Raw genomic sequence first — 121896 nt, 5'->3', positions numbered from 1 at the left:
TAAACAAATGTATACACCTTGGTTAAACTGTTTTCCGATCATTAGCAGCAATTAATTATTCAATTTATCTAAAATTATGTGTTGAGAAAGCATTTTCGACACAACCAATTTTGTAATAGTTTTCAAGAATATCCTCATATCAGTGACTTATATGTAATATTTAAAATTATCAAGAAAATAGAGAATAATTTAGCCGCCCGATCTATTCAGCCGCCGCAGCGAATGACAGTTGATCATGAGCGGCTAAACGCTACCTAAGCAGCCCTGACATGCGCTGTAACGGTCGTAAACTTCACTTTCGAATCATAACCGTGCCGTCGCTGCTCGTGGGACGCTGTTGTTCTTGTAACGAAAACTTTTTACTGAATGGTTCGCAATATCTAACACAATGGAGTTATCGTTGGTGGCTCAATTCGATGAGCTTCGTCGGTCGTGTGATGTGTTGCGTGATGGCACGGCCGAAGTAGAATTTCTTCGCTTCGCCCAGCTACAGGATGAGTGCCGGATGCAGTGGCTAAAATCGATCGAGGAGGCCCAGCGCTTGCAGCGCGAGCTGGACAATGCATTGCGCAGCATAACAGCCCTGGAGTCTAAACTGTTTCATGCACGTAAACTCCTCGAAACAGAAACGAAAGCCCGGAAGCATGCCGAAAAGGAACGGGATTTGGTCGAGGGGAAGATGCTGGATGTGTTCGATATAGTAAGGAACGAACATACGCTGCGGGATGTGACGCGAGAACGGTTGGCCGAGTTTGAACGCGTGCCGCGGCGCCGATCTCGTCTCGGCCATGGCCATCACTCGGAGCTGAACGGTGGAGAAGTGGACAACGACATCAACTCGACGGGTTCGTTTTTGGTCGATCTATCGTTGACACAATCGGAGGACGATTTCCTCGAGCCTTTGAAAGCACAAACAAAGCGCAAGTCTTGGAAGAAGCACCGTCCTTCGTATAACAACAATGTCAGCTTTAAGGTACCGCAGGATCCTCCTAAGCAGAAGGCGATGGAAATAAATTCAACTGCAACCACGATGGAACCACGCGGGCTTGGAGAAATCATTGCCCACGCCAAGGTGACCGTCCCGACCGGTAACGATGGTGGGCCAATTTTAGCCGAATCGACCTTCCGTACAGCGGCTCCTCAACAAAATCACGGTCCAGCCGTTTCTAGCTGTGCTTCATCCAACTCCACGGCTGCTACGATTGTGAATGTTCCACCACCAACAACACCATCCGAGAAGCCAGAGATGAAGAAAACTATCATACAACGGCAACACGATCTGGCAAGCAAGACGTACATCGCCTCGGATACGTGCAACCAGTGCCAGGAACGCATTCGTTTTGGCTACAATGGACTAAAGTGTCGCGAGTGCAAAGCCACCTTTCACCTCTACTGCCGGGAGAAAATATCGTTCCCCTGTGTTCCGCAATCTCAGACGAAGAACGGACGTCGTGGTACGGCGAACACGGCGGCTACCAATGCGCCCACTACCCCGCATGCACCGGGCGTATCGAAATTCATGCTAGAAGATTTCTGTCCCTCGTCCAGCCCTCGCATTCCGGCCCTCATCGTGCACTGCGTAAGCGAAATCGAAAACCGTGGCCTTGTGGAGGAAGGCTTGTACCGTGTGAGCGCCTCAGAGCGGGAAGTACGTACGCTGAAGGAAAAGTTCCTTCGCGGCAAAACCATCCCGACGCTCGGTCAGATGGACGTACATGTCCTTTGCGGTTGCGTTAAGGACTTTTTACGGACGCTCCGAGAGCCGCTCATCCCACCCGCACTGTACCCTGAGTATAGAAACTTTGCCGCCACAAACTCTGGGCTGGACATTAATCAGCGAAACATCGACACGCTCTGTCAGCTGATCGAACGGATGCCCGAACCGAACCGGGACACGCTGGCGTTCCTGATGCTGCACTTCCAGCGCGTCGCTCTATCCGAGCGAACCAAAATGTCGATCGACAATCTGGCGCGTGTATTCGCCCCGACCCTCGTTGGTTACTCTCGGCCAGATCTGGACCTGAACGATATGTGTGCCGAAACTTTCATCCAAGTTATCATCCTCCAAAGTATGCTGCACATCCCGACCGACTACTGGAGCCGGTTCATTATGTTGCAGTCGTCAAACGAGAACGTCGATGGCAATGGCTGGAAGACCATGGGTGCACCAACTCCCCGGCGTGGTGGTGTTGAACCGAGTGCCCCTTCTGCGGCTACCCTGGAGAAAGAAAGACGCTTTGAAACACCAGTTCTGCGGCGGCAGAAAAAAGATAGGAAATACTATGCGACCCCACCGTACAAGACGTCGAAAGATTAACACTGTCCAGTCAGGGCGGGAGAAGTGTTGTTTTTTACTTAAAGAATTAGAATTATTTCCTTTCAATCATGCCTTCTCCCCAGCGCCCGTTTCTTTTTTATACATTAACCATTATATTCTCTCAGCACCTCGACGGCGTGGGTTCGAATCCCAACCGAGACCGGACCCTCCCCTGTACGAGAGGACTGACTATCCACGTACAACAGGGAAACAAGTCTCGTAAGCCCTTAACGGGCAGGCATGACCATGACCAAGAGGTCGTTACGCCAAGAAGAAGAAGATTATATTCTCTGAAATCATACTAATGTATAAAATTTGTTGATTGCATTTTTACGAGACAAAATAAAAAAAACAAACAACTAACAACATATGATAACTGTTGTATTATTTGGCAAACATGCAACAGAGAAAAACGCACTTTGTATTTCCATTGTACGGTTAAGTGTTTGATTCAACTCCAATTGATCAATTTCTGCAGAATTGCTTTCGGTTCTGTCCACGGCTTATGATTACCCTCGGGAAAACAACAAGTGATTGTGGGCACAATAGTTTATGAGCTATGTGTACTTCAAACATTATTATGGCAGGATACTCCCTCGAGACGTTGCTTGACCGCCAACTTAGCAAAAGATCTAGACGACATCGATTGATTGGAGAAGGGGAGTGAAACAGCGAACGAAAAAGAAAATCTTAAGGTCAAAGATAGCCTTGGTATAAGTTCTTCGTCGTCCTACTCGCCGGTCTCGGCCAACCACCGTTGCGGGGGATTGGCTAAATTAGAAGAATATAATCTCAGCGGGATATGATTCAATTTGTTTTCATCAACAACACGTACCCCGGGACCCTCTCATCGGTTTGTTTTTCATCGACGTCCCCGCGGGAGAACCAACCAACCACCACCGCATCGCCCATCCACGTGCGTTCCTTGCGGCGCAATAGGGCTTTTATGGATGACAAAAACAATGATCGGCCCGAACAACCGAGCGAATATTGGACGCTTCCCTGGAAGAATTGGAACGGCACCTATTCCCGCAAGTGATAAATTTTTGATGAAATTGGAAACAGAACGTCTTCTGCTTTACTGGTTGGTAAAAAAAGAAACCGATTCGCGCCGCAGGGTTTTGTGCGGCGACACTGAGCCAGTGGAAGGATTGGAAAGGATACGTGCGGTAATTAAATTACGTATGTCCTTAATTAGTGGCCACCGGAGCGCCGATGCAGTCAATTCCCCGCTCCGTTTGGCCGACGCTTCGAGCGACTGGCCGGTTGGAATTCAGCGACCGAAACGGTTGCGGTTCCGTTGTCGCCCCATTCGGCTGGCTGCCCCATGAAAGATGTCGAGCAACTTTTGGTCCATTCGGAAGAAGAAGCCTATTTAACGATTCGTCAATGGCCAAATTGGATGTGGGCGGCACTTCTACCCGGACATTCGGCACCCGCCGTCAACGTCGCCTCACTCGCTTCCGGGTAGTACCCCACTGAAGCAAATTACTATTCCTGGCCCGATTTTAGCAACCTATCGTCGCGTCCTTTGATAAATTAATTATCACCTCCGGGGCAGCAAAATGGCTGCTCGGGGCGGTGAAGATGAAGGGAACATGGTTGGAAATGGGATTCCACGAAGGCTACTTAGCGTTCAAAGGTGTTCGCACACAATGCCCTTCTTGGTGCCTGACGTGACGAACAAACTGATTCTGAACTAACAATTCCCAGGATAAGCGCAGTGTAAGTATTATCGCCTACTAAGATGCCGTAATGTGACGAAATGCACATTCCAGCTAGGATTACTAACGGGCGGTCTTATCTTTGGTTCTATAATTTCATAATGTTCATTATTACTGATAAGCAACAACAAAACTGGTGCATCACTTTCACTGAAACAACATTACTCTAATAGTTTTGTAAAATATAAACTTTTCACTTAAAAATTGTGTGCCAATGGATCATTCTTTTCGCAACAAAGTCGCTACTAACTTTATAAATTAAAACATTTTTGCCACAGATTTTATTTCTGTGCTAAAGATGGAGAAGTGTATTAATCTCCCTGCACCACAAGTACCAATCAAAATCATTTTTCTCGTCCCATCAACTCGTTCTCGCCCCGTGGAAAGCTTGTGGAAAATGAACCGTCAACATTAATCCACCTGCAGCACGGAGCAAGGAGATTTGATTTTCCAACATCGCACTAGTCCGACCTCGGTTCTTTTTCCAAAGCAAAGGAAGCTGTGGTTGCCTACCTTGTTCATGGCTAACTGAGAGGGTTTATTCTTTCCAGTATCTCCCCGTCGTTCGTACCCCATGCTAAAGAACTTTCATTGACCATAGAACGACCATCGTTTTACATAGGCCAAACGAAGGTTATCATCTACCACAATAGGTAGGGAGGGCGGTGGCCTTGGTGATAATCTACGTCCTTCCCAACCCCCAGTCCCGAACAACGATCTGCGGCCGGGACCCATCAGCTGGGACGTCCTCATTTCCGCTTTCGTTAAATGGCAGTGTGAAACATTCTCGGTAGAAGCCTTCGAAGCACTGAAAGCCCGTTGTTCTTGTGCGCTTTTCACCCCTTCTTCTCCCGGCTGTCATCGCATCCTGGCGGGTAATCTCGGTGCGTGGTGCGTTTTCCTTTTTATGCCCGCGGGAGGCTAACCACCAAGGATTCCCGTCAGGGATGTCTTCAAATTAATCTTGAAATAAAAATAGATTGCAAACTAAATTGGTCCGGAAGTGTTTCATAATCTCGTGTCTGCTCGACCACGTTGTTTTATTTTTTAAGCCATTTCCCTCCCGGCGCATTCACCGTCCTCACTGATTCGTCGGGTCGTTCTTAGGGATAGCTAGGGAAAAACCCGGGCTCTGACGGGGGAAAAACGATCTATTATAGTTAACGAGGCTGGTGTTCTTTTCGCGTCGTTTTCTAGGATGCAAATGTTTCACCTTTTCTGGTTAAGAATTTATGGTCATCGTAAGTTTTCTCCGTTTTCTCATCCCTTCCCTGTTTCTTCCATGATTTTTATCCTGCAGATGATCACAGCATTAGCTGATTGGAGCATGGTGTGAAGGCCTGGTAAGCGTGGTCATGGCTGCTTTGCATTTCTGAGAACGACTCGCGGATACAACCCGGCGGCTTATAATTGGAGAACGTACCGTGTGGACCGCAGGTTCTTTCGCTTTCTCTTGTTCCCCGGTCGAACAAACAAGTCAACCTGCATCCCCTACCGACCACGATGCGGTCCGATCTTTCCGACGACAAACACAGCGTGCAGCTGGCGGCCGCGGAAATCGCGGAATCGTCCGACACCAGCGGCTTCTACGAGCTGGCCTCGAACGGGTCGGCAAACGGGATCATCAATAACGGTACCGGCCAACTGCACCACCAACACCAGCACCACCATCCGCATCTGCAACACCAACAGCAGCAGCAGCAGCAGCAACAAACGGAGCTGCAGGACAAAAATGCAAACCTCCTGTCGGTGGAATCGTTGTCGCCGCACTCGACGGGAGTCACGCTGAGGGACACGTCGCGACCGAAAAGAACCACCAGACGGATGCAGATGGTGAGTGTCGAAAGAAGTTTCTTTTAACTTCCAACGGATTCGTGGCGAGGATTTGGAAAAGTTATATAATTTGAAACCCTCCGGTATGAAAAAGACGACGAAAATAAAGATGCCCTCCTCTGCTCCACTTGAATCCCAAGAACAGTGAACTCTCCAACAGTTATTGGCGGTGAATCATGTTGCAGAGTGGTGAAAAATAACGTTACTTGCGTTTATAGACCCACAAATTAATTCTCCCGTGTTTTATAGACTGCCATCGCCATTCCCTTGGTCAGATACACTCAAAGCTTTCCTCGAGTAAAAGGGCACCGCTTTGCTGGATACCTCACCTTTGCTTCTATCCATTTCACTCCCTTTTCTGACGATGGCGCGGGACTTTTCACGCAAAACCGCGCGTGGGGGGGTTGTTTTTATTTTGCGATAAAAATAAGCTGATAGTCCACACTTTTTACGACTCTAATTACTGAAATCGATATCACGTCCGCGGGGCGGTACTTCGGCCAAAACCCGAGCGCCGTTCGTTTGGACGCTGTCGAGGATATTGTGCCTGCAGTTCGATTCCGTTTTTGGCCGCTGTTTTCCCTCTGGGGCGGCCTCTCTGGAGTATCCACACTTCAGGGGAACACTTCGACTTTGCAAACAGGGTGGAACTTGTCCAACAACGGGACGCATTCGGCTTCGGTGCGAAAATTCAATCAAGCACCAGCACCCGGGAAATGTTCCCTTCCGCGTGGGGGTGGGATTTTACCTGGTATGGTGTGTTTTCGTGTTTCTGGACCCGTTCCGTCCACGGCCCGGAACCGGGCGATATTAAACGGTTTGTTTACTCTGTCATAATGATAATCGTGCCTCGAATCCAGTTCACGAATATTCGTAGCGACGGCTTTCGGGTCCACATTTGCAAAACCTTTTCAACAAAAAGAAAAGTAAGCTTTTTTTAACTCGCATTCTTTTGGCCACTCCTTGGCATCTCGTTCCATCTTACATTTTAACCGCACCGGCTCCAAAAATAAAACAAAAATATCTAACAGGTATTAATTCATTTCATCGAGGATAGTTCATGATCTTCGTAAATTGTAGCCGCATTTTAGAAAATATTGATTCAATTTACCGATAACTTGTGCAAATGGTCAACATTGTGGATCTATTTTCGTCCTGGTCAGCACAAGGAAAAGCAATCAAGCGCAATTAATGATGGAAATTATAGGGAATATTAACGAAGGACGAAAAGAAACCCAAAATATTCCATTTGGATACAGCTTTAAATTTGGTTAAATTAATCGAACAATAAAAAAGTGGGATCATGAAGTGAAGAAGGAAATTCTACTGGTTTTTATACTGAAAAATGTGGAACAGGGGCAAGATTTGGATTAACAGCCTCGTGCCTTGGACACCCTTGGTTTGATTACTAATCAGCAAAAAAAAGATAAAGTTTGACACAAAATGAAGTTAAGCATGTCGGTAAAAATTACTGGTAGCACATGGAGCAGGAAATTGTAGGAACTTCATAGTGGTTCAAAAATACCGATGTGTAACTGATATATGAGCCAACCCTGCATCGACTGTTATTAGAATTCTTCGATCAAAGTTCGTATCTTATCGAAGTACAATTAAGATTAGCACTATCGTCGACAGAAGAACGTGTTTGTTTTCATGTCACGCCAATCGCCAATGTTTCTCCAACCCCTAGCAGGAAACCGCTATCGATCCGGACATGACGGACTCGAGCTCACAAAGCGACGATACGAGCTGCGGAAGCAGTCGAACCGGCAGCCGGGGCAGCAATGGCGGCGGAGGCGGCAGTCGGTCGGGCCAGGGGGGCACGAATGGGAACGGAAACGGAAGCAGCAGTGCAGCGGCCCGACGCCGCAAGGGAGCGCTGAACGCGAAGGAGCGCAACCTGCGGCGATTGGAGTCGAACGAACGGGAACGGATGCGAATGCACAGTCTGAACGATGCGTTTCAGGTGAGTTTCTCACGTGTCCGGTTCCATGACCGGTGTGACGAGTGTTTTTCCGCGTTCTAGTCTGTGAAAACCGATATTTTTCTTAGGACTTTGCCGCGTTTTTACTTCAAGTGTTCATTTGTTCTTTGGTTTGTCTTTCTTGGTGACTGGTGTTGGAATTGGACACCTTGTTGAACTCTCCGGCTGACTTCTTCTCGGTTAACGCGCTCGCTGAATCCGTCCCGCAGTCCTTACGCGAAGTTATACCGCACGTGAAGAAGGAACGGCGCCTGTCGAAGATCGAAACGCTCACGCTGGCAAAGAACTACATCACCGCGCTGACGGACGTAATTATTGTGATGCGTGGCGAGGGTGAGGGGGGTGCGAATGGCGGCCAGCTGCACCAACAGTCGCTAACCGACGCCGGAACCGTCGCTACGCTGGCCACCATGCAGGGCAATTGCATCGCCACCGCGACCACCACCACCACCACCAGGACGCCGGCGGAAGTGGTCGTTGGGGCGTTGGGCCACGCGTCCGAATTGGATCCGATTGCGTCCACCCTCGATCTCCTCACGTCGTCGGCATCGGCGGTTACGGCGGCCGCACTGGCCGACTGTGCCCACGAGTCCCGTGCCGTCCTACAGCAACATCATCTTCCGCATCACCACCAGCATCACCATCACCATCTTCTGCCGCACCACCTTCAGCAACAGCACCAGCAACAGCAGGATGGAACCAGCAACAGTAGCAACAGCGCCAGCAGTCCCAGCGGTAGCAGCATCAGCAGCATCGCCAGCAGTTCCACCAACGGTAGCAGCAGCGGAGGAGGTAACAGCAGCACCAACAGCAGCAGCAGTGGCAGCATCATGGACGTGTCCGTTGGTGGCACACATTCGACGAATGGCCAGCACCACGGTAGCATAAACAACAATCACCTTAACGCCCACCATTTCGGTAACAATAGCGCCAGTAGTATAGATATTGAAAACAGCTTCTACGAGGATCCGTTTCAGATGATGTAATCCCTGCGGGCATTTTTGTCCATGCCTACCACATCCTGCTGGCTACACATAATCACTTTTTTCGGCACGATGGTACACAGTGGTGTAAAGCAGGGCTCGCCAATCTCCGCGATCATAGTAGGCTTTACATTTGTTGCATTTAATATGGCAATTGACTGTATTTTCGAGACTATAGCACCCCCTCAACATTCTTTGCCAATTGAACAAAAACACTTTGTTTTCAAGTTCTTCGTTTTGACGACTTTATGTTTGTTAGTCGGTAGATTAATTTACCAAATTTCTCCGATTTGAAAAAATATATTTAGCATCCTTTTTCCTGCTAGTATCACAATCAATATTCTCGCTCTCAACACTACTTTTATGTGGTTGCGATAAATTTCACTTTTTTGGCAACTCATTATTAATATTGTTTGTTCTAAAAGGAGCCCCTTTGTCGGCCCCTGATATTAGACATTTTTATATTGGTTCATTTTTTATTGCTGCAACAAAGAAAGTACCTGTGCATAAGAACAACAGAAAATGGAATGTAGGCTAGGCAGCGACCGTTGCTTTAATAGCCCTTATTTTTACGGCTTTTTCTAGCTTGTCTTTTCGTGACAAGACGTGTAAAAAAGGGAACTCTATATTAAAGTTTGTAACAAAGTATTCTTCGGTAGAACAGAATACCGGGGCGAACATTTTTCTTGCACTGATTTTAAAGGATCGGAAACGTCCTGCCTCATACAACAGAAGCTCCCGGTTGCGTTTTCTAGTACTCTGTTATTTAAATTTATGTTTCTATTCCTATTGCGCAGCACGCTGCCGAGGGCTTTTCAAATCTCTTGACTTACACCGTCTGCACGTTTCCACTTACCCAAAAGAGATCCCACCCGACTACGGAACCAGGTGAAACCGGTGGTTTTAGAAGTAGGCCACATTATTGTTTTGTATTTTTGTCCCCAAGAATGGACACGAGGGGAGGAGTGTGCTTCCGCACCTCGAGTGTTGTCCCGTCGGTGATTTATTATTTTTCCACGTGCACCCAAGGAAGTGCGATGGGTTGGGAAAAGGGCCGTCCCGTGTCCACGGGGCTTGGCCAACAGGTGGAGTGAAATCGGAGAACGGAGAACCACACGCGCGACCGGTCCTGGGTGCGTCCTTGGTCGTTCTGGGAAAATCCCTACTCGACTCGAGCAACTTTGCGGTGGCGGATTCTTTTCATTTCCTCAAGGGATAGTCTTTCGTAGACGGCGGCGTGGTTTGGCGTTTTTGAGGGAAATGTGTATGTCCAGTATATCCAAAATCCTGTGTAGGTTGCCCGGGATTGCATCGTGTGGCAAAAGGACATCTCTTATGACCGTGATTTCGAACATAATGCAAAGAATGGTGAGGCATTGTTCCAATAGAACAGAAGAAACTGGGCCACACTCTTAAACAATGTGGACAAACAGCTTTTTAATACGTTTTTGTTACATGTCTAATTTACGATACATTTGATGGTTCTATCTGTTGAGACTGTATTCTTTTGAAACACTTTAAGGTATAGTTCATATCCTACTTTAATGTAAATTACTCAAAATAATTAGTTTGAAAATGTTGTTTTGGAAGTTTTACGTTTTTACTAAACAAATTATTAGACTTTTGTTCTCTGCACTTTTAATCCTGTATTGAATTCCTCTCCACTAGCCCTTCAATATCTATTTTTAAAACGCTTCTTATCGTTTGTCTGAGCTGGAAAAACGCTGCAAACAAACACTTCAGTTTTCGAGTCCGAACGTTCTTCTACCGTTTTGTCTGTACTGACGGTGGCCTGAATCAGAACAGCTCCACCATCGGAAGGGTTATAAAAACCCCGCCGTCAAGAGGGGCTGTATAACTATAATTCCCTCAGGACTTCGCCAAGGCCGAAGCGCAAATGCCATCATACATAATCGGCTCGACCGAATGGGATATGTTTTTTCTCTCTCCTCTATCCTTTGCTACAACTCTTCAGAGGAGATGTTTGCCCTCTTCGACGGTTCTAGCCAGTGTCAGTGGAACAACCGAACAGACAAGACAAGATTCGACACTGGTCGATCGGGGTTTCGTCTCGTTCTTGCGCGGGCGGGAAAACCGATCAATCATACTTTCGTACCAGCATTAGGGATGCATCGACTCGTCCAGGGACCGAATCCTCAGGTGGGCAACTCGGGGCTGCTGACTCGGTTGAAAGAAAAGTAGTCAACAGTGGATTTGGGCGTAGCGTAGAACCGTTGCGAGGAACTATGCAAGGACGGGTTCGATCTTCATGGTGACAATCGATTTTTATCGGGTTTTATCATCGTTTATCGCTAGACACGAATTTATTTGCGAGTTTTCACCAGACTTGCCCCAACGTTTTGCATCTTTAATATGTTGTCAAAGATCAGCTTCAAAACATCGAAGAAAATAACCTCTAAACAATAGTTTTGTTTTCAACGATGAATCTTTTCGTTCTTATTTCACAATACACACACACAAACACACACACACATGTTCGTGGAATGTTTTGTCGAAGCTTCCAAACGGTGAGACAAAAATAATGCTCCTTCTACGAACACCAACACCTTGGTGTGGGATGCCGGCGCGTCTTAATGTATTTTTGTCCTTTCATCCAAAATGTTTCTACCTTCTCGTAGAAACCGTCTTAAATCCAATTACCACCCACTAGGGTGGCCACGGGTCCTACCGTAGGGGAGGAGCATGGTGCGATTTTCCAGAATTTTTCCAGACGCATCTGTTGCGTTTTTATTTTCCTTCATTTTTTTTTTCTTATGCAAAGTTCGCGCAAAGAGGATCTCATAGGTAGCAGAAGAGAAAATTAGCTAAACGAATCAACGAGTTTTCGCATGCTTGGAAATGGGACAAAAATGGAAGAATTTCCCCCTGGTAAAGCTGAAAACGTGATGGCGCGATGGTCGCCCCGAAAAATTGGGCAAAGGCAAAGCGGGAGCCATTGTGCTATCGATAACAAGCCACGCAGGAGTCTCGCGGGATAAAAGGGAACCAGGTACGGGTTCGGAAGGTTTCAATTTTTCGCCAAATATCGCCTCGTCGTTAACAGCGTGTATCTTCGTCAAAGTGTCCGCTTTTGAGATAATAAATTTATCAATTTTTTCCGTCCTTTTCGAAATCTTCTCGTACTCATTTCTGGTACACCAACGACGAGCGCCGTTCTGGTCGCCATTCTTGTCCATCTTGCCATGGAGGATATCGACAGATTTTCTCTTCCCACCCAACTTCCACCTTTTTACTCGTCGCTGAACTCGATTAGCCCTGGAAATGGGACACATATTTTAAGGAGAACCTTCCGTCGTCCCTTCTCCATCGGCTTCAGGGAAGGTCATCACCTGGTGCGGAATTTATTTTTCCTATCGACAGGACAGCAAGGCGACCTTGGAGCCCTGTTGTCGAATTTCTTTTTGGCTCAAAGGCAACTCCTTACTCAGTGGAGAAGCACGTTGACGGCAGGGCACGCGGAAGATGAATGGACGGAAACTTGCCGCACGGGCAAATGAACTTTTCCCCGAACACACTCTCCCTTTCTGCTCGGTAACGGGGTGTTGATTCTGTTATGCTGAAGAATGTCCCGCTATAAAACGATTTAGAATTTACCGAAAAGTTTACCCCCGGCTCGTTCCCCAACTGGTTCGCTTCGTTGTATGCGTGTAGGTGTGTGCCGTCGGTGGCAATTCCCTGCTAGCTTGTCCCTCCAGTCGGCTCCAGTTGTTGATATCCCCCAGCGACATACTTTTGTTCAGTGACCCTTCGGCGAAAGGCGCTTTTCCCTCCCGACATCGTTATCTCCAATGACAACGCGTCGATGAAGAGATGGATGGGCTTTCGCGGAGGGCGAAGGGGTTGGAACTCGGGGTGCCCGGCGAGAGAAGCTTGTAATAATTTTATTCTCAGACTACCGCGAAGAAAGAACCTACGAAGGGAGGGAACGCGGGGAAAGGATGTCCCCAACAATGTCGACCAGCTATAAGGAGGAAATCTGAATACATCAATCATAATTTTGTTATCCGTTCGTGTCAGCCGCAGAAGCAACCGGGAACTGTTACCACGTACCGGGCGCCTCCATTTCGGAGGCCGGAATGGTGGAGAACGGTGCGGCATCTAACATATGGAGTGGAGTGAGGTCTGTTAGAATTTCTATTCATATTTCACCTCGCCTAATTGGCCAAATACAAGAAACAGTTTTCGTTCTCCATGTCTCGTATGGTTCTTTATATAAACCTATACTCTGTTTTCCTTCTTCATGAATTCATCTACAAAAAGACACGAGACAACAAACTGCCCAAATGCATCAACTAAGGGCGCAAGTATAATGTTTATTAAACTGTGTAACTTAGCGACAAACACTTTCGCTTTGCCAGCTCCACTTAATCGGATTTATGGCCCGTCGTTAAAGGTACGCTTTCGTCGACGATGGCGCGTATGATCGTACCTTTTTCGACGGCAATCAACTAGCAATCATTCTTAGCTCAATTATTTCCCCTCATCCTCCGCCCCGACGTTCAACGATTCTCAATTTGCCCAATATTAACCTCCCCGGGTTCGGGTGCCTCATTCCGGTTCCGGTTCCTTGACAGCCTTCACCCTCGAGTGTTCTGAGTATTTCGCTGGAAGGCTCCCTATCCTTTCACACGTGCTCCAGGCCACACATGTGTGTGTGTGTGTGTGTGTGTGTGTGTGTTTGTGTATGAGCCGTGCTCGGAAAGGCGCAAAGGAGATAAATACGTATTTATGTACACATAATTCTATCAACCGATCACACAACTTTTTGTTGTCTTCTGTCGGGCAGAAAAAAAGGGGTGGTGGGGTTGACAAAAGGGCCACTAACACACACACAGGTTTCGCCCACTCGCCGGCAACCATCATATGTCGACGGAAGAACCGAAGGAATTTGGAAGCTACTTTCCGGGGCGCTTCAGATTTTTTCTTCTCCTTCTTGTTTTGTTTCGTTTCGGTAACTCGTGTCTTGTCGCGTAGGAAGCGTCCTTCTTGGAAAAGTTCTCCCACTCCCCCTTTATGTCCTTATTCACCGTTTTTTTTCCAATAAACCAGAAGCGAGAACGACACCACCTCACAGTCGTTGATCCTCGGGCGAAAAAGAACCGTTTATAATAACATTACACGCAGATTTACACACCGACAAGAGGGTGAAGGAAAACCGAAACCTTCGGGCGGAGGAAAAGCTGGCAGATGGAAGAAAAGGAAAGAAAAGTTTTAGAACATACATATTTGTGCGGGAAATATGACCCTTCTGCTCAATAGTGTCCTCCCCCGGAGGGATCACACGAGGTGTGAAAATACTGTCAGGAAAGAAAAAATCGTCCCCCAGTGCCGACAACACTGGAAGGTTGGGAACGCAGACCACGCACGAAACTAAACTGAATGGAAGATAATGTGTTTGGAGAGCAAAAGGTTTTCAATAAGACCAACACCTTCTTTGTGGGAAGCTGTAAGCTGCTGCACGATGCTCGGAAACAAAACGAAAAAGTATCGCTTCTGTTTTAGTCAAAGTGTTCGCAAGACACTTCCCTCTCCTCGGTGGATATGTACCCAGCGGGGTGGGGAAAGGGCATCCTTTTCCGACGAAACCCCCCACACAACATGGCCCATGAGTGACGATTTATCAGGATTTTCGTCAGTTCAGCGCATCAGCGTATTTGTTATTCCTTGCTCCCCATCTCCGTCCCATTGACCACCCGGTCGTTGAAGCTCAACAACACATGGAGGAGTGTTATGCTTTATGCTTGCTTCGACGAGGAAGGAGGTAATAACGTCAACAACATTCCACAGCCGGTATGAATGTTTGCACAGACACACTCACCGTTGAGACGCAGCACAGTTGAACACCACCGTGGGACGTGCGTTGGAAAATCGGGAATCAAACGCAGTGTGCCTCGATTTTTCACCAAAGCAACCGTCGCCGTTGCGTCGTCTCCCACCTCGGGCGGTTGTCATTTCGACAGTAAGGACTTTTTGAAGCCTCCTACGCTCGGCGAAGTGAAATCATCTGCTATCTGTTTACATTCACTACACGACGACAACACAAATCCGTCCCCTTTGGCCCGAATGTTGACGATGCTTCACGCCGTTTCGGGATGCGTCAAGTATTTGCCCGATGGAGGGTGGGTTTATGTTAATCAAATTTGGTGTGCTCATGGCTCTTGGTACGGGGGCAAAATTTCGACTTACTTCTCAACATACGAGCCCACCAATCCAAACTGACTCGAGTATTTCGCGACCGACATCGTTGGTTGGTGTGTTCGATGAAGGGTTTACTTTTCCATGATTTTGTTCCCAAAGTAGTCATCATCCACTTTTGGGATGTATCGCAGTGGAATAAATGGCTACAACGAGCCAATATTGGAGAAAACAATGGAACGATGCTTCATACAATGGTCCTTACAAGTATCATTGTTCAGGATTAATGGCACTTTAAGACCATGACAATTTCTTTATCAGTAAGAAGATAATCAATTCAGAATTCTCAATTCTCTATTTATTCCGAGAGCAGGATTTTTTTAAACGCTTCCTTTTCTCCATGCAATATTTTTAAGTAGTTTGATTACTACACAATTTCTGATAGTCTTTGTTGTGTTCATTCATAGTAATATCCTTGTCTACAAGTACCATAATCATTACATTCTCCTCACAGAAACACACTCCTTCGACCCAAGAAGGGTAACAAGCTTCAAGCATCAAATAAGTGGTCAAGAAAATACACCACAGTTTATGTGCTTCCCTTGCTTTCCTTCATACAACATACGGTCACTGACCGGAAAACAATAGCCGCCACAATGTTTCCTAACTGCCCAATCCCATATCGTTGCAGTCTCCGGAACGACTTCGAGCCAGAAAATGTTCACTTACAAACACAACAAAACCAGAAAAACACTTGACCATCGGATGGATGAGGCTTAATGGTGCTTTTTAATGCAATTATTCACATGTCGCAAGAAGTGGGGAGATCGGGGTGGCCATGCGAAGAAGGAACTGCGCCACAGGGGAAGGAGTTGTTTTTCTGTTGGATTTCCCCGATTGAAAGTGGCAGTAGGGCTCCGTTTTTGTGCCGATAACAAGAGAGCATCGTTCCCACGTGTGTCCACCGTCTGCCATACAGCAATTGGCAATTGTTGTAGCGCACCCCCGACAGCAAAGGGGCGACAATTCCAAGTGCACCGAGAACCCGGTTCCCTTTTCGCAGTTCGCAATATTTTCCACGCCAGCATAGTGCATCGGCCAAACGAACACGATTTTATTGAATTAGCAAGCAGGTAAAAGTCCTTTAGCATTGCATTACCGTAAGCAGCGGACGGGAAAAAAAACATACTGAAGGGGGCCACAATGTCCCCATTTGGAGTGGTTGCGTGGGTTGGCCTCTATTACACCACGCATCCCGAGGTTGTTCCTTGCGCGGTCTAGCGTTTAAGTTACCACGGTACCGACAAAAGCCCACCCGCCACCCACTAATGGACCCAGGACGGGCACGAAGATGTTCTGACATTTCGAATGAAGCTGGTAGGGTGTGTTAATGGTTTGGGCCAATTATATTTTCAATAGCCCACCTAGTAAAAGAAAGGCTGGCACAGCGTAGCAACTAGGCTTTTCATGTAGAAGAATTAATAGCGCTTAGTGGAGGGAAGAAAAATTAACGGAAGAAAATGCACGGATGTAGTGCTGGTCATAATAGCAATCGAATAGGATTGGCAACGGCCGTCATTCAAATAGCCACAGCTCAATGAAGCTCAGGTTTGTTACCGTCCTTTCAACGGAGAGTATGGAACGGCGCGCGAAAATGGTGGCACGGAGGTGTTAATTAATACATTCTAGTGTAGTTGATTACTAAGCAAAACCTAATGATGCTGTGCGAATAAATAAATAAATACATGTAAGCGCTGATTAGTAGTTACAAGCATAAGTTAGAGCAAATGTTCTCGTTGAAAAAGTAGCATACAAAAGACCTATACTTTGAAACAATGGTATAATCTTATTATTCTTCGGTTTGTTACCGCCACTCTTGTTGTTTTACACAATTTCTTTTCGTCGTTAAAAATTATCCAACAAACGAAATCTTCAAGATTTTGAGACAGTCTTCTAATTGTATTCAGCTTAAATGTGAATAAAATTTCCTTAAAATGCGCAAAAAGTATGAACAATTTAAGAAAACGACAAGCGAAATGTAAATAATACAGCAATTGAGTCAAAATGATGTGCGATTTCGCAAAAGCAAGTCTGCTTAATGTTACACGAACAACTAAGTACAAACGATACAATGACAAATTAGAACAGCTGAATACCATTTTATGTTAACGATAGATCGTAGCAATTAAATCGCCCGCATACATGAAGCATAATGAAAACGAAAATTCCACAAAAAAAGGATCTATCGATTCGATTGCATCGCGTAGAAAATCAGTTCGAGACAAACACAATCAAATTGAAGTAGATGCTAACTGGTAATAACGATGAAACGCTGCCTGCAGAATAGGAAAAGAAACTAAATATGTAGGGAGTGAAAGAGTTGATTATTTTTAAGATTGGTTAAATCTGTCTAGTAAATCTTAATTTTAGTGAGTAATGCTAAATCACTTCATTTGAGAATAATTAAAATAAAAACTACAGCTAAAGAAAATGTGCCAAAGAATAACACAAAATTGTAGAAACTGTGCAAGCTTTTACCAGTTACTTCTAAGTCAACTGCAGCAAGTACTCGATGTTCGTGCCAAGTTTAGCTAAAGCGGCCAATTGTAGTGAAAAGGAAAAAAGAGGACGATTGAAGAAAGACTGCTTCGTCCCATTTTCTTCTAGCCCTTGCAAGTGCAGCTAACAGATTCGATTAAATATAAAATAGATGAATACACGAGGGATGGGAAACTTTACATAAAAAAGAGATGTATTATAAAACATTTGGGTTTCCATCGAAATGTACAATAAGCTTTGTTATAGATTATATAAAAAATGATTACAAGTAGATCGCTTTTAAAAGCCAAATAAATTGCATTGTGGCTCGTAAGAAATTAGCACAAAAACTAAAACGGAAAAAACACAAAAAAGAAACGAAGAGAAATTTAACATGTTTTATCGTATCCACTTCATCGTGAATCCTTTTTTTATCCCTTCTGATGGGTATGCTTAACATCTTTGCGTAGAAACTGGCATGCCCGAATGTAAATATGATCAAAGGAAGCCTCGAAACCTACTAAGGTGCACGAGAGCAGAAATGCTGGTGCTTTCACCTTTAGTTTTGACTGCATGGGATGGAAACTAAAATTCCAACATTCTCTGTTCATTTGCATCCAGCTGACGTCATCCTATAATCTACATTTTTCCATCGTATATCTCAATGTTTGTAGAGAACCGAAAAAGCTACAACTATGAAAATCTTGTGCCACCGAAAGTCACTCTTTGTGGAAATAAAATAGAATGAACCGTTAGCTCATGCATTGCTAGGCACACTTAATTTCTTTCATCCGAAATCTGAAGTTGAATTTAATGATCTACATATTTTTAAGAAACGCTAAAGGCAAGTAAAAATCTTTTTATAAGTGAATGAAATTTAAAAAACGAATTGATATTGTTTATTTTAAATTAACGGGCCATAAATAGAGAAATGTTTTGTTTCGACTACTCCTCGCCGATGGCCTCTATCTTAAAGCTGACCTTTTTACAATCCATCGTGCGAAGGTTTACGACGGCAATGCTCTGATTTTCCGAGAACGATGGTACACAAACCAACCGGACTGACTCACCATTCGATCCTTTCCACTGATCCGTCGCGAAATCTCCTGCGTTGCCAGCAAAATACACGTGAGGGCACTCTTTGATGATAAAGGGATCCTTCTGATAGTACGGATAGCAGGGCAGGGTATCCGGGGCTGTCGGGAAGATATGACTCCAGCGCAGCGTGGCTTTCAAGGCGTCCATTGGGGTTTCTAGCTTGGAGTAGCGCAGTATATCGTGTGCATTCTGACCGGCCGTACCGAGAATGATTCGATCGGCCACCTCGAAGGAGTACGGATTCGGTACGCCCTTGAAAGAGGTAAATTCGGCCGACCGCGGAAACAGGCAGTGGTGCATCGGTTGCTGCGGAAGCATGTGATTGGCCGGATCGAACTCACCCGGCATCAGATCGACCGGGACCGATTGGGCAAGATTGTAAATAAGCGTGTCCACTGCCTTGACCGCGCTGAGAAGTTCGGATGACGCCAACTCGTTCGATGCTTTCGATTGGAGGTGATTTTTGGGTTTTAGCGATGCTTTCACCGAGTTACCGGCAATGACGATACGGACGATGCTGGCCGCTTCCCAGTCGTGGTCTTGTCCAAAACCTTCCATATTACCGAAAACCCACTGCTGCAACAATTCCAACGACATCGAGAAATCGTTTGCAGCACTCTAAAAGCAGAGATTAAATAAATCGCATGTTCAATATTAGTTTTAAAAATATTAATAAAAGTAATATGAAGCATTGCTTACCTGATTCAATCCCGACATCAATACGAGCAGAGGTGAGCTTTCGAGTGGTTTTAAAGGTTTCTGCATACCTCCCTCGTAGAAGATGAAATCTTCGACAAAAAATCGGCCATCGCTTTCCTCATACCCTGTGGGAAGGCATTAACAGGCACACACAAAAAAGAAAATACATGTTATCTAAATTATTCTGCTATGAGATGATTGTTTAATGCGAAAAAAGGTGCGAACAAAATCAATTGAAAAACTGAAGCCGGTGCGTGAAGTATTAATGTAATGTAAAATTTGGTAAACCATGAAAGTAAAACAATAAATAAGTGCATGTTAATGTTAATGATAGCAACAACGAAAAAATGTATCCACTCATGTAAAACAGTGCAGCTAGAATATTGTATCACTTACTGTCTTGCCCTTGTGGATTGTTCATTGGGGCGTTTTCGTATTTCGATAAAGGGAAATATATTCGACGGTTAAGTAGATTGAAGAAATACGTTGAAAGATCATTCCTTCGCTTGAGTTCGCTCTGGCACTTCCTTCGGAACAGACAACTTACCCATTACAGCACAAACAACACCAGTTACAACAGAATGAACATCGATGTTTCCTACGAGCCTGATTCGTTGCAATGCGTCTTCCAAAATGAGTATATCCGTGTCGTTCGTATAGTGCGACCGTGGCGGCTGCGGCGCCAGCTGGTTTTCTTCCGAGATTTCTTTCAAGATGCTGGGTTTCAATTCCTACAACCAAGAGAACCAACGGTATAGATCACATATTCCTCCAATGCCACACTTTCTTCGCTTACCTGATGCTTAAAGAGCGTCCCGATGATAACACACTTTTGAGGACATTCCTCACGAAGATCGGCCAACCGTTTGATCGGAATATCGTTACCCCATTTCTGCTGGACGCGATCCTCAAGTAAATTTAGCATTTCATCCAATCGAGAGGCATAGATGAATGCAAACTGTTTGGAGAAATCTTTCGCATGAAAATGGAAACTATCCGACGTGTTTTGGTACGGCACTTTCAGACGTTCGAAACTGCCCCCCGATGCTGGATGGTTTGTCAGGTACTTATCCTCCGGAAACAACATTTTTCTTGAGATTTTCGATCGCACACTCGCGGTTCCGTGTTTCTTTTTTGGAAAGGAGGTTTGAAAACACAACAATTCAGCTTTACCGCCTTCTGCAAGCTGGTTGACAGAACAGGGTGTATCAACATATGAGGATGTTTAGAATTTCGTGATTGCTGCGTTTATTGTTAAAATTAATGAAGATCATTTTTATCAACTAGAATGCAAATTCGTACATCTATCGTTTTTCGCCATTACGATAATCCCCATACGATAATTGTAATTAAAAATGTAAATAACAAATCTCACTTGAATTTCACATGCCTGCTCTTGGCAGCACTGTATTGCGCAGGAAGGTCAAAAATAGTGGCCAACCGGCATTTTGGTTAAGTTTTTGTTCAACAGCCGAACAAAGTAGAATGTCCATTAGCCGTCTCCAGTCGTGCTCCACATTAACCCGCACCATCTTCACCACTTCGATCCGTTTGTTCAGTTCTGCCGTCGCTAAAAACATGGAGAAACACGAAGTCGTTCCGGACGTTATCCCGGTTGCTCCGACCGAAGTGGCCAAAGTGTCCTACCCATCGGGTGCCGTCGTAAACGAGGGCAACGTTTTGACTCCGACGCAGGTGAAGGACGTCCCGAAAGTGGAGTGGAACGCGGAAAGTGGTAGCTTGTACACGCTCTGCATGACCGATCCGGATGCACCGAGCCGCAAGGAACCGACGTACCGCGAGTGGCACCACTGGCTGGTCGGAAACATTCCCGGCGGTGACGTCGCGAAGGGAGAAACCCTTTCCGCTTACGTCGGTTCCGGCCCGCCGGAAGGTACGGGACTGCATCGTTACGTGTTCCTGGTGTACAAGCAAAATGGTAAGCTGACGTTCGACGAGCCCCGACTGACGAATACCAGCGGAGACAACCGTGGCGGATTTGCCATCCGCAAGTTTGCGGAAAAGTATAAGCTGGGCAATCCGATTGCCGGTAATCTCTACCAGGCGGAATGGGACGATTACGTGCCACTGCTGTACAAGCAGCTGGGTGCATAAACATCCGTAATCGCATTCAATTGGTTAATGGGGTATGCCATGCATTCGTTGTCATGTAATGAGAGGGCATTTGCAACGTTCGGAGACAGAACAGACATTTATTTTTGGTAGAATTTGCTAGAAGCAATAAATCAATACGAGAAAGAAAAAGTAATAAACAGCACTGATAAACTTTTAACCGGCTGTATTGTGTCGTAACTTTGGGATGTGTGGAACGAAAAGCGCCCCAGCTCATCGTGGTGCGGGATGGAACTACTTGATGGAGGCTTATCGCATACTGCTTAAATAAGAAAACATAACTTCTCATGGAAATTGGTTAGAAATGATATTTATTTCCGGCAAAACTATAATGGAAAGTTAAAAGGTAGAGGTGTGGCGAAAAATACTGCCGGGTTCATGCCATGGGGTTGCTTTAAAGCTTCAGTCCCTGCATGGAACGAGTGAGCGTGTCGATGTCCCAGATGACTAGCTGGCCATCCAGACCGGATGTGCTGACACGCTGCACGTTTCCTTTCTCCCCGCTGTACACGCAAACGCAACTGATGGCATTCTGGTGGATCGACTCCAGGTTGGTGTCCGAGTTCTCCGTGCGAAGATTACGATCCAACGACTGGAAAATGCGCATCGCCGAGATACCGCTCTGCTCCTTCTTCGTTGACTGATCTAGCTTAGCAGCCAGCACCACCTTGCCACCCTCGGCGACGGTGTAAATCAGCGGAACACAACTGTGGCCAGCCACCAGTATCGAGTTCGGCGAGATCCACTCGCAACACATGAACGGAAGGTACTCCGTTTTCTGCTTGATCCCAACGTTGCCCCCATTGGCAATGCCAATGTTGATGGCACTGTCGTGCCCGACCCAGCAGATCCGATTGCCGTCGGACGAAAAGCTAACGCTATGCACCCAACCGCCACCGGTGGAGGAGTTCTTAAACTCGGCTAAAATTTGCCCCAATGGCTTCTTCGGGCCCCAGGCCGTCGGTTCCGGATGCTGCTCGATGTCCTTGATGAACGCCGAAAACACGCGTACCTTGTAGTCGGTTGAACCGGCCACCAGCAGCACATTGTTCGGATGCCAATCGATCGAGGTGACCGTCGAGCGGATCGGTTTCTTGATGTGCTTCGAAACCCACCAGTCGTTCTCCGATTCGAAGTAGCACACCGATATCAGCCGGGCACCGGAACCGACGGCAAACTTGTTCTCCAGCGGTGACCAGCGGACACACGTTGCGGCACGGTTGATGCGCAGCAACACCAGCGTCGGTTTCCACTTGCCATCGTCACCCTGCGTCCATACGTACGCATTGCGGTCCACGGCGCACGTTACGATACGGTTCGTGTTCGGTGCCCAATCGATGCCCATCACACGCAGATCGTGCTGGTTCAGCACATCGGTCAGCTTCCATTCCGAGCCCTCACGCTTATAAATGTGCACCTCGTTATTGTTCGGTGAGATCGCAATTTCTGCAAAACATACGGTGACGCAAAGCAAACGATGAGTAATGCATCCGGACCCCCCACATCTGACAAAACTGTCCCGAAAAAAATCCCGATACTTACGCGAACGATCCTTATTCCAGGCATGGCAAGTAATTGGGCTCACCGTGCCCCCAAACGTATGCCTTTCAGTCATGATGGGTTTATTAAACAAAAAATACTCTAAATTGAGATCTCTTCACGGGAAACGCCCAATAGAAACAATGCTTATCTACCGAAGAACACACTACTGCACTACCGGAGGACAAGAAGAATACTTTTATGATTGAATGTTTGAACACGTATAAATGCAGAAGGTAAAGAATGGGTTAAAATTCGCGGACTCTGGGCCGTCTACACGAATTTCACCAGACCACCGGAGGAGGAAGCCGAAAAGACAAATTGCTGCAGCCAAGTCAGAAGTAAATCTACACAAATGTGATTCAAAGTACGGTTTATACACATCGTCAGGTTCCTTCATTTAGTTGACTTTTCATACGACTTGACACAGCCGTTACGGCGGAAAATAGCGTGATGGATATTCCAAACGACTCCCAATAGCAAAACGGTTTTTTAACAGATAAAAATGAAGAATTTTTGATCCTCCTTTATGATCTTAAAACTGTAAAAATACAAAGAAACTCTTTTCGTTAACAAATAATCCAAACGGTTGACATAACAATACCTCCAGTGACAACTATCGTACCTTCTGTGTAATTGATGCATCTTGGTTTACAAATTGTTTCGGTATCAGCTGTAGCAGGTTGTTTTGCTTTGCAGGTTGATGACTCGGCAGACAGGCCTGACGGAATTTGTCTTCGCGTTTGTCCCCGCGTACAAGGACCGTCGATTTTTTTTTATCCAAAAACTGCCCTTTTTACAGATAATCCTGGCATGTAATACTTTTTTATGTTGTTTTATCTCTCTGTGCCTTACTTAGCGGCCGATAAGAGCATTCGATACGGAACCGTGTGTGCCACCTGACGTGTTCATCCTCTTTTTCGGTCGGACGGCAGAAAAAAAGTTGAACTTTGGTCCCAGTCCATGTCTCCGGAGTGAATTATTCCGTTGTCTACTGTCAGTGCTCTGTGCATTCCGTGCAACCAAAACATTACAAATCAAACTGTTGAATTAAATACTACCTCCTAACGAAATGTTACGAGTACCAAAAATCCGTTGGGCCCCGTTGGCCAATGCGGCCAGAGCAAAATCAACCACAGCTCGAGCAACTACCGGTGATGAGTACCAATATCTGCAACGATCCAAGATACCGATGCTTCATTTCCAACCATCGTTGCCCCGGTTACCGATCCCCGAGCTCGAGAAAACCTGTTCCCGCTATCTGGCCGCCCAGCAGCCACTACTCACTCCGGAAGCCTTTGATCGCACGAAGGCCGCTGTGAAACAGTTCTCCGAAGGGGACGGTCCAAAACTGCAGGCACTTCTGAAGGAGTTCGATGCAAAGAACAAGCATACTAGCTACATTTCCGAGCCATGGTTCGATATGTATCTGCGCGATCGAGCGCCACTTCCGTTGAACTACAACCCGCTGCTGATGATGAACCCTGACCCGCGGCCAGAGTACAACAATCAGTTGCTGCGTACGACGAACCTGATTATCAGCTCGCTTCGCTTCATGAAGTCGCTTCGGGCTCGTTGTCTTGAGCCAGAAGTGTTCCATATGAACCCGGCCAAAAGCGATACATCCACTTTCCGGACGGTGACCTCGCTGATGCCTTCGATCATATCGACGTACGTGGCGTACACGTTTAAGGCGTTCCCGCTCGATATGAGCCAGTATCAGGGTCTGTTCGGTGGAACGCGCATTCCTGAGTTGGGGAAAGATCGAATCTACCGAAGCGATTCTTCTCGCCATGTGCTCGTCCTCAACAAAGGCAACATGTACGCAGTAGATGTAATGGATGAGGCTGGTAAGCATCGAGCGATCGGCTGGCTAATGATGAATATTAAACTAAAGAATTGTGTTTCGTTTCCATTCTTGATCAGGTAATATTGAACAACCGGCCACACTCATGGCACGCATCGATCGAATCCTCAACGATAATAGGCCGCCGGCAGCAGAACCGCTGGGACTTCTAACGACTGAAAACCGTGACCGATGGGCGACGGCTAGAAGTCACCTGACGCAAATTGGAAGCAACGCCAAATCACTCGAGCTGGTCGATTCTGCACTGTTCTGCCTATGTCTGGACGATTCGACCATCAGCCCGGACAATCCAATCCCGGCTATACGCAACTTCCTTTTCGGCGATGGCACCAACCGATGGTTCGACAAGTCGTTCTCGCTCATTGTGGCCAAAGATGGGACGGCTGGCATTAACTTTGAACACTCCTGGGGCGACGGAGTGGCCGTGTTGCGATACTTCCAGGAGATTTTCAAAGAAACCACGACGGCACCGTTCGCTCATCCGGGTCTGAAAGGGAACGACCCGGCCGGAGCTGGCGGTAGCCCGGTAGTGCCGATCGAATTCACACTGGACGAGCAGGTGCGGGGTGCCGTTCGGGCAGCCGAGAATCACCACAACGCGATCATCGACTCGCTGGACATGAACTACATGAAGTTCGAGGGCATTAACAAGGGCGTTTGCAAGCAGCAACGCATCAGCCCAGACTCGGTGATGCAGCTTGGATTCCAGCTTGCGTTCTACAAGCAGCACGGCCGCTTTGTGGCCACGTACGAGTCGTGTAGTACGGCCGCGTTCCGACACGGGCGTACGGAAACCATGCGTCCCTGCACGCTCGCCACCAAAGAGTTCTGCAAAGAGATCGAGCGTGCCGAGGGCCCAAAAAAGAAGAGCGTGGCCGAGCTGCGCGAGCTTATGAACAAATGCTCCACCGTGCACGGGCAGCTAACGAAGGAGGCGGCCATGGGACAGGGCTTCGATAGGCATCTGTTTGGATTACGACACACGGCACAGAAAAACGGGTTACCACTGCCCGCGCTCTATGAAGACCCTGCGTATGGAGCCATCAATCACAACATTCTCTCGACCAGCACGCTCTCTTCGCCCGCTCTTTTGGCCGGTGGATTTGGCCCGGTGGTTCAAGATGGCTACGGCATCGGGTACAACATCCAGGACGCTTATCTGGGCAGCGTGGTAACAAGCTACAAGCCGCATCGCAATGGTCGCGAGTTTGTTGAATGTCTTCGTGAGGCTTATGAAGATATTACCAAGGTATTAACTTCCGGTGGTACTCCATCCAAAGGCAAATAATTCACGGACCTGGGCCGCTCTCGCATTTCCGAATACGTCGCAATATTTCAGAACCTGTTTTTGTTATGGGGGGTGGTAATTTGGCTGAAAATGTGTTTCCCATCCTTTTATATTCCAAGACTAGCTAATAAAGTAACGTATATTTTGTACCTTTCTACCCGTTGAATGTCGATTCTCATTTCGAATTTCTTTTGTCCCCACTGTCAGCGGATTAAAATTCAGCATCCCTAGACTTAACGATATTTTATTTTAAATCGTATGCAGATTAGTATATACGCTATATATACTGTGTTTCTCCTCCGATAGGTTCCTATATAGATAACAAATAAATGATTAATTTATCACCTCTTCCTCACGTGCACGCTCTTACATACCGTTGTAGGGACTGCCACACTTCGAAACAACCCTTTTACTACTCCGGACCAGACTTAATATACGAAGTCCATCCGCTCTGCTTTGTATGTATCACGGCTTGCAATTGCCTACCCCGGTTTGAACCTAATACGAGCAAGCGCATAAATTAGGGAAATCTCGCATTGAACCTTGCACTTCTTGAGGATATCCCATGCCTCGGTACTATTTCACTAAAGAGTTCGGATACAAGTAGGCTAGAAAAACTTTCTTTTAGACGTCCCTGATCACAGGGAATCCCTTGTTGATTATTTTTGTGGACGCGGGTTAAATATTAGTCATATGCAGATCAATTGCGCTTTGCTTTTGTTGCATTCCTCTTTTCCATGGATTTTATTATCACACACGCAAATTTGATGCTGCCCCTACCCTACCAGACTCTTTCGCGTGGATATTTTGTCGAATGTTTTTTTGTTTGCACATCCTATCGACATTATTCTACCTTCCCTCAATCACCCTCCCTTCGTTAACAATTTTGTGACAATGTGATTTGAATTATGTGCCGACTTCAATCCAAGCAACACGTGCAATCTCTACTGTTATTCGTACAAGAAACTTAAATTCTCTATTTACATGAAGCGTTTTTTTTAACATCTCCCAAGCCTCTCTAGTAGTGGTTGCGTCCCCCTGGTTTTAGTGGATGGTGACAGAGTCAAAGAGGTAAAAGTGGAAAAACTTTAACGAAAAGTAACAGAACATCCAAGGCTGTTGTGATCGTAAAGAAAAAACGAGGATGAACAGGATGACTGCCTGTTGTAAAACGGTAAAACAAACGAAGCAGCTATCCTAACCAATCTTTGATCTACAACCTACGTTTGCCCGCGTTCCAAGACAGGCGGCCACCGGTCCCAGCAGCTTTAGCAGTAACATTTTCTATCGCAGCAGAAGGTGCCCCCACGGAAGTAGAAGCAGGAAAACGTCGTGCAAAGGAAGGAACTAGCGATGAAATTCGTGGTGTTGTTGGTGCTAACAAACGGTTACTAGTGTTGCTGCTACTGCTAGAGGTAGTGGTGACGTATTTTATGCTTCTATTGCTAGTGGCTCTGCTACCATTCCGTCCGCTCGAGTGACCGAAAACAGCATTGGAAACGGACGAGCGCCGATGGTGCGGGTTCGACGCCGTCATCGTTCGGCTTCGCTGTCGCTCCGGTGAGGACGGGAAGGAACGAAGGTGCCCACTGCCGGTGCCGAGGGCCAGCGTTCGCCAATGCTGACAGTGGCAGGTGGTAAACGTCGCAGCCCGCATCAACTGCTGGGGATGGGATGCGGGGTAGTACAGCATGTGTCGCTGCTGCTGTTGCAAGTAACGCATCCTGCTGCTGGTGCTGGTGGCGAGGGAGATTGGATCGTACCGCCGATACTAGGTAGCTGCTAGAGGGATGGTGGTACTGGCACCGTTGCCATTGGCATTCGAGATTCCAAACACGGGGCTGATGCGCAAGAACACACGACGTAAGACCGTCCTCAGCTCCGGTTTCAGATCGACGCACGTCAGATCGCACAGAAACACGTAGTAGCTGGTGATGTGAGCGGCAAACTTTGGAGGGGTAAAAGAAATAAATGCTAAACTGTTAAACTGAACTAAACATGTGTATACAGGGTACACCATGGAAGGTTTAGTTCCTCTTCCCATACTTACTCTCGCATCGGACATCTTGAGTAATCGCGTCATCACCAGCAGCAGCAGTGACGTCCAGGCGTCCCGGTGCGGTTCGCTCGGTAGCGACAAGAAGTAGTCCAACGCCTCCGTACAAACGCCAATCAACCGGCTTTCGATGTCCTGCCAGTCCCGCCGCCGGCTCTCGTCACTGTACATCTTGAACAGTATCCGCAGCACGCAGGCGAGCGATTGGGTTTCCTGCTTGAGCAGATTCGGTTTCAGCGAGCCCTTAAAACCGGCCTTCCACAGAACCGTACGCTGGTCGTTGTTTGAGTTGAACTGCTTCGCGAATCGGTGGCTCTGGAGCAGGCAGTCCACGAGCTGGAGCAGGTGGGGCGTATTCAGATAGCTGTACATGCCCTGCTCCTCCCGCTGACACTCTTCGCCCGAGAGGGACGAAGGGTACGATGGGTGTCCACCCGACGGGTGGCTGGAGATCGAGCTAAGCTCGGCCGTCGCCTGGGCGAGCGTTTCGGCGTCCTCCTTGCGCGAGGTCGCGGGGAAAAACACGATGTTGTCGATCGTTTGGATCAGCTCGAGCTGCACGACGCACTTAATCAGCAGGTTGGAGAAAAGCACCGATGTGTTTGCGGTACTTTCCCCATGATGCGGGTGGTCCTGGGTGTGCACGGAATGCTGCGAACCGGACCGCTTCAGAATGCCATGCCGTGGCAGATCACCGTTCTCGTGATTCCCCCGCACCACCGAAGGTTGTTGTCCACCGCCGGGTGTGGCGATCGATTGAGGCAACGGATCCGGCTTCCAGGTGAGCAACTCTCTCGGCAGCGTGCTGTTGAAGATGTCCAGCATACACTGGCACGTCTTATCCCACGTGTCCTCGCCGAACTTCAGCCCGTTCGAAATGACCAGATTCTCCAGACAGTTCGTGCCGGACCGGGCCAGCTGCTCGTTGTTCTGCTGTACGCACCAGTGCAGCTGACAGTACAGGTCGGCCAGCAGCATCGGTCCGAGCATGTCGAAGTACTGCGTAAATACGTCGATGATGGCGTACAGCGCGTGATTACACGTCGTCGTCATCCATTCCGCTTTCTCCGTCTGATGCTCGGGCAGCTTCATGTTGTCGAAGATGCGGAACAGCACGTTGAACAGATCCCGCCACCAGTTCGCCCGATATGCGTCGCCGTGCGTTTTCACAATCTCGAACAGCACGGTCAGCCCGCGGGTTCGCACGTCCAGCTTGCACCGGTTGACGACACAGGAGAGCGAGAACAGCATCGGGAACCAACCGCGTACCCACACGCGATCCTCCTCCGGCACCGAAACGTCGTTCTCCATGCCCGCGTGCTCGGCGAACAGCTGCGGCGACTCATTCACGCACAGGGCACACGTCCGCACGAGCCGAATCGCTTCCATGCTCGTGTCCGGGAAGCGCGCATTGCACGCAAACTCCGACAGGCACTTGACCGCATCCTGGAACGAGTCGATCATGATGGGAAACTGCGAGCGGTAGAGCTCGGTGATGATTTTGCCCGTCGTCAGGAAGGCGAGCTCCACGATGGCTTCGTCGTGATCGCCCGCCGCCAAATGGAACACGGAGAATATGTTCTTCCAGCCCGATTTGATGTTGTGTGCCTGCGAGTTTACCATCTGCGCGACGCACCGCACTACCATGTCGCGGATCGCGGGCGAATTGTTCTTCTTCATGATGTGCTCGAACGGTCGCAAGAAGTCCTTCTGGAAGCGGAAGTTCGTGAACTCGCCCTTCTCGATGAACTTCATCGACAGCTGGCGTAGCGAGTCGAGCGCAAAGAAGGCGATCTCCTCGTTCGTGTTGCACCCGACGGCGTTAAAGTGCTCGCCCAGAATCTGCCAGATGCGGGACCATTGCAAACGAATACGACCCATATTGTAGTACGATATTTCGACGATCTTCTGGAGAGAAAACATGCGTGGCTGCGGTCGCGTCAGTTCGTCCAGCGACACCTGACAGAGGGCTTTGACAAAGTCCACGATCGCGTCACCATCCAGCCGGATTGAGCCGGTGAAGATTCGATCCACCGCCACCACGATACTCTGCGAGCTCGTTTCCCCAATGTGTTCCTTTGCCGATGGATCGAGCGTGTCGCGATGCGATGCCGGCCCCGAGAGGAACTCGGGCCGCACTCCGGTGCCGATTAGTTGGGCCAGTTCGAGATGTGAGATGCACTTCACGATATCTAACCAGCTCGAACCGAGATAGTTCCCGTCGGTGTGCGCCACCATGATGAGCGTTTTGATCGTGTCGATGTTCTTCGCCTTCATCTCGTTGATGGGCGAGTTGGCCGTGAGCAGCGTGAACCGTGCCAGCGCCTGCACGTACGCGTCCCGCTCGAGACTCATGTGGAAGATGCACGCGATGCGCACCGCACACCGGATGCCATCGAGGCACAGGGAAGCGATCTCCGGATCGTCACAGTCCTGCAGCCCAACGGAGAACGCGGCCAGGAACGATGTCCAGGCCATTTTAAACATCGGCCGAACATGCTCCAGATGCTTGGCGGACGTAAACGAAGCCTTCACGTGGGACACCGACTCCATCAGGTTCTTTGCCGTCGTCGAGAGGGCCTCCATCTCGAGGTTCCACAGCAACTTTCGCTTCTTCTCATTGACGATGATCTGCTTGCCGGCCGGTTTGTTCGCTACCGTGTTCTTCATCTTGATCTCGTGCCCGGCGATCTCGTCGTAGATCTGCGACAGGTACTCCTCCGGCAGATCCTTGTTGTCGCTGATGCCCCGGTTCATCTTGATATACTGCTCCTTGGTCATCTTGTGCTTTACCTGTGGCGAATGCAGGTCCGTCGTTAGCATTATCACAGAGAACGCCAGCACATACACCGTGTCAGCGCTGGCAAACAGCGTGTTGTTCGGATTGCAGTCGCAGTAGCGCGACGCAAACTTTTCCATCAACCGATCGATCTTTTGCGCTTCGCCCGGTAACCGGAATCCTTCCAAGAAGTACCGCAGGGCCGCCACAATGTCCAGCTCGGCAAAGTTCATCGCGTCGATGTAGCCACACATCACCGCCCGGCTTTGTTCGTCGTTTTCTCCCAGATAGTCACCGATCTGCGTCTTGTCCAGCCGCTCGTCTTCGTGGAGCCAACGCGCCACGTCCTCAACCGTCGTCCCGAGCAACCCACGCTCCTGTAGAAACGCGATGCCCTTCTTCGGCTTACGGTTAAACATTTCGATGCCCGTCTCCATCACCTCCTTCCGCTGCTTGCGCTCCTCCAGCTCCTCGGGTAGGTCCAGAACTTCCCGATTTCCTCCACCGCCGGACGTGTTGGTACTACCGAGCGAGTTGATACTCACACTGGATCCTCCATGCGATTTCATCACCATCTCTTGCGTCGTCTCTTCGACGATCGACGTTCCGCTCACATTCAATCCACCACTTTTTCCCCCAGTACCACCACCACCACCACCACCTCCACCGGGAGGATCACCGAGCGTGGTCTGTGAGTTCGGGTTCACGTAAAGATCCTTGCTCCACTCGACCATACACTTGAGGATCGACACCAGACACTCGAGCCCCCGGATGCGCATCGATTTTTCCTGATTGACCGACGTGCCGAGCTCGAGCGCCTGCCGACCTTGGCCGATCTTCGAGAGGTCGTTCACTAGCCGCTCGAACAGATTGGCAGCGGAAAAATCACAATCGTAGTTGACGTAAATGTCTACCACACTTTGCGCGTCCGCACAGATACGCGTCAGCGCCTGAATGACCATCCACTTGTGCTCGAACGACGAGCTGGGCGCCTCGAGGATGTTGAGGAAAATCTCCTTGAAAAACACTTCGATCTGTTTCTTCAGGTGGATCTTGAAGTTGGACAGCAGTGCGACAAAGATCGAAAGGGACAGTTCGAAAACTTCAGGCACCGCGCTACCGCCGTTCTTCGAGAGGGCCACGCACAGATACTGCTTGATGGCCATGATGAACATTTCGTTCGAGCGAAACACTGGACCGGCATTCTGCAGAATCGACAGCAGAAGATGCAGCGAGAGAATCTTCGAGCGCAACTCGTGCGACTTCGGGTCCGGATGGCCCTCGGGGAGCGGTTTCATGGAGAGTTTGCAGAGCGCACGGAACACCAGGAAGGCATCCTTTTGCAGGATGTGGGTGAACTTGGCCGTCACGATGCTATCGTTCTCGCTCGTCACCTCCATGCTCTCCTGCGATGGGACGCGTGCGATCGAGGTGGAATCGGTACCACCGTTCGATATCCCTCCGATACTAACCGTCTCGCTGGCCTCATTGTTGGCCACCGGGGTCGTTGGACTGACGGCTGTCTCCTCCGAAACACTCGATGCCGCTTGAGCGATCACACTATCCACGATTTCCTCCACGATCGCTCGCATGGCATCATAATCGGGATGTTTTTCTCCCGCAACCACCGGTTTCGTCGTTGGTGTCGATGAATCGTCCACCATCGCCGCACTACTGGCCGTCACGCCGGTCGGCGATGCCAGGGATGTTTGCAGTGCCGCGGACTGGTTTTGACTAGCGGCCAGTGCCTCAAACGCTTGATTTTCCATCCGCGTAAAGATCACGTTCAGCATCTGCGTCAGCGTCGCCCGGGCCGTCGTTTGGTTGATGAGGTTCTTGCTCGACAGATAGATGTCGTAGCATGTCCGCACCCCCTGCAGTACCGTGCCCTCGTGCACTTCCACGTGCTGCGAAGTGACGACCGTTAGCAGCGCTTTGATAATCTGCAGTTGCACACCTTCGTCCGTCTGCGGGCCCATAAAGCAGTTGCAGATCGTCGTCACGATACGATCGATCAGAAACTTGCCCGGATTGGACGAATCGGGAATGTTGCCGGTCAGATGCCCGTATGCGATCAGCTTCTGCAGGCAATCGAGCGCGGTCACGACGATACGGGGCGTGCGGCTTTGACATGCGAGCTCAAACGGGAGGAAATACTTTTCCGCATTGATAATGTTCCCGGAGTCGTTCTTTGGCAGCGGAAGCGCGGCCGATGGTACCGGTGTTTCGCCATTGGAATCCGCATGACCAGCCTGTTTCAGCTCTTCCTTGATGTCTTCTGCGGAAAAAGAGAAAAGTAGCTTCATTAGCACGCGATCGTAAGTAAAATTCAATTTCAAAGCGTGAACAAAACCTCCACCTTTCACTCCAAAGCCCCAGTATTCCTCGATTCTTTTGAAAACGTTAAGAAAAACTTCATCCATCGGGAACGACCTAACGCACGGAGGGACAATCCGAAGTCACTGCCACTAGTGACGATTGATGACTACACATAGGGGACCCTTATCGTCGTCGAATCTGATACCGGAAAAAAACGTATACCCCCGCGCACATGATATCGGGACGGCACACTAACATATGGCGCCGTTGTGTTTTATGTGTGGCTCACAATAATTGCCACCACCCTGGATGGTGTTGCACAATCCTACCCGCGGCCACAAAACACACACACATAGTCCCACAGCCGCGTGTTATCTATCTTTTTGCGCTTAAATAAAGCTCCTTTCGCCCCAGGTTTCCTCAGGAGTTTACGCCTTTACGGGCATGTGTCTCTTCGAGTGCAGATTGCAGGTGCAATCATCCCTCCCCGAAGTGCAATGAAGAAAGTTTGTAGTGATAATCGGTATTAGAACACTACTCACTCGGAAACCGGATGATGCGTAGAAAGCCTACTATGCTGATTTATGTAACTGCATTTTTTTGTTTGCTGCATAGAACCATATGTTGGTCAAATGATATTATGTAAACGTAAAAGAAGAATTCTAACAAATTACTGTACAGAAAAGAGTGTAGCAACTGGTGCATAAGACTAATGCGTTTTCAAATGAATAAAATCACTGTTAATTGAAGCATGGCACATGCACCTCTTCATAATTGAGTTAAAACCCCCCAATTCATCGGTCGAACATCGGAACCCTTATACTTAAATTCCCTGCGGGAAACGTGTGCACCCCAAGTGCGGGACACCCGGACAACGTTTGCTCGTGGAGCCTTCAACTTCAAGTGGGCTTACTTAAGTGTTATTGATTTTTTCTTCTCATTTTACGTGTTTGCTCCCATTTGCGTGCGTGCGAGTGTGTGCGTCCCCTTTCTCCACCCCGCCAGGTTCCTTCCACACCGTTGAACAGTTACGTTTACGTTGCTTTGATCGTTCGCGCGAGGACGCGCTCTAATAAAATAAAGCCATATCACGACCTTCACCGCATTTCTTCGCCGCTTCTCGGGATGCAGAAACGGGTGGGGATGGTATTTCTCTACACGGCTATGCTGATCGAAAGCATGGCCTCGCTGGAAGGCCATTAATAAGCACAACAAGTGAAGATCAGGAATGGAGTTATGTTTTTTTGATCGGTTAATACCACTTTAAATGTGATAAGGCCAACTCGATGATAGGAGGATGTTAAAAACCCAAATTTAGTTGTGTTTAAACATTTCCTAAAAATCCCGTCAGCAACATGTAATCTTGAAGCACGTTCCGACAGTGACTCATTGCCCCGACTGACGAAGTATTATCAGAAGTCCCAACAACGCGATTGTGGACTGTCGATTGGATTAGCTGTTCGGTTTCCGATCTCGTAGTGATTCCCCTCTCTATACGTGACCAACGACCGTAGCGCTTGATAGCGCCGATGGGCCAACGGAACAAGTCTACTTACCGAGTGCCACATCGCAGGCCCGCTTCAGCTGAAGGTGATGCGACCGTTTGATGTCTTTGTCGCTGAGAATCTTTTCCAGTGCCCGTAGAATAAACATTTCCTTCGTTTTGGTCGTCAGTGCCGAAATTCCGCTGATCCCTTTGCCACTGCTTCCGCCGGTCGTCTGGTGCGCCGTGCTGTTGATGCCCCCGCTAGTGTTGTTGCCAGTGTTTCCTGCGTTGCTGCTGGCCACAGTAGTTTGCATAGTTTTTCTTGTTTTTCGATGTTGTCCTTACACTTTTGCTGCCTAGTATTACTGTTCGCCACGAACCAACGACGATACAGAAATATATTTCTGATGAATGAATTCCTTTGCCTGCTCCGTTTCCATTTACCTTTCCATGGGATGGAAACACACAAAAAAATATCAAAATGCAGTTGTGCACCACTGTTGTTCGCCCCCCCCCCCCTAGAAAACGAATGGGGACCGGAAACGAGTGACACGATTGCGACGGTTTCTAATTGCCATCGCCGATGTTTCTTTCCGTTTTTGTACACCCCAAAACTGTACGGATGTGCACTGGGGTCACGACGACGAGCTTGAAATATGATCCGAATCGAAAAGCAGTGAACTTTTGGGGGAACCGAAGAGTAATGTGGGAGTGACCGACAACGGGAGAATTGGACTGGACAATTCAACACGTCGACACGTACGGTCCAAAGGATGCACGCACTTTTCACTGCAATCCAAGTTATGTTGTCAGCAAATTACACCATGTCCTCGATACATACGGTTCGATTTTCCCTGCGAAAACGCGAACGATTATCAGAGATACTACACGAAATACATGGTCTACGATTGCAATTTTCCACAAACTTTTTTTTTCTGATTATGTGGGCACGTCATGATGACAGAACATTTTAGTACAGATGATATGACAGCTATTCCACGTACAGCTCTGCCTGCAATAACTTGGACAAACGAATGTAAACAAAAACAGATTAATCTTTTAGTTCCGTATATTTTATTAATTCCATACATCATAAAGTTATCTCACATATAATAACGAACGAATAACGAATATTCTAACCATGTTACTTAAGCGTTACGGTCGTCTTCGGTCATGCCTGTACAGTAGCAGTTTTTAAGACATTTCTCTGGAAAATCTTGTAGAGTACTTACTAATAAATCTAAAGCGGCATATAAGGAGAATGTTCATATCACATTTGTATCAAAATATAATAAATTATATCTGAAATGTGGCAATAAGACTGAAAACCACTGTGTGCTCTAATTTCCCTGTACTAAAAACTGACAGCTCATTATTTGAGATTTTTGTTTCGCGAAACAATTGTGTTTTGATTATTCATATTACTCACTTTTTAGTTGGCGCTTCACGAACAAGAACAAAGTTTTCTACGAATCAAAATGGCCTCACAACAGTATTCTAATAATCCTCCTTCCTACGACCAGGTGGTTGCCGAAAGCTATCATCAACAAATAGGTATGTAAACTAGACACGCAGTAGTGTTTCAAATGTAACCTTATGAATTGTTTCGGTCTCAGCTGCAGCTACGGTTCATGCAGAACCATCTGCCCCGAGTGCTTCGTCCGCCTCATACCCGAGACAAGAGTTCGTACAGCAACAACCGACCGCTCACGCATTTGTGGCTCCCGTGCAGGGAACCGTGCCATACTACGGAGCCATGGATGGCAATAAAGTGACCGTGCAGATAATGCCTCAGGTGACGACACAACCACTTCCGGGGCAACGGGCCGAAACAATTACACAACAAATTATCGTCGTCAACGGATGTCCGGCCTGCCGGATTGGTATGCTGGAGGATGACTATTCCTGCCTGGGAATATTCTGTGCCATATTCTTCTTCCCGTTGGGTATTTTGGTATGTCTGGCGCTACGCAATCGACGTTGCACGAACTGTGGTGCACAGTTTTAGGGTGGAGGAATACCATGAGCTCATTTATACGGACATTTATTTACTGGATTGGTATGTGATACAGTATCGAATTAACCGCTGTTAAGAAACCCTATTTCATAGCAGGGAAATATACGTTGTTTCAACAGTTTATCTAAATTTTGTTTATAAAACATTTATTACACTATATTATGAAGAAAATATAAACAGAATTACTGATACTACATCTCTGTTTAAAAGTTATCTTTTCGTTTCGGATTTACAATCCCTTTTTTTGTTTTTCAATAATAACTCATTCGGATTTATTGACGAAACATTTGGCGTTCGTTAAAAAATGTATTGAACATGCTTACGATACAGTAAAAATAAGTAAACTTAAGCGAATAACTCCTCCTTCAGGGAAGTTACAATTTCACTTAATAATTGTGTGTGTGTGCTTGTTTTTTTTTATCTCGCAATAGTAGTACACTTTGCATTGGATGCATTCCCTTTCTTACGCCCCCTGTCTTTCCCAATTAATCGTTATCGCAATTCGACCAACGGTCGTCTTATAGAATCCAGTTTGTGATTTGTTTTTTAGAAGCTAGCAACGAATGCGTTCAATAAATACAACTGTACGTGATAAAGAGGGGAATAATTTAAGCAACATGAAACAACAAGGACCAAGTCAGTGCAAACGCGTATGTATCTACAAGTCCTTGCCCAATCGTTCTATCTCATCGATGATGTAGTTCATGTCCGATTTGTCCAGTGAAGAGTTTTGCAGCACCAGCCGGAAGAAGTTGGGCTTGTCGTGGATCGGTTGGTACGTGATCATCATGGAACCTTCCTTCATCATGCGCTCTTTCACCTTTGGCGCGACCTTGTGCAGCCGTTCCCGGTACTCGGCCGAGTCCCGCGGTACGCCCCGGAGTCCCGGAGGCACATACCAGAAGCACACGTTCGTGCACTCCGGGTTTTCGATGACCATCTCGAACCCGGGCCGTGCCTTAATACTGCTGGTAAAGTGTTCGGCATTCTCGAACACCTTGTCGATGTGCTGCTCAAACCCGGCGGTACCCTTGGCGCGCCACATGAACCAGAACTTCAGCACATCGGCCCGCCGGCCACACTGGATGTGCTTGTCGCCGGTATCGTACCGGGTGTCGTAGAATTTGTCCTTCTGGAACAGATAGGTCGCGTTGGTCGAGTGGCACTCGGACAGAATATTGCGATGGCGGGTCAGCAGGGTGGAGCACTGTTGCGGTGCGGCCAGCAACTTGTGTGGGTTCCACGTGACGGAGTCGGATCTGTTCGAGGATGGAAGGAAGTGAACATACCGATCAGTTATGAAGACAACCGATACGTATCTAATTTTACGCTGCATTACAAGTAGCCTCTAAAACAAAAATCTGTCACTAATTCTTGTCTGTCGTTTATTCATAATTTGTACCGGCATTTTCAAACGCCCGTTCGTCACGCTCGGCGAGTTCCCTTTTACTGCCGCCAATACGTGCAAATGTGTACCGATCAAGGATCTTCGCATTTTCACTGCCATTGACATTGGCCTCGCGCGTTCAGCTTGGCCTGGTACGTCCGCTATGCACAAAGAAAATAGTCACTACCCAGAACGAACGCTCCTTCTTACTGGCGTTGCTTCTAGGCCTTTGGGCCAATGTCGCGGCACGTGGCACTAGCGCAAATTATGTCTATTCGGACCGGAAAATTTATTTCGCCAATTCAAACCAACGACTGGGGTGGTGGAATGCCTTGTGCGAATTGATTAGTTAGCAATTAGGTATGACTGGCGTTGGACCGGCAAAAACCACTTCAGTCGGTTTTCATTTCGACCGAATTTTTTAAATTTAGTACACAATTTTTTAGTTTATTCTTATTTTGTTCGTGATCAAAAAGGTGCTACACCTCTTTCAGTTTGCCCTTTTTGAGAATTATTTTGTTTAGAAAATGTGCACCCACCGAGCACATGGCCTCCATTAGTAGGAACAGTTCGGCTTGTGCATTCACTAAATGCACTCTATCATTTTGCGATGGCAACCAAAGACCAACCGAGAAAAACCACATTAACCGTACCAAAAAGGTCAGCACTGATTGGAAAGTAAAGGCCAAAGAGAAACTTTTATGGCAGGCTCGATCGGCTCGTATGTAATACCGGACAAAGTGGCGAGGCGGAGGTACAGAAGCACTAGGCAGGAGTCGTTACAATTAAAATGGGGAGGGGAGGGGGGGCTGTGCTTTTGTTTCTAGTCGCGACGTACGAGAATATCTTGGCTTGCCAGTGCTCCCGCGATGCAAGGTTGCGGGGTACGCTTTTAAGATGCCGTATGAACCAGTGCGTTCACAACATTCATTTCCGCAACGCGGAAACTCGTCAAAACAGACAATGAACCCGAGAGAACTTCCTCGCCGATTGCCGTCCAATATCAATCACAAGAACGGAGATTGGTTCCGAAGTCCGCGACGAGCTGCAGCGGCAGTGAAATCCATTCCCTTGTTCTTTACGAGAATAGACAGAACAAAACAAAAACCTCCACAAAACTGGCCAAACTGGTGCACCAAAAGGAAAAAAAACAAGCAGGGAACCTCAAACCGGCACAACGACAACAACAACAACTGAACGACTTCCGGAAGTGATGGTATGGGTTCCGTGGACCTTACCTTTCGATTCCTTTCAGCAGGGTACGATACTTCTTGGACATCAGCGCACCGCCACCCCAGGCCGCATCGACGTGCATCCAGAGGTTGTACTTGGCGCACAGGTCCGCAATCTGCTCCAGCGGGTCGAAGGCCCCAATTACGGTGGTGCCGGCCGTGGCGGAAACCATGAACGGCAGCGCTCCCTCCTGTTTGGCGCGCAAGATTTCGCTTTCTGTAAGTGGAAGGAATGTTATTGATTTACCACCTTGCAGCAAGAAGGAGAACGTTCTCACGTACCCAAATGATCGACGCAAATTTTGCCAATCGCATCTGTTTTGATAGCGTAGACGTTATCCGAACCGATGCCCATGAACGACGCCAGCTTCTTTACGGAATAGTGTGCATCTTCCGATGTGAAGATCACCAATCGTGGAAGAGCATGCAGTCCTTTCGCCTGTAATGGATCGAAGAGAATCGGAATCGGTGATTAAAAGAGATTCATTTACATAAGCGTCAGAGGTCTGGAGGTTGGCAGAAAGGTTTCTAGCTCTATTACAGCATAAGATGTGACGTCAGAGCTTATCGGTTAGTATAGATAGATTTTGTATTGTAAAACAATGAACGTAACATCGTTTGTACGATCACCGAGCGATAAGCCATATTCTATAATCGATCTTTGTTTGAGATAGACGAAGTCTGATGGAGCAAACCCGCAGGCGATCAGTGAATGGGCAATCAAGGTCGTGTTGAATTTGCCACGTAACGGAATGGGTTCGCTTTGCGACGTGCTAGAATTCCCACCATTAATGGAATGACCCAAGCCCAGCAGCATCAGCAGTTATCGCTCTCTAGCCGTAATTAGCCCTCCGTGCCTGGACGGAGAGACGACCCGTGATGATCATGTTGCCGATCGCTGATCGCACACCGTGCGATACGATGAATCAATCGCAGATTGTACGGCAGCGGCATTTACGATAATAAGTCGCTAATAGGCACCGCGAACCGTCCGGGGCCTTTGTAGCCGGCGAGTCTAGAATGGAATCAAAGTGGCTGTACTTTGTAATTTCCTTTACACTGCACCACAAAGCGACCGGGCGGGGGAAACCCTATTGCCAAAGGAACTCCCAAGTGCAATTGAATGGAATTTGCAATCATTTACTAGCAACAAGCTTCCAGTGCATTCGCTGCCGAATGGGAAATGGTTCGACCGGGATCCCCTTTCCATTTCTAGTTTAAATGAGCTAATTTTTGCACCACATGCGTCATCTAGATAAGAACACTCTTTATGTACATTTCCTCTACAACCAGTGGAGCGTCATTTTTGAAACGCACTGGCAAATGGAGAAACGGAAAAGAACGAACCGCACGCGACAAATTTCGCATATTAATGGCTCATGAAAACAATCCTACCCCTAAACCAGTTCCAAACCATTTGTTTATACACATTTAGGATGCTGATTATTTTGTCAGATTAAAATCCCCAGTTCCTGCTAGGTGGAAATTAATGATCGTCACCTTAACCAGCCAAAACCAGTTGGTCGGTTAATAGTTCGCGAATTCAAACCTGTCGAAAACCTACCAGTTCACCAAACCGCTACATTTTCAATGTCGAATTCGGCAGTAGCAATTTATTCCAGTTCACTGATCGATCGTGCACGGCGCGTGTCCCTCCGCAGGAACCTAGTTCGTTTTCGTGGTCATCGTGCTCTGGGGCTTTAGGTTTGAATTTGGTTTACTCCAAAGATGGCGGAGGAGGGAACGTCATTCGCGCGCGCGCGCGCCGTCCGTCATGTTCAGGGTCAAAGCCATCATGTCGTTACGGGCCAAAAGCCTCGCGGTGGTGCGGTGGTGCGGTGGTGCGGTGGTGCGGTGGTATGTCGGCATCACGATTGGCACATCGAGTGTCATGGTAATCGGTGGGGCCGGTGCTTGCCGCCTGCCAAGCCTACCGGCCCAAATACAGGAAGTAACACTTCCCCCGTTTAACGGTTGATTGGGCGGGGAGTGTGAGCGGCCGGTGCCGACTTCTTACGGTCTTACCGTTTGCTTCTTTCATGGACATCCTTGCCCCCCGCCGCCCTCAGGAGGATGGCAATGGACACGCGCCACCAATAGCTCTTGACTGGCTTGTGGGCTCCGCAGAAGAAGTGGTGCGCCTTTATTCACAGCAATTTTAGCAGCTACTTTTGAGGCTTTACTGCGCCACTAATTACGGTCGGCATGATCACTGTGCATGTTCTGCATCTATTTTTAGCACATTTTTTATTATTATCATCCGTTTCACGCTGCATCGCGCTGCACTTGAAGGAAGCCCGCCGTCTTTCAATGCAAACGAGGTTGGTTGGGTGGACAGCTACCGACAATCGACTTCCTGCAGCTGGCGGCAGCTTCAGGTTAGTGCACTACCTTTCCACACCGCTCCCGGTCGATAAAAATAAACTTTCCTTTCACTCAACTCGCAAAGTGATCCGTACCGATCAAGCGTTTTCCTTAAGGAGGTATATAAATTATATATAAACCCTCCACAAGTCATTTCGAAGGATCTGATGAGTTGAGGGACCAATCATGGCCCAAGCTAGACCACAATGGATTGTCTAGAGTTTTTTTTATTGTGGCACATGTGTACACGTGCAAGTCCTTGCCAGTCATGTTGGCGACTACACCTCAGGCCACCGTCGAATTGAATAATTGCCGTGATATTGAAGCACGACTATTTAAGATATGTTAGCATGTGTTTCTTGAAAAAGCACAGGCTATTTTTTGTTTTATCGTTTTAGTATTGTTGAAATCTAGTAAATTCTATTCAATCGTAACATCGGAATCGAGCAATTATATAATTTTACATTAAATTTGAGAACGTTGATCGTTTCATAATTTGTGTTCTTCACATAAAATTATACTTTTCCCGTTATAGATATACAAAGGTATTTGTTTCGATTTTTAAATAATGTAGGTATCAAGTAAATTTTGATTACAATCGTATTTTTCCTTAAACTGATAGCCTATATCTGTAGAATAATAAATGCAAGAATTATTTTGTAATCCGTTAGATTTAGATAGAACCGTGCTTTTTGCAGTTCTGAGATTTAGCAGTATAGTTAAATGGTAGAATGGTTTTGATTACCCATAACCTTCTATGAGAACAATGAGTTGACAATTAAATTTAAAGCAATTTAGCACACCCATATTAAATCTGGAACTTCCAGCTGGTTAGAACACTTATGTGTCCTTTCCAAACGCCACTTACCTTCACATCAGGCATGAATTTGTAGCGCGCGCAGCTAATTGCGTAGCCGTTGGCCATCGAGCCGCCGGGAGCGAAAATGCCATCGCCTTCACCGTTCGGGTAGCCGACGATCGTGCGCATTTCCCGCAGCACCACCTCCTCCATCAGCACAAACACCGGCGACACCTCGAACGTGTAGACGCTCGGGTTGAGCGCATCGGTCAGCACCTGGCCAGCGAATCCGTACGGATCGACCGACGAGAACAGCTGGTTCATGAAGTACGGATGTCCCGTCTTGACCGAGTGCCGGATGGTGGCACGGGTCAACTCCAGCAGCTTCTCGTGCGTGTCCGGCTCCTGCTTGATCGCCAGATCGAGCGTCCGCTTCAGCTCTTCCGGGTCGACCCAGTTCAGGACCTTGTTCGCCCGGTCGGTCGCATTGAAGACGGCCGAGTTGAGCACCTCGGTGAGGAAGTCCGTCAGGAACTGCTGGTGCTGCTCGCGGTTCGGCAGACTTGCGTAACGCTTCTCGGACACCTCCGCCGCCAAGCCCTCGGAGGCCGAGCCCTGGAACTGCGTGCTCTTTCCCCGTGTTTCCACCGCCTTCTTCAGTGGTGGCACACTGGAGATGTGGTGCGCTCCGCTCACAAACAGCTGCTGCACGTCCTCGTCCTCCGAGACGCCAGCACTGTCCGAGCCGCTGGCGTACGTCGTGGCCACATCCTCGATCACTTCCAGCTCGACACTATTCACTCCGTTGGCGGGCATGTTTCTAGGCGTAGAGCTCCTGTGGGTGCTTTTCTTTTCAACGAAAACTTCGTAACACTGGATCCTGGAACCAACAGGCGACGGTTATAGTCCACTGGTGGGTTTTTTTGGATTATCCTTGTTGATATGGCTGACTGGTACTATACTCCTGAGAGGGTCTCTGGGTGGGGTTCTTGGTCACCTCTTACTATGGGACGGGCTTCCTTGCTCGCGAACTGCTTTTACCGGCATGAAGCACCGAAGGTAGACCACTGCACACACACACGAGCGCACACACACACTCACAGGCTGCTGTACTATTGCTTGCTGCGATCGACTTTCGAAGCGATCAGGCTCAAACTAAACTCTCCCGGCCACTGGCACACGCTCTTATATATGAACGCTACTGATCGGGTGTTTCGGAAGTGGTCGTTACTGATTCCCCCCCGTTTTGGCGCACGTGAGTACGCGAGAACGACGGTGCTACTGCCTGCGCCCCATGACGTGTGTTGCTCGATCAGCGGCAACCGTTAGGTAGTGCGATGCTACTACTAGGCACACGCCGCGAATCGGAAGCGGAGCACTCGCGTAGTGCGGATCGCCCGTCGACCCGCCATTCAAGATCGTTCTCTCAGTAAGCGCTTGGTTGGTATGGTAGGGAGGGTGAGAAAAACGCCACTACCAAACTAAGCGCGCGATCGGTTCGTGTGCTAGGTTCCGCCAAACGGATACTCCGGACACGAGAGCGCGTTTTTGTTCTTTTGGCACGCGTACAATCCGCTTCAAATGCTGCTATCGGTCGGGTGGAGAAAAGCTGGTTGGTCATCGAAACATAGCGAGAACATAGCAATTAAGTGGAGCACAAAAAATGAATGGTCTTAACAAAAAATCAAATCAGTTCATGAATGTAGCATGACGTGGGATGTAAGTATCGATCTCGTGTGTACAAGTTTCTTTGCTACCCTATTAGAATGTAGTGTTTTTTTTTCGTGTGATAATTAGGACAAAAAATCCTCCTGAATCCCATAAACATTGTTGCCGCCACCAGCAATGTTTACTATCTAAAGCGATCGATTAATTGGAGGAATGATTCGAATTGCAACGAATGATGGCTTACGGTACACTATTTGGACACGTCCTTGGCGCAACCGTTTCCTCGGTCATCGCCAGACTCGTTCGGCGGGTGGACGCATAAACAAACAAAAAATCCATATGATCGCTAGCGTACGCCGAACTCACTTCCGAGTATGCGGACCGCGTTGGGAGCCTAGGATTAAGTCGGGACGAACGGGTTTTTATCAAACCCGTTGTGCGATGGAAAAACGAAAAAAACAATGGCACGAGCTTAGAAAGGCTCTTCTCCGCATACTAATGTAACAAATGGCATATACCTTGAACTTTAGCTCGGTCGCTAGAAACACATGTTGCCGATGATGTGCGTGTATCGGGAAAATCATTATTTCCTCCATATAACAAACATTTCCATTCGACCTCTAGCTTAACACATTTAGAAGCATGTAATCGAACTGTTTCACATTCGGTTCGAGGTAGCGGCCAGTGATTCATTAAACGAACCAGAAGGTGTGTGTCCCGCTTATGCGACGCAGAACAAAAACGCAGAACATTTTCAATTGCAACATCCTTATTGAATTACGCGATACAATTAATGTTCAGTTAGCGTTGCTGTTGGGGGAACTACAGTCGTAAAAAAATGGCAAGTCGCGTGGGTTGCACACGAACACTGACTTTGCTTACTACGCCACGAGGGGCATTTCAGAAGGTTTCATGAATGAATGAAAAAGAAAAAATCACGAACAAAACAATCGAAAGATTAAATGCAATCTTAAAAGCCATTTAAGTCTGATTAAATGAATCACTAAGCGAGTTTTAAATTTAAACCATTTTAATGAGTGGATAAATGAATTGTATTTATATTTTGAATTATTGTTTGAATCGGGTGGCCCACGCGCCCCCCTCATATTTCACAAATTTATAACGAACTAGTTTTTTAGCTAGTTCAAACCGTTTCTTCTTTTACGGTAATGCATCGGTTTAAATATTCGAACTGCAATCATGTGACACCCATTGCATACCTTCAGGGGCAAATTTGAATCAAATTCCTGTTGGACTCGAATCATTCGATTCAGATTCATTCTGATTCATCATAATGAGTCACATCATGTGTGCACATCGAACTTGTCGACTTTTTATATTATTTGTTGATTTCATTGAACTATTTGCGTAAGAAAATCAGGATACGGATAATCTTATTCGGTACAATCGGATTTAAATCTTTAGAATCCGTCAAATGGGAATCGAATCTGTAGAATCCGGCTAGGGATCGAATCTTCGGATCTTCCGAATCCCGATTTTTCAACACTACTTTGGTGTTCAAGCAGAAGCCCTTTGAAACTCAAAGAAGTGAAAAGTGTGTCACAGAGTTCCACAGAGTGAAATTTATGCTTGTGAATCCAATTTAAATAGAATTTCTGATGAATTGTAGTGTTCCGTTAGCATACTTCATTACAATTTTACGGTAAGTTATCATATTTGCACAGAAGTCTCGTTCAAAAAGTATAGCGATTCGCATGATGAAAAATTCCTACTGTCCGCCATTTTGATTTTCTCCAATGTTCATTTTACCTCCCATATTTCACAACCATAGGTGGAAGTAAAAATACTTTTTCGTACCCAAAACCGAGCCAAAAGGGGATAAAAAGAGGACGCATCGTAGCGGATAGTGAATGTTAGCCGTGCGATGCATGTTGTGGGTGAAACAGCCGTAAGTAGCGTTATGAATTCGCAAGATCAATCGTTGAAACAACAGCAGGCAGCTGCGTGGATGGCTGCTGCCCAGGCAGTTCAGCAGCAGTCAGCTGGATATTCCGGTGGTTACGGAATGAACCAACCACAGCAACAGCAGCAGTATGCTCAATACTACCAACAGCTGTACCAACAGCTGCAATACAGTGTGGGAGGTTTGCAGGGAACCCCTGCGGGAGGTGGTGCGTCCGGGTTCGGTGGTGGAAACAACGCCAGCAACGGCAGCGTGGGCAATACAGCGTCGGGTTTCGTCAGCGGTGGTCCAATGTCCAATCTGTCGGATAATGGCAACTCCTCCGATGGAGTGGGTTCTTCATCCGGCGGCGGAATGTCGGGCAACACATTTTTCAGCTCTCAACAGCAGCAGCAGCAGTCCGGAGGTGATGGAATGGGTTTTAAGCAGGCACCGAGTCAGTTCGGGCCTATCCGGTTCAACATCAACAAGCATCCGCAGCGTGTGAGTCCGATGGTGGCTGCAAACCCGCTTGCTGCGGCCAGCCAAATACACGCCCAGCAGCAGCAACAGCACATTCAGCAGCAGCAACACCAGCAGATGATGGCCGCTTTTCAAAATCAAAACCAGAACGGAACTGGCGGCAAGAAGAAGCGAAAGAAGAACAAGAACAACAACAATATGAACAATCAGTCGATGGGAGGTAATGGGGGTGGTGTCGCTGGTTCAATTTTTATGAACGGTGGTAAAGGCGCAGGCTCGACGAATATTCCGCCGCTGATGCCAGCCGGATCGCTGCCATCGAACGGCGGGGGTGCATCTAACGCCGCCAACTTTCCTACACCTCCCCCCGATCTAAGCAAACCACCGCCGCCCCTTCCGGTCGTCTCGATGCCCGTGGTAGGAACGGTTGGACATTCGCTTCCGGCCCCGCAAGCCCCGACCCCTCCGAATGTGCTTCCCCCACCGAAGATGACCGATCAGCAGTTCCACGTTCCCACCGATGGTTGGCCGCAGGGTTTGAACAACTTCGTATCACGATGCTATGCAAAGTGCAAGACGGACTTCGACAAGGATCAAATCGATATCTGTCTGAAGGGTCGCATTACGGCCGCCGCCAACAAAGGTGAACTGTGGACAAAGGACTGGGACAACGAGCCGGTGCCAAGTGTGCATAGTGAGCGCAACCAGCAAGCACTGCTACCGCCAAATATGAACAGCAACAGTTTGGGCGTCAGCCTTGGCCTCGGCAGTAACATTGGCAATAAGGGCAAATCGTTGAGCCAGTACCAGAGTCCACTAGGTAACACCGGTAAAGGAGGCAACCAGCAGTCGCAACAGTTCAACTCCACCGGTAAAAAGGGAACCGCTGGAACCGGACTATCGCAGTCGCTTGGTACGAGGCTGGGCGTAAAGGCAGGCGGATCTTCGAGCGGACGCAAAACACGTCTGTCGAGATCACGTTCGCGTTCGCCAAGTCGTTACAGTAGCAGCGGTAGTCGCAATCGGCGCAGCCGTTCGTCCAGTGACGATTCACGATCCCCACGGCGCAAGAATCGCCGTTCCTCCAGCAGTAGCGAGGAAGATGTACGGCCGACGTTCAACAATAAATCTTTCAGTAAAGGAGGTAACAAACAGCAGCAACAGCAGCAGAAAAATAATAAAAATCAGAAGCAGAATGGTAAAAACCAACAAAACCAACGTAACAACAAAGGGTTCTACTCCGAGCACGGTCAGGTTGGCGGTGCGGTCGAGGGCGACCTGGAGCAGCTGAAGAAGCGCGCGGCCCGTTTTAACAATCAGGGTGGTAAGAAGGTGGCCGCCTCACCGCCTGTCGTCGCCTCGAACATCATTTCACCCTTCGGCCGGAAGGCTGATCGCAGGTTGACCATGCCAACGGCATCGAGAATCTACATCGATGACGCAGCCGACCGGAGGGACGATGACGACGACGACGAGGTGGATCTGTTCGATTTGCACATCGTCGGTACGTGTCGCGATCTTGAGAAAAGCTTTTTGCGCCTAACGAAAGCCCCTGCCCCGTGTGAGGTGCGACCGGTCGAGGTGCTGCGCCACTCGCTGCAGAACGTGAAGAAGAAGTGGGTCGATAAGCAGGACTATTTCTACGCCTGCGACCAATTGAAGTCCATTCGGCAGGATTTGACGGTAAGTTTGTGTTTAAAAACAAATGTCCGTTGTCCAGTTTTGGCTCAGGTACAAATGCTATAGCTATATAACTAGTGTCAGCATTATTTTAGAAACAAGTACTGCTGGATAAAGCTATCAGTTAACATCCAAACGCCTGCTAAGTTTTGACAAAAGGATAAACACATTTGTATCTAGCTACCCTGGTAGATTTGTACATGGAACGATCTCTCCTCGTTATATTATTTCTGACCGGATTTTTACCCTCTATTTCTTCCCAATCGCACACTCACAGGTACAAGGTATTCGAGATGCTTTCACTGTACAGGTATACGAAACCCATGCCCGCATAGCAATGGAAAAGGGAGATCACGAAGAGTTCAACCAGTGCCAAACGCAGCTCAAAATGTTGTACGCCGATGTGGGTGGCGAAAATCATCTCGAGTTTACCGCGTACCGCGTCCTGTACTACATTTTCACCAAAAACACCTCAGGTAACTGAAAAATGGAGCTGCTTTAATAGTCGAGTAGTTTTTAACACGTTTGTGATGTTTTCTTTTACTTTCAGATTTGACCACTATACTCAGGTCGCTAACGGCAGCGGACAAGGAAAGCGATATCGTTCGATTCGCGCTCCGGCTCCGATCTGCCTGGGCGTTAAGCAATTATAGCACTTTCTTCAAGCTCTATCGGGAAGCGCCGTTGATGGCGGGTTATTTGATCGATTGGTTCATCGAGCGTGAACGCAAATTAGCTCTCAAATCCATTATCAAAGCGTACGTATGCGAGCAGGGGTTTTTCTGGTTGTGGGAGCGATGTGGGGTGGGGTAGTTTGGCATGTTTTTCAGCATTCAGCAACGCGTGTAGTAGCAGTCCTGGCCGTTCTCTCCTGCCAATCCACATTGGCTTGATTTGGGAGAAATCCCAAAGAAGGGTTTATTTTATCTGATAGTGGGGTAACTTTACAGGTAACGTTTGGTATGATGGAGCTGAAGAATCTACGAGGTCTAGACAGGTCACAAAGTTGTCTGAAATCGACATATGATCATGCAGCTTTCACAGTACCGTGCGACGTAATAATTCTACTAACTTAACCTTCTAATTTTCCCCTTCTATATTGTATTGACAAGTGACGGAATAATTCATTTAACGATTTCAATTGTATGTATGCACATTTAGTTATCGGCCCAACCTTGCTGTGGAAATGGTCGCACAAACGTTGGCATTCAGCAGCGAGGAGAAATGTAGCGAGTGGTTAGCGTCGTTAGAAATAAGCATGCTCTTCGTACCGGCCACCGCTACCAAAGCATCTTCGCCGCCGGCCTCGACAACGCCGACGACTGCTGGTGGTGTCACTGGGAATGCTGCTGCTGCTGCTCCTGTCGCGGATACTAAAAGTGCAAACAAAAAAGTGATAGATTGCAAGCAGAGCATGAACGCGCTAATCAACTTCTAGTAATGCTCTTTGCTTGAGAATGAACTGAGGAAATAAGGATGATACGGTGGTCCAAGTAGTCCGCTGCTGCAAGATGAACTTGGTTGGCCATGACGTTCGTTCGCCTGATGGTAGTTTACGTCATGATGGTGTAGCTTCTACTTTGGTTCAAAATTTCTTGGCCTATCAAGATGCTACTTCGGTCCCGTCCTCAATCGTAGATCTCTTGCGCTTGATGCAATCCTCGATCGCACAAGAGATGATCCATCCACCTAACACACGACCACCACCCCCTGCTGCGTCTTCACCATGAGCAAAATCGTTATCTTAATCATTCGCCTTGCGTCTCGGTTTGCCATTTGGTGAAGAAAAAAAAGAGCGTTGGCCATCAAAGGAAGCCGATAAAGGAGGAATGAAAGGAGAGAAATTTGTTTTAAAATTTTTCTCCTTTCGATGATTCATTACATCCGACACCTTGGCGCTAGTGGCATAGTGATAACATCGCAGAAAAGGCGACTATCGGTGCGGTATGCTTCTGTTCGTCCGTGTGGTGTGTGTCTGTGTGTGTATGTTTGCGTGAAGAGCAAAGTGAATTAGCGATCAAAATCAAAGACGTAACTTCCTATGTTCAGGTAGCTTTTGCACACCCGATGGCGCTCCGATGAAATTAGACCAGACCTACTCCACTACATTCTTCAATCGAAAGCCGGAGGTGGCCATTACCTTCTTTGATGAAGCAATGCTGGTGCTGAATCATACCTCTGTTTTGTCCGCTGCTGACTTTCTGTTGCAACAGAAGCTCCAACGTGTAGATCTTGAAAAAATAAGATCACCTCCATCTTCCTGAGCAAAGCACTGAAACGAATAACTGCAAATGTACACATGAAAATTACGATGCCATCACAAACAAACCGATCTGCAGACTCTCAGACTGCATTACACATTCCATCTTCAAATGATCGTTCATGAAAACCGAAGCTCTTGAAGCGGATACATGAGCCCTCACCACCGTAAGGAAGAAGTCGATAAGCGAAGGACATGAACCCAATTACAAGTGTTTAATTAGTGTATAGTGCGTGATTTTTAAAGTGTTTATAGAAAACATTTTCCGTTTTATTGTAATTAAGTTATCTGCGCACACTCTGTCGAAGTGACAACCAATCAAATAACAATCGTATCGAATGGACGAAGCCGCAGAATCAACTAGCAATCGCGAAGAGAAGGGTTGTCTTGAAGTTGCTGTGTGTGGTTAAGGACATGCTGTGTGCGACCGAATATGATCACTCTTGCGCAAAGGACGAATTGTGTTAATGTGTGATCAGAGCAGGAATAGCTCATAACGAGCGTTTTTCGTTCCACCGCCACTTCAATGCTTCCATCAGCGGTCGATGCGAAATCAATAATGGGGCCGTACCATTATTACTACCGCATCGAGAAACGGACGCCAAAAGAGCAAAGGGGCGCGGGGACAACAGAGGGGAAGTTTTTTTTTCCTACATCCATAAACATCCATCCTGGGCATCCTTGCAACCCTGAAACGATACTCCTTTCCGGCAACTCTTAAAATGATCCCGTCTTTGTCTCAAGCAATTGGGACAATCCTTCCCCAAGACAAATCCTATCCCCAACTACTACTTCGCTGCTGTTTTAACTGTGATATATGGTATGCTGAAGAGATTGACTGGCCGATGATGGTTGGGTGACCTGATGAATAATGTAGGAACAGGTTTCTCGATGGGAGAAAAGCCTGTTTGCATTACTCTGCTAAATCGACCGTCTTCGCATATACCTCATCAATCGTCAGTTGGAACCGTTTGTCGAAGGGCGACCCCATGACGTTCAGTGTTTGGATATTGGACAGAAACGATGCAGTAATTGCTTCTTGCAGAATGGAGAGTGGTCGTCAAGCATCACCTAGACATCATTTTACAATGGATAATATGGATTATCAACGATTTGTACAAATGCGTTGAGTTGTTACATTTTTGTATATTTAATTATCGCTAGAATAGATAGATCGAGTCTTTCTGCCGGAACCGTAAGTCAATGCGAAACCAGCCTTCTGAATGCACTGGCCTGGCGTACAATATAACCAGAGAGTTCAGTCTTTTACACCTCCAAAACAAGGATGTAAGAGATGTCTTCGGAGCAAGCTCGACATTGTTTTCTGTATGAATAAGAAATTAAATAAATATCATCTTTAGTTTAATCATAGTTTTGTCTGAATCTTTTCTTTTCAAAAAATATCACATCAAATTGGAGGGAAAGAAATATGCTACAGTGTGACCTGTAAAGGTAATTTGCCTTTGTTGCCAAATTACATAAAAGTTTGGTTTTGAATTCAAATAAACATCGCGAATTATTTTATGCTTACCATTTATGCTCACCCGCGCTGACGTTTTAATGTCAGCGGTAGCGGGAGAGAAAAAGAAAGCAAAGTTTGAAAGATTTGTTTACAAATGGTAGCATATCCTGTCAGTCAACCCGAGTTGTCGTTGCAGTTGCCAGTAATCATAGTATCCTTTGGCAATTTTATGGTAGCAAGATTATCCGGTGAGTGTGCGCCATTTTCCCTAGTAAAGATCAATTTGATGCGTACTTTCTTAGCATTACCTAGACAGAAAAGAAATTAACGCTTTGCATTTTAGAGCAAACATTGCCATTTGTATACAAAGTAAAACGATATAGCATGTCATTGTGTTGTTGTATTCGAATAGGAAGCAATTGAATATGGAAAGCCGAAATACGGATCCCACGAGCAACGCAGGATCATCAAACCGAAATGCCGATCCATCCTACATCACATCCAATACGCGAAAGATTTGGGAAAGCACGACACGATTAGTGCAGGTTCAAAATGCCATCAATGTTCTCTTCCTTTCAAATTGGTCCAATGACGCATTGATACAAGTACCGGAACCGATAATATTGGCGATGCGCAACATTCTCGCCGAAAATGAAGGTAAGTCTAATGATCACGTACCGCCAAAAGGTGCACGGTTCTAATCAAGGTAATATACCACCCAACCGAACAGATGAGTCGCTCAAGCAAACGATCGAGGACATGTGCTCGGGCCCCCAGACAACTCGCAAGGTAAAGATGGTGGCATACCACTGTATGAGGACATTTCAGGATAGATTTACGCAAGACATTCTGTTTCGCACGAAACATGCCATGTTCTACGACGAGCTCGAGCAGCTAATGAGTCGCCTGAGTAACGAGTCGGCCGAAAACACCCAGCGAGAGATCATGCGACACTTGAGGGTGGCGAAGACACGGATTGCGAATCGAAGTCAGGCACGTTATAATCCACTCCAACGGCAGCAGAAATCACCGGCATCGGCGTCTACTACTCCGCGGGCCACAAGTTCCTCCCAGCCACCAGAGCCTCGTGAATCATAGAGAAAAGATAGGCAAATAACTATGCAGAGAGAATTTCTGTCTCTGCATAGGAAGTTTAAATTATGTTTAGTTTATTCCTTTTTTCATAATAATTTCAATGTTCTGCTCGCGCGTGCAGAGAAAGGACAGCAGAAAATGAATTCCCCGAACTTGCGAGGACTTCATACAATCATGAAGAATTGTCACGTTTGTCAACTAATCGGAATGTACACGCTATTCTACGATAATGCGAAAACTAGCTGTTCATTCTTTTTAGTTGCTCCACCCATGTATTGAATTGATTACCAATAAAATTTTCGAACTATTAAAATGTCTATGCATTTCGTTTTTGCTGTGGGCAGCATGCAACGGACTACGCATCTAGTTGGCGCTATGCATTCACATTGCCAAAGTGATTGTTTAATTGATCCAGAATGGTCGTGCCGAAAGCATATGTTTAATACAACACTATTTAAATGTTTGGTGGAAACCAGCATAGCCTAGACCATTTCGGTATGGCATGTTCTTTGAGGTTGTTTGAAAAACTACAGATTTCATCTTAATTTTTAGCAGTTCATTTGTTTGTTGATTTCCACGCACAATGGTTGTTCATATTTCGTATGCTACAAAATTAATTCCGATTCCGATGAGGCATTCATGCGTTGATTATTTCATGCGAGTATCATACAAAATGTATAAATTCCTCGCAAGCATATTGAATAGATGCAATTATGCACGAAGATTGTGAATATTTTGGATTGAAGTGTCAACAATACAACAAATGTGTACAACTGTTGCCAATCGTAAAAACTCGGACTGAAAGCTGTCACGCACGCAATAATTTGGTAAATAAATTGTTTAAAATTGGTGATTCAGTTTTAAAAACATAACATTTGCGGACCGGTATCGTCTTACATATAAAAAACCAGTATCGCTTCGGAATCGAAATCGGAACCATAACTTTTTTCTTCAACAATCGGCATGTGCGGCGGGGTTTCGGTTCGGCACGGTGGTACCCCTTCGGAAACGTACCCTTCGTACACAATTCAAACGTGCGAATTGTAAATAAACCTTCCGTTGTTTACAAACCGATGCGCGTGCGTCGAATCGGCACCGGAGGTTGGTCTGGACAACTGATAAGGGACGAACCGGCGGTGGAGGTGGTGAAACGACTCGACCGCAGACACGACGCAAACTCGCAGCAGAGTGGAAAGGCGTGCGAAGCGAGGAAGGCAGCGGGGCGATTGTAACATGCAACTTATCAGTACCGAATTCCAGCATCATTGACAAGGTGGCATAAGAGAGGAAAAGATTATTGATTTGCTGCGATGTGATGTCTCAGACGGACACGGGAAGATCACGGAATCGGGTCAACGAAGCGAAAACCGTTTTAAAGAATCATCAAAAAATCATTAGATTGTGTCCTCGTGCGACTGTTTTTGGTTCATTTATCCTCCCGATTGGAGTAGAAGCTTCTTAATCCCAAGCTTCGGAATCTGGTGTGGCGTACGTGTGTGTGTCGGAATTTGTGGTGAAACATCTATCGCACAAACTGAAAGGATGCTGAAGCAGGAAAATTTGGCAGCCAATTTTTGCGGCCTCCTGTCCCTCGGCGGAAACAAAGGTAAGTGCGGAAATGGTAGAAAATAGTCGTTCGACAACTCACCATCCTCTTGTTACTGCTCCTTGTTGTAGATGTGGCTATAGAATGGCGTATCCTTGGGAAGGAACAGGACAGTTCCATGCTTGCGAGCTGGGTATCGTTCGACCCGAAAAAAGGCCGCGAAGAACAGCGCACAAACGTTGGCATATACACGCCGAAAACGAAAACCTTCGACATCCTGTACACGTTCCCCGGGCGGGAAAATGTCATCCAAGCGTCGGTCAACTTCACGCGCACGCTTCTCCTGTACGTCACGAAAGAGTTGCGGCAGGACGAATCTGGTCAAAACGGTGACGTGTACCGGGCGTATCTGGTCGAGGTGCGGCCGAAGGTTGAATCCGTTCGACCCCATCTGCTGCTGGAGGTAGATCGCAATCGTCAGGTGATGGCCACGTTCTTGTGGCGGAAGCTATCGACCTTCGAGAAGAGCTATCAAGATAAATTCCTGCTCCTAGTGCATCACGAGCACGTACTCCTTTACACGGTCAACCTGAAAAAGGTTGACCTTCCGACGACGGATGAAATTGACGATATCATCGGTTCAGTAGGCAGTAGGCCGGGACGTATTGACTATATGAACCCGCTGGCCTGGGAGGTGGACCGGGACAGTCTGAAGAGCGAAACGATAACAAAATCGTTTATCTGGGCTCAGTGGGATCCGGTGGTGCAAGCCTTGTACTATATTCATCTAAAACCAAGCACAAGAACCATCTTCGAAAAGGAGGATGACGGGGCGAACGGCGAATCCGGCGAAGCAGAAAAACGGCTTCAGCCGACCTTATCTGCGTTTCAGTTCCATGACGATCTGCCGACTGAAACGGTGCTCAACATTCCACTCAATCTTCCCAAAATCCCATCGTCCAACAGTGAGGACATTTACGAGGATGACACGGTGCCGCTGCGCATACACGACTCATCGTTGAATCTAGTGATTGTGAGCGACGAATCGGGAATGCTTTTCGTCTGCCATTACTATCTCTACCAACCGATCAAGCAGCAGGAAGAAGAGTCAACTAATGCAAACGGCGGAGGAGGACCGGCACAAAATATCTTCGACGTACACTTTGCCTACTCGGTGACCATCCTCCACCATGGGTGCGTGATACACTGCGTCATCCCGGGCATTCCGTGGGAAAAAGCGAAACTGATGAAACCGACCTTTACGCTACACGGCGACCACCATGTGCTGGTGTTTCAGGCGGATCTTTTTATGCATTTGCTCGATGTGGGCCTCTCGCACGAACCTTCGTGCCATATCGTGTGCGCACCGTTTACCCGGGCCCCCATTACGCAGCTGGTACCGTGCTTTGCGACCAACAACATTTGCTACGATTCGGCCACGCTCGATCTGATCTCGATTACAATCCCGAAAACGCATCTCATTGACGCGTTCCGGAATGATACGTCGATCGATAACCGGCTTGCGATCGTGCACTACTTTTTGGCACATTCGAATGGAGATATTATTGAGATTTTCTCTGAGGTAAGTGGCCTGTCATCTCCACGAATTATTTAGCTAAATACTCTTTCCACTAACCTACTTCTTTTGTTTAATTTAAATTTGCTTTTATTTTTTACACCACCCTGCCACTTCGACTCAATCTGTCTAGTAGGCTATACTTCTTTCGATTTTCCTTGCCAACTAGATTCGATTTTTGAAAATTGCGTTCAAATCAACGTTACGCTGGGTCGTGGTATCCTTCATTCAATTATCATTGCTCTAGCTCTTCATCTATTCGGCTCTATCCCTACAAGGACCCCTCTTACAACAGTTTCATTACGATACGATAATAAAATTATGCTTCTTTTGTGTGCAGATACTAAACATCATCATGGAACGACCCTTGCACCTTGACACGGTCCCTCTACTTAAGGAAGCGCTCATCGCCGGTACCTACGCTTCGGCCAAAAAAGGGCTTACGCAAGACCAACTGGCCCTGTTCCGCCTACTACCGCTGACGTCCTGCAGCACCACAAAACCGATCGAGGCGAAGGTTGGCAAACTGAACGTGGGTCTCTCGCACGAGTCCCTCTACAACACCTCGATGATGCTGCTCTCACCACAGCAACGACTTTCGCCGTTCCGCAAGGACATCTGGACGCTACTGTGGGATCGGTTGAGCGACAACGGTGGCGGCAAGGAACGACCTCGCTTCCACCAGGAACAGGTACGCGAGAAGCTGATGTACTCGCTCGCCTGCTACCAACCGGAAGCTCTGTCCCGCTGCACCACACCCATGTCCCCGGCGAACCCGATCGGAACGGTGGGGGTAGAGTTTTTCGCCAGTGCTGCTGCTTCCGGAGGCGCTCGTGGTCGTTTGCAAAATGACCTACCGTTCGTCGAAACGGAAGCATGTACGGCCAACAAGCAGGAGTTGGTACTGAACGTAAACCTCCGCGAACTGAGCATGCACCTGGTGAAGCACAGCGTGAAGGAAGTGACCGGTTTCCGCTGGCTCAAGAACGCTTTCTACGATGCAAATCCGGCCACCTCGCACGTTCACGCCGTGGCAACGCGCTACGTCGCCGCGCAGCTGGAACAATCGCGAGCGCTCTGTGTTTTAGTGTGCCGTACAGCCGGGCTCGATCATGCGCTCGCGCTCGGTGAAGGAAGCGAAAGCCGTGGGTTTGCACTTATCGATCAACTTGAGCGTGCACTTCAGGTGCGTCTCTTTGCCATGCTCGAGCGATACTGTCTGGCGGCGGAAACACTCGCCTTTCCGTTGCCTCTCGGGTTTTCCTCGTTCTTCTCTTACCTCGGATACCGGGCGCTGTCATTCGAAAGCTTCATGCAGTACGTCGAGCATCATGTGTTCGAGTTGCAGATCGACGTAGTGAAGGTGATCTTCGCCGATATCGGTGAGGATACGGAAGATGGTATCCGGCGAAAGTTGAACCTGTTGATGGTGTTGCCTCGGTCAAGGGCGCGCCGTTTGCTGAACAGTTGGAACCATCCCGTCAGTGCGATGCTGCGGGGACGGGAGCATGCCATGAACATCCTGTCCGGGAACTCGGTCCATCCGCGAGGATCTTCACATCTCAAGAAGAAAGACTATCAACCGAAAGGTAGTGGCGTTTGGCCGGTGAACGGTGTTACCTAAAGTGTATGTCTGTTGCATGAAGTATGTTTTGTGGTTTGTTCGTTGTGCGTGTCCGACAATGTTTTCCGTTACTGTAAGTTTTTCTTAATTTCCACACAATTACTTTTAATTTGCTTTCATTATCATTTCCTTCATTTTACGTTTGATTTACCAACATTTCAGTTTGCACATGCTTTAGCACCTGTTGCCATCGGTTGCTTGTTTTACTCGGTTGCCCCACGGTAGGGAAAAAACCGCAAAAAAATGCTCCCATATCGCACAACCGCGCATCACGCCATTCAACCACATCATCATTTTCATCCGCATCGATTGTATCCGTTTCATCGTCGATCTGCTGTTCCGAATCGGGCGCGCTTGAAAGTTCCTCTCGGTCCAGGAATTTGAGAACCTATGCGAGCCTTAACGCACTTCGACTTGCAACGGCATCACCGGCATCGCTAATCGATTTGGAAGCCGGCGACGGACGAGAACTTCCCGGTGAGGGCAAGGACATTATCGATGCAACCACCTGTGGCTCGATGATACTTTCGTCGTCGAATGCTCCGACGAACCATGGCCAGCGGTACCGTTGCACATCCTCTACGTCGTCCTTTTTGATGCAGCTTTGTAGGGAATCGCCGGATCGGATTGTGCGATGGTCAAGGAGAGGCGTAGCCCGACTTCAATCCGATACGATTCCACGTGGCGGATTTGCTATGCGGAAAACGATACTTCTTACACTCGGATACTGTGTTCTGGTCTTTGTGATCGTTTGCCTCACCGTGTTCGTAATGACTGAGTTCCGTTTGGCGGCATCTATTGTTTGGTACATGCAGATGCTTCGCATGCTATTTTAAAAACTAAGCATTATTATCAAGCCTTACCAATCTAGTTCAGTTCTATGCATGTTATTTTGTCTTGTTATTTGTTGTGGAAAAACAATATGCATTTTCGTTCCTTTCATTGTTTTCGTCACCCGGTGTTGCTTGCTTCACACATCATTTAAAAAAAGTGATCATTTAAATATAACAATCAGAGTACATACTCGTTCGAAGAAAATAACTTTTACGTTGAGCATAAATTTCCTATCGAATAATTTTTGTTTCTGACAGATCTCAGCCAAGGATTGGGCGCCGCCCGGAAACTCCAGCAACCGTTGGACAATTTTCTCGATCTACTCACAGCCAAAGCTAATCTAAACGAGCTCGACTTTAATCTGCTAATTGAGACAACTCTTACATCGGTAGAAAATTTCCATGTCTAATTACAACAGCAACCAATATAGAACCGGCCACTCTCGCAGTTTACGACATTTTATTCTTGACACATCATTCATGTTTCATTTAGGGAGGTTTGAAGACAGAATCCAATTTCTTACCTCCCGGTCGAACCGGTACGTCCCATCCGGAGCCGCACGCAATTGGCTCCATTTGGTGGAGAGTTGTTGCAGAGTGCGCAACGAATCACACTGCTGGTGGAGGAAATGTTTGGTAAGAAAATCCATCAACACTACGTCACGCTGCTTCTCGGCCACTTCGTAAACCAACGAGATTGAACCGGAAAGCTTCATCTCTAGCTCGATCGTTTCGCAAAGCGTTTGTCCGATGTTTGAGCTCCACTGGCGTTCGGGAGGTTTAGCAATGGTTTCGAGCGTGACAGAGTTATTGCGGAAAAGCAAGAAATCCGCCAGCGACTCTGCGTGCCCGATCTCTTCGGAGGCAAGTTTCCGGTAGAGCTCTGTAATGTCTCACAAAGTTTACAATCTTCATATTGCGACTTCCACGAAAGTTACATACCTGATAATCCAAGAAGGCACACACTGGAGGTCGCGAAGTGGTACGAAATCGAACGATACATGTAGCTCGCATAATATTCCTCATTTATCTGACCGTTGATGGCAAGCACGAGCTGTTCCGGAAGCGAACGTGGGACAAGATTGCTTTCTTTCTGGCCTGAGGCCGGTATTCGGATGGAAGAAAAGCACCTTCTTAGGTACACTGCAGGTCGAATCGAGAACATGGTTTTTATCCGGTTTTGTGCAAGTAGTTAGCCTACTATAAGTGATTTATTATTTATTAATTTTTCGTGTAGAAGAGCAATCCAAAAATAAAGGACATAAAAAAATGTTCAGTTCATGACAAACTGATGATGCGTCCTGTTTTAATTCTTTGATAGAGCAATAACGAATAATTGTTAAAATAATAGAACAACTAAAAACGAGAGAATAATGTGATCGATGTGTTTCCAGTAATTAATTAATGGCGATTTTTTATAGTTTTGACCTAACTCCTAGAAATCCTCACCTTGAGTTCAAGATTTGGTATGTAAACTCTTTGTCTTTTCTTTAACATTTGAGTGCTGCATGTTCTCTTTGTGGCAAATAGTATTCTTGCTAAAGCTAATCCGTTTGATTTCAACCTCTTCATGCAATTCATCACAAACCGTTATCGGTAATTATCACCAAATTCCTTTAGTTTTCTTCTCAATTAGCTCAGCAGGCAATTATGGGAAGACTCCAGATTATTTTCCCTGCAAATGAGGGAAATTCGGCCAACACGTGCTTGAAGCCTTTCACCACTAGGTATGGTAACATTTTTGAAATAAGTATATAATCACGATGCTTAGTATTAATCGTTGCAGTAGCACCTACCAATTGCGCTTTGGTCTTCAGTTCTCAACCGCCTTTCACTATAAAGGCACTGACTGCTCTATCGATTTTTTGTGCTTATTTAAGTCGCTACTATGGGGTACGTAGATTGATTGGCAATTTGAGACGCATCGTAATGTCCGTCCAAACAACTCGTCCGCCGAGTTGCGGCATTTCGATCGGCTCTAGAAAATCGTTTCAACACATGCTTCATAACAAATACACGCAATATGACGAAAAATACCAGACAAACGCCACAAATTATGCCAACTACAGCCCACGGGGAGATGCCACTCGACTCACGATAAATCCCGGCCACGAGGGACGGATCGTGCAGATCGGTCTCGGTGAATTTTCCCACCGGAATGACGCGGCTGTTGTCGTTCGGACTGGCCGATATGATTAGCGATTGCTCGCGCGTTATGGTGACCGGTAGACTAAAGCCTTCGGTGGCCAGCTTAATGCGGGTTCCTCCCAGTTGAGGTATGTATTGCAATAGGACGTCCATCGATCGCACGTGGCACATACGCAGGAGTTTCAATATACCGACTCCGTGCAGTGTGAGCCCTTTCAAACGATCCGTACCGTATTGAATGGTGATATCGGTAAAGTTGGGCACCACATAAATCCAGGCGTTCGGGTCAGCGAGCTGTACCCACATCTGAGACCGCAGCTGCAGCCGCGTGGTACGACAATTCGAGTCGCGCTGAGTGTTGTTGAAATAAGTGGCCGCAATGCAGTCATCGGTTGTTGTGAGATTTCGCATGAGATGATGGGAATTGCAGAGGGCAAAATCGGTCAAATGATTGCACGCTTTATACTCATCGTACGACATGACCATTCCGCTGTTCGAGGTTTCGTTAAACGCTACAATATCTCGCTCGAGCACAATAAGTGTCACCACACCGTCCTTCAGCATCGGTACGTTCGTTCCTTTCAATGTACGATACACTAAACGATTGCAGAGCGGAAGCAGAATGTTGACCACAAGCCGACACCCTTCAACATACGCTACCACCTGCGAGAGGGGATAAAGTTTGATTACCTCGCGAAGCTTCAGTTCGACGGGGAAAATAAACTCTTCCGGTAGGTATCCCTGCACCTTCTCCAGCTCCACCAGGAGCTTATTGGGGGAAATGATACTATCGCTCAGGTCCATCGTGCTGGTACTTTGTAGCAACTGCATGAAGAGGTTCTTCTTGGCGATAATTTTGTTCAGCAAAATATCCATCAGCAACAGCTGCCCCTCGCGTGTAAAGTCGATCGCATTTGGTTTTTTCGGGTCCACTTTAAACAGGTTGCCCGTCAACACGGCTAGCGCTTGGTTTGTCGTGTTGTAGAACATCTTCAGCGTCGACGATTCGATGGCGATCTGTTGATTTACCTTATCAAAGTTGCTGTTGATTTCGGTGCGATCCTCGTCGTCCATTAGGCCGAACCACGATCGAAGTATGCCACGCTTTGTACGCCTGGAGCCTACATCCGACTCTTCGCACATGCTCGACAGTAGCGCACTGAAGTCGTTCAGTTCCTTCGTCAGCTCGAGAATGTTATTAATTCCCTCACAGTTTCCAATCTTTTTCTCTCGCATTTCTGCGCAGGCCTTCAACAGGTGGGACACCGTACCGCTGGCCGTTGCGATTTCGGCGATAAACTCCGCAATATCGTAGTCGGCCCGCAGTGTCCAAGTGCTTACCTGCACCTTAATCGGTTTAAGCTGCTCGAAATATATACCATCCGTGTAGAGCGGAATGTTGGACACCGGCATATCAACATACGAAGGTTCTGCGTTGCATTGCGGCATCAACAGTAGACTACTGCAGCAGCCCAGCAGTAGGAGGATGCATTTGTTGGAAAACATGATTTCCTCCTTCGTCGAAAGCGATTTCGAAAGCAACACTTCACCTAATGAAAGCAAAGTATTAATTTACACTTTAATCCAATTGTAAACTACAATAATTACCTACAATAACTCGTAAATTATGGGCAATGACTCAGAAATGAAAAACGATGCAAGACGATGGACGATGTTTATTTTAACATGTCAATACTTGGGGCGAGCAGGTATGTATACACATGCTGCACCGTAACAAGATGTATTAAGGTCCGCTGTACCGTACTTCAATTCAAATAGCTAGCGCCAACATTTGTTTTATTTTACCAAAAATATTAACAACGTTTAGAACAAATTGACCTGATAAAACAGTTCAATGCGTTACACATCAATTAATAGGTAACATTAGCCAACACTGGAATGGACGGAAGCATGAACAATTCGATTGGAAGTTTGCGGAGTCTATTTATAGTCGGATAAAAATCACCACTTTTTAAGTTTCCTAGGATACATAGAAATGTAAATTTATTTCATCTTTTTCATGTGAATCAAATGTTTTCGCAACGCCAACTGCTTGTCGCGGAAGGATTTCTTAACCTTACCGCGCGCCTTGTGCCGAATCATGGAGAAGTTTTTATTCTTCTTCTTCTCCCGGTTCGTCGTCGAGCAATGCGGATTCAGCCGGTTATCCTTGTATCCGAACTTCTCACGTCCATCGCGACCCTTCTGCATACTCTCCACGCGTGCTTCCTTGTCTGCCTTGCGCCGTTTGTAGATCATCTCGATCGAATCGAGCTTCACAAACTCACTGCGCTCCGTTTCGGCCTGGCGCTTTCGATTGTGGTGCGTCAGTTGCTTCTTTACACGCTCCTGCTCGATACGGGCAAAGTCCGCATCGGTGAAAATTTTCGTAAGCGCCAGTTCCTGCATCGCTTCCGAGGTGTTTAGGGTTTGTTCATTCCCATCTGCGGATTTGGCTTCGGCGGTTATTTCCGATTTCTTGCCAGTTTTCTTAGCCTTCTTCTTTCTTTTACCATTTGAATGATCGCCTTTCTTCTCACTTCCATCTTCGATCTCTTCCTCTTCTCCTTCATCTTCCTCATCGCTGCACTCTTCCCATTCCCCTTCATCGTCATCCTCATCCTCATCTTCCGAATTATCAATACCCTCATCCTTTGACTGATCTTTCGTGGATTTAATCATAGTAATTCCCTTCTTTTTCCTTCCTTCACGCAACAACGCATCTGTCTCATCCTCACTACTTGCCACGTCCACCCAGTCACCCGATTCTGAATCATCCTCGGACGAGCTTTCGCTTTCCTCGACCTCCGGAATACCCTCACGTAATAGTGCTTCCGTTCCGGGAATATGATCAACTGCCAGCACCTCGCCGTATCGCTTCGGTTTAATTTCGACGCTTGCCTCCGTCGGTCGGCCACGATCCTTCTTCGCCAGCAGAGTAGGCACTTGTTCGCGATAAAGCATAATCAACGACTTTGCCGACATCATGACAGACTTTTCCTTGTAGCTCTTGTACATCGTAAGATCGCGCAGTAAATCCTCGTTCATCGCCAGCGGACAACGGACACAAACCTCCCGGACCGCGTTCAGCCCAATAGCCATTACGTCGCTCGAGTTCCGCTCGGTGACGAAATTGTTCACGAGCGTCTTAATGACCGGCTCGATAATGTCCGGCGGAATCATCTCGTGGGACGCTTGGGCGGCAAATTGTAGAATTCGTGTAACCTGACGTTGATGTGGCTGGATGAACCTGGGGCGTTAAAAAAAAGCATTAGCATGTCATATACGGGCATTGACAAATTTACGGTCATATTAATTACCTGGTAATGTACGGATAGAAACTGAACAAAAATAGCTCGTGAATTCCAATTAGTCTGGAAATGACGTCCAGATGCATCAGCTTCACCTCGAACCGCTCATTTCCATCCTGCAACTGTTTGAACAAATTTTCCGCCATTCCCTGTGGGTTGTGTATCAAATGAATGGCCGAAAAATTGAAAGCCACCACCTTTTTCTTTTTCTTCTGAGCGTTCGCGTACAGTTTCTTGACTGCCTCCACCTTATTCTTGCGTTTCTTCGTTTTTTTGTTAATTTTTGCGGCCATCATGATACCTTTCAGGTTAACCTCCCGGTCGCTATCCTCCTCTTCTTCTTCCTCCTGCTGGTCGGTACCGAGGAAAAACTTCAACGAAGCAACCATCACCTTCGTTACCTTCGAGAAGCAGCCGATGTTTGCAATTACATTAACTGTCTTCGCGTCGTTCCAGACCTGCTTCCTGTACAGCTCGATCATGATGTCAATGGACATTTTAGCCGCCTTTGGATTCGTATCGCGTAGCATTGTGTACATGAACGATTGCAGCGTAGAATTGAGCTTCATATCCTTCTGCTTCGCGTTCATATTCTTGATGTCCGTAATAATGTGATTCTGTAAGAACGTTCGGAGCGCCTTGTCCGGGCAGCGCAGCAGCTGGAAGAATAGTTCCAGTAGGTCCAGCGGGGATATGAGGTTTTTATTCCGCAGCAAAATCAACGCTCGGCAAAACGTGTTTCGCATCTCCGGTTCAAGCGTTGTCGAGTGAGTCTTCAGCAGATCCACCAACGTCTGGGGAAAGGTTTTCATATCCTCCAGATAGCACTGAGCTACCTGCGCCAGAAACATTATTGACTCGCAAAGGCTTTTGTTTTCCTTATCCGGTTCCAGCCGAAAGATATCCAACACGCTTAGGAAATGCTGGTACTGCTGTAGAAACTCTTCCCGGTAAGATTCCGGATCGCGCTTGATCAGATTCTGCAGCTGCGGCAGATTGTCCGGCAGTTGATTATTGTGGCGCACCATCTTTGCTGCGTGGCAGGGATGTTGTGTGCCGGAAAAACTAGATTTTCCTCGTCGAGGAAAATATTCAAAACACTACACTTCACTGACCCGGCCACATGTGGGAAAGACGAATTATTTTGCTGTCATGTTCACTGCAAGGTGCATATACAGTAGAAAGTTTCGTTTAGTTACCTTGCGCTCGCAATGTCAAATTTAAATGTTCTGTTAATATAGGCGAAGGATAACCATCTCGTAAATGTTCGCCGATGAATAATAAAAATTTGCTAAATTATATTTCATACAAGCATTTATTTGATTTAAAGACACCCACAAAGCCATTGTACGGACGCTGTAAGTTGTAGCGTTAAAGCTCTATCAAACGATAACGAATTTACCAAGGCAAGTGCGCTAAACGTACATCCCTGGTCCTATCTATTGTTATAACAAACGAATGCTTCCTTATACAGTAGAGACACGAGATTCTAAGCTAACATGCTTAACATTAGAACTAAGTAAATATCTTTTCATAAGTAACAGCGCTTCCCAGTGAGAAGTATATCATAAAAGGTATCACGAAGTGGAATGAATCATGGTCATTTAAAAACATAAAGCGAAGACCCATTCGATATCTTCGGACTGGTTAGGCTTCTTCTATGCAGCTTATGCAGGCAATAGGGGTGATGTTGGCGAAAAAAACTGTGGAAAAAGAATGTGCAAACCGTGGTGTTCCATTGGTCTTGTCTCATATCGCGCGGATTAGTTGCGTACTTTGAGCTAGCTGGTGCTACTATTGCTTCCGCTGCTGGCGATGCGCTTCCGGCGTTCGCCGGAGTTGTTGGGCAATTTTCAAAGGTTCTCATCCAGAATGTAGTCCTGTTCATCTTGACGGTCGGGAAGGCAGACGAAAAATTCAAACAGATTCAACACCGGTCCACGCGAAAATGGATTCTGGTAGCGGCCGCGTTTGTCTCGCAGATAGGGGTAGCGCTTGTAGTTGAACATTTCGTTGGTCGTTAAATTCATACACGCGTGTAGGATCTATAAGAATACGAAGACAACGACAGGTATAGAACCTACGATCTCTTGAACAGTTTCTTGATTTTTAACACTTACGGAAGTGCAGGTAAGAATCCATCCAAGTCCACAAAACACAAATGCCTCCAGTAGTCCCAACACATACAGCAGACTGAAACCCTCGATCATGACACAATAGCACGCAAAGTAGATTGTGAACGAACAGTTGATCGCGATGCTTAATACAAACAGCAGGAACCACATTCTATTTCGCAATCCCACGCAGTTGTATATAAACGGGCAATGATGGTCGAAGTACGAAACACATCGGTTACAGATACGACAGTGTTTCGCTCTCAGTGGCCGCAAACAACGACAGCTATGGCAGAGGCGCGAAAGGATCACATTGCGTTTCTTCCACTTGTCGAAGTATGGAATTTGCTTGATCGCTCTGTAGTAAGTATCGGAGTTGAGAGGAATGTACCCAGGATCGCGGCGATTGGCAATGATCCAGCTGATCCACATGACCGCATTCCAGTAGATGAAACAATAGTGCGATCGTCTCAAAATGTTCCAGGTGATGGGGATGCACTGGAATGCAATAACAAAAATGAAAAGTGATCGTTGAAATGAAATTATTACTTGTAATCAACCTTACCCTTATCATGTACATTGGGTAACCCCACAGCAGCACAGAAACGAGGAACAATATCAGCGGTCCCTTTGACGCACCAGCGCCACCAAACAGCATTCCCCATATCTCGGAGATCGGAGGCATCCAGCGTGACTTTTTCTTCATTTCATTGTGCAGCAACTTGACGACCTCACTGTTCCGGTGGCTCTGGGCGAGCATGATAGGAGTTTTGCCATTTTTATCGCGCGGTTCCAACTCCAGATTGCGCTTTTCGCAAAGGATCTTCACGCACTGTAAATTTCCCGACAGACAGGCGAGGTGCAGTGGTGTTGAACCGAAGTTGTCCGTTTTCTGCAAATCCACACCCGAGTACATCAGCAAACGAATGAGATCCGCATGGCCTTTGTATGCTGCCCAATGGAGTGCAGTGTCACCGTTGATGTCGGTTAGATGATTCTGTGCTCCCATGCCCAACAGGTACGCTGCGGTGGCCGTGCGGCCGTACATGCAGGCCGTCATGAGCGGGGTTAGACCCTTAAAATCGGCCGCATTTACCGCAACGCCGGCTTGCAGTAGGACCTGTACGACGGCAGCGTGGCCCTTCCGGCATGCCCAGTGGATAGGTCGTGGACCTTGCGTTCCTAAGCATGGTAAATCTACCGGAGCATTACGTTCGACTAGGTAACGCATCATCTCGACGTTACCATCCAGGGCGGCCCAATGCGCCGGTGTGTAGCCATGCTTGTCCCGCGCGCTGAGTGCTTCTGGGCCTAGCTTTTCTACCAGATTTTCCACCTCCGAAAGCTCCCTGAAACCATTACTTGTAAGTCTCGGATTTAGGCATTTGATAAATAGTTAAGAATTTACCCAGATTTGATGACATCGAATATATCGTCCATGCTACTCTGGATCAAAATCTCGCTACTGTCCGTCCGTGCCAGCAGGTTGCTGTCCTTCTCCTGTGTTGGTGTTTTCTCCTCCTCCGGATGGTGCGGATGGTCACTCTCCTCGGTGACCATGTTGCATGATGCCGTTAACGGCAGTGCCCACACCAGGGTGCGAGCACTACCGGGACTCGGATGCACACGGGACTGCGTTTTGATACCGTTGTCGAGCGCCACTTTCGAAACCACACACTCCTTCACTGGGCTGCAACCTCTCCTGGGACTTTCCTTTGCTGGGCAGATCTACTCCGTTAAGGATTCACCCAGTAGAAAATATCCCAGATGGTTTGAATATTTCAAAACTTTGTAGAAACAAAACTGTTTGGCGTGGGCCTATTAAGCTCCTGTACGGATTGCGGTCGATTCGATTGGTCAGTCAGGCGCCAAATGCAAACCGAGGTCGTCTTCTGCAACGGTTCAAATGATACTGCGGTGATATTGATTTTCTGATTGCTGAAAAATGAATGGTACAGTGCAAAGTTTCCACAAAACACGGGAATATTCCGGACTCTGCACTGGAGCATGCGTATTGAATTTCCCAATTCAGTATCTGACAACCGGCTAGTACTTTGTGGCCAAATATTTAGTTTACCAACATTGGAATCCTAGGACATTGGAGTAGGTCAGTTTTGAACATGTGCTGGAAAGGAAATTTATAACAAAAGTATATGAAAGTTTTGTGAGAAGAAAAATAAATGAAAAATGGAGACGGAAAAGTAATGAGAAATATCAAAACGTCCAATTTAAATGTCCATATTTTGGTGCCAGAGTTTGTATTTCGACAAATCAGATGGCAGACAATTTGGCAACAGCAAATTCAACCATTTTTCTTTCTCGGAAAGATGGATTCTGCGCAAATCGTTTGGTCTTTTCATCCCAAAACATGTGAACATTGTAGAAGAAGATCAATTCTTGGTTGCACGGAACCTGACCTTGGTGGAATCCTAGATATTTAATGAAATATTATCTTTAAAGTACTTGTTAGGTATACCGGATAGCCGGAAAGTGTTGCAACAAGTTCCATAATTTGGATAACACATGGGGAAAAATAACAAATCCAGCCAGGTGAGGAATAAAAGATTTTAAATATGTACTAAGTGAGACCACCCCAGTAGCGGTCTGTACCTGGGGTTTCGGTGGTTTTTGTAATAGATTGAGTTTGAACTGAAACTAAGAAAGGGAAAGTGCAAAATCTATGCATTTTACTGCCACGTGTGCATCTGCGGCATTGATGCTGGAATGATGCAAAACTGCATTTCTAAATACAGCATTTACTGCATAATGTTACTTTGTGTATCATGGAGTACGATGGATCATTATTAGCTCTCGATTCCCACAACTGTTCTATCAAGATTGTACTATTGTTTAAAAAAAAAAAGGAATAATGTAATATTTGAGTATCAAAATTGGCGTGCGATACACTGTACGTACACTATTTAGGCAAATGGCCTTTGACAACAGCTGTCAGTCTCGTTCCGACACGTCCGAGTCCGATACGTTCAAGCCGAAATCGGTGCGCAATCGATTCGCATAGAAACGTGTTTGGAAATAAGAAAATTGTAGTTCCACTTGTGCAACTAGCCCGACAAGAAAATGCCCGAAACCACCCCCGTCGCCGAGATGGAAAACATGGATTTAAATAAGCAAAAGGCATGAGATAACCACTACTTTTCACTTCCATTCCCCACCTAGAACCGTACCTGTGTATCGTGGCACTTGGACCATTCAGTCATCTTTGCAATTTGCATCGTTACGAGTGTACCCAAGTGATGAGTGAAGCATTGCCGATAAATTTGTTAATGAAACTGTAAACTGGGAAACAGCAGTGTAAAATGCAACCGACGGTCGGTGTCCTGTTGCGACGATGTGCAGTGTGGACTGGAGGCGGTGGTGGAACAAACCTGCTGCACCGTCGTTTTGGTAGCAGGGAATGGCTAATGTTACGGCAACTGCACCGCTTAGTGCAACCAACTATCGGAAACCGCCAGAAAAGTCCTCATCCGTGCCGTCAGTTTGCAACATTGGTTCGTTGAGAAAGGCAAACGTTTAGTTAATGTGTTTCTTTTATTTGTTCAGACTCGCAATAATCTACAGATCGGAGTGCTAGATGTTCCTAGCAATGTTTCTCCTGAAAGTGACATAACCTCTCAATGTTCATTAAAACGAAAGGAACGGTGTTAACGTCATACGTACCGGGGACGCATAATGAGAACGATTTATTTAGTTGTTTACTTTAACTTAGACCTACTGTTCGAGCTGCTAATAGTAACATGTTTTTTCTTTTATTCATACTTTTAGGCCAGCAAGGCAAAGAAGGAGAAACAGAAGAATGCGGCTGCGGAAAAAGGTACTTAGAGTTGAGAACGAGGGCGGCTATCAGATGATTCATTGGACCTATTCTGATGCAATATTTTCTGTTCATTTTCATCATCTGCAGCGGCATCCGGGCAGCCTTCGAGTGCCGCTGAAGAGCCGAAGGGGTTGCCGGATTTCATCGATCATCGCATCAAAATCTACGACGAACTGATGGCGCAATATCGGGAGGAGCTTGAGAAGAAGGAAAAGAGTCCCATAAAGGTGACGCTTCCGGACGGAAAGCAGGTGGATGGGCTGAGCTGGCAAACGACACCGTATGAAGTGGCTAAGGGAATCAGCCAGGGACTGGCGGACAACACCGTCATTGCGCGGGTCAACAATGAATTGTGGGACCTGGACCGACCACTCGAGGGTGACTGCAAGCTGCAGTTGCTGAAGTTTGACGATCCGGATGCGCAGGCCGTTTTCTGGCACAGTTCCGCACATATTTTGGGTGAGGCGATGGAGAAACGATACTGTGGACACCTGTGCTACGGGCCTCCGATTGAGAATGGGTTCTACTACGATATGTTTCTGGAGGGAAGTGGAATTTCCAACCAGGACTATGGTGTTCTCGAATCTGAGGTAAAGCGTATCGTGAAGGAAAAGCAACCCTTCGAACGGTTGGAGATGAAAAAGGCTGATTTGCTGCGGATGTTCGAGTACAACCAATTTAAGGTCCGCATTCTTAACGAGAAGGTGACCACCGATACAACAACCGTCTACCGGTGTGGTCCGCTTATCGATCTGTGCCGTGGACCACATGTCCGCAACACGGGCAAGGTGAAGGCGCTCAAAGTGGTGAAGAACTCGGCCACCTACTGGGAAGGCAAAGCGGACGCGGAGACGCTTCAGCGCGTGTACGGCATATCGTTCCCCGATCCGAAGCAACTGAAGGAGTGGGAAAAGATCCAGGAGGAAGCGGCCAAGCGTGACCACCGGAAGCTTGGTAAGGAGCAGGAGCTATTCTTCTTCCACGAGCTATCGCCGGGATCGTGCTTCTTCCAGCCGAAGGGAGCACATATCTACAACACGCTGATGAACTTCATTCGCGGAGAGTACCGTAAGCGCGGCTTCCAGGAGGTTATCTCACCGAACATCTACAATGCCAAGCTGTGGCAGACTTCGGGCCACTGGCAGCACTATGCGGAGAACATGTTCTCGTTCGAGAGCGAAAAGGAAACCTTCGCACTGAAACCGATGAACTGTCCCGGCCACTGTTTGATGTTCGATCACCGTAATCGATCATGGCGTGAGCTTCCGCTTCGTATGGCCGATTTCGGAGTGTTGCACCGTAACGAACTGTCCGGGGCGCTGACCGGTTTGACACGCGTTCGCCGTTTCCAGCAGGATGACGCCCACATTTTCTGCATGCCAGATCAAATCCGCGAGGAGATTACAGGATGTTTGGACTTTTTGCGCCACGTTTACACCATCTTCGGATTCACGTTCAACCTCGTGCTTTCGACCCGTCCGGAGAAGTACCTCGGCGAGATTGAGGTGTGGAATGAGGCGGAAAAGGCGTTGGCCGACTCGTTGGACAAGTTCGGTGAGCCGTGGAAGGAGAATCCGGGCGATGGTGCGTTCTACGGACCGAAGATTGACATCACGATCATGGATGCGCTCAAGCGAAACCATCAGTGCGCCACGATTCAGCTCGATTTTCAGCTGCCGATTCGTTTCAATCTGAACTACATCGACGACAATGGCGAGAAAAAACGGCCGGTTATCATTCATCGGGCAGTGCTCGGTTCGGTTGAACGTATGATCGCGATTCTGACGGAGAACTACGCGGGCAAGTGGCCGTTCTGGCTGTCCCCCCGGCAGGTTATGGTGGTGCCGGTTGGCCCAGCGTACGACGAGTATGCGGACAAGGTGCGAGAGCGATTGCACGAGGCTGGCTTCATGGTCGAGGCGGATCTGGACGCGGGCGATACGATGAACAAGAAGATCCGTAACGCTCAGTTGGCACAGTTTAACTTCATCTTGGGTAAGACATCTGCTTTTTAAGGGCTGTACGAGCAATCTGTACCAGAAAATTTATCTTTTCATTCACAGTTGTCGGAGAGAAGGAACGTAGCTCGGACACGGTGAATGTGCGTACCCGCGACAACAAGGTGCATGGCGAAGTTTCAGTCGATGACTTGGTAACCAAGCTGTCGAAGCTGCGGGATGAGTTTGCTCGCGGGGAAGATCAATTTTAAAGTGTCGCATTTAGAAAGGCAAGAGAGTAATACGCTAATCGTGTGCAGTTATTTCATATGGCCGCCAGGAAAAGAAACGGTTGGAATTTAAAGTGGCACATATTGTTTAAGCTTACCCGGTAGAATGTGTCAGTAGAAATTTTGACAATTTCTACAATTTCTCTTTGTTTTTTGAAAATAAATTATTGTTCTTCATCTTATCTGCTTGTACTACAACCTCTCGTTGAGATGAAATAAAACTATGAACTCTGGTAAATGATTACGAAACTCCGACGTTGTATATCTTATTCAAGGTTTATCACTTAAATCTATTTTTTACAATTTTTTACTCAAATTAAACCACTAGCAACCGATTTTAGTAAACACCTGCAATGACAAGGATAGCTATACGGGAAAGAAAGGAGACAAATGGCTGAAACCGGCTGTCAAATGTGAACGTACGTGAAAAGTAAACAAAAATATTGCACCAAAGTTTACCACTCGGTACATTTAACCGCTCAGGTTTTCCTTGAATGGAACGTCCATTTTTCTGTAGTGTAGATCATTTTTTCCGTGTGATTTTAGTTTAACCACATTCCTAGTTTCGTTAGAAGCAATGGTTTCTGTTCCGGTGTCGCTATTTTCCATTTGTGCAACGTTACTCATCGCATTGCTTCAACCTACGGATGGGTTAAGTTCGTTCCTTTCGGTTGCAATTCACAACAGTGGCTTTCATCGGTAAGATTTTCGGTGCAAGAAAGGATTCACAATTGTAGAACAAATGGCTAATGCAATTCTCCGGCTTGTTTTCAGGGAAATAAACTACGGGCTCCGTTTCGGTGGCATCGGTCGGATGTCATGTGAGCTTTTGCTGGTCCAACATCTACCGGCAGCAATCTACGTGAACACCGATCAGCTGGTGGACATGAAAAGGTTTCATAAAATAAACAGCTACGTTCCGCTGTACGTGGACGTGGAAAAGACAACGAGCAAATCCGATCCCTTCACCGTGTACCTGTACGAATCGGTACGGAAGGAGGTCAACATTACGCTACCCATCCATTTTCGCTACCACGATCCGTCGGAGCGGAAGTAAGTCAAGTCAACATTACTGTTATCTTGTTTAAACGTTGTTATCATTTACTAGCTCTGTTTTGGCATGCTTTTCAGATTCGAACGGATTCAAGTGGAAAGTCCCACACTGTATGTCCGGTGTCGGAATGTACAGTCGAGCAAATATCCTTTGCGTGTGGTTGGCAATGCGACCCTGCCGTGTTCCGATAGTACGGAAATCGAAGACTACGACGATCTTCACAATGCAAAGTTGTGCGAATGGGACGAAATGGAATTTAATGTAAGGGTTCGAGCAGCTAAGAGAATGGCCCCCTAGCCCTCGATAATATCGTCATCCTTTGCATCTGTTTCTGTTTTCTTTCAGAACCTTCCGACGGTGATAAGCGTACTCATCCCGGTCGGAAATAGTGCGTCGTATCATTTTGTACTGCCAGCCACCATCATCGTCAGTTGGATTGGTAGCCTGTACTTGATCTATGTGATAATGAACGTGGGACGAAGGGTGAACAAAAAATTGTTATAAAAAAAGGATTCCAAAAACGTACACATTGATCTCACTTGCATGCTTGCCTGCGTCGAGGGCAATTCCAACGTCTAATGCAAAAGCTTGCATTTACTTTATTTTAACTAGTATATAACGGTTCATAAATATAACCAATCTTTCTTAATTGCGGCATCTAGAGCAAAATATCAATAAATGCCACCACAGTCTGTTCATTATTACCATGGAATTTGTGTGTGTGTGTGTGCTCTTCAACAGATTTTCCTATATTCCCTGTTTAATCGCCTCGATAATTTTTCTCGCCAACCAATCTTAATCCTATTACGCGATATGATTTTTAAATTAAAATGTTTTCTCTTTCCCCTTGATGATCTCAATTTCGCTCTTCCTACGAGGGGTACCGAGTACGCCACCGCGCTGCGAGTGTCCCTACGACATCTGTTTGATCCACGGTCAAATCATTGTTGGGCTTTGCTGGTTTGTGATACACACAATCACGGCCAAACTGGGAAGCTTAATCACTATGGTCGGTGTTGTTGGTCATTTGGTTGTTCTGCACATTTGAGGGGACTATGAAAAGAAAGAGAAATTTCTTTTTATTACAACTGAAAAAGTTGGTTATCGATATAATAATTGGCCAGTTTCGCTTACCGTTGGTTTCCGATGTGACTGTCTCGTTCCATCGTTGAACGTCGGCCTTACCGAAGATGAGGAATGTCAGATTACCGAAGAAGTAAATCGCGGCCGCAATGTAGAACACGTTGCGCCACTGAATCGGGTCAGTCTGAATAATTTAAAAAAAAAAGTGTGAATAAAATAAATGAATGCTCGTACTTGGTTATCACAGGACGGAATAATCGTTTTAAAGTCCCTTACCGGATCCGTTATCACTTCGCCCACAATGAGCGGTGCAATGATGGACATAATGTTGGCCGCACAGTTCGTGATGCCCATCATGGTGCCCGCGTGGTTCGGTGCGAGATCGAGATGGTTAACCTGGAAGCCCAAATAGGTGGCCGAGTTGATGCCGACCGCCAGCGTCAGCAGCACGATCGCCAAATCCGATCCACCCTTCGGCACAAAGGCAAGTCCCAGCAGGGCCACCATCGGCACCCAGAGGCCGATCGTGTTGAACAGCTTCCGGCTGACGACGCGTGAAAGGTACTGCCGGTTGATCAGGAAGTCCGACAGTGGACTGAACACGAAGCTCAGCAGCCACATCACCAGGTACGGGAGCGAGGAGAGCAGGGCGTTATTTTTGATGTCCTTCTCGAGCACCTCTTTCATGTACGTAGGCATCTCGGTGAGCAGCGTCCAGAAGCCCCAGTTGTGTGCCATGTGCGAGATGGTCAGGGCAATCATCGGAGCAGACGTACAGATGGCAATCCAGGGTGTGATGATTTTTTGGCTGTGGTCCTGCTGACCGAACGAGCTCTCGATGAATTCACGTTCTTCGGGCGAGATACCACGATACTCGGCCGGCGAGTTGCTACCGTAGAAAAACCATACAACCGCCCAGAGGATACCGACGGCACCGGAAATGTAGAATATGCTCGGCCATCCCATGGTGGACGATGCCAGGACGCCACTGATGGCGAGCATTACGACCGTACCGAACTGTGCACCGGCGTAGCTGAGCGTTCCCAGTCGGCCACGCTCCGAAGCCGGCGCCCAGCGGGAAAGCATATGGTGCGTCGAGGGGAAAACGAACCCTTGACTGAGACCCTGCAATATCCGAAGTCCCATAACGGCCTAAAAAGGATTGGGAGGAAATGTAGCGTTCGTTTACTTGGCAGGTTTCCATTTCTTTTACCTTTGCGCCACCGACGTGAGCACACAGTGGAGTTAAGATGGCAAGCAACGCACAGATACCAATAGAAAACATCAGCAGGATCTTCGGGCCAAAACGTTGCGCCATTTGGCCGGCCGGTATCTGGGTCACAACGTAGCCCCAGAAGAAACTGCTCAGGATTGCCGACTTAGTCCGCTCGTCCCATTTGAACTCCTCGAAGTCCTCGTTGGCAGCATGACGATCGACCATGGCGACGATCGCTACCGACATGTTGACCCGCAGGGCGTACGCCATCGTAAGGCCAAAGAAAAGCAGCACCGTTTGAAGATGCCGCGCACCAAAACCACTCGCTGAAACGGAAGGAAAATGGAAGGCTTTATTAAATTAACTCTTTTTTTTTAATCCTAAAATACATTCAGGACATGAGAGTATGGATCATTACGTTGCTGTGGTTGGCCGATAGGGCGATATTCATATCGGGTCGTCGAATCGTCACAGCAACCGCAACAGAAGGGCATCGTGTGCCTAGCAAATTTTCCAGCGCGATTGGGGATATTTTTTTTCGAATGTTATCCACAATAGTTATCCAAATGGTGACGTTTGCGTTTGTTTACTTTGCGTAGCGGATCGATGGCTTCATTCGACGCAGTGTCGTAGGGCTTTTCACTATCGAACCATATGGGGAGCTCTGTGTTGCATTCCGTGTTTGTTATCTCGTGCAGAACAGTTCGACAAAACAGGAGAACAAAGAAACAGACTCGCGGTTCGTTCTGTTCGAGGTTTTCCAAACAAGCAAGCCTCTAAATTTATCACAGTTGGATATTTGTTTTGTTATTTTTATGTTGGCAGTGTTTGTTGTTTATGGTACGTAGGAGAAAACACTTTGGATATACTTTATCACAGCCGTGTAATTCAATGGTAAGTTTTTAACTATCTAACGATCCGCAAACGGATCGAGCTTCTCCTCGAGACACAACGGAGCAGCTGTGTACGCGGTCGCTTGGGAACTGTTGTTTTATTTTTGCCTCGCCATTCATCTGTATCCGCGCACTTTCGCTTGCGTCTCTTTGTAGTGCGCATTATGGCAAAATACACCACTGGGGAAAAATGTACACCTTTAATTTTATTAAAAAAAACTTCTGTTTCAGTAAATTGCAGATTAATTTATTAGTTACTTTAAATTTGCTAAACAAATTTAACACATTGAGGAAATAAATGTAGTTTATGACAAAGTTTATCAAAACCTTTTTTTACCATATTTCATTGGACGGAGGAGAACAGAAATCGAAGAAGAAATGCCTTAAGGTCCAGCCACAATGGGTAATTTGAAGCCCCAAGTTATCATTAGTTTTTTTAATTTTCCCGCCCCAGTTTTGTCACATTTTCTCCTACTTCGTGTGCATAGTAGTAGGGAGGCCTGCTATAATGCAAGGGGGGGTTGCACTGAATGCAGCGAAAAGTGACACGTTGGCGCATTCAACACTGCAACAGCTTGCATGCGGTGATCATTTATGGAATCACGGGAGGCTAAAGCACGCATGCATTATCAGTGGAGCATGAATTGCAGGTGGAGAATGATCTTGTGCTACCTGCTACATGCTAGATTTTAAAATTGAAATTTATTTTAATGTTCATAGCTTTTGGCTGCTTTCAATTTTGAAATTCTTGTTCTTCTGAAATCACGAAATAATTTTCGCTCATCTCATGACAATGTCATATTCATCCAATAAAAGATAATCACACAAAAAGCACATATCGTAAGCTCCACCAGGCGGCAGGTTCTATCAGCCCAACCCGCAGCTGGGTGTGGTACAACCGGTCCGCACGGGGTGATATTAAATGTTGCTAATTTAAACAAAATTTCGCGACACTGTTCTCAATGCAAACGTCTTTGCGTTCTGTTTCTTTCCATCACGCGTGTTTGCTATGTTTCTCACTATCTACAAGAGCCTTTTTAGCAGACGACCTATTTCGATTCGTCGTGTATCCTTCGTTTATTACATGCACACTTGGTTTATCACAGACCCACCCATGCACCCAATCACGCGGCGGAGATAATTTATCTTAATTTTATCTCTACGATCAAACTGCTCGTGCATGCTGAACCAGAGGCGGGAGCAGGCACAATTGAATGAAAAAGAGTGTACATTATTTTAGACATCAAAAGCAACTGAAACTTTAAAAAGTGCACTAGCATTCTAGTAGAATGAAGCATATTTACATTTTTTTCCCTCGAACTGTTTAGCTTACTCACTTCTCAATTCACACGATTGTAGTTCTCGCCATACCTCTTTGTATGTAACATTGTAAACGACTCATTTACGCATCACTAAACCGTGATAAAATGTAACAAAGTATTATTTTTTGTGTATTGGCGCTTTGAATGACTTCCGTTTCCGATATACCGTTCTGATTTATTCTGTTGATCATATTGTTGGTTGCTCCGAATGTATTTTGTTTGTTTTCTTTTTTTTTTCAATGTTATGTTTTTTTTTCAATGTTATACTATTTTTAGAGTGCCATTGTATTTCCACACGCACGACACCTTGTAATTAGAGTTTTATCTCCTCAGTACGCGTGGTAAACTTCCATAATCCGTTCAAACTATCTTTACCTTTCCGATTTCGGACCATGACTGTAAACTATGGAACTCTCTCTTGTTAGAACTGCTTCGTAGGACTAACTGCCCAATAGTCTTATCGAATCGCATATTTTATGGTTTGGTTGCGTCGACCCCCTGGCATAATGGTGCTCTTAGAAAACAACACCTGATAAGTACGACATCCAGAACGACTTTATCGGAAGATTGTGACCGTTTCTCGATGGCCACATATTTACACCACACGAATCAAACAACAAACAAACCAATGGCACGCTCGTTCAATCTTTACGGTACCCCGATGATAGGAGAAGGATATCGGATGTATAGCGCAGTCCGATTGATAACGAGCTTCTCGTTGGAGTTCGATAAATTAGGGAAACGCAAAATCACACTCACTATGCTACTGTCGGCCACCAGTGAGGCGTTTTGATCGGTCAAGTGGACTCTCGTGTGTTTTCGAAACGTGATCACCGGAGATGGTGGTCATTCCCCGTTCGACAGAGTTGCCCTTGCGGATGTCCTACGCCCGGCGATAACCGACAAGTGCTCGCGAAAGGGTAAATGTTATGGAAAAAAATAACAAATAAACGCATCAACCCGCTAGCGCAAAAGTCGTTAATAAAGTGTTGGAAGTAAAGTGTAAACAGTGGAATTATGATTAATCACTACAAATTTTATTCCAACTATGTTATTCATTGAAAAAAATAAGTCGCAATACCAGAATATTGGTCCTGAAAGATTATTAAACTCACATATACCGGTCGATCAATCGTGTTAGTAGGAAGCCCCCACGCCAAACAATGGTCGAGGTTAACAAACATTAAAGATTTCAGACCAAACCTCACAACAAGCGAAAAGCTTGACAAATTTATCCACCACATCGACATGACATCAAGCATGCCTGATAGGCGGTCACGATGATCGGCCGATTTGTCTTCCGGACCGGAAGCACAAACCACTCGTAAACTATACCCTTTCCATCGCGCGGCGAAACGTGACCACCTTTTGGCCACCTACTCCTAACCGCCTCGGTTACGTGCCGCCCGACGAACCCGTGGAGGACAATTAATTTTTGGTCAAACGGTTGCATCGGATTTAGAAGGATGCCTCAAAAGCCGATGGCATTAAGCTGGACTGCCCTACAGAACGGGAATGGTCATGAAAGAGCAATTGTGTTGTATAACGATCTTCGGTCGTTATTCGCTGACTAAATACCACACCGTGAATTCCAGGGACGCGAAATGGCATTCCACGTGAGTTCGTTGTTTCCTTCAAGCGTCCCTGCCGTCTATGGCGACTAATGGCGAGTCAGTCAACGGCATATCATCGGGGTGAATATAAGCAAATGTCGCTTGCTGATTCTGCTTGGTAAGACCTTTTTGAAGTTAATCCTCCCTGCGTCGTTGATAATGATCTTTGATAGCGCCGGAGATATGAAGTCCGAGACTGGTGCCCGATGTATGTTGGGTAATCTTTAGTAAACTATAATCGATTGGCTATGAACCCGACTCCGGCGACCGTGAAGGTTTATCTTTACAACCCCATCGACCTGATTTAGTACAAGGCAGGGCATGCACTTGCTCTAAAGAGGTTATCAGACACTAGAGACGTAGGAGATTTGTTATTCTTGAACACCTTTTTGTGTTTGAATAGGAATTAAAATGTTTAGAAGATACATGAAAGATTGTATCGAGTTTACGGAACGACTAATAGCAAGGTTTTATGATAGGATATAAGACAGCTTAGCTTATTGTGCTTATGATAATTCTAAAGAGTAGCTTCTTTGTTTATGAATAAAGCTGACAACCTCAACTAAAAATATGTCACTTTGAACCTTTGATAAACAGGAAATATATGGCTTCAAATGTGAACAGGTACATTAATCTTCCTCCGTTTACAGGATAAGTTGTCCAGTGGCTTCACTAGAACGTGCCAAATATCTTCCCTACTGTACTTACTGGAGCTCTTTTAAATTACATTCCCTTCCTATTCGGCGAGGCACGTGTTCATTGTTTCAATCGTGAGGTTTAGAATAAAACAAACATCGAATCGAGGTAAAGCAATTCTCGGTAGCTTAATGATCACGGCAAGATGGAAGCGAACAATTCGATTCCCTCACTAGTCATGCCCGGTAACATTTTGTATCCGACCATCACATTAATGGACCATCAATCTCAGCTCTCGGATGCACTGCCGTCACAGAGCGTTCGGTTTCCACCGGAAGCTCTGCGTCTGGAAGTAAATACTAGCGGATAATGGAACTTCTCCAACTTGCTGACACACTTGCTGGGGCTCGATCGTGACACGATCTGATGGATGTGCCTTATGCGCGGCTTAGTGCCGCATGTTTCTCCGATGAAGATCGCGCACGTCACATTCAGATGATGGCGTTCGTGCTTACGCTTCGCGAATCGGCGGAACCCCTGAAAGGTGATCTTCGGATGCGGAAACTTCCTTCCATGTATAGCTCGCGTAATCGTTGCTGGTGGTGGTGGTATGTTACTCCTTAGATCAATTCTGAGGTGAGGTGGTGCATATCCACCTGTAGCCTCTCGATTTCAACGCTACACCGTTAAGTCTATGGATCCGGAGGCACATGCGGGCATCAAAATCGTCCACAACGGAGGACAGGGTTATTGACGCTTAGAGGAAATAGTTGGTTCGCGCAATCGTGAGAGCAAGACGAAAGCGTTGGGAAGGATCGTGTTGATATACGGTCGTGTCATAAAGGAGCCAGCGGGTTGGAGGTGCCCATCTCGTGGGGACCACTTTGCTATCCTCACCATGCGAATTACGTCAAAGTAGCCTTCGACGTTTCAAGCAAGATCAGACGGAGAAAAAATGGTTTTAAATCCTGTCGTGTACAAAAGGAGAAAAAAAGCTGAGCCGAACTCGTTTTGTTTACAAACAACGATCAACATCAAGACGGCAAGATCAGATGATGTTGCACGAATCACGTCAAGTATTTAGATGTTCGATCGAGATTGAACCGAACAGTGCCGGAATTTGTATGCTTATATTGCTGCCGATAGAGTTTGTTGTAGTTTTTTGAACGTATTTTTTTTCTCTTATTCCGGTTTGTGGCTTTCTGGTTCTTTGGTTGGTTGCCTTCACCTTTTCACGGGCGCAGCGAAAGTTGGAGCACGGCCGTCGTCTGCACGATCCTGGCTGGCGGTTCGCTAGACAAAGTCCGTTTGGGTGCCATGTTGAGCTTTGTTTTGTGCTCTGCGCGCTGAGGTCTTGCGGTTTTTGCACCAATCTGATGCTGGTTTATTATGGATTTGTGCCTCCACCTCTGATTGATAGATTTTTCGTTTTGTTTTGGATCAGTTTCCTCTTTGTAACGCTCCAACAGGTTGTTGGTTGAAAACGACCCGTCGTCGCTAAGGAGCGGAACGAAAAAGGAGGAACCAAGGGGTTGGTGGGTGGTAGTAGTTTACTGAAGTACGTTGACACTCGAAGTGGTCCGGCCAAGGTCGGCCAAGGTTTTTGGAAGGGATTCGAAATGCGGTACACTCCGGTTCCATACATCCCTCGCTTCGGTTTCCCACCCCAAAAACCTGCAGGATGAAAAAAAAGGGAATTGCCGGAGGAATGGGATGTGCGCAGTCAACAACATTCGATGCGAAAGCCAAGGGCAAACGATAAAAGCCAGCACAAATCGTCCGAAATAGCTCTCAATTCGTCTGGTGACGACTGTTGAGTGTGAGTTGAAGGAACGGAACCGAGAGTGCAGAACCGCATAACCGTACAGTTGGGGGAAACGGAACAATTTTGGTATGCGAAACAGGAAGGCCGCCAGACGACACCTGTTGGTACCGACATGTCTGCTGGTTTGATATTCATTATCCGGCGCTCCATCGCTCGACGTCTTATGTACACAAGATGCTGGGTGAATTATGTTCATTGTTTGTACGTGAAGCTTCCGAAAAAAGTCTTATATCTTGAGTTTGTGTTTGGTGTATTTAGGTGAACGGTTGCTAACTAAATTATTCAAATTTTGTTTGCCATGCTTGTTGAAGTAATTCAAAACATTTTTTTTTAATTTGAACAACTACGCCACACGCTGCTTATATGTGAATATTGCATAATATGATTACAAAAAAAGCTTTAAAAGATACTATGTGGTTGAAATAATCGATTTCTTTCAATGATCTCCAACACAGGGTTGCTATCAGTCAAAAATACATAAAAAGAAAAATAGTTCTGTTGTATCGAAACAGAACAAATAAAACAATCCAATAAGTGGTACAATATTGGCTGCCACTGTTCAAATGCATGCCACTTGATGTAGATAAAAAAACTTTGTTTGTTTTACTCAACCGCCTAGGGTATGCCCGGTACGCTAAGCTCACAAGCGATAACCTTATTTTCCGTATAGCGTTTTAAAACACGTTTCTTTGCCCCAACATCGAAACGGTAATTCGTCATTGTAAAGAACAACTGTGAAAGGTATTTGTATTTATACAATGTGCACTATTTGTTTTATGTCGATGTCGTTTTGTTGGTTTCACTATTCACGGGCGAAAATATTTTCCATTTACTTACGTGCTTTTCCTTCAACCGCGTATGCGTCCATCTGTTCCAAATCTTTCGCTGAGCTGTTGTTCAACTCGGAAGGTTTCCCATCCATCGTGGTCTTGTTGTCTAAACCCATGCTGGCTGGCCAGGGGATTACTTTCACTTTAATGTTAATTTTACAAAAGCGTTCACCAGAAGAACGAAGTAAAGAATGGAACAGAACGCTCGGTTCCGGTTGTTTCAGGTGTCCCGAACTGAGTGTACGCTTTCGCCACAAACGGTTCACAATTCAAACATTTCCAACGGGTTCTCAAGATAGTGCACACAACACGTGGGGCAGGTTTTTCGGGACAAACAGGTTTGCATTTGAAATTGTTCTGCTTCTTGTATGTAACGGCCGAACTTCACTAACCGGATACCGACAGGCTAATGGCAAACGATGCACAAACTGAAGCCCGTTGAACTGATCGCGCATACGCGGGCTGGAATAATGGAACGGAAAAAATAACAACTGTTGGCAGTTAAGCTAAAAACACGGGAATCGAACGACGTGTGGCGCTGCTTCGCGGGTGCACCTCAGCACTGAACGGAAGCACCCGATAGAATGCAGAAACAATCGATCGTTCGTGCCTGATAAAGCGTGAAATGGCTGCTGCTCACCCCGCTTCCATTGATCCGGTCAACACTACCACCCCAAGGGTCCGTCACACACACTCTCGCCAACCGACCGAGTACTTGAGTATAGTAGCGGAGATGGCTAGTACCAAGTTTGAGGTAAGTAGCAGGTAGCTCCAATCCCACTATACACTATCTATAGTGGCACGCGTAGTCGGCCACGCGGTGGCCAGGGTGTTCGCGTGGATAGGCTGTTCTCGATACCGGTATTGGTTCGATCGTGGCTCTAGAACTGAGGCTAGGCAACCGAATGGAAGCTGTCCAGCTACTCTAGGGAGAACGGAATAGCTGACCTCAACCTCATGAGAAGCTCGAGATAAGTTTTGCGAGAGTTTCGCTACCAAATCTGAGACTTCGTCATCAGAGCGTCGAGCTAATGATAGGGGTCTGAGGTCACTTTCTCACCCCTCTAGGGGTAGGTGTAATAAATTACACATGAGCAGGTTACATGGTGCACAAGAGAAGAAAGTTCTGATAGGAACGTGGGAATCTCTAGGAGTAATTCTTATCAGAGGTCGTAAGCCTATCAGCTAATAAGCTCGTGACCAGTTTGAACAGGTATGTTCCACAAGAGTCCGGTTCTTGACATTGTCCTTTGGCTCTGACGTCACGGCATGGATAGGATGAGTGCCAACCAAGAGCCGGTGACCCACTTCTATAACAGGCAGGATCAATGGTGGATGATTGTTTTGCAAAGCTAGACAAGGCACACTTGGGGTCCTGTATCTCGGCAGAATGAAATTTGTTTACCTACATCCAAGTAGGCGAATGTGATCATTCACGTTTTTTAATTACCGCAACATCAGTGTGAGATTGCTCGTGGGAAAGTATCACACAATCGATGGAAAATAATTGGCTTATCATCACTGTTAGAACTACCTTCACACAGGAATGTGTAGTACATCGGGAGAACGTTCGCATTCGTAACTTGTTTGGTTTGCTGAAAGCTACACTAACCCGGATGGGAATGTCTAGGATTTAGTCCGTTAAACAAACATCACCGGCATCCTGTTCCCGCGGCGGCACTCACTTCGCTGGACAGGGATGATACGCATCAGTCCAGTAGGCGATAATAATCATAGTTAATAAGACAGAACTAAGGAAACGGCGAGATTCCATAAATGTGCCGTTTAATGTCAATTAGACCCCCAAGTACGCACAGGGTTACCGCGTCGGGTTCAACACGGCGTGCGTACCACGTTCGCATGGTCGTTGGATCGTGCGTGCGATCGTGTGCAACGCACGTGAGCAGTGAATCGATCCGCACCGACAGACATACACACACAGACACAAACCTCGCATTAATCGGTAGTCGATAAATTTTTGAGTGAATGTTAATTAGACATGCCGCACGTTGACACCACGTACTACTTTGGCAATGGAGCGGGCGTCTGTTTAGCGGCGGGTTATGGTCAACCGGGGGTACGGTTGCGCATGTGGGACCTGCAGAACTGAGATGTGAATAGCGCGGGCGCTTGATGAGCTGTTATCCTTTCGGAATTTGGTTGGAAGTGAGCAACGAATGCCTGTCTGTAATCCTCGTTTGTCGCCTTGAACTTCATGGATGAACGGTAGTCGTCGGCTGCTGCGATCGAGTGATATAATGGAAATGAACGTTTCCTTTCAGCCTAACGCATGTGTTACCGGAAGCACCAGGAATCGTTGAAAAACACGTGACATGAAGTTGAAAGCTATCACTACAGTTAGGTTTAGAAAGGGACATGCGTTTCTCCTTCCACAAACACTTCAGTCCGAACGCTATCACTTTCACGGGGACGATGGCTGATACTATTGAAATAAACTATGTGGATAACAAAAGAGACTCGGCTATTGATACTAACTGATTCCGACGTGATATCAAAGTGAAATCCGATACTATAAAATTATTTATTTTTATACAACGGTACTTGATTTAAAAATAGAATGTAAAGAAACGGGACCAACGTAATGTTCGATAGGTGAAGTTTTCACCGACGCTTCCGGTTTACCCATTATCCTCAGCAATACTCGATCACACAGGCAGTAAGTTGATGTCTCGCTTTCCTAGCGAATAAATTTACCTCGTAGCCTTCAGCGCGACGCGTACGTTCGTTACAACATGACTTCCAAAACATGTTTCCTATTTTGTTGCATTCTAGCCAGAGGTGGGGGCAAGGAAATTTACTTTGAAAAAAAAAAAACATGGGCAGGTACATGCTTCTGGCGTCATCGTAATGTAACAGTGGCAGATGACTTAATTTTCAAGGAGCACGTGTCATGTGATGTTCGCAATTTGTTGGAGATGTTATCAGTGTTGCGGGAGCTTAATCAAATGCCATTTCCATCAAATATGTTTCTTTATTTCATGAACCATACAAAATGTATCGCAAGCTCCTAAAATTCAGTGGCGAAATGGGGATAAACTTTATTACCCAACAACCCACGTGTTTCCAACGGAAGTGTTACGTTTAAAATTTATTCAATCTGAAAGAGAGAATCCAAATGAAACCATAGGGAGAGAATGTCGTTGTCCGGTATCAATATAATTTTTAAGAGACAGTAAGTAGTTATATTTCCAAACTAAACGGCCGCCGGCCAAATTTAATGAAAGGAAATCTCGTTTTAAACTGACAGCAAAATGCTGTGACTGATGACAGAATTTTGAATCGTTTTATTTGTGTTGAAACGGTTTTTTGAAAGTTTTTTGTTGAAAACCCATGGTTTTGTAACTTCCTTCAACTTAATTTGTTTCACCATTGAAAACATGACTTTTTACAAGGTTTTGCTTTACATTTATCACACGTCTACTAACGTTATTACACAATCTCCCTTTTTATAGGATCTACTGCCTATCAATTGTCGCTTGAATCTAGTTTGAAACTGTGTGATAACCCAGGAGTATAAACTAGTTCCAAGCGGGGCTTGATGGGGCTGTCAAAAGCGTCAAAAAAGTCAATTTTAGTGGTGGGAAAACTGAATCCCTACAGGGATTCGAATCTTTCGATTCAAATCCATTCTGAGATCCGGATCTTCGAATCCAAATCCCAATCCGTTGAAACAGTTTAGGAACAAGTTAGAATTGAATCAAATCGAGTTCCAAACCAATCAAATCTGATTCGAATCCTAATCGAATCATATCGTTAGAATTCGTCTATGTCAGATGGGATTTGAATCTTTAGAATCCGTTAAATGGGATTCGAATCTTTAGAATCCATCTAGGGAGCGAATCTTCAAATCTTCCGAATCCCGATTCTGCCAACACTAGTCAATTTATTTTGCAGTCCAGATTCTCGGTGCGAGAAACGAGTAATCGCTTTTCGTATTATCAGCCCTATCTCCCCGCGAAGTCAGTCAACCAAGCATTTTTTAGTTAGTTGTCCGTGTCGGTCAAGAAAGACGAGATCCAACGGAGTGTCGTCGCGTGCGTTTAGTTTAATCCCAGTGTGTTGATTTTTTCCGAACGTGGCCTCTTGTTGTTGATCCACCAAACTCACGGGTTCCTGTGCAGATTCCTATACTAGGGCGGGTGCTTTCGGTTTAAACAACAACTTGTGTCCACTGTAGGGGTGTTTTTGTTCGTAATCCTCTATTTGTTCATTCTTTCTTCGAAGGTGAGGTTCTAGCCAACCGTCTTGTAACCTTGCACTGGTGCATTACTACGGCGCCAACACAATTGCTTCCTGCAAAAAAAGGGAAAAGGAAACATTCCCCTGCACAGAGGAAAACAAGACCAGAAATTGCATACTCGTTTTACCAACACAGACACCTCCCCCTTCCCTTGCCTATCGTTGCAGATTGTAATCGGTGTTGTTTTGCAAAATCGTGTGTCATCAGGTCCGCGAACCGTTTTACACGTAGTGTGTTCGAATGGCGGCCGAAATAAAACCTGCGCCCAGGAGTGCCAATGACCGCTTCTGCACGACCAAAAAACCGGAACTGCTTAGCAAGCTCGAGGGATGCAACGATGACGTGAACGCCGCCGTGCTGATTCCGGGCGAGGACGGCGTTATCAGTGTTTGTGATGGCAAGTAAGTGGTCTAATTTAATTTCGTCAGCCTTTCTCCCTCCTTCGGGGACGGTGGAAACCAAAGAGCCCTCCGGGTGATGCTGGTTCCGTGCCGATCGATCGATGATTGCCACGACAGCGAATGCTGGAAATGGGAGACGTGAACTACTGCGAGGCGCTTTGCTAGATCATGTTGCAATTGATACTTTACGGCCTGTTGGCTCCCGTTACGTCTTCTTACGTGTTTTTTTTGGCATTCCTTCTAGAACGATACGAGTCTGGCAGAAGCGTGATTCGGGACAGTACTGGCCATCGATTTGCCAGTACATGCCGTCCGGATGCACCTCGCTGTGCTACACCCCGGAAACGAGGACACTCTTCATTGGTCAGGAGAATGGAACAATATCGCAGTTCACGCTTTCGGACGACTGCAATCGGCTCACGCCGATACGGGAATATTTGGCGCACCAGGCGCGCATCACAAACGTCACCTTTGCCAAACACACCGGCTGGATCCTGTCGGCCGGAAGGGACAAGTTCTTCGCCTACCACAGCACCGAAACCGGCGAGCGCATCGGGTGCTACACATTCGAGGCGATGTGTACGGCAATGCAGTAAGTTTTTTTTTGGATCTGATGCGGCTTCTATTTGCATCTGACTCAACTTATAATCCTTCTAATCGCCAGGTATGACGCGTTATCGAAGTATGTGTTCGTCGGTGACTACAGTGGACAGATAACGATGCTCAAACTGAGCGCTACCGGGGCGAGCATGGTGACGACGATGAAGGGTCATTCCGGCTCGGTACGCTCGTTGTACTGGGCCGAGGGACCACAGCTGTTATTCAGCGGCTCGCAAGATCAGTCCGTGATCGTTTGGGATGTCGGTGGCAAACGAGGAACAACCTACGAACTGCATGGGCATAAGTAAGATCGATTTATCTTATAGAAATATTATTGGTGATTAACGCATCTTTTAATATGCTCCACCTCATTTCAGTAACAAAGTGTCCTCCCTGTCGTACGGTTCCAATACGCAACAGTTGATTTCAGCCGGCGAAGATTCGGTGATCGTTTTTTGGGAGATGAACGCTATGCGCAAGGTAACGCCCGATTGGGTTGAGTCCGACACGTGCCAGCTGTGTACGCGTGCGTTCTTCTGGAACTTCCGCGCCATGATCGATCAGAAGCAGATCGGAATTCGGCAGCACCACTGCCGCTACTGTGGCAAGGCGGTATGCGACAAGTGCTCGACCAACCGGATCAATATCCCGATCATGGGCTTCGAGTTTGATGTGCGCGTGTGTGACCACTGTCATCAGCGGTTGAAGAGTGAGGAGTAAGTTCGATGGGCCAGCTGGCTTGCGCAGTGCTCTTACTAATTCTTTCTACCTTTTCTTTTCATCAGACGGCCCTCGCTGGCAACGTTCCACGATGCGAAGCACAGTATCGTGGCGATGGACTTGGATGAACCGCGAAAAAGACTGCTCACCGTCGGTCAGGATCGCATCATCAAGATCTGGGACCTCTCCTCCATCTGGGGTTAGTAGACGGTGGATGGGGGTAGATGAACGAAGGGGTGACTGACGACTTCTTCGGTTTCACACATTTTTCCTGTGGCGACACGCTAAAGAACGGCAATAGCAAACAAAAACAAAACAAAAAAAAGGTGCAAACCAAATAACGGAAATCCCACAAGCGAGCAAACGGCAAACCAATGTTCTTATAATTTATAAAAACACTAAAAGTACTCCCCTGCTCTACTGTTATCTAGGATATTTTCTAACCCCAACATAGAACACTTTGTTTGAAGGTAAACGTTTTGTAAAACTGGCCTAGACCATTCCTTCCTTGAAAGATGGCTTTCCCTAGACACTCTTGCCCATCGCGGTCCGGGGGATTATCTCCTCACAATTAAGCCACTTACCTACTGCTGTGCATAACACCAATTGTAACATGTCCCACCCCCCTTTGAATGTGGTCTGAGCAATGGGGTTTCTTTGGCCTACGGAGTCGGCATTTATTACGAGGGTGACTTTGGCTGGCGCAGGGGTCAGGCGGGGATTTTGTTTTGTTTCTACTATTTTCGTTGAGTAATAGATAAGCGTACTGGTGTTGTAGCGAAATCGGAAGTCTTGTGGCAAACACAATCAACCGGGAGGGCGATTGTCGTGCTTTATTTCGACGGGCCTTCGAAGGACCAACGTATGAAAAGGGAAAATCAAACTGTTCCGGGGCTTGTGTGGACATTTCTGTCCCATGCGTAGGCGTGGGATCGTATGAGGGAAATGTAATCACAATACGTATGGAATCATTCCGTGAGATTCCGCTACGGAAAGGGACAAAACAAATCACACACAGTTGAATAATGGAAAATTCGGATCAATATTGTCGGTGCTTTTAATGTTTCTATGTAGGCCGAAGATTATATACATATATTCAATAATGTGCAAAATCTATAGGCTGGCGGTAATGGTAAAACACAGTCTTTAGCCAACGATGCAAATTGGCCGGGATATACACACACATACACACAAACAACCACAAAAGTATATTCAAAACTTCAAATAAGTAGAGTAACGTAAGAAATTGAAAGGCCGGCGGAGAAAGGTATCGAAAACTCGAAACGTACGAAATGGAACAAAATCGATAGCAACCTTGTAAATTGTAATCGTGAATGATGATTCGCAAAGAGCAGAGATATATTGTTAAATTTAATAATAAAATTAACCACTAACTACACAAACTCGAAATAACCAAACGCGTTTACCTTTTGTATGCAAAATAATTCATATATTTTTATTAATGATATAATATTCTTCACCGAGACGGTTGCGTTGGAAAATTATTATCGAGCGTATTGAGCCCCCATAGAGGAAAATGTTTCTTTCCACCGGAATTCGTTCGGAATCAGTCATCCTTCTGATGATGTGCCGCAAGTGTTTCGATGAGATGGTGCTTGCGGGTGGTTGTGGTTGGCCTCCGGGTGGTGGTCGTCGTCGTGGTGGTGGTAGTTTTTGGGGTAGGCCGTGGTGTCGTTTTTGGGAACTTGTTCGGGCACGGAGGCTTCGGAGCGACGTGGTAATGCGGTGGATAATGTGGCTCGGGTTGCTGCGGTGGCCACGGGAACTGCTCAATCGGTTGCCATTCGAGGTTGGGCTCGTAGTATTCTTGCGGTGGTAGGACATCGTATGTCGGCGCGTAGTAGGGCTTGGGCGGCTCAACGGGCAGCTGCTGGTTGGAATAGTACATTCTTCCTATGATTTGATAGAGAAAAAATAACATTATTGGAATGACCTTAACCATTTTTGCAGAAAATTAACTTACCTGCTGCACTCAGCAGGAAACAGTGTCCCACTAGCACGGCAATAGACAGGATCATCTTCGACATGTTGATGTTTAGTACTTCTTGCTGAGGATGCTTTTAGGTGACTGATAGATTCTGCGGGAAATTTCTGTTCTTATATATCTTCCTCAATATTCGTACCTATTCTAGCACATGAGACGGGTAAATGTCTCTACCTTAGTTTTAAAAAGTGTACGATACGAACAACCATTCTGAACAAAAAAAGGGGACGGCCTGGACGTATTCTATTCGTGCCCTTTCCATTACCCTCCTTATGGGTATTGCGATTATTTTGAAGGTAAATTAAAGTTGCTAAGTGATAGTAAATGGGCATTTGTTTCAGTCCCCTTATAAGGACATACATTTTATTTACAAGTATTTTAGTCTTATGCCATTGAAAGCGGTAAATGATTCAACGATACATCAAGTTACAAACATGACTAAAGTGAACAAGATGATCAAGACGCGAATTACCGCCCATCTTTCTGGGGGCTTATACTCAACATTCCTTGATTATTTTTCTACCGTTAAATGAAAGCAGATTTGAGCATCAATTATTTGAAAAATCATTTATTATCTTCGTAGGTTTACGTTTATTTTCTTTGTATTTGCAAAGTTATGTTCCATATGTAAAATTATTCCAAAAGAAATCTAATGTCTAAACGGTTGTTATCGTTTGCGTCTGTTGCTTCCTCTTCGTTGAAGACGATGGCACGACCTGCTTGGTCTTTGCCACCAGCATCGTCCTGTCGGTGTTCGGCTTGTAGTTCTACCGTTGGCTTCTCGAACCGCACGGTGTCACTTTTGCCCTGATCGGGTGGTGTAAGTTTCGGAGTAATGGGATCCGTCTTTTCCTGAGAAATGTCCCACCGGGCGGCATCCTCGACGTTTGCTTCTGTTGGATCCCTGACGTTTGAGACGCGCTGCTGAAGCTCCTGCAGCTTGTACTCAAGCTTCTTGATAACTGCTTGCAGCTGACTGAGCTTTGCGTTGGCCGGAACATTCTCCATTTCGGTTACTGGGGGACTAGTTGTGGTAGACGTTGTCGTCGTCGTCGTTGCATGGTGATGACGATGGTGGTGGCTTAACGATCCTTCGTGTTGTAATCCTTGGTGTTGATGGTGGGAATGTTTCTGATGCTTATGACAGTGGCAATGCTTATGATGATGGGGATGTTTGTGAAGTTGTCCGTGATGATGGTGTTGCGTCGTAAAACGATCGTTCACAGCTTGTTGATTAGGCGACCCATAAAAGTAGCCCGACATCTTATGCCCCATTCCCCAGAAGAGTGGCATAAAAGGATTCAGTGGAAGCTTTTCCAATCCCGGATAATTCACTTCCAAGTCCAGCGCAGGCGACGTATCATCATCTGTTCGGCTCTCTGGTGCCTTTTCTACTTCGATTGTCTTCGCCGGCAGTCGGTCGTTGTAGTAGAACAGTTTTCCTAAACGTAAAGTAGAATAGATTTGTAACTTTGGATTTTTAACTCTCATTATTTTTCCTTATCCGATTTCGCTCACCTGCATCAACCAGCAGAAAACAGTTAACGATCAGCACAACAGGTAGGAAGGAGGCTCCCATTTTCGATGCAAGCAATTTTTAGCGTTCCTTAGAGGAATGTGCTAGAATAGCTGAACGGATGCGGACTGACAATTATTTTAAGCGCTTTTATATTTTTATAACATTTATTGTTCTTGAAAATTACACTACCTTTTGAAAGATACGACGTCACACTACCTAGACTGGGTTTTTTGATCAATTTTGAGCAAAATATAATCCTTATGGTCACTGTTTTAGTGCCTGGGTCATCCAAACACGAGGTAGTTGTTTATTTTCACACCCAGAATGTATTCTTTCGTGCAATTATATCGTAACTGCCTTGACCCCGATTGCCCTCGGATCTACTCAATCGTCCCATCGGCTGCACACAAATTCCATCCATCGTCAGGATGTCATCTGCTATTCCCAGGGGTTGGCAATCATCGCTTAGCAAATTAATCTGACAGGTGATAATTACAATATATTTTTTATATTTTAAAATACCCATAAAATAATGATAAGCATTTCGACAGCAGCAACTGTTCATTATTTGAAATCAATTTAGTTTATTTAGCAAAATAAAAACAACTTTGATAAATAATTGTACAGCTATGTATAAGCCATTTTACGCGATTGTTTGAATTCAAACATACATTTGGCAATGAGCGTAAGGCGTGGGTAGGGATACCCACGTGGGCACATGACTCATTGGAGGTAAATAAAACGCACACACGCACATAGACACCTTATCCTAGCGTTTTTGTTGGCGGCAGTACAGGTAGGTATTGATTGAAGATAGGAAGTAGGAAATGTAGAGAAAACCCATGATGTGGAGCGTTGTTTGAGGAGTGGTTGTTTGTTAAATAAGTCGGACGGGTTTAGCATGATTCTGGCGGGGAACAGTACCGAGGACAGTAGTAGGACCCCCGTGGAACGCATAGCTCTCCGTTGAACACGTAGTTATCCGAACAGGACAGCGTGCTCTGCTTTCCATCGATGCAGAACGAATATTGCTCACATCCCGTGTCGAAGTCGGCATGGAATCCACCCTTGGCGCAGTTGGGTTCGCAGGTTCGAGCGATGCAGTTCTCGCTGGCCGCAGCATCAACGTCATCCATCGCGCCCGCCGACGGGCAGATGTAGGAATCCCTCGATACACAGCTACGCCCATCAAAGATCTTACTACCCCGACAGGTAAGGGTTTGCAGCTTTTCACCCCGTTGGCAGAAATAGTACTGGCGACACTGGGATTCCCGGTCCTGGTAGTACCCGTCGGACCGCCCCGCACAGACCGAATCGTCCGCACAATGGTCGTCCGAGTTCGGTACCCTCGGGTGACACCTACCGTCCGTGAAGATCTGTCCCGGCGGGCAGAGGTACGATATTTTGTTACCCTCCGTGCAGAGATGGTACGCACGGCAACCGGCACGGGCGTCCTTGTGGTACCCGTTCGGTTTCCCCCGGCACGAGTCGACGTCATCCACCGGGCAGTGGTAGCCGACCTCCGGAACACAGTTTTCACCGTCGAACGCATAACCAGCCCGACAGCGGAGGCTCGTCTTGGCCCCGTTGTGGCAATGGAAGTAGCCGTTGCAGCCATTGGAATCGAAGTCCTGGTAGTATCCGGAGGCACGCTGGGCACAATCGGACGAGTACGGAACCCGGTTGCAGGAGGCCGATCCGAGATGATTCTCACGACACGCACCATCTCCGGTGGCGTCATAGTGGAACCCGTACGGACAGGAATGTTCCTCGACGGTCCGTTGGTTTTCGCAGCGGACGTAGAAGGCACAACCCTTCCGTGGGTCGACGTGAAATCCGTCGTAGCGCAGGTGACAGATGTCACTCGGGGGATCCAACCGTGGACAATGGTAGAGGAAACTAGGAACGCACTGCTGCCCGTTGAACACCGTCATGGGTGCGCAGTCGTGACGTGCGGTCAGTTGCCGTGATCGACACTCGATATGAGTCCTGCAGTCTCGGGAAGTTGCCGCCAGGTGAAGCCCATCGGGCAGAAACGAACAGGCGCCTTTGGACGGATCCCACTCGTCGGCGTCGTGCTCCGTTGGATGGCACGCTGTGTGATGTCCTCCGTCGTGCATCGAGCAATGGGAGGTCCGCATGTCAAACCGATACCCGGGAGGACACTCAAGCACATCCAGCACCTGATCGGCCTCACACCGGAGGTACTTCTTACAGTCCTTAGCGTCGCCATCCTGTAGAAGATGATTCCCATCCGAAAGCCCGTAACAGCGTGGATCTGCGTCATACTGGAAGCTAGCGCTTGTCGCTTCCGGACTCTCACAAACGACCCGATCCTGCGCCACGCAATCCCTTCCATCGAACAACGTCCCCGGTGGACAGTTTTCCATGGAGACTATCTTACCTCCGTGACATCGGTACGAGCGGTTGCAGGCCTGCGTAGTATCGGAGTATACTCCGTTAGTTTTTCCGCTGCAGATTGCCTCGTAGCAGGTTCCTGCGGGAGTCGTCATACGGAATTACAAAGAGTCGTAAAAGTTCAGTCGATCGGGAGCTTACCTTCACTGCGGATACATTTCTGCTGGTAGAAGTCAAACATGGCGCCTTCGGTGCAGCGGAACCGAACCGGTTGAGACTGGTGACAACGATAGTAGGCGCTACAGCGCGTGCCAGGAACCGTGTAGAAGAAGTCATCGTTCTGCGAGCAAACCAGCTCCACAGAGGAAGCTCCTGTCGGGGGAGACAAATAACCAAAGATAAGCACATTTCTTCTCGAAATCACAAAGCCTCAAAACAACGATGATGAATTGGTAGGCCCTAAAAGTGGCTTGGCCAAAAGTTCCAGATAACCGGTTAGCAGCCGGGGTTCAGCCGTCACGACTTTATATTGACGTCAATGGATTGATCTTTCGTGGGAAAGACCGATTAGGCGCTCTTGTAGAGATGCCGGTTCTGTGTGGTTCTACATTGGGACACTTAGTACGCTCCGGTTATGGTAATGGTGTTAAAAATGGAGATCGGTAACGGCAAATTTATTAATCACTTGACACTGGCGCCAGATTTGTTTTGTTCAACATCATCCTACTTTTACATTGCGTTTCAATCTGTTCAATTAAAATACCAAGAGTTGGTTCGAGATTTAGAACTGCATCTAGTAGTCAGTGATTGCCTTAATCGCGGGGCATCTTCGTCATCAGGGGTTATTCACAGTTCAAGTGTTGATTGAGCAAGATGAAGATTATATCGGTCCATCTACTCGTCCTGGTGACTTTAGTGGCAAGCTTTTCCATTTCAAAAACGAACGAATTCGAAGAGGATATTCAAACAACGACTGCGCAACTGCGCTCTATTAAAGAAGACTGGGTGTCGTTTGTGCAAGAGAATGTAGCGACTACTGAACCTTATTCAGAATCTATCCCAGATATGTTGGCCCAAGAATTCATTCCGCTCAGTCGTGCATCCGTTGAATCCTGGTCTACCGGTGCGGAAAGTTCCGGATGGAATTCTTCGAAAAATTTGTTCACCACCGATGGACAACAATTTAGTACGGAAACACCAATTGACGAGAGTTATCGAGTCGAACTTACGATGGAAGATGAATTTATCGACTCGGTAGAACCCATCGAAGCTCGGCTAAGAATCGAGCGAACTCCATATTCGGCCTTGCTGTACCAAGAGGATGAGTTCGGGTTGGAGTTTCTCTGTGCCGGCTACTGGCTCCAGAAGAATGTGCTGCTAATTCGGGCTGACTGTTTGCCGGAAAATGTGCCGTAAGTTAAAAACTTGTACCTTCGAGTAAAATATCTAGTAACCATTGATCGTCTTTTTTTAACTCATTATTTCCAGTTTGAAAATGGATGATTTGGTGGGGGACATTTTTCTAAACAACCAATTGAACTTGCGTATCCTGCGACTGGAAGATGATTATGATTACCCGTCTTCCGACGAACAGCAGTTACCTTTACATCTTGCCAATATTCAGGACGACTCTACTTTATTGCAATCCTGCAATCTCTACGTTTTGGTTGAAGACAACACCCTGTTTGAGGCACGGTATTCCAATTTAGGATGTTTTATGATTTATTTAATGCTTCTTGTTTGATTTCTCGTTGCGCAGAAATTCACATGGTCTACTAGACCAATAGCGTTCAAGCGGGCTCGAGGTCCGTGCGCCGATGGAATGCTCTGCCTGCGGGTTCGTCCGTCATCCCCGAACGGCTGGGATTACGCGCTGGTTTGCCAGCAATCGCTCGTCGGAATGCTGGCCGTGGAGCGCACGAAATACGAGCGAGTTTTTGGAAGGCTTTCGCTGTTGGAAGTCAGCCGGACGAAGCCATGGATTAGCCAAACTTTAGAGGAGCTAGATGGCAACCTGGAGGACTATGAGCTCGAGGAAGGCGATCAAGCAGAAGAAGAAGCAGAGGTGGAAGATGATTTCAAAGAGGAGGAACAAGAAGAAAGAGATGATGATGAAGAATATGCCACAGTTGTAGAAGAATTCGACGAGGAAGAGGACGAGGTCGAGGACGACGAAGAGGCAAGTGCCAAACAATCAAAGGAGAACCAGGATATGGTTCAATTTTTCTCCTACCTTTGGGATCTTCTTTTTTAAAACGTCCCCCGGTCACAATTCGTTAACATTCTAATCCCTCGATCGTTTCGGGTCCGACGCAACGAGTGTCATTGAGCACGTGACACAAATTAAATAAAAGGTCTGGTCGTGCAGTTCGAGCCTCTTGAATCTAAATACCAGCTGAATGAATGCCAAGAATGCTTGCTCTTATGGAATTTACTTCTATTTTCACTTCGGTGGTCTTTCTTGTTGCTCGATTTCCATTCGCTTGCATTGAAAACGCGTGCCCACTTCTTTTGCATATCAGTTCGAGAAAAAGGATGGAAAAATCAAAGAACGCGACTGAATGCGCGAAACCACCCGCGAAGGATGGACGAACCGAAGACGTTCGTCGAATTAATTTGCCGTTTCTTGATACGGTTTTTGGGGTGTTCTTTTCTTTTTTTATGTTATGCATACATACATACATACTACCTGATCCCGGATTTGCGAGCCTAACAAGTCATTAAATTTTATGAATGATCGTAGAGCGGCCTCGCGAGCATACACAAACCATCTGCGGGCCGTGTGTGTCGCATCAATAAAACGATAAATCAACCGATTAGAGGCATGGTTGGTGTCGTTTCGAACGTCTTTTTACTCTTCATCTAGAGTTGTGTTAACATTTGCAAAATGTTCGCAGACCGATGATAATGGCGGTGTGTGACAAGTTCTTAAACACGGCTTAGAAGAAACTATGCTTCCAACTCAATGTCCAGATTAGTCAAATGAAGAATGTGTTATACTGTCCCACCAACAGTTCGTATCGCACCGGATCCGAATGGGATAAAAATAACATTCTCTTTTCTCCCATCACTTTCGAAGAGGCTAATCTTCCTCCCTCTTTCCATCGACACCTCCGTCACTGCTCCAGTGCAACTTCCCCGCCACCACCATCACAATAATCCGGTTATTATGGACTTACCTGTGGCAAGGACGGTCATTGCTATCGCCGTTACGAGTTTGCATAAATTTGCTGGCCCACCACCGACGCACCCCGGGTCCTCTCCGCCTCTCCGCCGCATGCTTTCTTCTCTCCGCAAGGGGTTTCGGCTCGAGACGTTCGCGAGACCCCAACGCCAGTAGGTCTGCCTTTGCCGAGGACTGGATGTCGCCACGATTAAGATGTCGTTTTTACTCACTCTCTCTCTCTCTCTTTCTGTCTTCGCGCTTTTCGGGTGGCGTCTGCGTCTAGCGCTTCCGTTAACGGAACTGAATTTGAACGGCGTCCGCAGGTCAGTGGGAGGGCGTTAGGGATGGTTTTTTTTGTTTCAATCGATCGTTTTCCCTCTTCTCGGGGGGAGATGCTCGCCTGTCGAGGGTTGTGACTTAATTAACCGGTGATATAAAGCTGGTTGCAGATATAAAGGCACGGCCTGCTGGAGGAGGGTGGAATCAACCAGGTTGTGGGAACCTGCTGGATAATTGGATGGCACGGGCAGCAAAGGAAACAAGAAAAACGGAATAATAGAGATTTGTTTGCGTTGAGCTAGAATTGTTTCGTAGCGCCAGCTTTTGCGCGTGGGCACGCATTGGCACGTGACCTGGTGTGCTCGGTGATTGACTCGGTTATTGGCGTATCGGAATGTTAGTGCTATTCGTCCAAGCATCGAAACCCTCTGCAGCCTCTCCCCTCTTTTTTCCCCCAGCGACAAGCCTTGCCATCCGAGTTCGTATTCTTGAGTTGATCACATTTACAGCCGGGATTGGATCGTGAGCGCGAGCGCCCGCCCCGCGGAACCAGTTCGCGAAGGCGGATCTAGACGTCGGCTTATGGATGATACGGTGAAAAATGGTCAATTAAGAACCCCACCCCGCGCGGACGCGAAAGGCGTTCGAAAGTGGACGTTAACAAGATGTCACTGGTGAAGCGCATGGGTTAGTTTTGTTTATCGGGTTTATTGATTACGAAGAGGCGAACCCGGTGGATGTTGAATGAATTTAGTTGGTAGCTGGTTTCAAAACTACCACACGCTTCACCACCAGGCGAGACATCTTTCAATTGCTGCTCCTGCAGCACAACGATTACGATTGTGTCTCGCCTTTAATATGTCAAGGCCTTTCACGATGGCGCTAGGCAGCGCTGCGTGGTACCGATCGAAAGAGTTGAAGGACTGGCTGAGGCCAGCTGAAACGGCAACAAGGATGGGCTATTTAACAATGCGATTCGTTTGAGTCTTTTGCTTCACCCCTTTTTTTAAATTTCGATTTTTAATATATTTAAATATTTCCGATTGCTCTTCTTTAATTATAGATCTGACTTCTACCAATAAATTTAATTACTTTTAGTTTTGTTCTTGACACTTCGCATAGAGTGATCAATGTGTGCAGGTTCGTCGCTTACCGACGGCGAATTCAAGTCTTTCGTTTGTTAACGGGTATTTGATCGCAGTTTATTAAGTTTTTGCACATTGTTTAGCATTATCGACCTATGAAGACGGGTTTCACTTAAAGCACCACATACCCTACACAAATATTTTCTTCTTGATTCTTAAAATATGCTGCATGTTAGCGGGTTCGTCGTTTTCCAAGAAAGCACTTAAGTCTTTTGTTCAAAATTTAATGTTTAGGGGATTTTATCGCGTTTATGTGTTGCCGTTATCCAACTAAATTTAACTCAAAATTTCATAGACTTAATCTTTACCGGTTGAATAAAGAAAGATCTGCACGATACAATTTTAGCAACGTTATTGCCAATGGTTCATAACTGAATACTGAAACAAATGACCCTCTGTTCGATGTACTTTCTCGTCAAGTGTTTTGCCGAACCGCTCACTTTCGGTACCGTTGACCGTTTGTTTGATTTAATTTTCACCCACTGTATGTCCATTCATTTGGCCCATCAAAGGCTGACGTTATCCGTCTCCCGCCGAAATCTCGATTGCACAACATTGCTAATTGTGTTGGTGTTAATCGCGAATGGCTTGCGTGTGGCTTTCGATAGGTATATGCAACAGCAACTGATTTGCTTTGTTTTTTAATTCTCAACCTTCCCCCGCAGAGCTGTTGGTGGTAATATGCTGCCGGCATCGCAAAGCACTTACTAACACCCCAAAGCAACCGCACGCCGGTGTCTTCTCACCTTTAGAACGAAGCACAACAGAGAACAGCAACAGCAACGGTGAACACCACGCGAACCTGGGCCGGAACTGAAAAAGGCTCGCCGTTTCGCTGGGAAACAAGTCGCTCCGTCGGTTGGAGCAGGAATGGAGGGGCCCGGCGGATGGTGGTTTTGTTTATCAGCGAATCGATATTTACGCACGCACACGGTACCGGTCTGAGCACGGGCGGGTAAAGGTTATCGCGTTAATTGCGTAAAGGTTGCCTTCGGCACTCAAGGAAACGGTTGTAAAACTCGAGCTTGAAATGCGTTCATCACAGTTTACAAACGGTTCTAAATCACAACACGCACCTCAACTGAGATAAACTAACGGTCAACCACAAACCAGCTGATTTCTGAAGGACGCACAGCGAAGGATTCTTGTACGCAAATGAACTTCAAAGATCGCGCACACTGCACTCAGCTAAGTTGGAGTTTGATCTTCCCGCGTTCGCAACCGACTGACGGCTCGAGAACCTGACGATGATGAGACCGCCCGTTCGGCAACCGGATGAATGAAGTCCGAGTCGCCGTGGAGTCTCCCATTTATACGAGGGGGAGTGGGAAACGAATCGATCGCACCGAGATCGCGAGAGCATCGCGAAGATCAGCGGACGTGCGAGAGCGAGAGCAGAGGGAAAGGCATGATGGCATGGCGATCGCGCGTTCTCACGTGGTGGATTTTCGGGTCTGGCTGGGGGGGCTTGGTTTTGGGAGGATTTCCGTGGTTCGGATCGCGCGTGCCTTGGAACATTTCGGCGCGTTAGAAAGTGATCGCTCCAAGAAAGGGTGGAGAAGAAAAGGAAAACCACCGGCAGTGGTGGAATGATTTCTCATTTGCACACCGTTCAGGATGTTCTCTCGTTACCCGGATTCGTTGCGCCTTCACTTTGGTGTGTTTGCGTCAAGTGAAATCTAATACCTTTGAATTGTGCCGCAAATCCGTGTTCTTTTATTAGACGGCGAAAGGCGTGGAAAGAGTTTGGCGAGGACTTCGCTACCGATCGAACGCTAAATCCCAGAAGTAGTGTGAACTCATCGTTTACTTACGCAAATCTACCCCATTAAATCTGCTCATTCTCTTTTTCTCTGTTTTACATACTTATTTTATTTTTAGCTTCTTTTCCATGCTGACATATGATCGCCCCATCGATTAAATTGAAAATGATCGTGCGCCTCCATCGGAGTTTATGATGCGCCTCCATCGTAGATGTATTGTTTTTTATATGCGCCGCATCGACTTTTTTTTACAATATTCAAATGATTGTAGAGAGAAGAGAGAGTTTTTTTAAATGCAAAAACGTGTTTTTATTTAGTTGTATTTTTTTTAACTTGTTTGGGACTTGAATGAAGCTTCTTGTTTCACCGCTTTTGAGGCTCTTATTTTGACGCTTTTCTGTCTACCAGACTTGTTTCGCTTGCTTTTTTTTAAATCTCCTGATGACGACACTCTGACTGGATGATTCAACGTTTGTCGTTGTTCCTCGTATATTTATTTGCCACCTTCATCGGCTCCGGCAACGATCCTCAACGGTATCGATTACCTCGGTGGAGGAATACCGTCCAAAATAAGTGGCCTCCGGTGGCAAAGGAGATACTCTCCGGCAAGGGCGAACGATTCGGCTACCGACTTTACGCGACACCAGGGATATCATATGTCGCTGCGGCTTAACTAATTTATACAAATTAACACACTGAAGCCGAAAATGATTGCCCAATTTATAGCCCGCCTCCCTGCTGGGCCGTTATATGGCGATTCCGGAGATGGTTGCTCGGTAGCACGGATGCACGGGTGAGCTCATAACTTGGCCAGTTGTGCTTCGCTTCGTTTCGTCCTGCCCAGCCCGGCCGGTGTTGGATTCCGCCCCCCCCCCCCCCCCCCATAGACAAAGAAAGGTCATTCGCGGTGGGTCAATCGCGAGTGAGATCATCCCTAGGGGCCAGGTGGCGGCAAAGAAAGTCCGGCTGCAAAGACAGGAGCAATGCCCCCGGGAAAATATTATGCGAAAGATGATATTTCTGGGACGAAAAATTAATAACTTATCGTTAGCAGCGCTGGCGGTTCGGTCATTGCGCGATGACTAACACAAGCCCTTTTGGGGATGATTCACCCACCAAAGTGAACATTATGAGCCAATGATCAGATTTCATGCCGATAATGCTTTCTTGCTTCGGTTAATAAATGCCATCAATTGTGTGGATCCGATATAGCGATAGTCGGTCATGTTTCAGGATGGAATTTTTCAATCCATTAATAAATCATTCATTGTTGAATTCTTAATCCATGCCTAATACTTATCTTTTTTTTTTATAGCGAAAGGATAGATTAAGGATATTCCGTTTTATTTTACACTCAACAATAAGATTTTAAATAGGAAAGATTAATGTGTATGGTCAGAGAGATTGTCGTAAATAATTTGGATCAGTTTTGTTACTCAAATTGCAATGATTTTAATCAATTTGTTGAATATCGTTGTTCGTTAAGTAATTTTACCAATTATTTTACAATAAAACAAGTAGTTACTTGATCTATGTTAGGTTAATATTGTGTTTGGTCAGTTCTAAAATTCACAAATTTAATGAATTCTTTTACTTATTTGATTAATGAATAATACATCCAAGTGTACAATAGCGAAAAAGGATTGCATAATTTTGAGCTTTGGTGTTCAAGAAAATATGTACTTTTTCTTGAATATTTTTGGTCTGGGTAAAGCTTTTTAAGTTTAAGAGATTTATGTTTTAGGTCTAAGGTGTATTATAACGCATATTTTCAAGAGAGCGCAAAATTATTTTCCTTCAAAAAAAGATTCTTTAAAACATAATAATCACGTAAAGTGCTATGTGTGTAAAAGAAAAGATTCTTACCAGACCGTTCCTTTATGTTTGCTTTTGCCCGTATCCGATCCGTTCGACATGATTCCGGGAATTCCCATCTCTACCATTAGCTCTACCGTCACCTGTCTCTCTACCTGTCGCGTTCGGTTGTGTGTGTGCGATACGGGGGTTGTTTCCATTCTTCTTGCTGTTGGTATTCCCAAAGCGGAGAAATGGTCGAAAATACAATGCTCGCGCTGAGCGAAACGTCAGTGTGTCGGAATTAGTCCGTCTTGTCCAGTGCATCGCGAAGGATCGACGTCCATATTACCGCGGAGGTGTGTCCCGTGTTCGTTCGAAATTCGAGGGGGTGGTTTTTCCGCTTGGCAGTGTTATCTTTCACCGGTTGTTTTTCGTGTGCATGTGGAAATTTGATTAAAAATAACTCACCTTTGCTATTGTGTCACGATTCGATCGACGAGACTGCAGGTGCGCTGATGGCGATCGCATTCGAAAACCCCTCTTCCCCGACCGGAAGTAACGTGACGGTGCTGGGCGCTCGTCAAGCGTGAAAAGCGCACCCTGTTTCCCACAACCCCTTGCCGCTCTTTCTTCCGGTCTCGATCCACCGTTCCGGGCAGCACATTACGGGTTCATTGGTTCTCGGTTCTCGGTCTGCTACAACAGGTTGCGTGAAGCGTCATCCCGCACGACGGACCGCGGCCACGGTACATTACCCGTCCCGTCCCGGTGGCTCATTCCAGAGCTGTCAAATCGAGAGCACGGCTAAGAGAGAAAGAGAGAGAGAGGGGCAAATTCGGATTCGTTATCTGCGCGTTCGAGAGAAAAGGCACGGAAGGCACGGTGTCTGACCATCAAAAAGGTTTCGCTGGCCCGCCGCGGAGGCTTTGTGTAGGTGTGTGTGTGCGTGTCAGCGCTCGAAGAACGGGTCGCGCAATTCTCCGCGAATTCGCGGATCTCCCAAAGCGCGCTTCTCACCCCTCTCGCGCTTTCTCTCGCGCCGCGAAAGGGTGCGTGAACTTGAACTTTCTCGCGGGCCGCTCTTTTTCCCGACGGATGCACCTTCATTCTCTCTCTTTTCACTGTCGGCGGCGAAAGTGCACTGCGGGGTTGGAAAAACTACACCAACACCAACCAACACAGGGGGGGTGGAAGAGAAACGGAAACGGAGCGACAGGCGAATAGGGGTTGATTTGTTGGCGATCGTACCAGACAGAGTGAGAGAGAGTGGAAGTCGGTTCGGTGTGTGAGAAGTGGCCATACACAGCGGACCGCAGTCACAGTTGAACCTTTGATGTGAACGTAGCGGAGCAACACTTGCGGAGCTGAGAGCTGAGAACGGTGTACGTGTCTTTTGCACCGGAAAAGTGTCCTAAACGGGGGTGACTTCTACCCCTTCAAAAGTCTGCTGCGCAAGCTTATCGTACGTCGGAATGGATAGTTAAATGAGTTTAGTTTAAGTGAACAAGAAAAAGCCCTAATTGTGGAGCGATCATTGTGGAGAAAATTTTCCACCATCGCCACATCAACGTCGGGCATGAAAAACTCATCTCACAGTCTTCAGCGATCTTTATAATTATTTTAAAATAATAATTCTTTGAAAAAATTAGTCACTTCTCGAACAACGGAAAATAAGTTCGTTCTGGTGCTAAACTACACCAAAGATCACCGGTGTTAACCTGTGTGTGTGTGTGTGAGTGAGTGTGTACACGTATGGCACAGGCAAAAGTTATTGTTGCATGACCGAAAATAAGTGACTCGTCGTGGCCCGACGGGGTGAGAATTCGCCCGAAATTCGTGAAAGATCAATTTTTCACAAATTCTTTCAATTCGCAAATTCGAATGATCGTGCGATGATCTTCTGCTAGTTGCGTCATTAGTTCAGTGTTGCTCGCTAGTGCGTATGTGTGTGTGTATGTGTTTGTATGTTGGCAGTAATTAATCGCACACTTGTGTATGTGTGTTCAGTATTCGTACACGTTACGTTACCCTCTCATGGGAAGAATTTTCCGAGCTTAACAGTCGATATCAAATAAGGTAGCTTTTCTAAAGCCTCCGATAAGACGACAATTTATATTTCCATCGACACTGTCGTTGTGTTTATGTGTGTATGTGTTTGCATGAGGTGAAAAAAAGGCAGAAGAATTATCCCGGTTGGATGATGGAATGCAATGCTAAAGAAGTAGAAGAAATGAAAAGAAATTTTTATTCAAATTAGGAGGAGCAGAGCAGGCAACAGAAACAGGTCACCACCAGTACGTCGGTATCTTTCCGAACGTGTTTCTTTCTTCTCGCGTTCGGTCCCTGATTTCCCTTCGATCTTCGATCCTCCGCCGCGTTCCTTTCCGCCCCGTCTTGTGCTCCTTTTTTTTCCTTCTCTCCCGTCCTCCTTTATTTTCCATTCTTCGCACACCGGAGCGAAGCTGCTTAGGAACTGAACAACAGACAAGAACAAAAACAACAACAGTACAACCAACAACAAACCCACCAACAGCAACAGCCAGAAAAATCTTCTCTTCCGTTCGCGCGACCAAAGTGACTGCATCAACCGTTGCGGCGTGAAGCGACGAACCCGGTCGGAGTCAAGTCCGCAGCAGAAGACGAACCGAACCGGTTCCGCCCCGGGGAAGGGAAGTGTTTTTGTGTGCGTGTGTGCGCGTGTGTATGCTCAGGGGGAGAACGCCGCGGAAAAAGGTGTTCCACCGAGAACCTCCGTGGCACCGCCTTGGGAGTAATTAACGGCAGTTTTATCTCGCAAGCGCAACCAGACGAACGAATGGACTAAGTAGCACTTCGCCAAAGCGACTCCACATCACCACCACCACTACAACCAGCAGCACCAACCAGCTTCGTCGGCCAGCTTGAGGGAAAGCAATAGAACACCGTTTCGAGCAATGGCCGCGGATCGGAAATGGATGGATCGAATTTGGGAGAGAATTTTTCCAGCCATGGTTTCAACACAAGAGCCGACTCAGTTTCCCGAACCCAGCCCTCTCAATTTGCCCCAGACGTGCTGAACGGCGAGAGGGAAAATAAAGAAAGCAGAAGTGGAAGAATATTCAATTTTCCAACGATCGTTTAACGAAAATTCGAACGGCTCTGGGGCAGTGTTGTGTGTGAATGTGTTTATCCTTTTTCTCTGCCGTGTTCTAAGTTCAACGTGTGCATTTTTCATGTGATAAAACTGATGATATGTTAAAGAATTTTTTATTTTATTCATTATTAATCCAATTAAGTTCACAACGTGTATCTTGGTACATTTGGCTAAACCAAATTTTTGTATAATTCTGTCCAACAACAACAGTTGTAGTAATTTGCGTAGTTTTCTTAAAACAGTGAAAAAGTGAAAATAAGTGTTAAACAAGTGTTCAATAGAGCAGGTGGAGAAAATTTTATTTAGTTTCATTTACCCCTTCGAACCACTGGAAAAAAAAGTTGTACTGAAAGGTAAGCATTATACTTCTGTTATTGCAAATATTTGCAACCGATTGCACGATCCTCGATCCAATCGTGATCTCACTTTTAACACCCATTTGCCATTTTCTGTCATTTACGCAATCAAGTAACAACAGGAAAATCGTAGATCCGTCCAAAAAATAGAGCCTCAACTCCGACGTAACGTACGAATTGATGGTAACATTTTCGAACGAAAGCGTCAGTGTTTTGCAGCTTCTATCGCAACGGGAAAGACTAATTTCGGACAAAGTCGTATCGGGCACGGGGCGTTGATCATGGTTGTAAAACAGTAAAAAAAAAATCCCCACAACCGTAACCTCTGAGACACACACATGGCATTACATGGCTTTCGGTTCGGTTGGGTGTTTTAATGCCTCAGTTAGTCAGTTTTTATTCGATGTCGACTACAGTTTATATTTGGCCGGCCCTCGACAACGTTCACCCGTGGCCAAACGTCTCACCCCTTCGCATCCGCACACACACACACAGGCACACTTACAGGCGAAGTTTCCGTCCATGGTGGCACGGTCACGGTAGAAAAGCTTCATGAATATATAACAACAACAATACGGCACGGAATGGGGATGGAAAAACACCCATACAGCGCCGAATGTGGAAAAAAGTTAGCTCTGCCAGCTATAGGGAGCGGAGCGGAAGCAAAACAGAAAACGCACAGGGGCACTGCGGAACAAAACGAATCCATTCCGTCGTGGCAAAGCGTCGACGGGAGGAAAAACCCGAAAAACCTCCCCGGGGCCAAATGTAGCGAATGGCGGTGAGCGCGGTCGGTTTGGTTTTGTTTTTTTTTTTTATAAAGTTGTGAAATTGAACCAGCTGAGGTCATTAGGGAGAAAAAACACAACGGCGATCAAAACATATGAAAGAACAAAAAATAAATAGGAACACTGTCACAAAAATAAAACAATACAGACAAACACATCGGGCGCGATGTTGTGGCTCTTCACGACATAAAAAAAGCATTAAAAGTACAATTTAGCAACAAAAACGTTGAACATGCGGTAGAAGAAACGACGAAAGCAACAACTTACCGGTAGAAAAATGCTGACTCAGCTTTTCTGAGCGAGAAACTAATAATGGGCTATCTCCTTTTGCGGACGATCGAGTGATGAAAAATGTTCTAAATGAACAAAAAACAAAAAACGGGAAAAGCTGACTTCTAAACTTCAGCAGAGATCAACTTTTAATGGATAAGTCTTTGTAAGTCATGTAAAGTTATTAAACTGTAAGTGAAAATCAATCATTTATAAAGAGTTTCACAATTGAGTGTTAAATTTGTCATTTCTGGTCCTCGTTTAAGATAAAAACAAATCGTGCCCACTAAGTCTTGTTGCGACCCGTGATGTTATGATTTGATGTTTAAAAAATGATTTAAAAAACAACCGACACACACAAAACCTACCCTTCACTTGGAAAGCACTCCCAGTGCAGTCAAAGTAGAACAACTGGCGTTGGAACGTGAACCTCGGGCGCTCGTAATTTGCATTTTTTGAAGCCACCAAAAATGGCGTTCCCCTTCAGTTCGGACTCGCCCACCTGCGAGCCCATTTTCATGCCCTTCGACACCGGGTAGAACGTGTGTGAAACGATATCATTTACACTCGTGGGTGTTTATCGTGTGTGTTTTGCTAACCAGCTGCTTTGCCAGGACGGTGGAAAGATTTCCAGAACTACTTCACTGGCCGCGTGTTGTGAGGTTTCTCTTTGCGGTCGTGTTGTGATATGTGATATTAGGGAAGGGGCGAAGGAAAATGTGTGGCTTAGGGCGATTTTCCAGACATTTGTTTTCTGGTAATGCGACACTTTGGGTTTTCTCGGTGAAGTAGCTGAAAACCTTTAGCTGAGTTAGTCATGAAGTAAGTGTGGATAAGGTATCAAAATTGATCTTTTTTCGATGGATGAGTTGATTAATCGTTTGTGGAATATTTGCTGAAAGTTATAGATGCCTTTGAAGGCGTGGCAAACTGTTGCCCATTAAGCGGCAAGGTGATTGGAATGTGATTGATTAACACTATCCTAACACTCCGGGCTGGCACCAGCGCTGAAAGATTACGACGGTTTCGAAGCCCAAAGTCGATCAATCTCAAAATCGAGCATTCCTTCACGCTCGCGAGACACTAGCCGCACACCTGTTTCGGAGCTGAAGTATCGTTTGCTTGCGATAAGGCTTCGCTGCCACGCGGTCAATCGTCGGAAAAAGTTATAAAATCCAAACGATGCGACTTGTCTGACTTGGCGAGCTCAAAACAATCGACCTGCTGCTGGTGGTGAAAGTTTGTTGTGTTTCTAGCGAACGAACGAAACGGACGGCAAAACGCGACAGACCTCCGAAGAACGAGACTGTGGATGTCTCGAGGATCAATTCCTTCCGACTAATTTCTCTTCGTCTCACATAAGACTCTGGGCGGGCAATAAACTTGGTTTTGATCATTCGCAGGTGAGGAGTTTCTGTTGTGGAATGTCCATAAAAAAGAAGTTTTCAATGTAGAAGACGCTCCCCGCGTCCGCTCGGGAACCACATTCCAAACGTGGCCGGGTTTGTATTAGTGCGGATAACGATTTTCCGATCGTTAATGTGTGTGCTTACGAATTGGATTCTCACCATCGGGTTTCATTCTTTTGCGCTCATTGAAGTCTTTCTCCAATGTTACGGCTTTGCTCAATGGATTAATACATATTCTGATGTTTGTTTTTTGATTATTCGTGTTGATGTCTGAGACTTTGTGGTAAATCTTTTTCGTAATTTTATTTACTTTACTACAGTATTAAATCCTCAGAAAGAGTATTTTTATCAAGTGATTTCAAAGCATTCGGCAACTCCTGAAGAAGGTAAAACCCGAAACAAATGGAAGAGAAAAAATATTTGGCCATTCTTTCACCAGCGAAACACTTGTGCTACGACCGAGAAAGGCAAATACACGCTGGAAGGCAAAACACGTAAAAGAACCTTCCCAATTCTTCCGCGCGTCGCTGGCTCGGAGTGGCGTGTGGAATCCGGAAAACCGTTACGCGGCAGGCCTGCGTGAGGCTTGTTTTCGGAACGCGACCCACAGCCCACCGACGTTCCGACGTGGTTCCAACGTGAACAGGTTTTGGGATTTTGAAATGGGGAGGCCCCTCGGGTTCCGTATCTGTTTGGTGACATTTTGCTACGAACGAAACAAACGAACAAATGATGGCTTTCGACTCTAATAAGTATCGTTTAAAGCGTGCCGTGAGGAGCCTGAAAACGGTGACTAAAGTGTGAAATTTACTGTTTGCTTCTCATTTCTAGCACCTTGGGTAACGTTTATGGGCCCTCTTTTTGGGGCACATTTGAATTTGAGCGTAAATAGAAGGGTAGATTGTTGGTTTATGGTCCTGGCGTAGGATCATAAGCATCATGAGTTGTGATAAAACTCATAGACAATAATTTACGAGGCACGTGACACAACTTGTCGAGGGACAAAAATTCCCCTAAGCAAATCCCAAGGGAAAGGCAACCGTTGTTCCATTTTCCAAGTAACTCCTCGTTAAACATTGGACGGAAAAGTGCCACAGAGAAGATTTACACTTCTCCTTTCGATGTGTTATGCTTACCCGGTTTGATACTAATATTTCCAGTCCCTTCGACTCGCAGTGCTGCAATTTTCCTGCATCACCAATAATTTACGGTTGCATAATGTGGGCATTATTATGTTACTTCACTTTTGGTGTGTTTTTGTTTTGTTTTAATTATACCCTCCCAGGCGGGTTTTATCACCCTTCTACGCCCGGTGCGAGAAGAAGGAAATATCTTATTGTTGTGCTGTTGTCTGAGCTCCGACACCGGCAGGTTACGACTTTTGCCTGCCACAGATATGATGCTCCTTGGGAAAACCCGCCCGCTTTCGCTTTCCAGCTGTTTATTTACCTAATTTTATTGCAGTTTGCAACTAGCGAGCTCCGCCGCGGAGGGGAAAACTCGAAAACAAAAAAACAATTCCAAAATTACATGGCACAAAAACCCGAGGTGGCCGAGGAAGCAGAAGAAGAAAAATAATGAAACGGAAATGATCATCACACCTTTGGTGAGGCGGACCGAGTTGATGGTATCTCTAAACATCACGATGGCTTTATGCTGCCGTTGTGTTTTTGCCCCCCTCTCTCCGCCCTTTTTTGTTTCGTCACTCCCTCGCCCTCCCACTTTGGGTGTGGAAATCATATGCTCACTTTTCACCCAAAATTATGACACGCGAACCGTGCCGTCTCGTTTGGTCCATTCTTGTAATCTTCTCAATCTGAGAAGAACTATCGCAATGATAGGTTTCAAACTCTCAGGGAACTGTTCGTTCGTTAGTGAAAAACGTCGGCACTCACTTTCCAGAAACCGGAAGAGCGACGTCTTCATGAAACAATGAAGCTTTGGAGTCAAGTTCTCATCGTTCATCCGAGGTGGAGACGCACCAGCATTACCATACAATAAACAAAAGTGAATTAGCGCACTGGTGCATCGTTCAATCTTGAGCATCTCGAGGTGATGTTTCGTTGCACGTCTTCATGTGGGTGTTTTTCGAAGCTTTACGTATGTTTTGCAGTGGAAAATAATATTTCTTTTTTCGAGGAAGGAAGGTATTTTGTTGCTTTCTTTTATTTACATCATTCGTCAAACGTTGCACTTGCCACATTCTTTTGATGTCGATGCGGAAAAACCGAAAAGTTGAGTAAAGATGCACTGAGTGGGTTTATGTTTTCTTTTCCTCCCGATGAATAACATCTACTCGACGGGTTTCGTGCGTGTTTAAGTTATTTATTTTTAATGCAACCAACGCTTTGCTTCGACTCTTGCCGTGGCATAGGAATGGATTAATTACTGTGGGATTGGTGTCAGCAGGAAGTGGAAGGCATCGATCGTGGCTACGTGTGACAAATGTTTGATTGGCGAATCGGCGATTCAGTCCAGCGAAAGTTTTCGCTCCGAAAGCTCGCTTAGATCGAACCAAACCCGAATGGAGTTCAAACGGTGTCGTCGATCGTGCCCGATTGAAATTCAATCCGTTCGCGATTTTGGATTTTTCGAAAGTAAATCCGTTTACTTTCAGCTCGAACAATGCCTTAGCGACAAATTTTATGATGATAGGATTAAATTGAGAAGTAACACGAATCGCAACTCGAACGGGAATAAGATCGTGAAAGAAGGATTTTACTAGTTTAGGATTCTTTAGGATTTTGAACAATTCCTGCGTTTTTGTCTTTCCTTGATTGTGTTCGTTTTTCTATGGATTAAATTATTTTATGATACATTAAAAACGTGGCAATGCCTCGAGCGGCCACTAACTTCTTATTGCGAGTGAAAACGGACGTACATTAAAAATCTCCCCACATTTGTCTTGGCCACTCATTACTGCTAATTAAACTCGGTACGGGTTACGTACCGGGAGTAGCGCAAAACTGTGATGGCAAAATTATCCTTCTCTGCGCTGCTACATACTACACACACAAACACACAAACGTGCGTTCACTGGCCAGTCTGGGTCGGTCGAGTGAAAAACCGAGTCATAGGCTTGCATTCATCCCAGCCCGGCCCGAAATCGAGCCAATTAAATTTTACACATCACCGCTCACTGCCTGCACTTTTTTCCTTCTCTTTCCTTAAGTTTGATTTCCACCCGAGTTATGGATGATTATTTATTTTCTGCCGTGTTAAGCTTTTTTGTAGTTTAATTCAATTTATCCGTTTCAAAATGTGTTTTTAGTGTGGCCGAAGAAAGTATGAAACCGGCCGAAAGCGGTTGAAAAAAGAACTTCAACTAATTTCAACGTTAATGTCCGTACACTTTTTAGCCTGCTTTACTCCGCTGTTTCGGTTCATTTGCCTAATCGGAAAACGTTGCCCTCTCAAAGCACCACCTTCGTCATAAATGATCACACACCGCGGGCGGTGGATGCGCGCGTGTAAAATTATTGCATCCGAAAAAGATTACACCGACGGTTAGGCAAATATCTTTTAATCGATCGTTAAAGTCATCCATCACGAAACCGCGGTCCAAAGCGCGGCGGCCGAAACGAACGATCTATTAATGGGCCTCCGAGTGCTGCGAGATGAAAGGAAGAGTTTCCCGACGGGAAGGAGGAGGCTGAAGATCCGAGGAAGAAGCAGGTTCCATAATTTAGTCGTCACAATGTCAATTGATGAATCCGTGCCGGTCGAGCGACGCGTGGGAACACCCCGGCGGCGTGTCGATGGAAAGTCGTCGCTTTCGCTTTCACACTGGACCAATTTCTCCTCCGGGTGGTAAACGGACGAACGCACACGACGACGACGACGGCGACGGGAGCTGAAGATGTTTCTGCCTCGAAGATCTGATGTTCGAAAGAGGAATTACATGTCTTGTTGTTGACATTTTGCATGCCATCGCATTGTGTTTTGCATTCCACGCACCTTGTTTATGCCGATGGTCAAACCCTTAAGAAGAGCTTGGATTTTCCGAGGAAAATCTCAAGCTTGTTTTCCCTTCAACTTGAGTGACACCGGAGGAGGACAAATTCCCTCCAGTGGTTTCACTTTCCTTTCAGGTGGAATCTTCCTCGACCCCGCAGCATTTTATGAGCCGCCCATCTTTCCTTTCTTTTGCCGGTGGTTGGAAAATGTGGTTTCACTGTCGCGGAAATTAGCTGAAAGGTGAGAATTTAATCCCCACACCTTTTCCCGCACTCCCCCCCCCCCCCCCCCCCCCCCCGAGCGAGAGAAAAGTCAAAATATTCCCCCTCCCCGGGGGCAAACGGGGTATTGTTTTCCAACTTTGATGATGGGACCGTGCTTAAATGAAATGAAAGTATCCCATTGGGTTGGGCCGCCGGTTGGCATTAATTTTCCCTCCCTTCTTGTCGCACTTTTTACGCGCTTTCCGAGATGTTTCCCGTCGGTTTGGAGCGGGAGGAAAACTCGCCATACCGTCACGTGATTATGTGTGTGGAAGCGACCGGTCGTTGCGATGTTGTGTAAGGTTTACGGTCAGAGTGTCTGAGTCGCCATCGTTCGTCTCGCCGATGATGGACGATGGCAAGATAAGTCACTTATGCAATTACTCCCGGGTTGACGCGGTGTAGAGCAGCTAAAGTGTCTTTTTTCCTAGAGTTTTCTCTTTTCTTTAGTACTTAAACTTCCACTCAGTGTTTAGATTACAGCAGGAAAAAGGGAAATTTTATTGCGATCAGCATTTTTATTTTAACCCTATCTCATCAATTCATGTTGTAAAGGATGAGATGAGTGTTGTAGGTCTATCATTTCAATTTATTTGGAGCTTGATACCGAAGAATTCTAAACCTGTAGATTATATTTCTTGATTTTTATTTTTCTCGTTTTACTCCCCAACAAAGTAACCGTTCCGATGTATTCTATTCTTCCTACTGACCCACTCATGAACCCAACGAGATTCTTCTCGCCTCCCTTTAGAAAATGTAGCCACATCTTATCGCTCTCGCCGCATTGCTTCACCGCGCGGAGACGCACGCGGACGATAACAACGTCACCGATAAGCGAAGAGAACCGGCACCGGCGGCATCGGTATGTGCAATTGGGCACGGAAAGCTCCGGCGGGACGACCTTGCGCAAGGTAACGGGCGCAAGCAGTGCGTTGGGGAGCTGGTTTGTCTCCATCGTTACTCGTGTACTCGCGCTACTACCAGTGGGAAAAGCAAACAGTCACCCTCGACGGCGGTGGCAGGAAAAGGGTCACCACGCTCGGTGGTTTGCCCCGCTTATCTTCCGTGCGGTGGTAATTGTTTGGCGCGTTGTGATTTTTTTTTATTTGCTACCCTTCTTTAGCCCGTTTACGTAGCCCGTGTGGGGGGAGTGATAAGGAGATAACTTCACGAATGTGAGCACGCGGTGCACGATAAGGAGCAGTGATCTTTGCGCGGTCTGTTTGGAGGGGTTGCTAGGAGAGGGTTTGATTAAATTTTAAAACAGATTACTTGTAAATATTTCACTACCATTTCAATTACAGTCCCTATGAACTAATCCATTCCAAACTCTCCTAAGTGTAAGCCATTTCCCCGAAAACTCAAACCGTTTGGAACACAATTTTATCAGTAGCAGAAATCCCTTTCCCAATTGTTGGAATAGATAGCCGGTTGTTTGATGACTTAATCATAGCATTCTTCATGCGATGGCGTCGTCTTGGCGGCACTGCTTTGCTTTATCTAACGATCATTTATCAAAGTGCGTGCCATTCATCACGATTGCGTAAAACCTCACCATAGCTCAAGAAAAGGAACAAACAGACTCGTTTCAGATAAGATTGATTTCCATTCCGTATGTCATAAACTATCATCAAAGAATTAGCATCCCAACATTGCTAAACGGTCCTAAAACTTTCTTATCAATGGCTGGTGTAATAAAAAATGTGGTATTTGCTTGTGTTTACTAATTAATGATGTGTAAATGTGTTTGTTGTTTGATTTGTGTGGTTGAAAAATGCAACAATCGAGTGAAAATGACTTGTTTTGATTTTTGAAGCTTGAAATGTAAAGTTTTACTTACTCGTTTTACTACGACTTTTCCAAAGGGTCGGTTCGATTGGAATATAAATGTTATATAATGGAATATAAATGGTGGATTAACAACCAAACAAGATCTTTGGATTCACTTATCAAACTATTAAAACTATAAGCACATACAATAAAAATAAACTAGAAGATAAGAACTCCATCGGAAAAGCTGTAATCAGTTAAATGTAAAAAGAAACTGGTCAATGTCAGTGGTAAAAAGTGGTACCGGAAGGAAAGAGCACAAGTTGCTTAACATGCAGACAGGTGTGCAGTAAATGAAAGGTGTGTCTCCAGTCCAGTTTAACTACTATTCCACAAGAAGTACACCGACGGGGAGGAAGAAAATGTAATGAAAATCGAAATCGTGAAGTCATCGCCGTCTTCGTCGGTTATCTCCATTTTTTGCGCCTCTTCAACCCGTTCGTTGATGTTAGTGCATCGCTAATTATCACTGCTCGATATCAGATGGGGTTGGGGAGGAACGTCTTAGCGTCTTCATTGGGAGTGGAATCGTGTGGTGGAAAATTCCTATACTTTACCATGGAGGGAAGATTGTACACCTTGAAGACTGAAAAACGAACGGAAACGACTCTTCAACGGACAGGTTAATTGTGGTTAGTTGCAGAAAAGGAGGCCCGACCTGTATCACACCAAAAGGGATTGAAATAAGAAGCATTTTTGATATCTTTCCTGCTATCTTCTACTTTAAGGAATTGTTTTTAATATGTTTCCATTAAACATTCATCCTGTGTGGTATAAATTCGTTCGATACTTGTTTCAGCTTGTAGAAAAAGTAACTTGGAATTATTTTATTTACGCATTACCTAATCGAAACACTTTGGCAAACTCGAACCGTTTAACTTTGGTGTCCCAAGCGATATGGCTCGCCTTTTTAATCGGTCACAATCGCTGGATCCGGTCTATCCCGTTGATCGAACTCCAACCAAGAAGTGTGCTATTCGTCCGGGGAACCGGTCTGCCGATGGGCTTTCGCCAACGTGGACGTGGACTTGGTCGGGATTGTGTTGTGTGTTGTTGCGTCGTTTTTTCCGTTCATTCCTTTCTTTGCACAACTCATGTGGAGCAGAAGTTTAAGATGGACAGCGCGAAAAGAAGAGAGAACAAAATCAGTGAACCGACGTCTTGATACCGCGAACGCATTCATACACACACTCACTCAAAGCGGAAGGCCAGTACATTGAAGTACTGGACCCGTACGGCTAACTCGGTCGGCCGGGCGGTTCCTGTCAGTTTGGGCCGGCTGAAGTTGATCTTCGAAAACGATCAACGTCATCACGAGCTGCGGGAGGAGGTTTTTCTCTCTCTTTTGATAGTTCTTTTTCTTAAACGTTTTATTTACCAACACGCGCATGGCTTTCTCCATCGACGACGATGGGTTGCTTGGATGAAGTTCTGCTGACAGTCGTCCACCAGATGACCATACAAATCCGCAAAGGGTAGTCAACGTTGGTGAAGAATATAAAAAAAAGCCTTACAATGTAAAATAAGCCAACCAACATTCATCGTTTGATAAGATGTTGGCTAGATACAATTATATCTTACCTCTTATCGAAATACAATTGCAAAACCAACCCCATGCCTCATTTTCCTGAACAGTTTTCCAGAGAGTTTCCACACCCCCATCCTAATCTTCCAGAATGAGTGAGTGTTTATGTGTGTGTGTTTGATCGATTCTATGCCCGCAGGCATAAACCGTACGTGAAAATAAAAGAAAAAAAACCTCTCCCAAGGCATAGCGGTACTTGCGATCGCGGGAAGAGCTATGCGATCGTATTACATTACCTTCTTTGCTTTTTCTCTCCCCTTTTTTGCCCCATGTTTTTGCTCCGATATTCTTTGCGCGGATTCACGCCGCGAGATTGGCCGCGAATTGGTTGAGATGGAGTAATAGGAAAATGAGGTCGTTCGGGGAAGACCAGTTTCTGGTACCGAGTTGTCATCTTGCCGAGTAAAGAATGCAAAACGGTGAAGACAGGTTTACGTTTGACTTTTTTTGTCTTTTTACCGCTCGAAGGGTCCTTTCTTTAATTATTATTTGACAAAAAGCTAAAGTGGTACAATAAAGTTGAAATAATCTGTGTTTACTTTGGAGTAAAGTAAATAAAACATTAGTAACTCTTGTTGATACTTAAGCTGTTGATGTCTTTTCCAGTTTGGTTTGATGGTTTTTTTCATAGCGTTAGATTAATGTAGTAACTGTACTTTTATTTTCTAGAATTCCTTTTAGTTCATGTCTTTTCCTCTATCACAACCAACGAATGACATGCACTGATACCGCCTCATGATTTCTTCCAAGCTAAACCAAAAAGCATACACGCATAAATCTATTCATGATCGGCGCGGATGTCGCTCTATTGTTTACTCTATTGTTGCCGACTACAACCGCTTCGAATGGATGGATGTTCAAGGAAAATGTTCTCACACCATTTCCTACCGTTTCAGTGTCATGAATTCAATCCGCCCGTCCCGAAATGCGCTTGTTTATGTGCGACTGCGATGTGAACTGTAAAATCTCTCGGTGGGGTTCGTCGCTTGACGCCCGGTAGACAAATCTTTCGTTTCTCCCTTCATGAATCGTTGCACGATACATTTCATTTGGAAAGCATTTTTTTCTATTCAAGGGTAAAGCATGTACCTTGCCTTTGCTTAAAGATTCATGCTGAATTGTCCATTTTCTCAACATATTGAATCGTTTTTCGTCTTAACATTAGTAGTTTTCCGCCAACATCGACCGGAAATACCCAAACCCGGCCATTGCTTTGTGTTTTTTCCTTTTAACAGAACAATGTAATTGAAAATAGTTTTCCTCTGTGCAATTTCGTTTAATGTTTTGCTTTCATTTCTTCTTTTTCTCTCTCCTTGCAGATTAAACCAGAAGTCAATGTGGCGTCAAAATGGTTATCGTTACACGGGTAAGTGTGGTTTATAAAGGGCGCCCAAAGCGACGCTTTCCTTTGCAACTAAGGCAAGAAATCGCTGGAAGTCAAATTATGAAGCTTATTGTTTCCGTTTGTTTAGTCTCAACTGAGGTTTGTTCTAAAAAAACATAAGGATATTATTTTTGCATTTGCTCATGTTCCTTTAGATTAAGCTGGAGAGCTTTGAAAGTTTCTAGAATATTTCTCATTTAATGTACCCTTCAAAAAAAATCATAACTCTTCGTAGCTGCTTTTTCTTCGATGAATTATGGGGAATTTAGCGTAATAATTCTATTGAGTCATACTTGTTTTGTCTTAGATTATCACTAGTTACAGAAAATGATACGTAGGTCGATAAAGTTCATCGGTCGGCAAAATAGAAAAAGTAGATCCAAAATTCCACACGAAAAGTCTGGTCGTTTTCTTGCACCGATGTACACAGTTTGACGATGGGGTTTGTTTCAATTACCACTTTCTATCGCATCCGTTAATGAGTGCAAGTAAGAAATGAAAGGTCCCTAAGTTTCGTTTTGCACATTTTGGCTCATTAATGCTGGCTGAAAGTTAGGGCAGAGGGTAATGCAAGCACGTCATAAAACCCGGAAAAAACTGTTTCATCGGCTGGAAAACACCAAATACTTTTCTGGAAAGCGAAATCGGTTAACCATGGATCAGCATGGTTTTACGCGGTTGCTTCAAACACACTTTTGTTTAAAATAGTTAGAAACACCATGATTAAAGCAGAGGTACTAAGGTTAAAAGAAAAACTAAAAAACATAATACTTATAATGAGATGTGTTCCACCAAAAAGGGGACGTTTTTAGACACCAAACAATCGCAACGGAATTGCACGCTTCGGTCACGTACGGAAAATGGGTGGCTTCCGAGTGGTTGGTTCCAACATTCAGTCCAGTTGCATTTTCACCGCACGCCGGCTTCCTTCAGCTGGCCTTCCCGAAGTCACATATCGTGTGTGACTTCTTGGGCGTGTTTGTTTTCTGTTCGCCTTCGTTCTGTTTCCTTGTCTTCCCCAAGCTTTTCTCGTACGTTTTTCTGCACCGTCATAAATTAAACGCTTCAGGAAGCTTCTACCGTTTCTGTGAGGTGGGCCATTTTTAATTTTTGTCTTGCTGCTGCTACTGCTGCTTTTCGCCCGAAGGCAATAGGAAGAAGGTTCGCCACCCGCGGTGGTAGACACTTCACTCTACTTGCTGCTGATGGCCCCGGCACGAAAGACATCACCTCCCTCCCTCCCTCCGGCTGCTACGTTGCTACGTAGGCAGAAGCAGCTTTTTTCTGCAACAAAAGCACCCGGGAAAAGCCCAGCTGGGCGCCGGAGGAGCGTAGGCCGGGCGGTTCCTATTCGTTATTAATTAACGGCGCGCACGTGAGCTTTACTTTTCCTCGATTCCGTCGCTCGGCGTTCATGCGTACCTGATCGCGTTGTGTTTGCGTTTATTCCGTGTGCGATTGTTTCTTCTTTTGGTCCGGGGCGTTAAAGAAGGTTGCGGGCGCCCCCCGTTATGGGGGTTTTTGCTGGCAAGCAAATGGAAAAATGGCTTCGTAAGGCGCCCTTCAAGAAGCGACCAAACCGAGCCGAAAGTGCAACCGAACGGCACACACAAATCATCAGCCAATCAGGGATGGAAAAAGGAAAAGAAAAGCCACCGCAACCGTGCCGTTGGAAATAAAAAGTGCTCTGGAAGCTCTTTTTTTCGTGCTTCAGGAAGCGAATCTAAATGCACCACTCCTACGCAAAGAAACAACGTGGTTTAATGTTACGTATATAGAAGGTGGTCGGAGGTTTATTCAAGAAAGTCTCCGAAATCCTTCCGGGTTTGCAGGTTAGACAATTAGACGTCTCACATGCTTGCTTGGTAAGAATTTGTATCATCACATTCCTTTTTAAAAGTTACATCATGTTTTTTTTATAAAGCTGTAAAGCTTGAATTATAAATCTTAAAGGTTTAAAATCTAAAGCCCGGACTAAAAGAAAGCATCTTTTAATTCGAAAAACACAAATTTAGAATCCATCAGTATCGCATCTCCAAAAAGAAGTGCACAATGATTCATCAGTTCAATCACAGTAGCCCTTGCTGCACGTCAGACATTTCCGTATGTGAGCCATTTCTAGCGGTGGAGTTCCGAGAAAAAGCGCAAAATCAGAAAGATGCATCAATTAAAACTGAAACGGAAATCGGCCGAACGAAAGGAGGGCCACGCGCAGCCCCACGCATTTACTCCCGTCCTCTGTCCACAGCAGGATTGCGAACAGTCCGTGCTGCCTACGAGCCTTCTGCAGCACTTCCTCTGCGATCATGCCACGCTCAATATGACCGCAGTCGTGGGACGCGAGTCGATGCTGTTCCGGTTCGACGAGAGTTCGCTTCCGCTCGACCAACCGTACTGCCTTGGTGTGTTGGCTTACGGCGGTCGGGACTCCAAGGATCATCGCGCCCCAGCTTTCAAAGGGCACGTGGTGTCGAACCAGTACTTGCCGCGATCCTTTCAATATCTGCGAGATTATTTGCCTATTCTTGTCATGGCTTGTCGGACAACTCGGTTGGCGGAAAGGAAAGAATCGATCGAAGAGGAGGATAAGGAAACGCAGGATGAAGACGATGAAAATGTAACGCTGGTGTTGTGGTTGCTAACGATGGGAACTACGGTGCCTTTTATGGGGTACATGTCTGTGAGCGATGTGCTGTTGCACCAACGGCGCCGGAATATGGTCCGTTTGTGCGAACTGAAGGACTCCTGTTCGCCGATGCCTGGAATCGATTCTCCGCTGCATGAATGGAACTGGCTACAGCTGAACCGGTGCGATATAGACCGATTGTCGCACGGTGGAAGCGAACTGATGAGGCTGGAAGTTATGTTGGATGGGGAGTACTAGAGTTGGCGCCTTTATGGGGTTCTTCCCACCAAAGAAATAATAAATGAGAGTGTAGAATGAAGGGACTTGTATTAGATTAGATAGAGTTTTAGCGAATTCGGTTTGGTTAGAGTGTTGAATTGTTTTTTTCTCTCCCAAATTTCAGGGTGATTATATCTGGATCGAGCCCGTGTCCGGACGAGAGTTCGATGTAGCGATCGGGGCTCGCGTAATCTCAGCGGAGGGACGCCGAATTCAGGTGCGGGACGACGACGGCAACGAGCAATGGCTGACGCCGGAGCGGCGCATCAAGGCGATGCATGCCTCCTCGGTGCAGGGCGTCGAGGACATGATCTCGCTGGGCGATCTGCACGAGGCGGGCATTCTGCGCAATCTGCTCATTCGTTACAACGAAAATTTAATTTATGTAAGTACCAAAGCGTGACGCCAAAAGTTGGTCCTGGACTTTGTTTGACAGCCTCTTCTTTCTCCGTAGACGTACACTGGTTCGATCCTGGTGGCAGTGAACCCATACCAGATTCTACCGATCTACACCGCCGACCAGATCAAGCTGTACAAGGAGCGCAAGATCGGTGAGCTGCCACCGCACATCTTCGCCATCGGCGATAACTCGTACGCACACATGCGCCGCTACGGCCAGGATCAGTGCATCGTCATTTCGGGCGAATCGGGCGCGGGCAAGACGGAAAGTACCAAGCTGATCCTCCAATATCTGGCCGCCATCAGTGGGAAGCACTCGTGGATTGAGCAGCAGATTCTCGAGGCCAACCCAATCCTGGAGGCGTTCGGAAATGCGAAAACAGTGCGCAATGACAACTCGTCCCGGTTCGGCAAGTACATCGATATCCACTTCAACAACGCGGGCGTCATCGAGGGTGCCAAGATCGAGCAGTATCTGTTGGAGAAGTCGCGCATTGTGTCGCAGAACGCGGACGAGCGCAACTACCATATATTCTACTGCCTGCTGGCGGGTTTGTCGGCGGATGAGAAGCGACGGCTCGATTTGGGCCATGCGTCCGACTACCGGTATCTTACCGGTGGTGGTTGTATCCGGTGCGATGGTCGTAACGATGCGGCCGAGTTCGCCGACATACGGTCGGCGATGAAGGTGCTGTGCTTTTCGGATCACGAAATCTGGGAGATTCTGAAGCTGCTGGCCGCCCTGCTGCACACCGGCAACATCAAGTA

General features: G+C 46.4%; 23 protein-coding genes across 34 annotated transcripts in view; 12 read left to right on the top strand and 11 right to left on the bottom strand.

Moving 5' to 3' along the window:
• Positions 1-322: 322 nt before the first annotated feature.
• LOC131265683 (rac GTPase-activating protein 1) lies at positions 323-2433 on the top strand. Its single transcript, XM_058267981.1, has one exon. It carries the CDS (start codon positions 389-391, stop codon positions 2315-2317), a length of 1929 nt encoding a protein of 642 aa, XP_058123964.1. The 5' UTR covers positions 323-388; the 3' UTR covers positions 2318-2433.
• A 3111-nt stretch (positions 2434-5544) lies between these two features.
• On the top strand, positions 5545-8844 carry LOC131265692 (protein dimmed). The gene is made up of 3 exons (XM_058267991.1): positions 5545-5874; positions 7568-7840; positions 8068-8844. Exons 1-3 carry the CDS (start codon positions 5545-5547, stop codon positions 8842-8844), a joined length of 1380 nt encoding a protein of 459 aa, XP_058123974.1.
• Positions 8845-18408: 9564 nt separating this feature from the next.
• Positions 18409-20472, bottom strand: LOC131265691 (DNA polymerase delta subunit 2). 2 transcript variants are annotated; one of them, XM_058267990.1, is made up of 5 exons: positions 20129-20472; positions 19880-20063; positions 19729-19737; positions 19333-19457; positions 18409-19251 (listed from the first exon to the last, which is right to left on the bottom strand). In XM_058267990.1, the coding sequence occupies exons 1-5, from the start codon at positions 20417-20419 to the stop codon at positions 18481-18483; spliced, it is 1380 nt and encodes a 459-aa protein (XP_058123973.1). In that variant the 5' UTR covers positions 20420-20472; the 3' UTR covers positions 18409-18480. The 2 variants fall into 2 exon arrangements, with proteins under 2 accessions (XP_058123973.1, XP_058123972.1); XM_058267989.1 differs by lacking the exon at positions 19729-19737.
• Positions 20473-20763: 291 nt separating this feature from the next.
• On the top strand, positions 20764-21625 carry LOC131265704 (protein D2). Its single transcript, XM_058268006.1, has one exon. It carries the CDS (start codon positions 20818-20820, stop codon positions 21445-21447), a length of 630 nt encoding a protein of 209 aa, XP_058123989.1. The 5' UTR covers positions 20764-20817; the 3' UTR covers positions 21448-21625.
• Positions 21626-21772: 147 nt separating this feature from the next.
• Positions 21773-23346, bottom strand: LOC131265697 (actin-related protein 2/3 complex subunit 1A-B). The gene is made up of 2 exons (XM_058267997.1): positions 23008-23346; positions 21773-22911 (listed from the first exon to the last, which is right to left on the bottom strand). The coding sequence occupies exons 1-2, from the start codon at positions 23078-23080 to the stop codon at positions 21860-21862; spliced, it is 1125 nt and encodes a 374-aa protein (XP_058123980.1). The 5' UTR covers positions 23081-23346; the 3' UTR covers positions 21773-21859.
• Positions 23347-24055: 709 nt separating this feature from the next.
• Positions 24056-26316, top strand: LOC131265682 (carnitine O-palmitoyltransferase 2, mitochondrial). The gene is made up of 2 exons (XM_058267980.1): positions 24056-24854; positions 24931-26316. Exons 1-2 carry the CDS (start codon positions 24077-24079, stop codon positions 26157-26159), a joined length of 2007 nt encoding a protein of 668 aa, XP_058123963.1. The 5' UTR covers positions 24056-24076; the 3' UTR covers positions 26160-26316.
• Positions 26317-26387: 71 nt separating this feature from the next.
• LOC131265671 (brefeldin A-inhibited guanine nucleotide-exchange protein 2) lies at positions 26388-35296 on the bottom strand. The gene is made up of 3 exons (XM_058267961.1): positions 34870-35296; positions 28210-33272; positions 26388-28107 (listed from the first exon to the last, which is right to left on the bottom strand). The coding sequence occupies exons 1-3, from the start codon at positions 35111-35113 to the stop codon at positions 27931-27933; spliced, it is 5484 nt and encodes a 1827-aa protein (XP_058123944.1). The 5' UTR covers positions 35114-35296; the 3' UTR covers positions 26388-27930.
• An 898-nt stretch (positions 35297-36194) lies between these two features.
• LOC131265707 (membrane protein BRI3) lies at positions 36195-36939 on the top strand. Of its 2 annotated transcripts, none has more exons than XM_058268010.1 (2): positions 36195-36353; positions 36422-36939. In XM_058268010.1, exons 1-2 carry the CDS (start codon positions 36278-36280, stop codon positions 36805-36807), a joined length of 462 nt encoding a protein of 153 aa, XP_058123993.1. In that variant the 5' UTR covers positions 36195-36277; the 3' UTR covers positions 36808-36939. The 2 variants fall into 2 exon arrangements, with proteins under 2 accessions (XP_058123993.1, XP_058123992.1); XM_058268009.1 differs by having other exon boundaries at positions 36416-36939.
• A 204-nt stretch (positions 36940-37143) lies between these two features.
• LOC131265685 (cysteine sulfinic acid decarboxylase) lies at positions 37144-43414 on the bottom strand. The gene is made up of 4 exons (XM_058267983.1): positions 42668-43414; positions 39718-39874; positions 39442-39652; positions 37144-38075 (listed from the first exon to the last, which is right to left on the bottom strand). Exons 1-4 carry the CDS (start codon positions 43412-43414, stop codon positions 37475-37477), a joined length of 1716 nt encoding a protein of 571 aa, XP_058123966.1. The 3' UTR covers positions 37144-37474.
• Positions 43415-45814: 2400 nt separating this feature from the next.
• LOC131265675 (leukocyte receptor cluster member 8 homolog) lies at positions 45815-51958 on the top strand. The gene is made up of 5 exons (XM_058267967.1): positions 45815-45929; positions 46059-48335; positions 48610-48808; positions 48883-49090; positions 49494-51958. The coding sequence occupies exons 2-5, from the start codon at positions 46152-46154 to the stop codon at positions 49768-49770; spliced, it is 2868 nt and encodes a 955-aa protein (XP_058123950.1). The 5' UTR covers positions 45815-45929; positions 46059-46151; the 3' UTR covers positions 49771-51958.
• Positions 51959-52261: 303 nt separating this feature from the next.
• On the top strand, positions 52262-53448 carry LOC131265705 (uncharacterized). The gene is made up of 3 exons (XM_058268007.1): positions 52262-52302; positions 52467-52711; positions 52785-53448. The coding sequence occupies exons 2-3, from the start codon at positions 52480-52482 to the stop codon at positions 53150-53152; spliced, it is 600 nt and encodes a 199-aa protein (XP_058123990.1). The 5' UTR covers positions 52262-52302; positions 52467-52479; the 3' UTR covers positions 53153-53448.
• Positions 53449-54290: 842 nt separating this feature from the next.
• LOC131265674 (protein pigeon) lies at positions 54291-59798 on the top strand. 3 transcript variants are annotated; one of them, XM_058267964.1, is made up of 4 exons: positions 54291-54755; positions 54827-56277; positions 56612-57860; positions 58987-59798. In XM_058267964.1, exons 1-4 carry the CDS (start codon positions 54692-54694, stop codon positions 59136-59138), a joined length of 2916 nt encoding a protein of 971 aa, XP_058123947.1. In that variant the 5' UTR covers positions 54291-54691; the 3' UTR covers positions 59139-59798. The 3 variants fall into 3 exon arrangements, with proteins under 3 accessions (XP_058123947.1, XP_058123948.1, XP_058123946.1); XM_058267965.1 differs by having other exon boundaries at positions 56612-57863; positions 58999-59798; XM_058267963.1 differs by having other exon boundaries at positions 58058-59101.
• Positions 59214-59893, bottom strand: LOC131261895 (ferritin, heavy subunit-like). Its single transcript, XM_058263746.1, has 2 exons — positions 59671-59893; positions 59214-59611 (listed from the first exon to the last, which is right to left on the bottom strand). The coding sequence occupies exons 1-2, from the start codon at positions 59891-59893 to the stop codon at positions 59214-59216; spliced, it is 621 nt and encodes a 206-aa protein (XP_058119729.1).
• LOC131265684 (uncharacterized) lies at positions 59778-62383 on the bottom strand. The gene has a single exon (XM_058267982.1). The coding sequence runs from the start codon at positions 62380-62382 to the stop codon at positions 60604-60606; it is 1779 nt and encodes a 592-aa protein (XP_058123965.1). The 5' UTR covers position 62383; the 3' UTR covers positions 59778-60603.
• A 405-nt stretch (positions 62384-62788) lies between these two features.
• Positions 62789-65300, bottom strand: LOC131265681 (protein SDA1 homolog). 2 transcript variants are annotated; one of them, XM_058267978.1, is made up of 3 exons: positions 64197-65300; positions 63598-64126; positions 62789-63522 (listed from the first exon to the last, which is right to left on the bottom strand). In XM_058267978.1, exons 1-3 carry the CDS (start codon positions 65213-65215, stop codon positions 62881-62883), a joined length of 2190 nt encoding a protein of 729 aa, XP_058123961.1. In that variant the 5' UTR covers positions 65216-65300; the 3' UTR covers positions 62789-62880. The 2 variants fall into 2 exon arrangements, with proteins under 2 accessions (XP_058123961.1, XP_058123960.1); XM_058267977.1 differs by having other exon boundaries at positions 62793-64126.
• Positions 65301-65498: 198 nt separating this feature from the next.
• LOC131265698 (uncharacterized) lies at positions 65499-67876 on the bottom strand. Its single transcript, XM_058267998.1, has 4 exons — positions 67710-67876; positions 66867-67650; positions 66308-66799; positions 65499-66232 (listed from the first exon to the last, which is right to left on the bottom strand). The coding sequence occupies exons 1-4, from the start codon at positions 67859-67861 to the stop codon at positions 66041-66043; spliced, it is 1620 nt and encodes a 539-aa protein (XP_058123981.1). The 5' UTR covers positions 67862-67876; the 3' UTR covers positions 65499-66040.
• Positions 67877-68809: 933 nt separating this feature from the next.
• LOC131265679 (threonine--tRNA ligase 1, cytoplasmic) lies at positions 68810-72614 on the top strand. Of its 5 annotated transcripts, none has more exons than XM_058267975.1 (4): positions 68810-68851; positions 70085-70133; positions 70224-72131; positions 72200-72614. In XM_058267975.1, exons 1-4 carry the CDS (start codon positions 68825-68827, stop codon positions 72343-72345), a joined length of 2130 nt encoding a protein of 709 aa, XP_058123958.1. In that variant the 5' UTR covers positions 68810-68824; the 3' UTR covers positions 72346-72614. The 5 variants fall into 5 exon arrangements, with proteins under 5 accessions (XP_058123958.1, XP_058123959.1, XP_058123957.1 ...); XM_058267976.1 differs by lacking the exon at positions 68810-68851 and adding an exon at positions 69274-69436 and having other exon boundaries at positions 70085-70117; positions 70238-72131; XM_058267974.1 differs by lacking the exon at positions 68810-68851 and adding an exon at positions 69274-69436.
• Positions 72615-72811: 197 nt separating this feature from the next.
• Positions 72812-74067, top strand: LOC131265703 (phosphatidylinositol-glycan biosynthesis class X protein). The gene is made up of 4 exons (XM_058268005.1): positions 72812-73062; positions 73138-73416; positions 73495-73678; positions 73763-74067. Exons 1-4 carry the CDS (start codon positions 72941-72943, stop codon positions 73919-73921), a joined length of 744 nt encoding a protein of 247 aa, XP_058123988.1. The 5' UTR covers positions 72812-72940; the 3' UTR covers positions 73922-74067.
• On the bottom strand, positions 73953-76711 carry LOC131265688 (putative inorganic phosphate cotransporter). Its single transcript, XM_058267987.1, has 5 exons — positions 76135-76711; positions 75714-76042; positions 74777-75652; positions 74552-74684; positions 73953-74470 (listed from the first exon to the last, which is right to left on the bottom strand). The coding sequence occupies exons 1-5, from the start codon at positions 76208-76210 to the stop codon at positions 74415-74417; spliced, it is 1470 nt and encodes a 489-aa protein (XP_058123970.1). The 5' UTR covers positions 76211-76711; the 3' UTR covers positions 73953-74414.
• A 10061-nt stretch (positions 76712-86772) lies between these two features.
• On the top strand, positions 86773-90221 carry LOC131265694 (WD repeat and FYVE domain-containing protein 2). The gene is made up of 6 exons (XM_058267994.1): positions 86773-87080; positions 87264-87497; positions 87742-88089; positions 88162-88401; positions 88475-88813; positions 88883-90221. Exons 2-6 carry the CDS (start codon positions 87337-87339, stop codon positions 89019-89021), a joined length of 1227 nt encoding a protein of 408 aa, XP_058123977.1. The 5' UTR covers positions 86773-87080; positions 87264-87336; the 3' UTR covers positions 89022-90221.
• Positions 90222-91374: 1153 nt separating this feature from the next.
• On the bottom strand, positions 91375-92690 carry LOC131265701 (uncharacterized). 3 transcript variants are annotated; one of them, XM_058268000.1, is made up of 3 exons: positions 92531-92690; positions 92341-92466; positions 91375-92264 (listed from the first exon to the last, which is right to left on the bottom strand). In XM_058268000.1, exons 2-3 carry the CDS (start codon positions 92399-92401, stop codon positions 91456-91458), a joined length of 870 nt encoding a protein of 289 aa, XP_058123983.1. In that variant the 5' UTR covers positions 92402-92466; positions 92531-92690; the 3' UTR covers positions 91375-91455. The 3 variants fall into 3 exon arrangements, with proteins under 3 accessions (XP_058123983.1, XP_058123984.1, XP_058123985.1); XM_058268001.1 differs by having other exon boundaries at positions 92341-92451; XM_058268002.1 differs by having other exon boundaries at positions 92341-92442.
• Positions 92691-93237: 547 nt separating this feature from the next.
• Positions 93238-97978, bottom strand: LOC131261887 (uncharacterized). The gene is made up of 3 exons (XM_058263737.1): positions 97879-97978; positions 94901-95071; positions 93238-94838 (listed from the first exon to the last, which is right to left on the bottom strand). The coding sequence occupies exons 1-3, from the start codon at positions 97976-97978 to the stop codon at positions 93238-93240; spliced, it is 1872 nt and encodes a 623-aa protein (XP_058119720.1).
• A 19810-nt stretch (positions 97979-117788) lies between these two features.
• The window catches only part of LOC131265670 (myosin-VIIa), a 10040-nt gene continuing 5932 nt past the window's right edge, over positions 117789-121896 (top strand). The window contains exons 1-3 of the mRNA XM_058267960.1: positions 117789-117806; positions 120854-121114; positions 121184-121896. The exon at positions 121184-121896 is cut by the window's right edge and continues 3417 nt beyond it. Of these exons, the coding sequence (XP_058123943.1) occupies positions 117789-117806; positions 120854-121114; positions 121184-121896 (992 nt within the window). The remainder of the gene's footprint in view (positions 117807-120853; positions 121115-121183) is intronic.

Source organism: Anopheles coustani, chromosome 2 (assembly GCF_943734705.1).
Source record: "Anopheles coustani chromosome 2, idAnoCousDA_361_x.2, whole genome shotgun sequence".
NCBI lineage: Eukaryota > Metazoa > Arthropoda > Insecta > Diptera > Culicidae > Anopheles > Anopheles coustani.
The sequence above is the reverse complement of the archived record's forward strand: the minus strand, read 5'-3'. Positions and strand labels throughout refer to the sequence as shown.

Bases quoted from the DNA above. Each gene is read 5' to 3' on its own strand.
- LOC131265683 (XM_058267981.1), top strand. From the start codon at position 389: ATGGAGTTATCGTTGGTGGCTCAATTCGATGAGCTTCGTCGGTCGTGT.
- LOC131265692 (XM_058267991.1), top strand. From the start codon at position 5,545: ATGCGGTCCGATCTTTCCGACGACAAACACAGCGTGCAGCTGGCGGCC. The intron at 5,875-7,567 runs GTGAGTGTCGAA...AACCCCTAGCAG, and splicing joins CCACCAGACGGATGCAGATG to GAAACCGCTATCGATCCGGA. The intron at 7,841-8,067 runs GTGAGTTTCTCA...TCCGTCCCGCAG, and splicing joins GTCTGAACGATGCGTTTCAG to TCCTTACGCGAAGTTATACC.
- LOC131265691 (XM_058267990.1), bottom strand. From the start codon at position 20,419: ATGTTGTTTCCGGAGGATAAGTACCTGACAAACCATCCAGCATCGGGG. The intron at 20,064-20,128 runs GTAAGCGAAGAA...TCTTGGTTGTAG, and splicing joins GGACGCTCTTTAAGCATCAG to GAATTGAAACCCAGCATCTT. The intron at 19,252-19,332 runs GTAAGCAATGCT...CTCTGCTTTTAG, and splicing joins TGATGTCGGGATTGAATCAG to AGTGCTGCAAACGATTTCTC.
- LOC131265704 (XM_058268006.1), top strand. From the start codon at position 20,818: ATGTCCATTAGCCGTCTCCAGTCGTGCTCCACATTAACCCGCACCATC.
- LOC131265697 (XM_058267997.1), bottom strand. From the start codon at position 23,080: ATGACTGAAAGGCATACGTTTGGGGGCACGGTGAGCCCAATTACTTGC. The intron at 22,912-23,007 runs GTAAGTATCGGG...TATGTTTTGCAG, and splicing joins CTGGAATAAGGATCGTTCGC to AAATTGCGATCTCACCGAAC.
- LOC131265682 (XM_058267980.1), top strand. From the start codon at position 24,077: ATGTTACGAGTACCAAAAATCCGTTGGGCCCCGTTGGCCAATGCGGCC. The intron at 24,855-24,930 runs GTAAGCATCGAG...ATTCTTGATCAG, and splicing joins AGATGTAATGGATGAGGCTG to GTAATATTGAACAACCGGCC.
- LOC131265671 (XM_058267961.1), bottom strand. From the start codon at position 35,113: ATGCAAACTACTGTGGCCAGCAGCAACGCAGGAAACACTGGCAACAAC. The intron at 33,273-34,869 runs GTAAGTAGACTT...CTTTTTCCGCAG, and splicing joins GGCCTGCGATGTGGCACTCG to AAGACATCAAGGAAGAGCTG. The intron at 28,108-28,209 runs GTAAGTATGGGA...ACCCCTCCAAAG, and splicing joins TCAAGATGTCCGATGCGAGA to TTTGCCGCTCACATCACCAG.
- LOC131265707 (XM_058268009.1), top strand. From the start codon at position 36,278: ATGGCCTCACAACAGTATTCTAATAATCCTCCTTCCTACGACCAGGTG. The intron at 36,354-36,415 runs GTATGTAAACTA...TTTCGGTCTCAG, and splicing joins AAGCTATCATCAACAAATAG to CTGCAGCTACGGTTCATGCA.
- LOC131265685 (XM_058267983.1), bottom strand. From the start codon at position 43,414: ATGCCCGCCAACGGAGTGAATAGTGTCGAGCTGGAAGTGATCGAGGAT. The intron at 39,875-42,667 runs GTAAGTGGCGTT...GATCCATTACAG, and splicing joins AATTCATGCCTGATGTGAAG to GCGAAAGGACTGCATGCTCT. The intron at 38,076-39,441 runs GTAAGGTCCACG...ATCCTCGAACAG, and splicing joins CTGCTGAAAGGAATCGAAAG to ATCCGACTCCGTCACGTGGA.
- LOC131265675 (XM_058267967.1), top strand. From the start codon at position 46,152: ATGCATGTTGTGGGTGAAACAGCCGTAAGTAGCGTTATGAATTCGCAA. The intron at 48,336-48,609 runs GTAAGTTTGTGT...GCACACTCACAG, and splicing joins CCATTCGGCAGGATTTGACG to GTACAAGGTATTCGAGATGC. The intron at 49,091-49,493 runs GTACGTATGCGA...ATGCACATTTAG, and splicing joins CTCAAATCCATTATCAAAGC to TTATCGGCCCAACCTTGCTG.
- LOC131265705 (XM_058268007.1), top strand. From the start codon at position 52,480: ATGGAAAGCCGAAATACGGATCCCACGAGCAACGCAGGATCATCAAAC. The intron at 52,712-52,784 runs GTAAGTCTAATG...CCAACCGAACAG, and splicing joins CATTCTCGCCGAAAATGAAG to ATGAGTCGCTCAAGCAAACG.
- LOC131265674 (XM_058267963.1), top strand. From the start codon at position 54,692: ATGCTGAAGCAGGAAAATTTGGCAGCCAATTTTTGCGGCCTCCTGTCC. The intron at 54,756-54,826 runs GTAAGTGCGGAA...TCCTTGTTGTAG, and splicing joins GTCCCTCGGCGGAAACAAAG to ATGTGGCTATAGAATGGCGT. The intron at 56,278-56,611 runs GTAAGTGGCCTG...TTTTGTGTGCAG, and splicing joins TTATTGAGATTTTCTCTGAG to ATACTAAACATCATCATGGA.
- LOC131261895 (XM_058263746.1), bottom strand. From the start codon at position 59,893: ATGTTCTCGATTCGACCTGCAGTGTACCTAAGAAGGTGCTTTTCTTCC. The intron at 59,612-59,670 runs GTATGTAACTTT...GAGACATTACAG, and splicing joins GTGCCTTCTTGGATTATCAG to AGCTCTACCGGAAACTTGCC.
- LOC131265684 (XM_058267982.1), bottom strand. From the start codon at position 62,382: ATGTTTTCCAACAAATGCATCCTCCTACTGCTGGGCTGCTGCAGTAGT.
- LOC131265681 (XM_058267977.1), bottom strand. From the start codon at position 65,215: ATGGTGCGCCACAATAATCAACTGCCGGACAATCTGCCGCAGCTGCAG. The intron at 64,127-64,196 runs GTAATTAATATG...TTAACGCCCCAG, and splicing joins TTCTATCCGTACATTACCAG to GTTCATCCAGCCACATCAAC.
- LOC131265698 (XM_058267998.1), bottom strand. From the start codon at position 67,861: ATGGTCACCGAGGAGAGTGACCATCCGCACCATCCGGAGGAGGAGAAA. The intron at 66,800-66,866 runs GTAAGGTTGATT...ATTGCATTCCAG, and splicing joins ACCCAATGTACATGATAAGG to TGCATCCCCATCACCTGGAA. The intron at 66,233-66,307 runs GTAAGTGTTAAA...GTATTCTTATAG, and splicing joins GGATTCTTACCTGCACTTCC to ATCCTACACGCGTGTATGAA.
- LOC131265679 (XM_058267973.1), top strand. From the start codon at position 69,619: ATGCAACCGACGGTCGGTGTCCTGTTGCGACGATGTGCAGTGTGGACT. The intron at 69,811-70,084 runs GTTCGTTGAGAA...TCATACTTTTAG, and splicing joins GCCGTCAGTTTGCAACATTG to GCCAGCAAGGCAAAGAAGGA. The intron at 70,134-70,205 runs GTACTTAGAGTT...ATATTTTCTGTT, and splicing joins GAATGCGGCTGCGGAAAAAG to CATTTTCATCATCTGCAGCG.
- LOC131265703 (XM_058268005.1), top strand. From the start codon at position 72,941: ATGGTTTCTGTTCCGGTGTCGCTATTTTCCATTTGTGCAACGTTACTC. The intron at 73,063-73,137 runs GTAAGATTTTCG...GCTTGTTTTCAG, and splicing joins CACAACAGTGGCTTTCATCG to GGAAATAAACTACGGGCTCC. The intron at 73,679-73,762 runs GTAAGGGTTCGA...GTTTTCTTTCAG, and splicing joins GGGACGAAATGGAATTTAAT to AACCTTCCGACGGTGATAAG.
- LOC131265688 (XM_058267987.1), bottom strand. From the start codon at position 76,210: ATGCCCTTCTGTTGCGGTTGCTGTGACGATTCGACGACCCGATATGAA. The intron at 76,043-76,134 runs GTAATGATCCAT...CTTCCGTTTCAG, and splicing joins TATCGGCCAACCACAGCAAC to CGAGTGGTTTTGGTGCGCGG. The intron at 74,685-74,776 runs GTAAGGGACTTT...TAAATTATTCAG, and splicing joins GCGAAGTGATAACGGATCCG to ACTGACCCGATTCAGTGGCG.
- LOC131265694 (XM_058267994.1), top strand. From the start codon at position 87,337: ATGGCGGCCGAAATAAAACCTGCGCCCAGGAGTGCCAATGACCGCTTC. The intron at 87,498-87,741 runs GTAAGTGGTCTA...CATTCCTTCTAG, and splicing joins ATCAGTGTTTGTGATGGCAA to AACGATACGAGTCTGGCAGA. The intron at 88,814-88,882 runs GTAAGTTCGATG...TCTTTTCATCAG, and splicing joins CAGCGGTTGAAGAGTGAGGA to ACGGCCCTCGCTGGCAACGT.
- LOC131265701 (XM_058268000.1), bottom strand. From the start codon at position 92,401: ATGGGAGCCTCCTTCCTACCTGTTGTGCTGATCGTTAACTGTTTTCTG. The intron at 92,265-92,340 runs GTGAGCGAAATC...CTTTACGTTTAG, and splicing joins TTTTCTGCTGGTTGATGCAG to GAAAACTGTTCTACTACAAC.
- LOC131261887 (XM_058263737.1), bottom strand. From the start codon at position 97,978: ATGCGGCGGAGAGGCGGAGAGGACCCGGGGTGCGTCGGTGGTGGGCCA. The intron at 95,072-97,878 runs GTAAGTCCATAA...CTCCCCCGACAG, and splicing joins AATGACCGTCCTTGCCACAG to GAGCTTCCTCTGTGGAGCTG. The intron at 94,839-94,900 runs GTAAGCTCCCGA...CGACTCCCGCAG, and splicing joins GAAATGTATCCGCAGTGAAG to GAACCTGCTACGAGGCAATC.